At 44.3% G+C, this 144,179-nt stretch overlaps 2 protein-coding genes across 2 annotated transcripts; one reads left to right on the top strand and one right to left on the bottom strand.

The window, feature by feature from the left end:
• The first annotated feature begins 11,148 nt into the window (after positions 1-11,148).
• Prosbeta2 (Proteasome beta2 subunit) lies at positions 11,149-53,370 on the top strand. The gene is made up of 7 exons (XM_075693608.1): positions 11,149-11,247; positions 11,546-11,627; positions 11,710-11,807; positions 21,922-22,062; positions 28,838-29,012; positions 41,774-41,925; positions 53,200-53,370. Exons 1-7 carry the CDS (start codon positions 11,183-11,185, stop codon positions 53,318-53,320), a joined length of 834 nt encoding a protein of 277 aa, XP_075549723.1. The 5' UTR covers positions 11,149-11,182; the 3' UTR covers positions 53,321-53,370.
• A 14,443-nt stretch (positions 53,371-67,813) lies between these two features.
• On the bottom strand, positions 67,814-143,675 carry Kpc2 (Kip1 ubiquitination-promoting complex subunit 2). Its single transcript, XM_075693597.1, has 10 exons — positions 143,247-143,675; positions 143,016-143,077; positions 142,834-142,941; positions 142,588-142,690; positions 140,069-140,177; positions 131,966-132,096; positions 130,507-130,625; positions 130,294-130,380; positions 114,995-115,133; positions 67,814-86,138 (listed from the first exon to the last, which is right to left on the bottom strand). Exons 1-10 carry the CDS (start codon positions 143,500-143,502, stop codon positions 85,996-85,998), a joined length of 1,257 nt encoding a protein of 418 aa, XP_075549712.1. The 5' UTR covers positions 143,503-143,675; the 3' UTR covers positions 67,814-85,995.
• Positions 143,676-144,179: the final 504 nt, after the last annotated feature.

The following is a 144,179-nucleotide window of genomic DNA, read 5'->3' as shown; positions in this document are numbered from 1 at the left end:
CACTTGTTGAGTTAAGCGGAGGCGGACGTCTGTTAAAAGGCGGAGATATCGATGGCACATAATTAAGCAGGATGGTTCGCAACGTTTTTTCTGTTACCAACGAAGTGGCGGCTGCAGATTCTTGAGTTTTCGCTTGGTTACCACGGTCCTCCGTCAGGGCTACGCAACACAATTACACAAGAACAAAATTGTCGCACTTGCTCATGCGAGCCGCTGTGTTGTGGGGAATGCAAGTAATCCGATTACCCAACAGCTAGGTTGAACGGCCCGTATCCAGCGCTCTCGCCTTTCCCCTTCATACGATCGCGATGGAAATCGGTAAAACTGAACGTTGTTATTCCGTCCTTCACGTTCATGGCAATTTACAACACAACAGTAGCGTCTATTGCGGCGTTTCTTCGTAGCGCGCGGAGCTATCGCGGTTGCCGTCGTTTCCGCCATCAGTCCGATGGGTGAGCCAGCAAGCGCTTTATGCAGTTCGGCCACGGAACACCTATACAAACTTGTTCGGCGGCGCGTCCAACTAGCGTATCAATTCATAGCTATCTGTCTGGGTCGCTAGCTGCATAGGCAACTTAGCAAGGGAGTCGGGCTTCGCACTACTCAATTACTGCCTCTTGGCACCGGCAGATGGCGCTACGCGTCTTGCAAACCTAAAGCCCCTCAATTTTTCAAAAGTAGCGCCATTCTTAGATCTTTCCGCCACCCCTGTTACGTTTCGCCTACGACGCGCGGTTTAGCCGGCGCGGATGCAACGGACGCCGGGGCTTCGTTCAAAGCGGCAGACATTTTGGCCCGTTCGGCGCCGCCGCTACGCCTCCCCGCCAAGCGCGTCCAGGCATGTTCCGATGCCACGTGTCTTCATGTGCGTGTGTGAGTGTATGTGCATATTGGTGCCCACGCTTGTCGAAGCGCGGCAGCCGGGGAGAGGAGCTCCCAACAACTGTGAAGCGAGGGGGTCTGACAGGCGCCGACACGACGGCTGCTCCACCTTCTCCTCCCCATTGTGCCCGACAGGCGCCGACACGACGTGTGAGCCACCTTCTCCTCCCCATTGTGCCCGAACGGCGCCGGCACGACGGCTGCGCCACCTTATCCCATTGTGCCCGAGCGGCACCGTCACGTGCTCGTCTATAGAGGGGTTCCTTCTTGCCCTCAACTGCGAGAGTATAAAAGCAGCTGCCCCCGGACGCCAAAAGAGGGCTCCGATTTCTTCTGTTGAGTAAAGTGCACTCCCGTCTCTCTACTTCGGTCAACCTGACCGCCAACTCTTTGCGATGTTAGAATAAACAAGTTGTTTTGTTGTTACCAGTCGACTCATGCTTTGCCGGGACCTTCGGATGCTTCCAGTTGTACCCCAGGCCGCCAGGCCAACGCTACCCTTGGGGCTTGCGACCCAGGTGCAACAACGGGCGTCAGCGCCGAGTTCCCAACAACTCGTGCCAGCGGTACGATTACAACAACTGTCTGCCAACGGTGAGATCGCGACAACGGAGGCCAGCAGCGAAGAGATGCAGTTGACTGTATGCTGAGCAGCTCAACGACCATCCGGGAGCAGTGCAACGAGCCCTGTGTGATGACTGGTTGCCTGCAGCGGAACAACTGCGCTGAACTCTTGGCTGCGAGGTTTGGTGAGTGCGGGACTTTCTTCTTCTGAGCTTTGCCAGGCTTTTGTTAGTGTCAGAAACAGAGCTGGTAATTGTGGTTGTCGTTGCTGCCGGGTTAGTTTGCGGCAAGACAATAGTAGGCAGTAGAGAAAGCAGCATTCGGAGCAGCCATGGATTTGAAGTCGTTGCGCAAACCGAAATTGCTGGAGCTTGCAAGAGAGTTGGGTCTGGATGTCTCAGACAAACTCAGAAAACCAGAACTGCTAAAGGCTATTCTTGAGTTAGAGGCTGAGGATGACGAGCTGTCGGAATGCCTTGAGACTATTGAGGAGAGGTCAAAAAGACAGGAGCGCGAACTTAAAGAGCAAAAAGAAAAAGAAGAGCGCGAACACGCTTTGGAAATGAAGCGTCTAGAGGTAGAGATGGAACGCGCTCGTAATGGAAGTCAGGCACACGGTGCAGGAGAACGCGTATTGTTCAAAATGACTGACCTGATGCGGCCGTTTAAGCTTGGAGAGGACATTGGTTTGTTCCTGGTTAACTTTGAGCGAACGTGCGAGAAGCAGGGGTTCTCTCGGGAAACGTGGCCACAGCGCTTGCTCACTTTGTTACCCGGCGAGGCGGCCGACGTAGTCGCTCGCTTGGATAGAGAGGAGGCAGAGGATTTCGACAAAGTGAAATCGAGTCTGCTAAAAAAGTACAGGCTGTCAGCGGAGGCGTTCCGTCGGAAGTTTCGGGAAAGTGAGAAAGGCAAGAATGAGTCATATACAGAGTTTGCCTACAAGCTTATGTCAAACATGCAAGAGTGGCTCAAAGAAGAGAAAGCGTTCGGTGACCACGATAAAGTTCTGCAGTGTTTTGGGCTAGAACAGTTTTATAGTCGGTTACCTGAGAACGTGCGGTACTGGGTCTTGGATAGGCCAGACGTTTGTACGGTGGCTAAAGCCGCTGAGCTAGCCGAGGAGTTTGTGACGCGTCGGGCTCGCGGAGCTAAGGACGGTCAAAAGGGTGAATTTGGCTCGAAGTTTGAGAGGCCGAGGTTCACGCCCATGAGATTAAAGGGGGACACGCGTAGTGAGGATGCGAGTGAAAGCAGTGCGACCGAACCTAAGGAGACGGCGGCAGCCGAAGCCGAACGCAGAAAGCGGTTCGAGACGAGGCAACCGCGCGTTTGTTATACGTGCCAGAAGCCGGGTCACTTTTCGGCGCAGTGTCCGGAAACAACACCAAAAGTTGTGTTTTTGTCATTATGCAGCACTGACGAGAACATGAAGCTTCTCGAGCCTTACATGCGAGACCTCCTCGTGAACGGGAAAGAGTGCCGAGTGCTTCGCGATTCCGCAGCTACGATGGATGTAGTTCACCCCTCCTACGTAGAATCCGATATGTTCACAGGCGAGTGCGCATGGATCAAGCAAGCCGTGGAAGCTCATAGCGTGTGTCTGCCGGTAGCAAAAGTGCTTATTGAAGGACCTTTCGGAGCGCTTGAGACGGAGGCGGCAGTGTCATCTATGCTGCCCCCCCAGTACCCGTACCTATTTTCGAACAGGTCCGATCACCTCCTGCGCGAGAAGGGGCTTTTGTTTGGTGAGGCTAGCGTTCAGGCCTTAACCAGATCGAAGGTTCGGGAGCTCGCTGCAAAGGCGGTAGTTGCGGGGCCGACGTTGGCGAACAATGAAAAAGGGTCAGAGGCGCAGCAAGCTGATATTCAGAGCACGCCCGAACTGAATAAAATTGAGCCTGTAGCGTTGAAGGCGCCAGATACTGGAGAGGAAATGCCCGATAAGGGAAAGTTAGAAGAGCTATCTGCAGATTTGCTCATCGCGCCTACGTCAGACGGACTTGATAGGTTGCTAAAAGTCAGCTGGTCGGCTTTGATAGCCGAGCAAAAGAAGGATGGCAGCCTAGAAAACATACGCTGCATTATCAAGGAAGGTATCGCCAAGAAAAATGCTCGCTTTGTGGAAAGAGGTGGAGTCCTGTACCGGAAGTATCTAGACCGCAGAGGAGTGGAGTTCGATCAGCTGATCGTGCCTCAATGCTATCGTCAGGATCTGTTGCGCTTGTCGCACGGGGGTTCGTGGTCCGGACACCTAGGAGTTAAGAAAACTAAGGACCGTCTCTTGCAAGAGTACTATTGGCCAGGGTGTTTTCGGGACGCAGACCATTTCGTGAGGACATGTGACACCTGTCAGCGGGTGGGCAAACCAGGGGACAAATCGAGGGCGCCGTTGAAGTTGGTACCTATCATTACGGAGCCTTTTAGACGGCTCGTTATTGATACAGTGGGACCTCTGCCGGTAACAGCCACGGGGTACAGACACATTTTGACTGTGATCTGCCCAGCGACAAAGTTCCCTGAAGCAGTGCCGCTTAAAGAACTCAGCTCAGTTGAGATAGTCAATGCACTACTGTCCATGTTTGCGCGAGTTGGTTTCCCTGCGGAAATCCAATCAGATCAGGGCACAGTGTTTACTAGCGCTTTGACGACAACTTTTCTCGAAAGGTGTGGGGTAAAGCTGTTACACAGCTCAGTGTACCACCCACAGTCGAATTCCGTTGAGAAGCTCCACTCCGTCATGAAGCGCGTGTTGAGAGCATTGTGTTTTGAACATCAAACTGACTGGGAGCTGTGTCTGCCTGGGGTGATGTTTGCATTACGGACCGCGCCGCATGCGGCTACGGGGTTTTCGCCAGCTGAGCTGGTGTACGGTCGCTCGCTGCGATCTCCGCTTCGCATGCTTCGAGAATCGTGGGAAGGCAGGGGCGACGACCCAGTCGTGGTGGAGTACGTGCTTAAGCTCCTCGAACGCTTAAGAAGGACACAGGAGTTGTCAGGTGAAGCAATGGCAAAGGCCCAGCAGAGGGCCAAGGTTTTTTATGATCGGACCGCCAGGGCCCGTCGTTTTGAGGTGGGCGATGAGGTCATGATATTGCGCACATCGCTAAACAACAAACTAGACCTGCAGTGGGAGGGCCCAGCACGAATTGTTCAGAAACTGTCGGACGTTAACTACGTGGTGAGTCTGCCAGGAAAGCGGAAAGCACAGCAAGTTTACCACTGTAATCTGCTCAAACCTTATAGACAAAGGGAAGCAGTGGTGTGCATGATGGTAAACGTTCCTGAAGAGCTTCCGGTCGAGCTTCCGGGACTAGGCTCAGTGACGAACAGGGAAGACACCGGTCAAGTCATTAGTGACTTAATCAGTAAAGCATCGCTGTCGCCTGAGCAGAAAACCGAACTACACCAGCTCTTACAAGAGTTTCAAGGTCTGTTCTCTGAGAGGCCTGGTAGGACTTCTGTCCTTACTCATGATATACAACTTACCTCCCCAGAGCCAGTACGATCCAAGGCGTATCGGGTGTCACCCCGCCAGAGCGATATTATGGAGGCTGAGGTAAAGAAAATGCTACAGCTCGGTGTTATTGAGGCAGGTGAGAGTGATTATACCTCCCCTTTGATTTTAGTTGAGGTACCGGGCAAGGAACCTCGTCCTTGCGTCGACTACCGCAGGCTTAATTCCATCACTAAGGATCAAATTTATCCGATCCCTAACATCGAGGAGCGCCTTGAGAAAGTTAGTAGCGCTCAGTTTATTTCCACCCTAGATCTTGTCAGGGGTTATTGGCAGGTTCCACTTACAGAAGAGGCTAGTAGGTATGCGGCGTTCATTTCCCCAATGGGAACATTCCGTCCTAAAGTGTTGAGTTTTGGTTTGAAGAACGCGCCATACTGCTTTTCAAGCCTCATGGATAAAGTGTTGCAGGGACAACAAGAATTCGCTTTACCGTATCTAGACGACGTAGCGATATTCTCCGCATCCTGGTCTGAGCATATGGCACACTTGCGGGCAGTGCTAACCCGCCTGCGCGAAGCGGGCTTGACAGTCAAGGCTCCTAAGTGCCAGTTAGCACAGGCCGAGGTTGTCTACCTCGGTCACGTGATTGGTCAGGGTCGTCGCCGCCCCTCTGAAATAAAGGTGGCCGCTGTGCGAGACTTCCCGCAACCGCGCACGAAGACCGATATTCGGTCGTTCTTAGGTGTCGCTGGCTACTATCAGAGGTACATCCCCAGGTACTCTGATATCGCGGCTCCCCTGACGGATGCTCTAAGAAAGACAGAGCCCCAAACAGTCGTCTGGGACGAGACAAAGGAAAGAGCTTTTAGCGCCCTAAAGAGTGCCCTAACAAGCCAGCCTGTGCTACGATCGCCAGACTATACAAAAGGGTTCGTTGTTCAGTGCGATGCTAGTGAGCGAGGCATGGGCGTTGTACTGTGCCAACGGGAAAATGGAGAAGTAGAACACCCCGTCCTGTATGCTAGTCGTAAGCTGACCAGTCGTGAGCAGGCGTATAGCGCCACCGAGAAAGAGTGTGCGTGTCTCGTGTGGGCCGTTCAGAAATTGTCATGCTATCTAGCCGGCTCGAGGTTTATCATTGAGACGGATCACTGCCCTCTCCAATGGCTGCAGACCATCTCTCCCAAAAATGGCCGCCTCCTGCGCTGGAGCCTCGCTTTGCAACAATATTCCTTTGAGGTGCGTTACAAAAAGGGGAGTCTCAACGGTAACGCCGATGGCTTAAGTCGAAGCCCCTAACGTAGGAATCAGCCTCAAAATTGTTTGTTACTGATGTTTTTCTTCCTGAGGCAGGATTTTAACATATTGCGTTTGTTTAGTGTTTCAAAGTGATGACATGCTTTCTAGTGCAATTTTCCAATTTGTGGACGCGTTCTGAGTGCTGCTAGACTACTGTAAGGAACTAGGCAGTGGTATAGAAGGGGAAAGAGCCTGGCAGGGCTTAGTGAGGGTTGTGCCGTGCTTGCTGACTAAGCGGTTGGGTTTCAGCGTAGTTCTAACGCTTGCCGGGAACGAGAACAAAAATGTGAACTCTCCCGAAGTCACTTTGCAGTGTCCCGTGCGAACCTGAACGAGAGAACGAGGCCTTCTCTGTGCGCTGCGCTCAAGAAACGTCGAGGGACGCCCGACTTCGGTTATGAGCATCATCGAGCGACATCCCTCCGGACAGCGGATGCAGTCCCCTGTCCATCGGGATCTCCTTCCCCCGGCGGGGCGGTCTGTTACGTTTCGCCTACGACGCCCGGTTTAGCCGGCGCGGATGCAACGGACGCCGGGGCTTCGTTCAAAGCGGCAGACATTTTGGCCCGTTCGGCGCCGCCGCTACGCCTCCCCGCCAAGCGCGTCCAGGCATGTTCCGATGCCACGTGTCTTCATGTGCGTGTGTGAGTGTATGTGCATATTGGTGCCCACGCTTGTCGAAGCGCGGCAGCCGGGGAGAGGAGCTCCCAACAACTGTGAAGCGAGGGGGTCTGACAGGCGCCGACACGACGGCTGCTCCACCTTCTCCTCCCCATTGTGCCCGACAGGCGCCGACACGACGTGTGAGCCACCTTCTCCTCCCCATTGTGCCCGAACGGCGCCGGCACGACGGCTGCGCCACCTTATCCCATTGTGCCCGAGCGGCACCGTCACGTGCTCGTCTATAGAGGGGTTCCTTCTTGCCCTCAACTGCGAGAGTATAAAAGCAGCTGCCCCCGGACGCCAAAAGAGGGCTCCGATTTCTTCTGTTGAGTAAAGTGCACTCCCGTCTCTCTACTTCGGTCAACCTGACCGCCAACTCTTTGCGATGTTAGAATAAACAAGTTGTTTTGTTGTTACCAGTCGACTCATGCTTTGCCGGGACCTTCGGATGCTTCCAGTTGTACCCCAGGCCGCCAGGCCAACGCTACCCTTGGGGCTTGCGACCCAGGTGCAACAACGGGCGTCAGCGCCGAGTTCCCAACAACTCGTGCCAGCGGTACGATTACAACACCCCGCTCACCCTGGCGCGTCCTCCCCACGCCTCCTGTTGCCCCAGCCTCCTCTGCTCCCCCATTGGCCAATCTGTGTCACGTGGAAGCAGGCGCCGCGCTTTAGTATATTTTTTCTTGCTACCGCGGAGCAGGCGCCGCGCTTTTGTATATTTTTTTCTTTCCAGCGCGCGCCGACCTCCATTGTTGGGCCTGCGCGACGAAAGTACGGCAGGCGCACTGACGGAATGCGTTAGCGTAATAGAATGTGTAGGGCCGAGAACTTAATTGCGATGCCATGCTGCTGCGCCTTCGGTTGCCGCAACAGACACAGCGAGGGCAAAAAGCTTTTTGCTTTGCCGTCCGGCGGGCGCAACGCCAAAAGAAGTGTGGATTCGCAGGATCGGGCGGGCTGACATCGAGGAAGTGGCAAAGAACGCACGGCTTGGTGAAGTAAGGGCCACGGCTACTCACAACCTCTTATTTTGAGCCTAGTTCACGCCTTCCGCTTCGAAAAAGTGTGTGTTCATGCTCTGCGTGGTTTTTAGCGCGGTGAATGACTTTTTTTTTTTCGAATGTGCTCTCTTTGTTTCATGTAGTTTCGTCTTTCGGTGAAATGCACGCATCTGCAGCTGGCCTGTGACATTAGAGCGACTTTATTCAGGGTGCCTTTTGAGCTCCAGCACAATCTCTAGCACATTCTCGACGCTTTTGCAAGGCTCAATATGACTTAGGATGCAGTCTTTTAGCTTCGAATGTACGCCCGCCTGTATTGATTTGGTTTGTGGTGATTAACGTTTTTAACGTTCCGAAGCGACTAACGCTAGGGTGCAGGTCGTAGTGTATGGCTCCGGATAACTTTATCTAGCTCGCCTGGGGATGTTTAACGTGCACTTTGATCGTAGAGTCGTACGTGGGCCGGTAAATTCCTCGTTGGCGTTTCATAAGACTCGCGCGGGCGCGCTAGCGCTGCTTTAGAAGTTGGCACCTCGGCGCGATTGTATTTCTTCAATAAATTTTATGTACTAGTTGTAACACCTTGTCATTATTTCGTATTATTGACGGCGCCTCCTGGGCACCAAAGCGGGAACGGGAACACCAAAGCTAGAACCAGGGCTGGATGGGGCTCGCCGAAGCCTGTGCATGCCAAGGGGGTATAAGATCGCGGACAGCCAATTTTGTATGCGAACACTCCCTGCGACGCCTGCATTATTGTAATGTCACGTGCTCTTCAGAGGCCTCCGTTAGCCATTACATGTGCCCTCCTGGAGCAGAACTTGTAGAAAAAAAAAGAAATCGTCACGATTACCAAAGCACCCCACAATGAAAAAAAACGGCCCTGTTGCCAGGCATTGCTGACCGCACACAGCCGGAATGGCTGTGTGCAGTCAGCAATCTCTCACGCGCCGGCCGAACAAAAGTATCCTGCAGGTACGTAAATGAACCTACGAAACCACGTACACATACTCTCACGCTGTCAACACCTGAAACTTTGGTAATTACGCGCGTGTTTGAGTACACCGCGTGCTTGCGTCGTGTTTCAGCAACACGAACTCTCAATGACGCGCGCTTTACGCCTTAAATACGCCTTGAATAATGGTCCTTTTCGCTGTTTCTTCCGCATTTCCGACACGAAATTTTAAAGGCCAATTACCAACTGACGAAGAAAGATCTCGATTGAAAAAACTGCTCCGCAGGGCTCGAACGGACTTTTCTGCGGATTGCCTCCCGTAGAGTGTTAGCCGTCGTCTGCTACGGCAGGCCCACCACCGGCGGCGCCACCGTCGAGGCCGCGCCGAGCGGAGGAGGAGGGAAGTGAATGGCGCTACTTTGGGAGATTGAGGGGCTTTATGCAAACCTCCAGAGTCTGATGAGGCGACTCTACACACGCTGGTTCATCTCTCTAGTTGTAGGTGCACGTAATTTGTGGTAAAAAAACAGCCGCTAGAGATCGGGCTACACCGGTCCTCATCGGGCTACATCGGATAACAGAATACACTCTAAGAACAGTTTACACCCTTTGGCTTGCCCCTTCTGCCACACAAAAATAATCGTCATCTGCCTTGATGCGTTTCCTTTCTTTATCGCTGCGAGCCCGGAACTTTCCAGTGACGAACGGCACGCGCGTTATCAGAAGGGGCACTCCAAAGGGTGTAAACTGTTCTATGCTGATAACGCGCGTGCCATTCGTTACTGGAAAGTTCTGGACTCGCAGCGATAAAGGAAGGAAACGCATCAAGGCAGATGACGATTATTTTTGTGTTGCAGATGGGGCAAGCCAAAGGGTGTAAACTGTTCTTATCACTCTTAGGCAAAGTTACACCCTTTGGCTTGCCCCTTCTGCCACACAACAATAATCGTTATCTGCCTCGATGCGCTTCCTTTCTTTAACGCTGCGAGCCCGCTACTTTCCAATAACGAACGGCACGCGCGTTCTCAGAAGGGGCACTCCCAAGGGTGTAAACTGTTCTGTGCTGATAACGCGCGTGCCGTTCGTTACTGGAAAGTAGCGGGCTCGCAGCGTTAAAGAAAGGAAGCGCATCAAGGCAGATAACGATTATTGTTGTGTGGCAGAAGGGGCAAGGCAAAGGGTGTAACTTTGCCTAAGAGTGTAGAGTGTACCTTGGTATGTGGATTAACGAAGGCAATAGATTTATGGAAACACAGCAAAAAACAATAACAGTGAAAGGAAAGAGAAATGCAGCCATAACGAAGCACAGAGCGCTATGGGGATACAATAGGTACGAGGTCCTCCGAGGTATGTGGAAAAGTGTCATAGTTCCAGGACTTACTTTTGGAAATGCGGCTGTTTGCTTTAAATCAGGGGTACAATCAGGAGTCGATGGGAACGAAAGGTTGTCGCCTTGCATTGGGCGCTTACGGGAAGACTGCAAATGAAGCTGTGCAGGGTGATATGGGCTGGACTAGTTTTGAAGTGAGGGAAGCTCGCAGTAAAATTAAGTATGAAGAACGGCTGAGGAATATGGAATAAAGTAAATGGGCTGGGAGAGTGTTCAGGTATCTGTACACGAAAAACGTTGATTCACAGTGGAGGAAAAGAACTGGGAAGCTTACCAGCAAGTATGGGGCCTGTTGGGTGGGCAACACAGCAACAAAGAAGGTCAAGCGGAAAGTCAGAGAGGCTAAAATAATCTCGTGGCTGGCGGCAATGAAAAAGAAAGCTGCCATGAGTAACTACTTAAGAGGGAAAAAAACGAAATCAGGAAAGAAACAATTTATAATAACTCAAAGGGAAGCTCATTACTTTTCGAAGCGAGATCGGGATGCTTTAGAACAGCGAGAAGGAAGAAGAAGCATGTGCTTGCTGCGGTAAAGCTTGGGAAACAATGGAGCATGTTTTATTAGAATGTGAAGACGTCTACCCAGCGGTCGATTTAGGCACCACTGGCCTCCTTGAAGCCCTTGGGTTCAGCGAGAGCAGTGGAAAAGTAAACATGCCCGCAATAGGGATTAGTAAGAGACGATTCGAGGATTGGTGGAAGAAAAGTAGGGAAACAACAAAAACGGAGACGTGCAAAAGCACAGTTCGCAATAGGGGATCAGAAAATTTGGGTGTGGTAGTTCAGCGTGGTTTTCTTTTCTTTTTCCTTTTTTTTAAATCTAGGTAGGACATTAAGCAGTATAATAGCGAGAGCTTGGTGACGCAACCCACCGCCCCGTTCCAAAGGAGATGCTCATAACATCCATCCATTTATCTTTAGTCCTTCTGTAATCTTTCTATGACAAACAGTAAGCTCCGTCAAAAATGGCCGCTGTCGCTAGTGCTCTCGCCGAGCCTTCTTCGGGCTTTTGCTTTGAAAATTGTCGCAGGTGAAGTGAAAATGAATATTCAAAGATGCCAGCCTAATTAGAAGACATTTATGGCAAATGCAGTGCCGGAACATGCTGTGTAAATTGAGAATGTAGCTGAAATTGCTTGTTTCAGCTACATTGCAATTACCATGATTCGACACATTTCCTTCAGAAATTGTTTATGTTCTGCTCTCTTTTCTATTTTCTTTTTCTGTAGTATGCGATGTATCTTGGAATGTTGTGCGCTTACATGAGAAAAAGAAGGACGTTTTTTTAAACTTGTGCGCGATACCCTTGCAAATTTTGATCTTTTCAGAAATGCCTTCCTGCAATCGCAAGGGCTGCCGATGCCCAAGGCAACAAAGACCGGTACAACCATTGCTGGTATAGTGTTCAAGGTAATGTATATATATTCGTAACATCGTCCTGTGTCCACTATTACGCGCGATGCAACTGACGTCGTGGTTTTATTTTGTTCAGGACGGGGTAATCCTGGGAGCCGACACTCGTGCCACTGCTGGAGGGTTTGTGGCGGACAAGAACTGCAACAAGATTCATTACCTTGCTCCAAATATCTAGTATGGTTTGTTTGGACTATTATCTACCGCGACAAGTTATCTGAACGTGGTTGTGATAATGAGGTGCTCCGATTTGCACATGTGAGCAGTGCTATCTTATGTCGAAGGTTACCCACAGTGTCTTATACGGCTGTCACACGGCGCACTTTTGATCACGATCAAGCCCGATCCGGATCGACTTTCTCGGTCGCGTTGGCTCCTTTGCGCAAAATGCGCGAGGGAGCCAATCGCAGTCATAATTGTCATGGTAAAGCACATCTATTGGCTCTCCATAGCTGCATTACTTCAATTGGTTTGGTTTGCTTTGCTTAGCTTAGCACTAGACACTATAATGTATGAAAAAGCTCTTGGTTTGAGGCGTGCATGCTGCATGAAAGCTCTGTGAAGGTACCTAGGAATATATTTTTTTCTGTTCAGTATCCTAATTACTCTGAAGTAAGCAGTCCTAATTTTCAAAAATAATGAAGCTCTTTAAATTTAAGTTGCTCATTTTTGTTTACTTCCTATGTCATAAGTAAAGATTATGAGATGATGTGCTACCATTCTGTATTATTTATCTATGAAAGAAAAATAGTTATATTTTTATACTACTGAAATGTGATGTAACTTTACAAAGTTATGAATTATTCATTTAGTTCACCTGCGCTTTTTGAACTATTTCTTGGGGCACTTTGGCTCTGCAACTCATTTCAACAGTGGATCTGGCCTTGCTTGCACAGTCATCATGCATACTGCATGCTAAGTAGTTTCTTGTTCCTGAAAGGCCAAATGCATCAAAATTTTGGACCGTGTTAAAGATGAAGATAGAGTTGATATAGATCAACCTCCCTGCAAACTTCTGCAATTGAAATACGAGTGGGTGCATCATGAAAATCTATCAGAAATAGATGTTTTTGGTAACCAAAACTCAAGCAAACACCGCAGTTACCATCCGCTGGATATGATGCACGATGTAGAACATTGTGAACCAGCACACCAACTGGGCATGACCTCCAAGATTGGGCACCACTCACAGCATGTTAAAAATCCGAGGTCATGCTCTGGATTATGCATCACTTGTAACCACCAGTTCCCCCTGTCATCTGCTAATGTGATATAGTAATTACCAGCCCTGAACTTTTCCCATGCTTACTTCAATTGTATATACTACTAATTTATAATCAATTGAGCCATGTTGAAAATTGGTTGTGCTTGGCCTTTAAATAGTCCCTGTAACCACCAGTTGACGCAACACACTTCATTGTCAATTTAGGCAAAAAAAAAACTCAACACAAAGAGTGCCATGGAAATGATCGAGTCTGTGAACAGCGTAATACACACAAGACAAGTAACTCGTCCAAACGCACAGATAATCATGACAACTGTTACTCCCCACTTACAAAACAAACTGCCCACTAATGCACCAAACGAACGTACTCATGAAACATAATGAGGAAACCAACAAACTTAACGCATTAATCTTCAACTTAGAACACTTCCACAAGAACGTTGCCACAATGCATTATGCAGAAATACACGAATCAGCACACAAACACTTAGCTTGGGACACTTTCCACCTAAACTACAGAGAAATACAGCTAGTTTCCCAGCATATCAAATCATTTGTTAAGGACAAATACAGAAAAAAACTACATAAGTCTACCTCAGAAACCACATCCACCAACTCTTTGAAGTCTACCTCAGAAACCACATCCACCAACTCTGTTGACCGTGCCACCCTGAACAACGCAACTACAACAGTCACCTCGGGAACACTCAGAACACAGACAGTGGAAAGTGAAACGTGCCACTGGATGCACACTATTGTAAAAACGAAATCAACGGCAGTTCAAACAGACACAACCGTTACAGACAACACAAAATTCACTATGGAAGTGTTTGCACAGACACCCACATGCCTGCCTGCACACACACAGACTCAAACAGAAACAGAGCTGGCATTTAGTGAGGCATGTGGGAAGAAACCTGCCAAACAGAAACATACCCCATGAAGATCTCACTGCCAAAAGCCTAATAAATGACAACCATTGAATGTTAATAACCCTTCTCTGCCATGAAGCACCAAATTCCTACAGTCTAAAAAACTTACCAAAAAACATGCTAGCTACACCTTCCATCTCAATACATACACAGACTACACAGAACAATATAATTCTTAAAGGACTCGCACTGAAGGCTATACCAGCTCTAGGCGCACTTCCACCACACCGTCATGTAAATTGGCAAACAGCATTATACAATGTTTCACTCTCGCTTTTGAATATCCTCAAGGAACACTGTGAAGGAACAACTGGAAAGTTTTCGCCACAAATTTCAGAACATAGCTCTGATGGAAAATTTAGATCATTACCACAAAAAACAGTCTAGAAAATTGGTTCAGAAACAGAGAAAAAAAAGTGAACTTAATCGAAAAACAACCTTCCATGCAAACAGCCACCTCACGCCAGCAAGAGAGAACTCGAATGTAGAGACACGGAGACGTGGCTGAAGTCTCCGCAAAATTAAGCCAGTCTACAGTTGTAGACGTTTCAAACACATTAAGTAGAGAAGAAATAGGCATGCTTAGCAAGGGACAAAATTTTTGTCCCATGAACAATATAATTAAATGAATTGCAGCTTCACAAGGACCTTTTAGAATTTTCCTGACGAATGCTTAGTAGGCATGTTTTTGCAGACAACGCACCAGACACCGGAACGACACCATTTAGAGCCCAGCCCATTTGGACTGCTGAACCGGAACAAGCCATAGAACTTGACCTTTGACCTATATCTGAAAACTCTCACTAAGGAAATTATAAGCCAATTCAAGACAGCTAAGCGACCTAAATACATAACTGACTCAGAGAGTCATATCATCTCAAATCTTAGTTGCCGGAACGACATTGTCATTAAGGAAGCAGATAAGGGTGGAAGTATAATTATTTGGCCAGTAGTTAAGCACAAGCACAAGGCTTACGGACAGATAAACAACCCTGAACATTACCGTAAGCTAGACAAGATCCGACATTACCACGCACACTGAAAATTACCAACAGGCTTAAATCACTTTTTTCTGATAAATTGGTAATACCGTCATAATTCAAATTTCTTAAACCAAGCAACAAAACTGCATGATGCTACTACCTCCTTCTGAAAATTAATAAAATTCCACCCACTGAACTATACATTGCTAACATCCCAAAGCGTTCGATAGTATCAAATAACAACACTCCAACAGAGAGCCTCTACAAATTTCTTAACCACTTCCTTGATGATGTAACCAAAAAACTTCCATCATTTGTACAACATGCCCCCACCTACTCAAAATTATGGAGGACATTAATACTAAAGGCACAATACTGGAAAACATGATTCTTGCAACACTGGACGTCGTGGCCTTATGCACCAACATTCCAACCCCTGGTGGTTTATCTTTGATAAGAGAAACGCTGTCCAAACACAATGCACAACACTCTATTGAAGTCTACTGGTCTGTTGAATTAGTTCTAATATACAACTACTTCAAATTTGAGGATATTTACTATTTACTACCTACAAATACATGGGACAAGTATGGGTACACCTCTTGCACCAACCTAAACAAACATATTTATGGGGACACTCAAATCAAATTTCCTATCTCGCTGTACAGACAAGCCCCACACATACATACAATACATAGACAACATACTTATAAGGACATGGTCAGAGGAGTCTAAATAAATGTGTAACATTCCTAAATTCCTTTGACCAAACAATACAATTAACATTGGAATCTTCAACTGAATGCATAAACTTTCTGGACACAACAATATGTATTGACAATGGGACACTAAAGACAACACTGTATAGGAAGTCTTTTGATAAACAACAGTACCTACTATATACAAGCCACCGTCCCAGACATTGCGAACAAGGTACCTTTAAAGGTCAAGCCACACAACTATGTCACATTTGCGTTGATAACCAAGACTACATAGACTCAATCACCTATCAAACAGGAACCACCTGAACACTGCCCTTCAAAAAGCCTACACCAATGCAACCAAACTTGAGCGAGCCGAGGTCCTCAAACCCCACCCCGAGATCACAAGAACAACAATGCTGCTTCTTACTAGTACTAAATTCTCAAATGCACTTCCAAACGTGAACATCCTCGGTAAATACTACGCAATTTTCACCAGCAACCAGAAACTTAAGATCTTTCCCGACCTGCCCAGAGTTGCCTACAGACGTAACACTAAATTCAAGGACATTCTTGTACATGCCAAACTAAGGACAAAGAGGAAACCAACATCCACTCCCTGTGGCTACCCCAGGTGCTCCACATGCAAGCATACACGAAGAAGCTCACAAATACACACAAAATTGCGACGTGACTGGCCGCTCGAGGCACTTTGCATGTATTCGTGGGCTTCTTTCACACTCAGAAAAACACTTATGCAGCTTGTATCAAGCAACAGAAAGCTGTATTGGAAGTTTTTCATGTTGCTCTACAATTTTCTAACTGACACTTTTCATCTAATTATAATATTTGAGAAGTTGATTAATTAAGACTGATTATCTAATTAGGCAGGATGAGAAAAATAATAATTGTATCTCCAAGCGATGGCAAATAACATTATTTTGGTTCTGTCCAGCTACATGGCATTTGCGTATTTTTGATGTTTGGTTCAAGTTATGTGGGAAACCCTGCATAATTAGTTACTACAGTAACTAGTACAGCGTCGGATTACCTTAACAAGGTAATATTGGGTCTAACCTGCACGTCAAGCAATATAGTCTATTGCCTAGAGGGTGCCACTTGTAACAAACAATACATAGATGAGACTGGAGAACAAATTGATACAAGACTCACGGCCATTGCGCAGATACAAAACACAATTGCCTAAAGCAGTAGCCAGCCACTTCAATGAACATCAACAAAGCAAGGCTCTATAAACTACAAACAAATTTCCGTTCACCTCGCAAGAGGAAATATAGGGAATCATACCTCAAAAACAAGTTTAAAGTCCTACACCAGATGGGAATCAATTTGGCATATGGCAACCGAGATTCGCTAAATGCTACAACTTAAACCTGAACTTCTCATATTATTAACAAAGGCACAAGAACAGGTTATACCACCAGCTAACCTCAATTCTTAAGTTCACCTATACCTCCATTTCCAGCCCTTCCCTCCCTCTCCCCTACTATTCGATTTAATATTTCCTTCCATGCTTTTACGCATATATCAACCAAATGAGCCCTTTTCCCATGTGCACCTGCCCCCTCCCACTTTTTCTGCTGTCACCCTCCTATTTGTTGTTCTGTTTAATTTTTTATCTTTTCTTTCCCTTTTTACAGTGAAGTTGTTAAGGGCTACTTTCCCCACTATCGTGTCTGCATGTACGAAAAAATACTGAAGATAGTGCAATGCTGGGCCGACCTGCGGCGGAGGTGACGCAGGCGTTAAGCACTCCCCATACATGGGCCGATCCCGAAGATAGTACAGTACCGAACCGACCCGCGGTGGAAGTAAAGCAGGCATTAAACACTCCCCCATACATGGGCCGATCCCCAAAATAGTGCACTACCGGGCCAACCTGCGGCAGAGGTGAAGCAGTCGTTAAGTGCTCCCTATATGTGGGCCAATCCCAAAGATAGTGAAATGCTGGGCCTACCCTCGGTGGAGGTACAGTTTGCCATTAAGGGGCCCATATACACGGCTTCGCTGGTCATGCTTGTTCACCAAGGTGTCTACAAACTGGGAATTTTCAGGGAATTTTAATAGTCTGGAAATACCCAGGGAAAACTCGGGGAATTTTTACTTCTATCAGGGAAAATTAGCTGTACTATTATTGAAAGGGAACGAAAGTCGTGTTAATGCTGGCTCCAGTAATAGACGAATTGCAACGAATCGTCGTTGACGCCGTGTAATCGGCACAAGATATTGCCAGACTCTTTAACGACCGATTTTCCAGAAGCCCAATTTTTCGGACATGCCCGATAATTCGCGCGGCTTCACAGCACCACCACGTACTCCATAGAGTCAATGTCTATTGCCCTGACTGCAGGTCTGAAATGGAATTAATCAAAGCCACCACTGCTGCCATTTCGATTGTCTCGCCGCCTCGAACCGGTGCTCTCACACACCGATCCGCTGGCAGCCGTAGCCACCACTGCACAACGTTAGCCTAGCTGCTTCTACGTTTGCTAGCTTCTTGCCATGCGATGCCATGTTTTTCATTGAAAGAATTCGCCGCTGTCAGCAATGGCACTGACTCCACCTTTGTAATCCTCGCGATTGGCTTCGAAGCTTGCAAAGCACAGCGCATTCCGTAATGCCAGTCTCCGAAAGTTAGCCTCTCCTCAATAGAAAAATGTTACGCGGTGAAGCATAACAAGCGTGGGAAGGGGCAGTTGTCACGGGGCACAGTAAGTATTCTTTAATTATACACACGTGCACTCCCGTCTCCTGTCACAACATGAGCACCGATATGACTAATAAGTGTACTGGCAGGCCTTAAGAGCTTTTTCGAACATGCCTGTGGCAATTTGAGCCCTTGAGAGGAAGCTTTAGCTCGGGCCCAACTCCGACGCGGCATATTCAAATACATGTAAAACACAAAAACATTTTTCTGGGATAACCCCTGGACCGATTTTAATGAAACTTGTTGTATTCGAGAGAGAAAGTTAAATTCTAGTGAGTGTTGGAAGCGGAATGTCAATTTATGTCCTGAATTTTGTTAAAAGAATTTTCAGAAATGCGAAAGTTAAAAAAAATCGAAGAATGAAGTTTGCAAGTTCATAACTCTGCATCAAAAAGAGATATCGCAGTTCTGTAAGCGGCATCCATTAGATCATTGAAAGTGGACAAATTCGATATGTCATGTTATAACTTACGTGAATTTGTTACATTGTTTACAAAGGTTCTGCAAAAGCTGTATTTCCATATCACTACATTTTTTGAGATTCACGTATAGCATATCAATTTTGTCCGCTGTAGGTGTATTATCGAGCGGAATTGATATTCCGATATTGTATTATCATTTTTCGTTTCTGAGTTACAGAATTGTGAACTTGATAGTTTCGTTTTTTGAAAATGTTCGATTTTTGCCAATTTTTAATAAAACATTGAGGACCTAAATAAAAAATTCGAAACGAACATGCACTAGATTTTAAGTTCTTCTTTTAAATGCAACAAACCTTGTCAACTTTGGTGCAGTGGTTGCCGATAAAAACGAATTGTCCTTTTACATGTATTTAGATAGGAGCACCCGAGCTAAAGCTTCCTCTTAACTCTTTCGTTACCACAAGAAAATTGTAGTCTTTTATAGGTCTCGGGAAAAAATATTTACCACTACAAATAATATTCCAGCAACATAGCGTGTTGTGCATGATGAAATTCTCTTTCCAAAAACATACGTTGCCAAACAAAAAATTTTAGGTAAAATATAAAAATTCTAGAAAGCACCATTTTTGCTGCCAGTTGATAAAAACAATAAAAAAACAATATCTCCTAAAACATTAATATTAAAGGACATTTCATATATACATTTCAAAGATAAATAACCGAGGAACAGTGTCTGAAAAAATAAATGCTCAGTACACTCCTTCCTTCGGATACAAAAATGAAACTAAGACCAGTTCATCGCTCATGGCATGCAGTGAAGCAGTTCCTGCATTTTGTGAAGCATAGGAGCACTCCGCATTTTCCCCATAAAATGTCTGGTGTGTGTTCCTCTTTGTGGTCCTCGTAACACATTTCGCAGTTCCGTCTTTTCGGCATCTTCTGAGGATGGGGGGGGTTCGATGAGGAGTCCAGGGAATGCACTTCACCAGTTCGTTTAGAGTCATGCACCTCTTTAGGACCAATCGCTCTCAGCGTAGCTGGGCTACTACAAGATTATGCATCCAAGCATATCTGTTTGCATTTTTTGCAGATTGTCTTTATCACTTGTGCAGAGAAGAGTAGAAAGAAATCCCACGCTGTTGCAAACTGTCTTGCGCTGATCCACAGTGCTGGGCCGAGATATGCTACGGGTGGCCTTCTTGGCGTGAACAGAAATTTCTTTGCTGCTGATGGCAGCACATCATAACCAAGCGAAGTATACACACTGAAGATAATCAGGAGAGCTCTCAGATTGTGCAAAAAGATCGGCAGATAAGTGCGCACAAGGAAGCAAACCGCTCAAGGTCGTAATGGAAACTCGCCGGTGAACAGTTGTGGATGTCCCATGCTGACTAAAAACATAGTCGTCGTCAGAGCTTGAATCTGCTTTGCTGTCATCTTTGGAATCTTAACTCGAGTCCTCATTACTAAATTGAAGTGCAGGTGCAGCATAGTTTCGAGCACGACGCTTTTCTCACGACGCAGCCGCGCGGGATGACGCCGTGGGAGCCATTTTCAATAACTGCGCAGTGACACCGGCAGCACCCCTTGCCTGGATTTTATGAGAGGAGCGAAACCTCTTTTACTCTATTACTCATGGAAACTGGTTGAAAATGCCAGGTCCACATGCTAGACATGCGGCAGACCTTCAGAAATACACTTTGGTGGAATAAAACGACTCGGGACTCCAAACCAAATCTCATTAGTGAACAGGTGGCGTCATTTTTTTATCACCGCTCAGCACTGTCGGACAGCAAAGCCGGCGATATAATTTAATTCTTCGCTTACTAGGAGTCATTTGATTACAAAATTTTGATGCTAGTGCAGTGTAATCGCGAGCGCCACGATTTTTTCTGAAGCGCGGCAGGTGACGGCCACGCCTCTTTGCTACAACATACGCGCAAACGTTCGCAAAAAGGTCCATCAAAAATTACGTCACCGGAGCATGAAAATTTTCACTGATTCTGAAAGTTGAGTGCCTGTACTAACTACTGGATGACCTTAAGTAGATAAAACGGCTCCAACGTGTCGAAATCCAGATGCCAGAATATCTTTTTTGGCGCCTCCACCACACACGGTCATGCTACTTCTGTATACCACCGTGACAACGCCTACATCAGACTACTGAGGCTAATGTCTTTTGAAAGACCAAACCGCTCCTCTCCTACCCTCATCCATTGCCCCCAGACGGTGTTGCCATCTTAACACCTTCAAATTTACCCGATGCACTTCTGCTGCACTACTCAAGTCATCCTTTCAACTCGCGTCTTTTTGTTACTCTTGCACTGACGGGCTTTTCTAAAACCACAAATGCACGCTGCCTGTGAAACCTACTGTTTATGTTCAGTTCTCTGAAGGCTTCCTAACCTCTCGCTCACCAACACCCTCCTATGCCCTTCTTTTTCATTTTTTCCTCTGCTGCCTTCCCACCCTTCCGCTCTTGTTCCCTCATCTTAGAAATAATACCTAAAGACGTTAAGCGACAGCGCTTATTTTCTTTTCAGTGTCTCCCTTTACAATCAATCGCCACCGACAATGACCACGTGATGTAACTCTACTAATCTGTTAAAAACTAACCTGTTTAGAATGACTAGGCTGCCTTTGACAGCGTCTTTGGCCAGCCTTTCCAACTTATCCCTGTTAAATTTTATGCCACAGTGTGCTACTCCATCTGTCGGCCCCCTTCTTGACATAGAGCTCATAGTTCTTTTCATTTTTTTTGTGTGTGTGTAGTGTGTGTTTTGGGCAGTGCTTCACTTCTCATCACACGTCTCATCAAAAGACGAATATTAATATCAGGCACCAGACATGTTCCTCACATTTCAGAAATGTTGTAGGACACTGCATCATATATTAGGGTTTGCTTTGGTCGTCCTGTATTTTCGTGGCATCAGAATTTGAACATTGAATCATTGGCTACTGTGTGAATTGTTCTGAATTACATGTTTTGCCAAGATTCATGAACATTTGGAAAAGCCAACTTGCATTGTACCTTCGCCTCTAACAACAGGCATTTTTTCTCCCTGGTAACAAGGATCCACGTTTCAGCAAGACAAATGCCGTGAAAAGGCTGAATAATCAAATATAGTAACTTTTCTATAGAAGTTTGGGGCAGGAAGCTATTATTCTTGTTTCTCCCTTCCTATCTTTGCATTTTGCGAAGAAACCAGCATGTAGGTTATGGTTAAAAGGCTGTTGTATTTAGAAAAATGTACTTATTCTGACGTTTTGTAATTTTGTATTGCACTCTGTCCTGGTCAGTTGCTGTGGTGCTGGTACTGCTGCTGACACGGTAAAGACAACAAGAATGATATCATCGCAGCTGGAGCTTCACCGCTTGGCCACTGGACGGGTTGTTCCTGTGTGTACAGCAAACCGCTTGTTGAAGCAAATGCTCTTTCGGTAAGCATTATCATTTTTAGAGTTTCCCGTGTTTCAGATGCAATTTGCACAATTTCATTACTAGCCTCTGGCATCTAGAGTAATCGGACCTGGAGCAACAGCTTGACATTGTCTGGAGCTACGTGCTGCCAGGTGCTGTACAGTTTGGTTCTTTATGTGCTTGATGCTGAAATTGACTAACGTGGTCATTCAGAACAGGACTAACATAAAGTACTAGTAATACACAGCTTACTACATTATAGTGGTGCTTGCATGCAGGTGTAGTAAAATATAGCAGACAAAGAATATACTGTATCTACTTGAATCTAACGTGCACTGTTTTTCCGATAAAACGGTTCTAAATATTGCGTGCGTGTTAAAATCGAGTGCTACCCTAAATCTGCGTTACCATATCGCCATTGGCATTTCAAAATAGCTGCCTTGTACGCGCTTTGAGCCTAGCTGCTGTAGCTTCCTCCATGTGCTGTAGTATGTGTGCTTAGGTTAGTACACCGTCCATCTTCCCGTTTTCTGCGTTTGCTCTGTAAGCATGGAAGCGCCGACTGTGAAGACATGCGATACCGCAATTAAAAGGAAAGTCATCATGTGTGCGGCGACGGACAGAAATCGGACCGCATCACAGGTGTCCGGAGTGCCCAAAACTTGCGTGCAGGACTGGCGCAAACAGAAGAGCCGTTCTACTCCGGTAGCTGCTGTGTATCGATCTACGATGGAGACAGAGTCTATGCATCTAGGCGCACCACGATGCATTCTTGTTGCTTAGTTCACGTTAAAGCAAGAGGCCGCACAAAGGACAGCACTTCCTCACTCCAGTGTTTTGATAAGAGTTTCTACAGTCGCTGGGTGAGACGTGTTCATATTTGCTTGTGTGTGCGTGACGCCATGCTTGTTAATTTAGTTAGTAAGCGAATGTTAAAAAGTTTATACGGCCCATAATACTATCCTTACTTTTCATATAGCTGTCTACTAATTTGCTATCGCAATCGATGCTTCGCCTTTTGGGCGAAACTGTGCCTTCTTCTATTTATCGTAACTTTAGTGTATTTGGAGTAAATGTTTGTTTTTTCAAATGGGAAAAGTTGTACTTCTGTATGAAAGAATGAGGTGCGCGGTACTGTAAAGGACTTTTCTTTTTTTAACTCATGGAAAACGGGTGCACGTTAAGATTGAAGGTGCGTTAGAATGAGTAAATACTGTAATTTCACAGAAATCGAGATAATAAATATACAGATAGGCATAGGTCGGCAAACTTGTTCATGAGTCGGCTCACTCGGACATAGACTGACCCATGAGTCTAGAGTTTCAGTGAGTGCGGCTGTGTAGAATTTTGGCGAGTCTGAGTCCGAGGGAGCCTGGCTGATAGAATTTTGATAAGTCTGAGTCCGAGTGAGTGAGTGAGTGAGTGAGTGAGTTCTAATTATTTCGCTAACCTGTAGTCCATTTAAAAAGCTAAAATTGTGGCGACGGTTCCAACGTTAAAAGTTTAAGCAAGTGGCGTGCCCTGTACTTCGAGTGACGGCATCAAGAGAAGAAAAAAAGACCACAGCACGGAACTGCACGGTGCGCCTGCCGCATTATCAGCAGCATAAAGCTCGCTGCGCTCTTCCATTCCATCACACACATACAATCTTTATGTACACACCTGTAGTGCCGGTCCAGAGCCTTCGCAGCATCGGCAACGCGCAGTCTAGACGTATAGCGCCTGCTTCCAACTCACTCCCTGCCCGGTGCTTTTTTTTTTTTTTTTTTTTGTTCCTAAATCTGCTCACTCTTTGTGCTGTTGCAACTGGGGGTCTGAAGATTTGTGGTATCCATTCAGCATGGAGGAGTAAGGGAACATGGGGCTGGGTTCAGTATTCAAGATGTTTTATGCACACGTTTATATTACATTTTTACAAGAGTTTTTCAAGAAGTGCAGAAAAATAAGTTTATGAAGAAGTTCCAGCAGCCGATCTCTCCAATTGCCTGTCTCCTTTTAAACCCTGCGTTGTCATTGTCCAGTCGCCTTCCTCCAATTTGGCGTTAGGAGACAGGTGACATCATGTCCCACCAATCCGGAGGGGGTAGCCCTTTCCCTCTGAAGTGAGCTACGCACAACACTGTATATGAACAGGTGAGAGAGGTGTGGGAAACACTGACTCCTTCACCGGTGCGTATGCAGCAGTTTGGGTGGATGACAGGTGAAGGACTGTTGCCTCCTGACAGAGGTACTCCTGGAGGAACCTGTCTTAGCAGATCTCCCCACCATCTTTGTAGAACTTCTCCTGGTAGGACTCCACTGGTGGCCATTAATCATCTCAGTTGAGGATAGCTTTGACAGGGCCGTCGGCCCATTCCCCATTATCATGTTATCCGTGACCGATGGTTGTTGCGGCATAAATGGCCAATCACAACAGTGCCTCCGTGGCACCATAGAGGGAGTTTGAAAGGGAAACAGTTTGAAAGGGAAACGTGGGAAGCCTTGCGGGCGAGTATGAAGCATTGGTTGCTATGCGAACGTAGCTTTTGCTTTCGCTTTCACCTTTGTTGGTAATGTTGGTAATATTTTTTGTTAGTGTAAACGGCATTGACTGGCAGAAAGTATACGACGAAAACAATGTTGATGCAGCTTATGTAAGTTTTAGCCATAACATTAAGAGAAGGGAAGAGAGTCATATGGATCAGAGAGCAAACTGGGATAACCAATATTTTAGTTGAAATTAATAGAAAAAATCATGCAGATCCCATGCATTGTGGGAATCGATGTAAGCGAAGCTTTTCGTGCTGTTTGCTTTGATCGACGATAATTAGCCATGTTGATAATGTCATGTTGATGGCAAATGTTTAATTTCTTCGGAATTTAGTGCAGTACCAGAGTGGTGAGTTGATGTTAAACGTTACCTTGTATGCACCACTGCTGTTTGTGCAGTGTTTGCGAGACATGTTTGCTTGAGGCATCTTTATGGCATCATGGTTCATAACCTTCGAGAAGGTTAACATTGTCATTGCCTCACACGGCATATTGCATCGTGGTAGAGGTGTTAAACTTTGATTGAATTGTGGAGCTCCATGTGCCAAAACCACAATATAATGATGAGGTGTGCCGTAGGGATGGGTTCCAGATTAATTTTAAGCCCCTGGGGTTCTTTAACATGCACCGAATTCTAAGTACACGAGCATTTTTTTGTATTTCGGCCCCGTTGCAATGCGGCTCCTGAGGTCCGAATCGAACCCGCAACCTTGAGCAACGTCATAGCCACAAAACTGCCGGGGTGGGTGCAAAAGTGTTGATTTTACATGCGGCCGCTTCCATAGTGTCGTCTAGATGTTACAGTGCTTAATTCTGGCTTTGCGTCTGCACACCCTGCGTCTATTGTCCGCTTGACAAATTTGCATGGTGTTAATTATTCAGAAATAGTAGGAATGTACCATAACGTACCTTGAACTTAAATTTATCTAGTTAGTCTGTAACTGCTGTCGTATCTAGTAGTAGCGTTTCCTTGCCTTCTTATGTCGCCTTTCCTTCTCCTGCCCTCCCCCATGTATGTGTGCTGCAAGCAAAGAGTGACAAGGTCGTTATTCACTTGTTTCGTGACTGTGTCTTTTCTATGCATTCTCTGCCTCCTCTCCCTATCTGCCATCTACCATATTTACCTCCCCTCTGGACTGTTCCATGTTAGTACAAAGATAAGTGCTGAAGTTTCTGCAGTGCTTTTGCCGCTGGATCAGGGATAATTGCAGCCATCCAGAAATATTGTGACAACGCAACAGAAAGCTTCAAACAAGTTTCTCATGTTGCCTTTCCTCTCTGCCATGCTTCTGCCATGTATATGCACATTCTGAACGACGTCCTGACACAGCGTGCAAGACAGCAACAGCAGCAGCAGTGGAAAGGTCGAAGGAAGAGGCAAAGAAAGCTTTGCTTTAAAAATGGAGCTTGGCACGCTATGTAATGCTTAGGGCAGATAACAGCTGGACCATTAGAGTTCTAGAATGGGTGCCAAGGGAAGGGAAGTGCAGTCAAGGACAACAGAAAACTAGGTGGGGTGATGAAATTAGAAAATTTGCAAGCACTAGTTGGAATCAACAAGTGCAAGACAGGGGTAATTGGTGATTGCAGGGAGAGACCTTCGACCTGCAGTGAACATAAAAATAGGCTGATGATGATGATGACACATCAGCAGCACACGAATGAATGTTTTTTGTTGAAAATCTAGATGCATTGCCTATGTCCTCCTTCTTAAATAATTTTTCTTTAGTATCCCTTTAAGTGAGCTTGGACCTCACATGGTTGATATTTTAAGTAACACACTTTTCCAGCCTCTTTATTTATTATTATTTATTTATTCAATACTGCCAGCAGTCTTTTGGCAGTCACAGCAGAAGTGGTACAGCTTCATGGACAAGTACAGAAATTAACACAAGTCATCAGTACACCAAGGAGTGGCATAATAAATTGACTAGCAGACTAATAAGTAACAAGCATAACAAGAATAAGTAATAAGCAAACCAAGATTGTGGGTGCATAAGGCATTTCATCAAACCATCAAAGAGTATACGAAATCACGAACGTGGTGTAAAAACCCTTACGAGTAACAAAAGTAAATTCAAAACACTATAGACAATGCCAATAAAAAGCATTCTAATGACGTTACCTGCATAACATCACAAGGAAGTGAGTTCCATTCAAGAATTGTTCTTAGAGAGAGAGTAATTATAGGTATTTGTTATCGTTTGGGGCATTATTAGGGTCCTTTTGTGTTTGCTTCGGGTCTGTCATGCTGTGTTGTACTGCATGTAGGTGTGAAAGTCAAATTTTCTTCTGCTTGTTAAAATATTAAAAAGCATTTGCAGCCTACATAGTTTGCGGCATGACTCCAGTGAGGGCAGTCCAGATTGGGTATGCAAGTTACAGACACATGTCTACCAAACTTGTGGCAGATAAATCGCAGTGCTTTATTTTACGCAATTTCTATACGGCGGGTGTTACTTTTGAAGGCGGAAGCCCTGATGGTCTGGAGAACACGGCATGCGGTACAGAAAGTCATGTGAGCTCGCCTCGCGTAGACACACGCTTGTGCCACTGCTAGCGCGTTCGTCATCGTCGTCTTCCACAACTGGCTCCGATGTCGCTCACCATGCCAAAAAAAGAAAGTCAAAGTTAAGATGGAGTTAATTCAGGCACTCGAACCCACGACCTTTGGTGGGAGTCAAACCCTCGAGCTTATATGGAAGTCGTACCCACGACCTTTGGTGTTAAGGCGAAGTTAATTAAGGCATAGTTAATTAATATATAGAGTTAGGGCACTTGAACCCATCACCTTTGGTGCTAGTTAAGGCACTGTTAATTTAGGTAACGTCAATTAAGGCACTTGAACCTAGGACCTTTGGTGGGAGAAAGCAAGTAACAAGAAGTAACAACGCATTCAAATGAGGATGTTCAATAATTTAATGAATGTCTCTTTAGTGTGCAGGCTTTTGCCTTCACCCTCTTTGGCATATGGTAAAGTGACTGTCAATTTTAGATACTGGTCCCAAACAGTGTCAGCATATTCAAGAGCCGGACACATAAGGAATGTGTAAGCAACCAATTTTGTTTTGCTCGTGGTGTGCTTCAATCAGTGCTTTAGCAGCTACAGTTTCTTTGATACAGCCGATACTGTATGGTCTACATGAGCACTCCAACTTAAATTTGAACTAAAGTATACACCTAGACACTTGAATTCACTAACTGGCATGATTTCTTTGTTGTTAGTTTCCTATTTAAAGTAATGCGGTTGTTTCTTGTGCGCCATAGTCATGTGTGTACATTTAGAAATAATAATATTCCTGTCCCAAGTGCGACACCTGTCAGGCACTGCAGCTAAGTAGCTATTAAGAATAACTTAGTCATTTTCAGATTTAATGCTGTGATACGAAACGCAGCATCTGCAAGGAATTGTTTATTAACAGGAGAATAGAATGACAGGTCATTTAAATAAATAAAAGAAGAAAGGAGCAGGCCCAAAGCTGAGCCCTGTAGGACTCTGGATATAACTACCGGTAGTAGCAAGGATGATTTAGATGCTCTTATTTGAACACACTGGCTTCTCTCTGAAAGGTATGAGTCAAGCCACCATAATATCTTTTCATTCTTTAGAAATTTCCATAGTTTGTACATGAACTTGTTGTTTGATATTCCATCAAAGGCCTTTTGGCAATGTACTATTAAGATAATGTCAATTTGACTGCCACTGTTACCACTGTTTAGTGGAATTCTTCTATAGGAAACATTTGAAATGTTATAAATACCCCTTGTGTCTTTTGATAGTCACTCCTGCGAGATTGTGTTGATGTGTTTTTAGGAGTAATGGCAACCTCTATTTATCTATAATGAAAGTTCTGGCAGCACCTTCATGATTGCCCACCACAGTTTCTTAGTGGCTGTGGCATTCCACTGCTGAGCACACAGCCATTGGCTCAATTCCCGGCTGCAACTACTGCATAATGAAAAAAATTCAGTGCACTGAGCTTTGGGTGCATGTACTGCATGGTAAAGAACTGCCAGTGACTAAAATTAATTGCCACTATGACATTTCTCTTTAGCCCCTGTGTTTCTTTTAGATACTGAACCCAATCAGTCAGTCAATCGGTTGGTCAGTCAGTCTTGGGGGACATGTTTTGTCATTTGAAAGGTGCACTGTGTTGTGGATGAAGGAAAATTTTTCTGGGACTAAGGTTGTGGTTCCAAACTACGTGATGTGTAGCTTTGCATATTTTTTAAAGTTGGGTACACCTAGTGCCGCTTTCTTCCCAGGTACCAAGGCCACATAAGTGCAGCGCTGGTACTTGGGGGAGTGGACACAACTGGCGGTGTCCTTTGCAGTATTCACCCACATGGCTCTACAGACAGGCTTCCTTATGTGACCATGGGGTCAGGATCCTTGGCTGCAATGGCTGTCTTTGAGCGTGACTGGAAACCCAACATGGCAGTATGTAATCCTTTTGTTGCCTTACATATATGTAAAATTAGATTATATGTTCAGTCTAGGGTATTTTATTTTGCTCTTACATTGCTCTCTCTGTCTGTATCTCTCTTTTCCCAAATGTACTGTTGTACTGTTCTGAGGTGATTAAGTGTGGAAAAAAGCACTATTGGGCATTGCCCAGAAGCTCTTTGCCATGAAACTGCTTACTGTTTATCATATGCTAAAATAAGTCACAAATTCTTTAGTGAATGCAAATTAAAGAAATCAATCTCATGGTTGAAAAACCAGGTCTTCGCCACACCCGTCATATAGAACGAGACATGGCGGAGCTTGAGGAGATCATCTCACCGATTAGCAGAGCTTACGCGCTCGTAATCGTCCAGTCTTCAACACCTTCACCGCGAAGACCATCGGAACAGGTGGGCTCACACCGGTGGCCACTGATTAGCAGAGAAGGTGTGGCTTGCGGTGTCGAGATGGGTACGGTAGAAGCGCCAGGCTGCTCAGTCTGCGACTTGCTGGCGGACAGTGGGCACAAGTGGCGACCTGAACGAAACACCAGGGAGTAGGCTAGGCATGCAGAGGACGGGGAACTAAGAACCACCTCTACCACTTGCGATGTCACAGTAAGGGCTGAACTTTATTGAGCCTGAGAGACGCGGCGAAGGACCCTCGGCACAGTCCACTATGATGATGCGCCTACATGCACGATGAAGAAGGGCACACGCAATGATAATATACAGATGATGAAGAGCTGCACAATAAATGCCCACAATATAGCCATAAGAATAGTTCAGGTATAGGAGCAGAACAATGCCTCTAGACCTGTAGTTCACCCAACTACTCTCTGCATTTGTGTTGTATATTACAATTAAGTAGCTTTGGTGCTTGTTTATTCAGTGACAGCCTATGACTCAACACTGGTAGGCTGGGCTTTTCACTACCATTTCCACGAAGGTGGCTCTTTTCACCTCCTGAATAAGTGAGACCTCATTATAATGAACTCACATACAATGCAGTCCACTTACAGTGATATCAAGAAGAACGAAAAATCCTATCGTTATCTATCTGGACTGCCGTAAAAAAAAAAAAGGCTGCCGAACATACTCTTCTAGCTCCAAAACCAAATTTGCCACTTGTGCTTAAAGCATAGACGTAGATAGTAGGCTGTGAAAAATAAAACATTTATTCATAGCTCTAAACAGCTTGTCAAGCATTAGGCATGCAGAAATACAGTCAAACACGGATATATAGAGCCCACATATATCGAGTTACTGTCTGTATCGAACTCGTAAATTATCCCCTTGAAAATTCTGTGTAAAAGTATGGAAATTTGTTATCGAATGGTATTTTTACTTGCCATTGGACATATAGAATGCCCTGCGAGCTCTGCACTCGCGAACTCCACGCCTTCGTGGCACCGTGCCTCCGCCAAAACCCTAAACGCTCGGAAAATGTGATAGCGAGAGGGAGGGAGGCTCGGGCTGCAGTACTCTCGCTGCGCACATTCTCCGACTTGCGGAATAGCTTTTTTTTCTCTCTCTCTCTCCCTCTATTATCACTCATTCTTCCCCCGTGTAACCATAGTGATCGGCTCGGAAAAGGTAAGAGTGCAGGAACGAAGGCGCCGGCGGCCTCCTCCTTTTGCCTTTTTTTTTTTCTTGTTGCTTTTTCGTGAGTTTCGCTCAGCCAACAACAGCTCGCGCCTCGTACATCGCTCATAGCGCATCGCTGTCGCCCTCAGAGGAGGCCGTTGCGAGCGCTGTGTTGAGGGAGGCTGTTCATATCCTTGTGTTTTGTGCGCGTTCTTGTGTATCGTGCGCATTATTGTTTTGCGTGCATCTCACGACACGTGTGACTGGATCGTGGTGGGCTGGCGCGGAAGCAATGGCCACAGCAAGCACAAGCAGCGGCAAGAGGCGCAAGAACCTGGACTTTGCGACAAAGCTGAAAGTCATTCAGCACGTTAAGGCGGGTGAGAAAAGTTCGACGGTGGCAGACAACTTCAGGATTCCTCGGAGCACTCTAAGCACCTTGTTAAAAAACAAGGCGAACATAAAGTCAAAAGCGGCGGAGCAACGAAGGTCGGGAGCTCGTCATGTGCGCACTCCTGCCCATGAGAGAGTTGAAAAGGCTCTCTATGTGGGGTTTTTAGAGGTCCGGGCTAAGAACATTCCGGTTGATGGCCCAGTGTTAATGGCTAAGGCCAAATGGTTCGCCACTGCACTTTGTGAAGACAACTTCGCCGACAACACAGGGTGGCTGCACAGGTTTAAGAACCGCCATAAGATAGTTGGCAAAACTATTTCTGGCGAAAGCGGAGCCATCATCAGCCAGGATATCCAGCAGTGGATTTCGAAGGAATGGCCAGAAATTTGCGCGAAGTTTTCTCCCGCGGAAATTTTCAACGCCGACGAAACTGGATTGTTTTGGCAGATACTGCCCAGCAAGATGCTCGACGTCCGGGGCAGCACGTGTCATGGGGACAAGATGAGCAAAGTCCGCGTGAGCGTTCTGCTCACAGCTAACATGGATGGCTCTCGAAAGCTCCAGCCCCTTGTGATCGGCAAAGCAAGGGCACCGCGCTGCTTCAACAACTGTAACCAGCTCCCCGTCCGCTACGCCTTCAATAAGAAGGCGTGGGTGACACGTCAGCTGTTTACAGAATGGTTGCAAGCGTGGGACGCCAAACTGGGCAAGTCGAGGTGTCATGCTTGCCTTCTCGTCGATAACAGCTCGGCCCATCACACCACCTGCGAGCTCGAAAACATCGAGCTCAAGTTTCTGCCTGCGAACATGACAGCGAAGCTGCAGCCGCTCGACCAGGGCATCATTAAGTCGTTCAAGGTCGGTTACAGGAGGCGACTCATTGATAGGCTTTTGGTGAACCTCCGCATGGGCACCGAGCTTAAGGTTGACCTGCTGGGGGCCATTCAAATGATGACGGGCGCCTGGAGAGACGTGAAGCTGGATACCGTGGCCAACTGCTTCTAGAAGGCAGGCTTCGTGACGGCGAAACTTTCCGAAACCTGCGAAGACGGCGACGCCGACGAGTGCATGGACGACGCGTTTCGCAAGTTGTCATCTTTTTTCCCGGCTGCCATTCCAGCCGAAGTGTCTGCTGACGATTTTGTGAACTTTGACAGCAATGTTCAGGCTTTTGCGAGCCTCACTGCAAAGGACATTGTAGCTGTAGTCGCAGGGACCCAGTCTGACAGCTCGAGTGGCGACGAAGATCGTCCGGACGAGGGGGCGGCTACACGCTCGTACTCCGCCGAAGTAGCGGCAGCGTTCAGCTTGATTCGCCGTTGTTGCGGCGACATGGAAGGAACCGAGCTGTTGCACTCGTACAGCCTTGATAAGATCGAGGTCAGCGTCTTTAATTTCATTTCCAAGGCAAAGAAGCAGGCCAACATAAGCGATTTTTTTTTTTCACGCAAGTAAAGCATTATGTTGCGTCGTGTGTGCTGAATTAGTTGTCATTCTTGAATGCGCCGATTGATAGGTCACCGTCCGCCACAGGTAAAGTCTCAGGGCCTGTATTTTTTTATATCGAATTTTTAATATATCGAATTAATTCACGATCCTCTTCGAGTTTGATATATCCATGTTCGACTGTAGTCGGAAACCTGCTCTTGCTTTCGCAGGAATTTCAGATTCACAATTGCTGTATGCATTGCGTCCAGCGGCTGTGCAAACACTGGTGGCAATAACTTAGCGTGCATGAAATCAGTGAGTGACTCGATCGACGACAGCGCACTTTGCATGAACATCGGGGTCGGTGTCAAAAATGGGCCACTGTAAGTCTCGTCGTTACTGCCGCTGCTGTCGTCACCTCTGTCTGTTGTGACAACGATCACCCCGTCGGATATCTCTTCACAGAACGAGGCATTATCATGTGCACTCGGGAACTCCTCCATAGACAAGAATGGCACCACCGGGCGGCACTGTTGCGCCAGCGTGAGAGCGCCGCATGCGGGGTAAAATTTAACTAGTGGGTGTACACTCTGCCATCTCTCGTTTGCATCGCCTTGATTGCCTCTTGCACTGCAGGTGTTTGGGTGCGTTTCGTACTGCACGCGGTGTGTGCCTGTGCCTGTGTGTGTGTGTGTGTGTGTGTGTGTGTGTGTGTGTGTGTGTGTGTGTGTGTGTGTGTGTGTGTGTGTGTGTGTGTGTGTGCCTGTGCCTGTGTGTGTGTGTGCCTGTGCCTGTGTGTGTGTGCGCGCGTGCGCGCGCGTGGACGTTTTATTCAAAGGACGATGTACACGCTTCTGTTTGCCTTTAAGAAGATCGATGCGCTTAACGATTATTTTCATGGCTGCAATGTGGCCATGTAAGTGACGGTGGGACGTGCCCCCACTTGTCAAGTACATTCTTTATTTCGGGAAATCCTCGGTGCACGCACACACACACAGTCCGCGTTTCATCCCGCTGCACTGCATGCGGCTTGCTCCGCCGATTACTTCACTCACTCAGTTCCCGCATGCCAACTGTGCACACATCCGTTCCAGCGTATCTAGTTAGCGTATAGCGTATCTAGTTCATTGTACTTTGTATTCACATGTTCTATGAATAATGTTGTATCAACGCTTACATAGTAACAATATGCCCACCTGCTATGGTCTCGATAAAGAGACTGGCAGTATTGAAAATAAATAAATAAATAAATATTCTATCTCCCCGCCACACACCGTTGCCTACTTTCCCGTGCCTGCTACTCTACACAGTTGCCTCCCGGTACCCTCACAGGCCTATAATTTTTCAGTTCTTTAATGTCTCCCTTTTTGTGGATTAGTATAATGTTGGCATTCTTCCAGTTCTATGGGACCTTTGAAGTCGATAGGCAGTTCGTATAAAGAACCGCTAGTTTTTCAAGCATTATGTCTCCACCATGTTTGATTAAATCGACTGCTAGTCCATCTTCTCCTGCCGATTTTCCCCGTTTCATGTCTTGCAAGGCCCTTCTAACTTCATCGCTGGTTATAGAAGGAGCCTCTCTAACCTGTTCATTACTACTTTAAATGAAGGTATTGTTTCTGCTTTGGATACTGTACAGGTCAATATAGAATTCTTCCGCTGCTATCTTTGAGATTACTGATGATATTACCCTGTCTATCTTTCAGTGCGTGCATCTTGGTTTGTCCGATGCCTAGTTTTCTTCTCACTGTTTTCAGGCTGCGTCCATTTTTTTACTGCTTCCTCAGTCTTTCTCACATTATAATTTCGAATATCCCTTAATTTCTCCTTGTTGATTAGTTTTGAGAATTCCGCCAATTCTATCTGATCTCTTACATTCGACACTTTCATTCTTTGTCATTTACTTTATTAGGTCCTTTGTTGCTTGGGAGAACTTACCTACTGGTTGCCTTGAGGCCTTACATCCCACTTGAGTTGCTGCTTTTGAAGCCAGCCTAGTTATGGTTTCACTCATTGCCTCTATATCATCTTCATCTCTCTTTTCTAAGGCTGGAAATTTGTTTGAAAGTGCCAAGCTAAATTGGTCTGCTTTTACCCTTACTGCTTCTAGGTTGGCACTGCACTTTGCCCTACCTAACACTTCTACATCCTGCACTATTCTGGGATCAGCAGAAAGTATGAAATCAATTTCATTTCTTGTGTCACCATTAGGGCTTTTCCAGGTCCACTTTTTGTTCCAACGCTTCCTGAAGAAGGTGCTAATTATTCACAGCTTATTCCTTTCCACGAATTCTACCAACACCTCTCCTCTAGTGTTTCTAGAATCGCCGCCGTAGTTGCCAAATGCTTGTTCACCAGCCTGCTTTTCCCCCCACATTTTCATTGAAGTCTCTCGTTACTACAGTATACTGAGTCTTCACTTTTCTTATCGCTAATTCAACATCTTCATAAAACTGATCTGCTTCATCATCATCATGACTGCAGCTTGGAACGTAGGCTTATACTACCTTTATTCTATACCTCCTATTTAGCTTTATTACGACTACTGCTACCCTTTCAATAATGCTATAGAATTCGTCACTGTTGCCCGCTATGTCCTTATGGATTAGGAATCCTACTCCAAACTGCTTCTTATCTGGCAGTCCTCTATAGAAGAGCACATGGCCATTTGTCAGCACTCTATAAGCTTCACCATTTCTTCTAACCTCACTAAAGCCAATGATATCCCAAACAATGCCTGATAGTTCCTCAAAGTGTCCTGCTAGGCTAGCTTCACTCGACAGGGTTGGAGTGTTAAAGGGACACTAAAGGTTACCAGAAACTCAAGTTAAAGTGGTAGAGCAATGTTCTAGAACGTCTAAGGCGTCAATATAATCGCGAACAGAGCTTTAGTAACCGAGAAATTGAGGTAAATGCATGACACGATTTGAGACCCCCCAGCGACATTCCGGTACTAGACCGATGACGAAAGGTCTCCTCATAATTTGTGTTACTAATACTCAACTACTCGTATTAAAAATATCATTTCATTCGATTATAAGCCGGAAAAAATGCTACTTGTGTACGTCTATTCGATTCTAGGAAAAAATAACATTTTGACGTTACCCTGCAGTAATATGGGTGTTCGAAAGGTTTCGTTTTCGCTCGACTCTGCGCCGCGCACGCTTTGGAGTTTCAGTAGTTTCGTTATCGCGTCGTGCTGTGAGGGTTCTGCTCGCGAAACTTTCATTTGGAACAAGCAGCGAGAATGCCACGTCCATGTGATGTCGTGGGAAGCCCTCGTTGCTTTCCCGCTCCGGAGAGCCGGTGTCGAGGCCGCCGTCGTAGTACGCAACGACGCCGGCAGTGCGAGCCCTCAGAAGCAGGTCGCGCTCGTCGGTGCTCAAATCGCTGAAGTTGAGCCCACCATCGCGAGCCAATCTGTCGGTGTCAGGGTCCATTGCGACGAGCGTCGAAGTTAGCGTCATAGAATGAAGTACCAGCTTATGGGCGTCTTGCGCTGGAGTGTGAGGTATAGTAGCGGCGCCTGGTGGCGGTGCGGGAAACGACATCTGGGTCGTGCCAGCTTGGGTCGTATTGAGCCCTGGCTGTGGCGAAGCACGTTTCTAGGCCGAGTTTTGCGTCGATTCGCACATTTTTATGCCCTGTTGCGAGTGCGAAAAGGCTCGTCGCTTCTCATAGACCACGCCGACCACGCTGCGAGCTCGCTGCAGCCTATAGTTTAACGAAAACGGACTCTCCGTGTGCCGTGGGACGTAATGTGGGACGTAATTCGTTTCTCCTTCCGCTAGCCACCATACTCCCGCTTTCGCTCTGCTGTCGGCTCTGTCTTGGCTCTGTTTCTGGCCGCGCGTTCGCGTTTTGCGCAGAAAAGCCGTAGCGCCGTCTGCGGACGCCGTTCTACTCACCGATGGCGCAACGTCACTATGAGACCATGATGTCAGTTCTCCTCGATCGGAGGGCGGGCGATTTGAACTGCGCTAGAGGTACGCGGACGCTTCAGAACGCATTTTCTCTTAAAATAAGTCTCTCCTTGGCACGAAACAAGCGTTTCGAGGTTTCTGGGATGGTATTTCAACAGTCCACGTTGACTTAATAGTAACCTTTAGTGTCCCTTTAAACGTTGCAAGGGTCAATTTCCATTGGCGGCCTGTCCGGGTCCAGAAATTCTTAGCACCCTCTGCCGCGTTATAGGTCTGACCACCGCCTTGGTCAGGTGCTCTCAGCTGCTGGGTACTGAGGGCCATTGGGTAATCGAGTGAGTCATTTGGGAGGGAGTGGCTGAATACTGTACCAGGGAGGCCAATTCCTGTTCTGGTGAGGGAGTGTCTTGTTGAAGCTTAGTGGGTCTTCCTAATTTGGTTGTACCTGGATTAGTATAGCCCCACTTGCTCTCCGCGTCGTTGCCAGTGTCAGGCATCACTCCAAGCTTCCAAGCATCCAAGCTAGCTCAGTCAGATAACCCTGCTGGCTGTCAGGCTACCTTAGGTCGGAGAATTACAGCCCAGGTGATCCTAGGCGCCTCAAAACATGCTTGAATTATCCACGATATGCTGGTTTTGCTGATTGCGGCAGGTGGAACGGCATAATTTTTCTCAATGGGTCTAGCATTGTGGTTTCGGAGTCTCCCGTACGCATGCGGCCATGAACGCAGCTAGATACACATTTCCGTCGAATTTGAACAGCACTTAAAGGTAGTGTGTAAAAAAATAAAATGAGAAAAAGAAAGAACTTTAAGCACTTACCGGGAATTCACTAGTCGCATATGGAGGGAGGTATACCAAACAGCTCACTGTCTCGCCTGCCTACCTCAGGCATCGGAGAAGTCTTTCCGAAAAGTATTTCTGAAGTAGTCTAATTTGAATTCAAATGCATTTCTCGACTTCGATAAAAAGTGGTTCATGGTCCCTTTAGCCAAGAAAGCGCGAGAGTGGGGTTGAAGATTAATATGCAAAAGACAAAGATAATTTTGAATAGCCTGGCAAGGGAACAAGAATTCAGGATTGCCAGTCAGCCTCTAGAGTCTCTACAGGAGTATGTTTATCTAGGTCAATTACTCACAGGGGACCCTGATCATGAGAAGGAAATTTACAGTAGATTAAAGATGGGCTGGAGTGCATAGGGCAGGTATTGCGAAATCCTGACTGGGAGCTTACCACAGTCGTTGAAAAGTGTACAATCATTGCATTCTACCGGTGCTAACATATGGGGCAGAAACTTATAGGGGCCCAGAACCACCCATCGGGCTTGGTGAAATAACATAGTACATGGGTAGCATACATTGCTGTGAACATCTCTGCCAAGTTTTGCTGTCGTGCGTGGAGCTCGCGAGTGAGTGCGAAGTCACCTCTCTCTCAAACGCTCTCTTTTCAACAGAAAACCTGCTCTTCACTCTCTTCTGGACACTTTGTTTCTTAATAAAGCGGATTTCCATGCGTGGCTGCTATTAGTAGCTCTGGTTGGCTATGTGGCGTAGATACCGCTGCTGCCGTTGGGTGCTGCCACAAGTCCACTGGCTAAGTGCACTACGGCGCGCTGAGGACAACCGCATTTGGCTTATGTTTAGCGCGTTGTAGGTGCCAAAATCAGGAGTCGTGGCATCTACTTTAGCATCCAAAATGAAATTTGAACTGCACGCCACAGTGATAGTTGGAAGGCGGAGTGTTGTGGGCACGCCCCACTCCGCCGTAGCCCTCGCAGTGCAAGGCATTGAAGAAGCAACAGGAGCGCAGTGGAGGCCATGCTTGATTGCCAATAACTCTGTTTCTGTGGAGCACATTGAAGCACTTCTTGCGGCAAAGTATTTCTAAAATAAGCTATTTTCACTTCAGATGTCTTTCTCCACTTCGATAAGAAGTGGTTGAGGGCCCCTTTAAAGATTAAAGGGCCCCTGAAATGGTTTGGTCAAATTTTGTAGACGCGTAGGGTACAGCTAAAGTTAATCATTCGCACCACAATTTGTGTAAAGCGTCTCATATTAACCCTTTGAGGGTCGAATTATTTTGAAAAAAACTTTCCCAGGTGGTCAAATTACTTTGTTGCGGATCTTGAATGTACAAAATGTATAAAGTCGGGAATAAATAGTAAAAAAAAAAATAGGAACAGTATTTTCGTGTCGGCATCACTCAGAACTGCAGAATGTTCAATAGTATTTCAGACTGTGGTACTCCTTGAAACACGGGTCTACACATAGCGCCTTATCGCAGTCTGCACACCTAAAATGCGTGTCTGTTCTGCTCTTGGAGCGATGAGTTGTGTTGGTGCACACATGACATCTTCTCTGTGTGTGGCTGCCTTGGGCAGAGTTCAGAGGCACCCTCTTGCATAAGCATGCTGCCGCAGAGAGCGAGAATACCTTGTGAGCGGTGGCGATAAACAAGCTAAGAGCAGCGCCAATCAAGATAGAAATCAACTTCTGCCAGCCCTGCGAGAGCGTGCCGACAAAGAGAAAAATCACGTTTCGTGCGCCTCTGTTGCAATCACGCTGCGGAACCGAAACCGCGAAAGCGCGTTGCCGCTGAGAGCGAGAATACCTTGCGAGCGGCGGTGATAAACAAGCTAAGAGCAGCGCCAATCAAGATAGAAATCAACTTCCACCACCCCTGCAAGAAAGTGCTGACAAAGAGAAAAATGACGTTTCGCGTGCCTCTGTTGCGATCGCGCAGCGAAACCGAAACCGCAAAAGGGGTGTTGCCGCAGTCTGCGCGATGTGCTGAAGCTAGAAATCAGTTTTGTTTATCTCCCCAAGAAGGTAGCACAAATTTCAAACGCTTCTTGTAAGTCCTAAGAGGTGGCAGCACCTCCCAGAAAGCATGCATTGTCATTATGGTGCGAAATTTCAAACGGAGGGTCGAAACCGTACCCGTACGGCAAAGACCTTGCGGGACAGAAAACCACCGCCGTACATGTACGGCAAAAACCTTCAAAGGGTTAAGAGAGCTACGGACGATTAAAAGTTACCCTCCTCCACAGTCATGTATTTTCTTCTCAACTCATTCGCCGAGTGATCGGGGCTAAGCTCCGCCTTCGCTTGCTCTGCATCATGATGGCACGTCCTGTCGTCAGCTTCCGGTTCTCTAGGAGCGAGCGCGTGAAGCCTCTCCAAACTCTTTGCCAGCTGCCTGGCAGTCGACCCCTAGCGAGAGCTATCGAAGCAGCGTGCGTTGCAAGCATTCTGTTGCAGCGCTGAACGTGTCTGATATTCCAATAACCACAGGCAAGCTGGGCATTTTGACGGAATGGTGGAGGCATAAACTTAAACGGATGAAGGAACTTTAGCGTAGACTTACGTGAGCGGCCTGATCAGTCTACACGGTCCAGCCACCTGGTGGCGCAAAGCTTAACCAGCCAAACAAAGCACTAATATTGCTCTAACCAAGTGTAAAACATTTTAAACATTTACAAAAACAACATGTTATAGATTGCGATCCTGCAAAATATTTACACCAGCAGCAAAGAAGAATACACTTCGTTACTACTACTGTGTTTGGTTGAGCACTGTGCCACCAGGTAGGTGGCTGCACCGTGCAGACCATTCACATTTGCACTTCTGCTCATCCCTTGTAACGGCACGGTCAAACGGCCAGGCCTTGTCCCCTTGCGCTTGCGTTTACCCAAATGCCAAACTCGCGAAACGCTATTGTGGTAGTAATCCTCCGGTGTAAAGTGATGGCCGAAAATGCTGGCGCCGATCGGATAGCAACAGTCCGATGCGCTTGAGCCACTCCATTCCTCTGCTGCCTTGCAGAGGGACATGATGTCACAGCTTGACATATTGCCAGTCGCTACGTTTGCAGCCCACAACACCACAAAGGCGAATCATCATGCTCGCGAAAAGACTGAGACCGACACTGACCTCGGAGCTCACGTCAAAACGGAGCACGTTGTAACACAAGCAGACGATACTTGCTGTGTGCCGGAAGGGCTTAAGTGTACTGAGAAATTTTACTTGTGCATTCTCTTTCTGTTACTTTCTTTTTATAGAAACAAATTAACTCACATTCCAACTATTACGAACAACATTTGTTCACCATAAAGTTGGAAAAATTATCAATGACACGGCAGCCTGGGCAGCCAATCGGATTGCTCGCCCTACTGACTTCATTTGGGTGAATAACGTCAAATGGGTAGGGGCGGCTGAAAATTCAGCCTATCAGTGTGCTGCGATTGGCAGCGATGTACATTTTTAAAACCTTATAATAAATTACACGCTTTATGCGGAGCACTTAGATGCATCAATTAATGATCAGAAGGACCTACTCTAGCGAGTCAGTATGTTTGTAGAAAATCGTCAAAATCGTTTCAGGGTCCCTTTAACAAAGAAGCTCTAGAACAAGTTCAGGACTGTGTATAGTGATATGAAAAATGTTAGCCGTAACGTTAGAAGACAGGAGGAGAGCGGTGTGGATCAGAGAGCAAATGGGGATAGCTGATATTCTAGTTCACATTAAGAGAAAAAAAAAAAGGATGATGATGATAATGTGATGGCAATGGTGATAACACTTGCTTTGAGAGTAGGCTGCTCCTGATGTTGCGAGTGTGGTTTTGGTTTCATACCCTATTGTAGACCGTTTTCAGACCAATTTTGTTGAACAAACGTTCATATTAAAATCTGATAAATACAGGAGTTATTCACTTTGAGCTACCGTTTTCTCTTCAGAATATGTCAAAAGCCTGTCAAGAATGGGCATTTTTGGCAGGAGATAATGTGTCTAACATATTCACTTTCCTCTAGCAATGCCAAGATTGATGCCACAGCCATTGAAGTCAGGTGCATGCATGTGTTGACCAGTCATATTTGAATTATTCGGAGAGGGCTATCAAAATAATGAAAGTTCCACTAAAGATATATGAACTGGCCAGGACCTTTGGTCGCGATTAACTGAAAAATTGAATTAACTTAAATATAATTAAGTAACAGAAGTCTGCTGTAGCGCCTTTTAAAATCAAGGTTGTGATGGAATGCCCTCGAGTCAGGGAAGATATAGTAATAATACACAGTGGGTGACCCAGGTAAAATTTGTTGAAAGACGTTTCAGCTCCCTCATGTGATTGTGAAGAAGGCTTCCTTGAAGCTGTCAGTGCTGCGTCTATGAATTACTATCACCACTTTTTTGCCCGCACATCAGATTTGCATTTTCTTCCTAACTCCATTGTTTATTAACATTAAGTTGAAGTGCGAAAATAGGACATAAACAGTAACAAAATTAACCACTCTGCTTTTTGTATATCTTCTCTCTTTCTCCCCCCTAGTAACATGTGTGGATACACACATGCTACTAGTATTAGTGCCTTTGTGAAAAAAGAGTGGATTCTGAGCGCCACATACTTTGTGTACTCTCTTACAGCTGGAAGATGGAAAGAAGTTGGTGAGAGACGCTATTGCTGCTGGTATCTTCAATGACTTGGGATCAGGTGGCAACGTTGATATGGTTGTAATTACTCGTGAAGGACTAACTCGTGCTCGTCCTTATGAGGAAGCAAACAAGAAGGGTGAACGGTAAGTTACAACAGCAACTTTTTTACTTGCCAACAGCTAGTTAATTAATGTAGTGCTCCCGGTACACTTTCACTTAATGCTAAGCTTAAAGAGGTATTTATTGAGTAGTAAAACCTTGTTAATTCGGATCTCACGGAACCGAAATAAATGTCCGCACTAACCGAATGTAGAATTATCGAGGGTATCAAGAAAACAAATAAACAAATGCTTACTACCTCAACACGCTTTTATTTACTGAATGAATTGGCAAACCCTGTTTCCATTTTGCACCAAAGCAGTTTGGAAGCTGCAGTTCTTGTCATCTCGTGACCGATTAGCACTCGCAGCAACGAAGGCCTGGCGACTTCCTTCGCAGTGCGGCTGTGGTGCGCGTCTTCATCCGAGACATTCTGTCCACTACTGTGCGCACATTAAAATTATTATTATTATTATTATTATTATTTTCCATTGAGCTGGTCACGAACAGATGGTCTGTTCATATCAATGTAGCCAGTGCTTTTCACCCTCAACAGCTTGCGGCGTGTTTGTGAGAGTGCGTGTATAGCCATTGCAGAGTCAGAACAAAACTACTGTTTGCTGCAACCGCTGTCAACGAAATTGTGGCCGCTATTGACATAATTATGGATGGCGATCATGCAATTTTGAAGGCGCATGGCTGACGTGCACAGAATAAAAACGAAACTACATACTGTTTCGAGAAACCGCAGTCACTGTTGACACAATTATCAACGGCCACCGCTTAGTTTTGAAGGCACGTGGCTGATATACGTAGAATGACAACAAAACTACGGTTTGCCACAACTGATTTGGGAAAAACTCATAGTTACTATGGATGCAATTATGGATGGTGACTACACATTTATGAAGGCACGCTGTCAACCTGGTGTAATACATGGGGGTAAACGCACGCATAAAGGCTGTAAAAGCACAAATAGGCACAGTGTTCCTATTGTTCACGTATGATTTTCGATGATGACTATGGTGACGCAGGCTCTGCCGCTTTATTTTGGTTGGACAGTAGCGCTGGTTTTGGCTTTTTGTGTTGCACCTTTATGGCACTTCACACTCGGCGAGCTCAAAGAGTTGTCAGAATTAACCACTGTGTGACCAAATACAGTAGAACCTCGTTCATACGTTTTACAAAAAAGAAAATCGAGAAAAAAAAGCGTGCTAAACGGGAGAATGTGCGATCCGAAGTAACTAAAAATATTTGACAGACTCGACTATTGTTCGCATCTATGTAAAGCGGGACACACACGGTCCGATTCGGTGTTCGATCCGGCATCCGATGCACCGGAACGGCAGCTGAAATTGAGGTGTTTTGTCATGCCGAAGCGCCGGATCGAACGCCTGGCATGCGACAAACCGGGCAGCTTTTATCGTCCAACGCATCCGACTATTGCACTGTCATTTGGCCGCAGCCAATGACAGCGCGGCTGGCATGTGACATTCTCTGCGTTCTCTCCCCAGAGGCAGCGCCGGCGGGCCGATTTCTTGCAGTCTTTTTTTTTTTTCTTTCTTGCCGACTACAATTCATTTTTCATACGAAACAGTTACCAGTTCAGTAAAATTATCTCGAACTTGTGCCTGTTCTGCAAAGCAGTGCCTAGTACACTAGTACTGAACTACTGGCAAGATCGGGAGCGGCGATGCGAGGGCATTTCGCAGGCAGACAGTACACACTGACCATCTGAGCGATGCTACTTGCTTGGCTTGTATGCTTGTCCTTCGCAATGACTGCGTCGAGTAAACCAATTGTATTTAATTACGGGCGAACTAAGTGTACAGTGTTAATCATTCTGGCAAAAATAAGCATTCTTTGACGAGCTCAGGCTGGATCGGAAGCGCTGTTGACCGCGGCGTCAGCCAAGCTAATAAGCCTGCCGGCCCTATCGCTGGCTGTCAGTGAAGCCATCAGTGGACAACGCACTGTTGTGAAGTGTTTTGTCACTCACAGAGCCATACTTTTATTGAGTGTTCGCATAAAGCGAAGCAGTATTGTGCAACGTTGTTTATATTGCTTTTCTTGCCATGGATATGAAGTCTTCTGAGCGTACAAGCTGAGCTGCTGGATCTGGGTGGAGCTTACATGCTGCTCGCTCGTTTCAATGCATGTACCGTGTGTCCTGAACCGTCAAATGCTGCATGCCGGAGCGTGCAGCGCCACACGTCGAATCTGACGCCGACTCGTACCATGTGTCTCCTGCTTAAAGAGAAGCTGAAGAGTCTATCGAATTCAATAAGACGCTTATATACGGATGCGGGAACCTTGTAAACCATGCAGGTAAAATTTTGGGCGGGATTTTTCACTTAGGAGCGACGTAATAACCCGGTTAAAATTGCGCTGTCGCTCCGCCCCCCGTCGAGCGCGTGGCGCTCGATGGGATGCGAGCGGAGACCGGAAAGCGCAGCGTAGTGACGTCAGCACGGGTGTTCCGTTCCTTCGCAGCCTCCGCAACCCTGCCTGACCGCTCTTCGTTTCTGCGTGCATGCCGTCATAATCTGCTTCGCTTGACCCTGCATTCCTTTGTTTGTGTATGTAGAGTGGTAGTTGACGTGCACAGCATCAATTGAAGTGGCGGGCCGATCATGCCGGCGTTCTGTGTAGTGTATGGTTGCACGAAAACCAGCGGCCCCGACCATGTTCCATTACTTCCCGTAAGACAAGAAGCTTGCAGCTGAGTGGGAGGCTGCTGTGAATTGAAAGAATTTCAAGCACTCAACAACAACAGTACTGTGCTCTAACCACTTGCGTGACGACGATTACTACCAGAGTTTATCAATGATGCGTGAATGAGCGAAAGTACGACTTGCTGCTAGCAGGCTTTCTAAACACAGCGCGAAAAGGTCGGGGCAACGAACGCACAAAGGCGGGACGAATGTGGCCGGACGGATGGTAACTGTTCTTGGAAGACCTTATGAATACACGAACTCGTCCAAACCTGGATTTTGATTTACTGCTAGCTCCTTCGTGTTAGCACGCTGAACGGAAGGTACATGTTTATCATCTCCCACCCTTGACGCAGGTTTCGTCGCAAACCGCCGTTAATTTTCTATTCGCATGTGTGTTGTGAAACGGCCTACATGCAATGACCATAACGCAGTGCAAGTGTAAAGTTTAAATGTGTTTGAAAGCCGGCGCATGCCAGGACGCTGCACTCCCCCTCGCGCACAGAGAGAAACCAACTGTCTCACGTAGCTGACGGAATTCGCCACCTTTACGGCTCTGGTTATGAGTAGCGTGCAGATGGCACGTTGATGAAGGTCACTACACGTGTTACAAGAGCCGGAAAACTTTTCCCGCGCGTGAACTGTCTGTGTAGATTGCCGACAGCTTTGGGGCAGCGCACAAATGCCAACGATCGCCCCCCTACTTACGTTCCATGAGGAGGCATGCAGGAACATAACAGTACAGTTGTTTACCCGGAAATGGAACTCACTGGAACGCTGAATGCAGCTTTGCAAAAAACATACTCACCAAAGAACATTTCTAACACGAGGAGATGCTAACACTTCGCTTTTGTTCGCGTCGAAAGCACTGCTTGCTACCAGCATCTTTTGCTTCTTGGAGAGGCCGGCTACGTACTTGTAGGAAGCAACGGCAAACTCCTCAGAGAAACGCCACCTCTCGAAATTTACCATTACCGTCTCACCAAACCACAGCGCAAACCATCTTGCACCATACTTCATGTGTGGCAGCAGCTGTCGGTCCGGACGAACACCATTGTTGAAGTCACGAGGCGCCCGGCCAAGGCGCGCGAGCTGCTCCGAGTCTGCTGCTGCACTTTTCGTTGAAATAACATCTGTTTGCACTTTCTTTCGCTCAATTTCGATGCAATATTCGAATTCAGAGGGTTGAAAACCATTACGTACAGCTCTTCACTCATTTTTTCTGGGAAACTCTTCAGCTTGCCTTTAATGCGAAGCGTCGCGCGGCTTGTTGCAGCAGAGGGTGCCGATGCACGTTTAATTGTGCCCCCTGGGTCAATGTTTTATATTGCAGTTTGTAGGAGTAGGAAATTATAGAAAATTCATGAGCACCTACAGTAAAAATTTATTAAAAACAATATTTTCTTTCAAAAACATGTTATACGCACGAGCAGTATAAGTAAAACCTCATTATTCGACCCTTGTTAATTTGGAAAATTGTACGTTTCGGACTCGTCCTCTGGCCCAATCAGGCATATGTATTGTTTAAGGCAATCAATCGCTCGCTCTTTTGGATGTGTTTGGCCACACATCGGTTAATTAGGACAACTGTCAAAGCTCAGGCAGTGCGGAGTGCCGCAAATGTGCGATGCAAAAGAGCAAAGACAATGCTAGCATCCAACTGAAACGAAGCGGCAGAGTTTGCTTAGCCATACTCATCAGCGGAACTCGTACATGAATGACAGCAACACCGGAACACTTCGTCCCTATTTGTGCCTTTAAATCCTTCTCTTGCATTTACTGCCATGCATAACACCGCGTTGGCTGTGTGCCTTTATAGCTGTGTAGTCGCCATCCATGACCGTGTCAGTAGTAACCGCGGCTTCTTCTGCAGTGGTTTTGGCAAACAGTAGTTTCGTTTTGACTCTGTCCACTCGTCGGTTGCATGTCTTCAAAACTGCATAGTCGCCATCCGTGATTGCATTCATAGCAACCGCGATTTTCTCTGCAGTTGCTGCACCAAACGGTAGTTTCGTTTTGACTTGGTGCATGCGTTTGCCGCGTGCCTGCAGAACTGCAGGGTTGTCATTCATGATTCCGTCAATAGCGGCTGTGGGTGCGTCTGCAGCAGTTACGTCCGCAGTGGTTGTGGCAAAGAATACTTTCGTTTTGACTCATTTGCAAAGCTGTCAAGGACAAAGAGCACCAGCTACATTGTACAGTCGGCTCCCAATAATGTGAAGTCGCTAAATTGGAATTGTCGGTTAATTGGAAGTGAAATGGGGGTCCCGTTGGTATTGCATGCAATCCAACAGAAAAAAACACTCGGTAATTGGAATCTAGAAGTCTAAAATATTGTTTGATTAGAAGTTATTTTCAATTAAATGCCTGGAGGCGATCATAATGTTTGATAAATTTTCTATTTTTAATGTGCAAAACAGCTTTGTGTGCCACACAGGCATCATTAGCATCGCAGCTGACCACAGCGCCACAGCTTATGAAGCTTCAACGTTAAGCACCAGGGCCGTTGGCATCGCAGCTGACTACAGCGCCGCAGATCATGAAGCGGCAAGATTAGCCTTGTGCTACAGTGTACATGTGCAAACAGCACGCTCCGGGCCTCTCCGATTGTTTCCTCCAGTGGGTTTGGTAGTTTCAGGTGCAATGAAGTTCCACGCACATTTTGGGTGCAGTCGCGACAATGGCAACTCGCGGACCTTATCGGACGCTTGACTTGACGACGAAAGTCAAAATTTCGAAAGAAGTTGAGGAAGGAGGCACCACCAAGTAAGGTATTGCATGGAAGTTGGCATCAAGACAAACGCTCTTTCAAACTTCCTCAAGAACAAGCGCTCGATACTCGAAGCATTTGAAAATGATCAGTTCAAAATTTCTTGTAAGAGAATGCGCACCGACGCCCACTCTGAGTTAGAGCAAGCACTGCTCATTTGGATTAGGGAGGCACGAAGTAACCATCTCCCGCTCAGCGATGAAATCGTTGGAGCGAAGGCCTTATCGCTTGCTACAATGCTAGGAATTGAGAACTCCGCTTCTTCTGATGGATGGCTGACACGCTTTAAGCAATGTCATGACCTGGTGTTTAAAAGCGTGAGTGGAGAAAGGGCATCCATCAACAAGGAAACATGTGCAACATGGAGAGAAGCAAGCTTCATGAGTACTTGAGCGAGTATCAGCCGGAAGATATCTTCAATGCCGACGCGACGGCACTTTTTTTCAGAATGTTACCCGAGAAGATTTTGACCTTCAAGGACAATGACTGTGCTGGAGGGAAACGCAGTAAAGAGAGAGTGTCTGTTCTGATTGCGGCGAACATGACTGGCACTGAGCGATGTCGCCTGCTGGTAATTGGTAAGGCCGCCAAGCCTAGGTGTTTTAAAGGTATCAAAACGCTGCCCGTCAACTGTGCATTTAACAGGAAGGCTTGGATGACGGCAGACATATTTAAAGACTGGCTAATTAAACTGGATCGCAAGTTCGTGTCGTCGAACCACAAGGTATTGTTCCTGATGGAATAGTGCAGTGCCTACATGAATGTGCCGCCCTTGACTGCCGTCCGCATCGCTTACTTGCCAGCCAATACAACATGGGTGTTACAGCCCATGGACCAGGGGATCATAAAAAATGTAAAGGTATTGTACCTGAATCATCTTCTCCAGCGGATGCTATTTTGTGTCAACAACTATTGTGTATGCTATTGTGTATGAACAGTCATCCACATGCCGGCGCGAGCGTGGGGTCGCATTAAAGAGGAAACCATCGCAAACTGAATCAGGGCCTGTGGTTTCTTTGCAAGTGACGCAGGAGATGATTCGTCTTCCAGCGGGGGAAGGGGGGGGGGCACACACAAGTGAGCTTAACAACAATAGTCTTCAAGCAGCTCTCAGCGACATCCCTTTCGGAGACTAAGTTGCCATTGAATGCACTGTAGAAACGTGCGGTGCGCTGATGGACACTGAAATCATCGAAATTGTTTGGCCCAACGAGCCTAGTAACGGAGGTGACATGGGCGACGACATTGGAAGTGAGCCACAACCGCGGGCTGCTTATGTAGCTGCGGGCCTTGCTCTCGCAGCGGTTTTTTGCTGCAGAGAGCAACGCCGAGGAAGCACTCGGGCACATCTACAGCCTCCAGAACTTGCTATCCGCAGCAAGATTCTGCAAGCAGAAGCAGACGGCAATAACATTTTTTTTTTCATAAAGTCTGCTTTAAAGTAAATATGCCCCTTTTTGTTCGCTGTGGTTAATTGGAAATTCGTTTAATTCGAAGTTTTTCGCGGTCCCCGTGAACTTCGTATTAAAGGGCCCCTGAAACGGTTCGGACAAATTTTGTAGACGCGTAGGGTACAGCTTAAGTAGAACATTCGCACCACAATTTAAGTGAAGCGTTACGTATTTATGAAGCTACAAGCGATTACAAGTTACCCTCCTCCCTAGCCATGCTTATCCTCCTCAACTTGTTCACCGAGCGATAGGGGCTAAGCTCCGCTTTCACTGGTTCTGCGTCACGATGCGACGTCAGGTCGTCCACTTCCGGTTCTTTTGGAGCCGGCCCCCGCCCGCGCAAAACCTCTCTGCTAGCCACTTGGCCGTCAACCCCAAGTGAAAGCTATCGAAGCAGTGTGCGTTGCGAGCATTTTGTCGCAGCGTCGAACGTGTCTGGTATTCCGATAACCACACACTAGGTGAACATTTCGACGGAAAGGTGGAGGCATAAACTCAAGCTGATGAAGGAACTTCAGCGTAGACGTACGTGAGCTGCCTGATCGGTCTCCACGGTCCAGACACCCATTGGCGTAGAGCTTAACCAGCCAAAAAAAGAGCTAATATTTCTCTAACCAAGTGCAAAATATTTTAAACATTTACAAAAACAATGTGTTAACAATTACACTCCTGCGAAAAATTTACATCAGCAGCAAAGAAGAATACATTTTGTTACTGCTACTGTGTCTGGTTGAACTCTATGCCACCAGGTGGCTGCACTATGCAGACCATTCACATTTGCACTTCTGTTCATCCCATGAAATGACACGCAAGGGGACACGGCCAGGCCCTGTCCCCTTGCGCTTGCGTTTACCCTAATACCGAACTTGCGAAATGCTATTGCGTTAGTAATCTTCCTATGTAAAGTGACGGCCGCAATCGCGCAAATCCTGGTGCCGATCGGATAGCAGCAGTTCGATGCGCTGCAGCCAGTCTGCTCGTCTACTGGCTTGCAGAGGGACACGATGTCGCAGCTAGACATATTGCCAGTCGCTACGTCACTTGCAGTCCACAACGCAACAAAGTCGAATCATAGTGCTCGCGAAAAGACAGACCGACACTGACGGCAGAGCTCTTGTCAAAGATGGAGCACGTTGTAACACAAGCAGACGACACTTGCTGTGTGCCGGAAGTGCTTAAGTGCACTGAAAAATTGTTCTTGTGCATTCCCTTTATGTTACTTTCTTTTTATAAAAACAAATTAACTAACATTCCAACTATTACGAACATCATTTGTTTATCATAAAGTGGGAAAAATTATCGATCACATGCCTTGGTCAGCCAATCGGATAGCTCGCCCCACTGATGTCATATTGGTGATTTGCGTCATAACGGTAGGGGCGGCTTAAAATTCCGCCGCTCAGTGTGCTGCGATCGGCAGCGATGTGCATTTTTAAAACCTTATAATAAATTACACGCTTTACGCGGAGCACTTAGATGCATCAATTAATGATCAGAGTGACCTACTCTAACGACTCAGTACATTTGTAGAAAATCATCAAAATCGTTTCAGGGTCCCTTTAACGGGAGTCGACTGTAATGGATCGATGATCTGTTGGCGACCAGCTCACTGGCGAAAAAAATAATCAGTATGTGCACGCAGTAGTAAAAAGCGTGTCTTAGATGGAGACGCGCCGCAGCCTCACTGCGAAGGAAGTCACGAGGCCTTCGCCACTGCTAGCGTTAATCAATCATGGGATGACAAGAATTGCAGTTTCCGCACTGCTCTTGTGCAAAATAGAAACAGGATTTGCTGATTCATTTAGTGAATAAAAATGTGTTGGCATAATAAGCATTTTATTGTTTCCTTGATACCCTCGACAATTCAACGTTTGGTTAGTTCGGACACGTTTTTTCGGTCCCGTGAAATCCAAATTAGGTTTTACTGACATACACAACCACACCATAAAATAAGAGATCGAGCAAAATATTTACAGCAATATTTATGGTTAGAAACATATCCCAAAAGCATGTTTCATGCACCGACTGTATTTATACACAAATGCCTGCTGCTGTTCGATATATAGAAAAATGTCAAGTATTTTTTAGAATATGGCACTCGTTGAAGCAGGGCTCAGCGCCCCGCCTTGTCACAAGCAACACACATGAATCTCATGTTGGTCTTTGCTTCGGGCACCGGCTCACAGTCGCGCACATGTGGCACCTGCGTAGCGTGCGGCTGCCTTGTGCGAGTGGAAAGCTACTGGGAACATGATAGTGGTGGCCGTAAAAGACAATAGCATCGCTTCTATGCAGACCTTGGAGGTAGCAGACGACGCGCATGCGACCACGTGGGTGAGCGCCTGAAGGTAGGCTAGTGCGAATATTCAATATCTTCAAATACTCAATTGAATATTAGCTATTCGCCTCAGCTCGAATTTGAGTGTTTGAAGTATTCATAACAAATTAATGTAAATTTTCTTTTTCATGTATAAGCCCCACGCCCAATTACACCACCCTGGAAAGAGAAAAAATCCATGTGTATAACCTGCAGAATTAACTGTATACAACCAAATCTTTGTGCAACCAGTCTCCATTCATAGATGCACAAATAATCTGCAACATATCTTCGGCCAGTGGCTCTGTACTCCACCTCTTCTGCGACACTGATGAAAGAAAACATTGTGCTGAAGGTGTTTTCACATCTGCGCAGGCCGCATACGGCGGCAAACTGTGCCGTATAGTTGTTTTCACAGCAGTGCAAACTGCACTGTTGTGAAACCGCACGAGGTGAAACTCGCACTGCCATGAAGCCACACCTCAAGTCGGAAATTCGCATATGGCTTGCAGCCTGATTTTACTGTTAAATTAAAAGAATTTTGTTGCATGATATATGATCAAAAATATGAGAAATTTAAAATGCGTATAATCGACAACTTCAATTTTGGTGAGCAAGCTGCATCGCTTAGCTCATAACCAAGACAGACGACTTCGTTTACAGTTGCCTGCTAATTTCTACTGCTGCTTGATTATTCAAACATATTATTTGCAGCGGCTGTACGGATTCCCAAGAGCCGTATGGCCACTATGAATAAGGTTGCGTCGACACAGCGCTAAAACATAACTTTGGTGGCCAACACCAGACAAAATAGTGCTGGTTTTAAAGCCAAGCGCCAAGGCAGGCGTGGCAGGTAGGCCTAAACCGTCGCTGGAAGTTTGTGGCTGATCGGGCTCCAAATCATATGTGCAGGCTGGACTCGGGACCGCAAAAGTGGAGAGCGTGCCTACCAATTTTATTTGTGCACTTGCAGAATGGAATGTGTTAAGCTTGCGTGTAGACGGAAATCAAGCTGGATTTGTGCAACACAGTATAAAGTGCCGGGGTCGTGCAGTTAAGGCCGCATTTCACAGCATCATAACAACAGGGGAACGTGAAATGCTGCAGTGGCCTCAACCACCACAACATTTTTGGTAGACTGAAGCACAACAGTGAGAAAGAGCCTGTAAACAATCTTTTTGTGCTGCTGGAGTTGTAAGAAAGGTTGATCTTGAATTTTTGCACAAAAATGTCTGAATAACAGCACTTCGAAAATAAACTGATTCCAGAGATTAACCTGTTGTTTTTTGTGTTTTTTTGTTGTTGTTTTTTTAGCCAGTAAAGAACCAACCTAAATTTGTCACCGTTTGGCTCTTTTGTCAAGGTTTTATGAAAATCTCAAAGCTATTTGAACTATTCGCTACCCGCTGTGGTTCCGTGTAGTGGCTTTGGTGTTGCACTACTAAGCCCAAGGTTGCGGGATCAAATCCCAGCTGCAGCAGCCGCATTTAGATGGGGGCAGGGTGAAATGGAAAAATATCTGTGTACTATGCGTTGGGTGCACGTCAAAGGACCCCAGGTGGTCAAAATTAAACCCACTACGGTATGCTTTATAATCGTATCATGGTTTTGGCTTGTAAAATCCCAGAATTTAATTTGTTGTTAACTATTTGTTTTCGAATTATTCTGCTATATAATTACTATTTGCTTCGACCTTGTTTGAACATAAATTGATATTTGCACAAACCTACCCGAAGGTAAACAAGTTTAGTTGTGTGCCCCGGAGAGTGGAAATGCAATTTTAAATGAGTTTGTGTGACTGAGTAGCAATGGCAGCACCTCACAGCAACCAGTGGTGTTGAATTCATGCAAAATATCAAACATAAGATCAGTGCTATACATGTACAGCAAAAACCCTCAAAGGGTTATTCTTGTACAACAGTTGCTGTTGTGCAAAGCTCACAATGAATTTAACTTAATTGCAGTTATTTACATTGAAAAATACTTTATTGAATTCTTTGTTTTGTCATCTTCGCAATGTGCCATTTATTGTCACTGCTAATTGTCATTGTTCCATTCTTGCACAGACACCTGAGCTACAAGTTCAAGAAGGGTACAAGTGCTGTCTTGGCAACCAAAGTAGTTCCCATTGAGGTGGAAGAGACAATTGTGAAACACACAGATGGTGAAGCCATGGACACTGCCTGAGCGGAATATCATTTGCACTGTTTGAAATAAAGAGGTCTTCAGGTGTACAATAGTGTTGTCTTTGTATATACGTCCATTGTTATGTTTGGCATATTCGCCAAAGATAGTAGACCGAAGTCATTGCAGTACTGATGTCGAACAACATTCCACCGAGTCAACGTCGACACTGATATGCTGAAAGTGGCAGCAAATTAGAGGTCGGCGTGAGAGAGATGGCCGAGATTTTTCCAGAACTTCAACAAAAGATGCCAAGACCTGGAGAAACTTTACCTTCTGGTGAGCTTGGGCCATTGACATCTCCCCAGTCGTCAGTGAAACACTTGCTCTGGTATGCTTGCATTCCCCTTTTCAGGATCAGCTTGGGGGCAGTGTGTAGGCTTTGTGTCAACCTTCTCCCTGGAGGCAGTGTGCTGTGCCAATACGAACCACCGGGCTGGTTGATTGGAACATTATGAATTTTCATAGCAAGTGATCTAGGGAAGACTGAGGGTATTTAAGAGACATCTTCAGTATACGACGTGTGCTCTCACAGAACGATGCACTCTGCTCTAACAGGTAGCCTGTAGCTGTGTGCTGTGTGTACTGTGCTCGATGTTCCTGCCAGTATGGGTATATTATGCCTTTTCCTGTAAATAAGTTTGCCCTTTTTCACCCACGTCAATAAACCCCCCGTTCTATTCCTCCAACCTCCTGCACTCGTACTCATTGCCTAGTTGGCAACGCTTCCCATGAAAGTTCGAACGACAGTGCAGGCCCACTTAGCCTCTGTGTGACAATCTGGTAGCGTAGGCCAGCCACCCATTTCTAAACGCACCGGTGGCGTAGGCTAGAGAGCTACCCTCAGTTTGATGCCAAGACTCCAAGACCACAATACCTCCAAATCCTACACCATTTATGAAACAAAATTGTGCCCTGGTTGTCCACACTAGCATATCAGAGCGCAGCTCTTAGGCGCCCGTTCCAGGGTTGAGTGTCGCCGTCCCTCGGTGTAACCGTGCAAACGCTGCTGGCATGTTCGTCGTCGTGGCTGTGATGCCACTCATGCCAGCATTCCCATACTGCACCTCCCTCTGCGAAGGTGCTGACAGCACTGGCCCACTGCCAGTCGGTGCGGTGATTTCGGTCTCAAATTCCTTCCCTCAATATATTGCGCAATGAAAACCTGTATAGAGCTGTGCTCAAATTTCGCATTAGGGAGTATCGTAACCATTGGATGTTTTTGTTTTACATTACCAGGCTGTATTTTTTTTTTCAAGCAAATACCATATTTACTTGTGTAAGCTTCGCCAGTTTCCCTACTTTGGAGTGCAAAAGTTTGAAAACAAGTTTCACCAAGCGTTGCACGCATACCCACATGCTGATTAATTTCCGCAAGAAGCGAGTACTACGTGGCACTATATTGCCGACAGTGACATCATCCCCACCGTACTCCACATTTCGCTAGAGTGTAGGCTGTGTAGGTGCTCAAAATCTGCATTGATTCCTTATTCTACAACCAAACCGCAACTTTGTTTGCAGACAAAGTGATGCTGGCTAGGTCTAGCCAGTGGGTGTGGTGGGCGGCAAGCCGTTGCTGGAAGTTTAACTTTAAAATGTTTGTAGCAGTAGACCACGTGTCTTAGGGGGCGACCAGCAGGCAACTACCGTGAATGCTTACCAAGTTTGTGCGCTCACTCCCGTAGGCATGAATTAAGCCAATAAAACCTCAAACTGATATTGCACAGCACAGCCCAACATTGATAGTGATGTGGAGTCAAAATCGCATCCGCTTTATGACAACCCGCAATGCACAGCAGCCTCGGCCATAGCTTAATTTATAGAATGTCGCATGCAACATGCGGAGGCTTAAAGCGGATGGATGGATGGATGTTATGTGCGTCCCCTTTGGAACAGGGCAGTGGGTTGCGCCACCAAGCTCTTGCTATTGTACTGCCTAATGTCCTACCTAGGTTAAACAATCAAAAAAGAAAAAAAAAACGAACTCCCACAATCAAACTTTCTGAACCCCTATTGCGAACTGTGCTTTTGTATGTCTCCGTTTTTTGTCGTTTCCTTACTTCCACCAATCCTCCAATCGCCTCTTACGAATCCCTATTGCGGACATGTTTACTTTTCCACTGCTTTCGCTGAACCCAAGGGCTTCAAGGAGGCCAGTGGTGCTTAAGTTGACCAATGGGTAGATGTCTTCACATTCTAATAAAACATGCTCCATAGTTTCCCTAGCTTTACCGCAGCAGGCACATGCTTCTTCCTTCGTATATCTCGATTTATAGGTGCGTGTTCTAAGGCATCCCGATCTCGCGTCGAAAAGTAATGAGCTTCCCTTTGAGTTATCATAAATTGTTTCTTTCCTGCTTTCGTTTTTTCCTCTTAAGTAGTTACTCATGGCAGGTTTCCTTTCCACTGCCGCCACCCATGAGATTATTTCAGCCTCTCTGATTTTCCGCTTGACGTTCTTTGTTGCTGTGTTGCTCACCCTACAGGCCCCATACTTTTCCTCCACTGTGAATCAATGTTTTTCCTGTACAGATACCTCAACACTCTCCCAGCCCATTTGTTTTCTTCCATATTCCTCAGTCGTTCTTCATACTAATTTTCCTGCGAGCTTCCCTCACTTAAAAACTAGTCCAGCCCGTATCACCCTGCACAGCTTCATTTGTAGTCTTCCCATGAGTGCCCAATGCGAGGCGTCCCACTGACCTTTGGTTCACATCAAGTCCTGATTGTACCCCTGATTTAAAGCAAACAACTGCATTTCCAAAAGTAAGTCCTGGAATCATTACACCTTTCCACATACCTCGGAGGACCTCGTACCTATTGTATCCCCATATCGTTCTGTGCTTCATTATGGCTGCATTTCTCTTCCCTTCACTGTTATTGTTTTTTCCTGTGTTTCCATATATCTATTGCGTTCGTTTATCCATATACCAAGGTATTTATATTCTGTTACCCAACGTATTTCCTGGCCCTGTATCGCCACTGTTTACTGTTTTCATTAAATACCATAACACCTGGTTTTCGAACACTAAATTTCGAACCTAAATTGTTGCCTTCCTGTCCACACGTTGCAAATCACTTTGCTTGTTAGCTAGCAACACAATGTCATCCGCATAAAATAAACCTGTAAGCTGCTTCTCTACTACTGTACCCTCCTGTTTGTATGAGAGATTAAAGGCAATATCACTTCCTTCTAGCACCCTCTCCATCCTCACCATGTACAGTGCTCACGGAATGAAACGCGACAGCGAGCATTTGGTAGAACCCTGCATATGTGCAGAGAACTAACTCGAGAGTACCATGCCATGTCGCTAGGAATCTGGTCACCAAAGGTGACTCGGACTCCGATCTAAGTGTACGCACCAAAATTATGTCGATGTGACATGAACTGCAGCTAGTGGAAACAAAAGTGTGCACATTAGTTAGACCTAAATTGACGCGTTTCATTCCGTGAGCACTGTACATCATAAACAGCAGTGGGGATAAAGGGCACCCCTGCCTCAGTCCCGTGTTGATATGAACTTTCTCTTCGCTCCTGATCCCGTCCCATTCGACGCAAACGGTATTTTCTAGGTAAATCTCTCAAAAGCTGTCGTCACCTAAGCCTTCCCCTTTCCAGAATATCGCACAAAATGTTGTTGTCTACGTTGTCATAGGCTCCTGTAATGCCTAAAAAGGCCACATATAACGGTCTGCTTTCTACTTTTGATATTTCAATACACTGAGTAAGAACAAATAAGTAATCATCTAAACGCCTACCTATTCTGAAGCCATTCTGAAGTTCTCCCAAAATGCCATTATTCTCTGCCCATGCTTGAAGCTTTAATTTGATTGCCTGCATTGCTAGCCTGTATATTACCAACGTAATGGTCAACGGTCTATACAAGTGCATTCTTTCTCCCCCTTACCTTTATAAATTAAATTCATTCTACTTTGTCGCCAACTGTCTGGTATTCGTCTATCTTTTAAAGTTTTTTTTTCCACTGCTTTCACCAGTGCTTCCTTACTTTTTGGTCCTAGTTCATTAATCAGCCTACCGGGAACCTCGTCTAGCCCTGTGGCTGTGCGCTTAGGAATTTTCTCTCCGGCTTTCTTCCAATTGAAATTTGTCAGCACCAGCTCCAGCGGAGGCTGTGGGTTCAGCGCACACTGGCGGCAAGTTCTTTTTTTTCTTTCAAGGTTATTTTCTTTATTCACTCATTTTATTTAAAGGAGGCAATTTCCCCAATGCTTTCTGTGGCTGTGCTGTCAGCTTCATGCGGTTATTACTAACAATAAATTACCGCAGTACTCGCGGTTCCTTCAATTATTGCTCATCACTTTATGTAGTAATTAATATACATTGAATTTCTTTTTTTCTGTGTGATATACAGACATAATTTGATTTGCTAAACTTGCTTCCTTCAGACTCATTAGGTAACATCACTTCACATACAGTAGAACCTCATTGATACGACCCTGTTACGTACGATTTCGCAACGCCAACGTTCGTGATCGGGAACACAATGACCCAGTAGAGCTACGCTTATTTTTACTGGTTCATACGTTCCTGGAGGAGGAGGAACAACTTTATTAAAAACATCAGTCAATGAACGTGAAGAGGGATGCTTCTCCCCCTTCGCCCCTAGCCGTCGGCTGGAATACCTTGAGACACAGCAGCAGCAAGGGCTTGACCGATGATGTCCTGCTGGACCTTGGGATCTGGGCTGCGGAGCAAAACCTCCCAGGATTCTAGAGTGCGCGAGCTATCATGCTTAGACGGACATGTCCACATCATGTGAACCAGATTTGCAGCCTCATCACAGAATTTGCACTTTGACCTGAATACTCCTGGATGCCACTTGCTGTAGAGTACGGGGTTTGGAAAAACCCCCGTCTGTAATTTTCTCCACATAACCTCATCTTTCTTACTGAGCCTTCTGTCCGCTCCCGGGTAAATTTGTCGATTTAGTCTGTAGTGTGCTGTGATTTCCTGGTAGGCGCGCATATCCTCTTTTCTGTTTATAGTTTTGGTGGTTTGGGAGCTTTAGGGGGTCGACCGGTAAGTGAGACCTCGGGCGACCGAATGAGCCTCCTCGTTCCCTCTAAGTCTCTGGTGAGCTGGTGCCCAAACGAGCACTAGCTGCCTGGGTCCTCCTTCCCTGTTTAATATACGGATGGCAGTCTCCGTCACCCTCCCCGATTCGTAATTTCTCACAGCATTTTTGGAGTCGCTGATGACCACATTTACCCCCCTTTGGCTGAGGGCCAAGGCTGTGGCTACTTCCTCAGCTTCAACCGTCTCGACACCACTGACTGTGCAGCACGCCGCCGGTGTTCCATCTTCTCTAACCGCCACGGCCGCGTGTGCCGCTTTGCTGTCATATTCTGCAGCGTCCGTGTATAGGATGTCCTGTCGACCAGTGTATCTAGCTTGTAATGCCTCTGCCCTGTCTTTACGTCTGCCGTCGTGAAAGGAAGGGTTCATGTTTCTGGGTAGCGGAGGTATTTTTATCTTGTCCCTGATCTGGGTATATCTCTTGAGCGCACTTGCTCATGTTTGGTGTCGTCGCCTAATTTCTCTAAAATTTTCCTCCCTGTTTTAGATCCAATTAGCCTTTGATGCTACGCGGTAACAGCAGCCTCAATCAGTTCCTCGAGAGTGTTCGACACATCTAGCTTCATAAGTTTGTCAGTGGGCGTGTTCGGGGAGTCCGAGCGCGACCTTAACACTTTTCCTAATAATGATTTCGAGCTTGTTCCGTTCTACAGAACTGAGCTTGAGGTAGGGTGCCACGTATTACACTATCCTAGTGGAAAACATTTTTTCGGCACCGATGTTCAGTAAATCGCCGAACCGCGATCGTATGATACAGTAATTTTTTTCCCGGGTCGTCGCGCACGCCGCACTCGTTGCTATTGCCGCCAAACCTATTGCGATAAGCATATTCACCTGTCTACATGTTCAACAGCGCGCGGGACGTATAGGGCCGTAGGTATAGCGTACTGCGCACTTTTAGTAGGCGATAATCCGATCGTGCCGCCGTTCCCTGCTTCAGGCGGCGCGATGTGAACGTCACGTTTCGCTTCGGCGGCATCCGGCGTCGCCCACCAGCTCCATGTTGTCTCAGTTTCCCGACCATGTCTTACAAAAAAAAAAAAAAGAAAAGTCGCAGTTTCACCCGAAAGCGAAGCAATGATTGCGACAGCAAATGGACAGCTATATGAAGTAAGGACAGTAGTTTTATCGGCCGTAAAAACTTGTAAACATTCACTTGCTAACTAAATTAACCATGGTGTCACGTGTGCACAAGCAAACATGGACACATCTCGCTCGATAACCGCGGAAACACGCTGTCAAAACATATCCTCTATGCTAAAAACACTGGAGTGAGGAAGCCGGCAGAAGCAGCGAGCGAATTGACCTTCGTGCTGCCTCTCGCTTCAACGCGAACTAAGCGTAGAGAACACGGCGCACACGAAGTTTTGAGCCCTCCGTGCACCTATAGACTCTGTACTAATCGCAGTTTGCTTTCAAGATATAGCCCGCGTGGCGGCGCCATACGGCGCAGCCGCGGGAGTAGAACCCCCCCTCCCCCGCCCTCTTTCAGGCGCCTCGCGCGCGACCAAAGATCGCTTTCAAGATAAGGCCTGCGCGGCCGCGCCATACGCATCAGCCGCCGGAGTAGAACGACCCCCCCCCTCTCCCAGGCGCCTAGCTCGCGGCCGAAGATCGTTTTCAAGATTGGGTCCGCGCGGCCGCCATACGCAGCAGCCGCCGGAGTAGAACACGCTCCGCCCACTCCCTCACTTACCCTCTGGTGCCTTGCGCGCGACGGAAGACGGCGCGCGTCCTCTCCACTTTCCTCCCTTGCATGCGCGAGATTGAGCCGCTTGGTCGGCTTACCCTCGCGCGCTTTGACTCGAACATATAGCATAGGGTGCGATGTTATCGCCCTTTGCCTTTATACGGAACATCACGACGACGGTAGAAATACGCCTGCGGTGTCCATTTATAATTACTATCGCAACAAAACTGCACGATAGGAAAACAACAAAAGGGGTCTCAGGCCGCCGAAGCCCCACCAGCTCGATGTGCGTTGGTGTCTCGTGCGCAATGCTTCTCATTATGTAGATGTCTAATACAGTTTAGGCCGTCAATTTTTTTTAGTTTCTTCGCATCGTGTTTTCTTGGCTACTAGCTTTACTCTCGTTTTTTCCCAAAACATATGAATGAGGTTCTACTGAATACACAAACTGCACAAAAATTTTAAAAAATATATGCAAGTGCCACATATCATGGATAGACAAGGTAATGTTTGTCGTAACTTGTAGCATGTTGGACTGTTTTTTGTAGTTCACCTAATTACATAAGTTATTATTGCGATAACAATTATATGGACACTTTCGGCGCATTTCCACCGCCGCCGTCACCGTGATGTTCCGTATAAAGTCCAAGTGCGATAACATCGCCGCCGCGTGCCGTATGTGCGAGTGAAAGCGTGCAAGGGCGAGCCGGAGATGGTGGCTCAATCTCGTGTAGGCAAGGGAGGAAAGTGCGGAGGTAGCGCGCAGTCTTCCACAATGCGCAAGGTACCGGGGGGTGGCGGGCGTTCTACACCATCGGCGGAGGCGTATGGCGCGGCCCCTATCTTTAAAGCGATCTGCAATGGGGATCGAGTGCAGAGTGCTGATAGCTTCGTGTGCACTGTGTTCTCACCGCTTAGTTCGCATTGAAGTGACAAGCAGCACGAAGGTCAATTCACTCGGTGCTGCTGCAGTGCTTCCTCACTCATGCGTTTTGACAGCAAGTGTACGCGGTCATCGAGTGAGATGTGTTCATGTTTGCTTATGCGCACATGACACCACGACTCTTAATTCAGTTAGTAGTAGGCAAATGTTTACAAGTTCATACGGTTGATAATACTTCTTACTTTGTATAGCTGTCTATTAATTTGCTATCACAATCGATGCTTCTCCTTTTTGGTGAAACTGCAACTTTTTAATTATACACCTTCTCAAGTATTATAATCAGAGCAAAAGTGTCAATGAGAAAATTGTAAACCATTGTGAAAAATTCCCGATCCTACTTTCTAATGCTTAACATGTGCTACATAAATGTTTTTTCCAAGCCTGAAAGAAAGCCTGCAAAGCACAAAAAAGTGTCATGCACCACTTTGTATTTTGCTTAATTACATTAGTTATTAACATATCCATGCTAGTCATGCAGATTAATGAACTAGTTATGTTCATGTAGCATGTATGAAGCATCAGAAAGCTGGATCGGGAATTTCTCAGGATGGCTTACAATTTTCTCATAGATGCTTTTGCTTTAAATATAATATTTGAGAAGTTGATTAACTATTATATAATTAGGCAAAATTTTTAAAAAAGTAGTCCGACTTGTTCCAAGCGACTGCAAACAACATTACCTTGCTTCTGTTCAGCTACGTGGCACTTGCATAATTTTAAGTTTGGGCACAAGTTATGTGGAATACATGATATACAGGTGTTTTATGTAACTTGAACCAAGGATCTTTAAAAAGTTGTTAACCACAGCTGAATGAAACCAACAACATAATTTGCCATCATGTAGTGCTTTTTAGAGTATTTTTTTATATTTGATCTTGATGACACTTATAGTTCTCTCAGCGCACCTGGATAATTCTGTGCAATTTGTAGAACATGCTATAATGTCCCGGATCACTGAAATAGTACATAATTTATTGCAAAGTTCCTAATTAACCCACACTTTGAACATTGCCTACAAATGACCTTGAACTTCCCTCTTATTTTAATAAAAAAATAAACAGCGTGCCTTTATTTCAACAAAGGCGGCATGGACACCAAATACGAAATCACTGCTTGCAGCTACGTGCCACATCGCGCTACTGCACATGCAAGATTCCACTTGGCACTGATGTGGAAATGCATTGAACGCCTACAGGTGATATTTGGGAAAAGCCACTGCACATACTTTAGTTGTAATGTGTGAAAAGTTCCGCTAAAAGCATCTTCTGCATCCTGCTTTCAGGTTCGAAAAATCGGGCGTCTGAAAAATTGGTTGCCACTGCATTTGTCATTTTTGCTATGCGAGTATATATACTATTTTGAGGTACATGGAAAAAAAATTTCCTTTGCTATAAAAATGATACTGTTTCTGCTTCTGCATTTTCTATTTCATTATATCAGAATACTTCAAATAAATTATGACCAGCCAAATTTTATATTATATCAGTGTCCGTTATATTGAGCTTCCAACTATTTACTTATATTTATTTATTTATTTACACATACTGCAGCCCCTATTGGGGCTATATCAGGAGTGAATAATACACTATAATACAAGAAAGAAATACAATAGGCAACAAAGAAAGAAAGTTTAGGCGCAATGTTGAGGGTGCACAGACAAGAATTCATTTAATGGGAGAGAACGGTTGGTTCCTGGTAGCGAATTCCATGTTTCAATTGCTTTAGGGAAAAAGCTATACTTAAAAGTATTATTGCGTGCAAAAAATGGTGTAATGTTAAGCGTGTGATGTCTCCTACTAGAAGAGATTTTTGCAAAGGTGATATATTCATTACTGGAGAGGCGGCAAGATGAGTGAATAAGGCCATGAAAAAATTTTAAAGAATTAATGTGTCGCTGTTCGGCAAGAGATGCTAGGTTGAGTGAGGACATGACTGACGATAGTGAGAACTGGTGGTCATAACGTCGGTAGACAAATCTAATGGCTTTCCTTTGGATGGCCTCAACTCTGTCTATTTCATACTGCTTGTAGGGATTCCAAACGATACTACCATACTCAAGTATAGGGCGAACAATAGTTTTATATAACAGTAATTTAGTGTCGCGCGGAGAATTAGACAGAGTACGACGTAAATAACCGAGTTTTTGTAGAGCTTTAGTTGTAATGGAATCAATGTGCTTTGACCAGGACAGGTTAGTGGAGAACGTGAGACCAAGATATTTATATTCAGAAACGTGTTGAATTAAATTATCATTAAATTCGTAGCTGAAAAGGAACGGGTTAGCTTTATTAGAGAAGGACATAACGACAGTCTTACGGAAGTTAATATTCATTTGCCATGTTTCACACCATTTAGAAAATCTGACGAGTGATTCACTAAGGCGAACATGCTCGGAGGGAGATGAAATGATGTCATACAATACGCAGTTGTCTAAATACATTCGGATTTTAGATGATATCTCGCGTGGCAAATCATTAATATATAGCAAGAAAAGTAGATGACCGAGGACCGAGCCTCGAGGGACGCCTGATGACACATCCACCACCGAGGAATTGATCGAGTTGAAGCTTACGAATTGAGTGCGGTGAGACAAAAAACTCGCTATCCAGCTAGTTCAATAATTAAGGGTTGTTAAAAATGGCATTTAGTTTGGATAGTAGTTTTGAGTGAAGTACGGTATCGAAAGCTTTGGAAAAATCTATGAATATAGCATGAATTTGAAATCCTTTATCCAGGTTAGAAGCTATGTCATGCATGAACTCGACAAGTTGTGTTATGGTGCTAAAACCGCGTCTGAATCCATGCTATACATTAGAGAGAATGTTATTTGATTCAAGGAATTCTATAATGTGTTTGTATATTATATGCTCTAGTATTTTGCATGAATATGGTGTTAAAGATATTGGCCGGTAGTTAGAAAGATGCTGCTTACTACCTGACTTATGTCGGAAGCACCTTAGCCCTCTTCCATGATGAAGGTACTATGCCGGAAGTTAGTGATTTAGTGAAGATAAGAGTAAGGTATCGTGAAGTCCACAAGGCATACCGAACGAGAAACAAATTCGGGATTCCATCAGGCCCTTCACTTTTCTTTGTATCAAGATTTAGTATGAGGTTTAAGACACTTTCTGTGCTAACTAAGATATCATTAATGGGGCAAGTCGGATGAATGTTTGGAAAAGGAGGAACAATATGATTATCGCAAGTAAAAACCGACTTAAAGTATGCGTTGAAGGCATTGGAGATTAATAATGAATCACAGTCATTTCGTTGTTCACATATAAAGATGTACAAGAGCTGTCACGAGGAAAAATGGATCCCCAGAACTTATGCGGGTTACTTTTCAACAGAAGCGGTAGCTGCACGCTATAAAAAAAATCTTTGGCTGATTTGGTTTTTGTACAAAAATCCTCCTTCGCCTTAGCAAACCTAGCAGTGTGTACGGGATTATGGGAGTCCTTCAATCGTCTAAGCCTGCGAACACGATGTGAAAGATGTAGTATATTATCTCTGTTCATCCAAGAGATTTTAGTATTTTTCTTTTTTGTTTTGATGGGAACGAAGTGTTTGATACATGACATGACAATATTTTCAAGATATGTCACGAGAACGTTCACGTCACTTGATATACTGAGTGTTTCAAAGGTGTCGAAGGCATCAGCCAATGTATCTAGAATAGAGGTGTCCTCAGCGGGATTGAAATCGCGAAATGTAGTAAGAATGAAGGATGGCTTAGGAACAATGCACGGAAGGGAAACAAAAACAGCCTTATGATCAGAAATGCCTTCTACCACGTCACAAGTGTAATCATTCGCAGTGAGGTTCGAGCTAAGAAAGACCAAGTCCAAAAGAGCATTCTGCCTGGTAGGCTCACAAACGATCTAAGTAAGCCCCAAATTCAGACTAAAATTTAAAAGTTCTTTATCGAAAGAGCCATCATGACCGCATGTCGATAGAGAGGGCCAATGAATGCCCGGTGCATTGAAATCGCCCAGACAAATAAAGTTGGAAGGACCTAGGTTGTGCATGTGCATGAACGTTTCGATTGCTTGAAGCGAATCTACCGTTGTTCCTGGGGGGCGATAGAATAATAATAATATAATATTTGGGGTTTTACGTGCCAAAACCACTTTCTGATTATGAGGCACGCCGTAGTGGAGGACTCCGGAAATTTTGACCACCTGGGGTTCTTTAACGTGCACCTAAATCTAAGCACACGGGTGTTTTCGCATTTCGCCCCCATCGAAATGCGGCCGCCGTGGCCGGGATTCGATCCCGCGACCTCGTGCTCAGCAGCCCAACACCATAGCCACTGAGCAACCACGGCGGGTGGGGGGGGGGGGGGGGGGGCGATAGAAAGCGCCGATTATAAAATGCATTTTTTCCAAGTAAAGTTTGCACCAGGCCAACTCCATATCTAGAGGTGCTGGAAGAACGGAAAACCTAAGATCAGACCGAAGCAAAAGGGCGCCGCCGCTCCCTTTGCTGTTCTGTCTGTCCGTCCGAATTGCGATATAGTCCGGTGGAGTGAATTCCGTGTCAAAAATCCCATTGTGTAGCCACGTTTCCGTGATAGCAACAACGTGAGGACAGTACGAGTGAATAAGAGATAAGAAGGCAGGAAATTTATTGGTGATACTTCGTGCATTAAGATTCAGTAAACGAAGGCAATCAAGCGATGTGGGAGCTGGTCAAAGATGTGATGGAAGAAAAATTTCCTTTGCTATAAAATTGATATCTGAGAATTCCTTATAACAGTGTTCATTACATTGAGGATGTACTGTATTTGCACCATAGTATTAGATTTTCTGGATAGTATTAAGTATACGTCCAGGTTGTACTCATGCAAACAAGGCATTGTGCAATCGCAAGTTCCTGGAAAGGGGCTATTATGCTGCTGCCTTTCCTGATAACTGTTCATAGTGTCTGCATCGGCCTCACCTCAGAAAAACGCTACTTCAGGTTTATTATGCTCAAGAACAGTACAAGTGCAAGAGGACACATGCTTGCAAGGCTGTGCAAACACCATAAATGAATATACAAAGCATTTTATACATGCTTAACTCTGGTAGAGTTCCACAAACGCATGTTAACTTTCTGAACCTATTAAGAGAATTCGTATAGAAACATGGCAATATACCACACAGGCTTCCAGTTCATCTTTATTCATATGTGCACGACAGATAAATAGCTCTTCGTGCTTTCTGCGAAGGCCATATTTGTTAAAAGAAACTACAAAACAAACAATTTTTTTTTCACACTAAGCTTATTGTATATACACGTGTAAGAAAATTCCATTCTCCAACAGCAAATCAAAGGGAAAAATGCAGACTTGTCTCCTACCAGCTTTATTTCCACTTCCAGCAAGGGATCTGGCTTCAATTTTTTTCAATATCAGCATTTGTTGGTTTGTTGATAGAAAGACGAACCCAATTAATTATCATAGAGCCAACTCGCAGTGAAGAATGTCGGTCATATAGAAAACTACATTAAAGACTATAACTGTAGTAGTACATCGGGTGCCACACAAGTCTCTATTCTGAAATTGAGGATATGGATCTTTATCACAAGAATGTGCCACCAACAAGCCAAGCCTAATAATGAGTGATGACTGATTACTGTGGCACACAGCCTAAAGGTTACATGTGGGACATGAAGGAGGCAACATAACACATGGAAGTTTGTAAATTTTAGGCTGTGCGCTGCAGTAATTGTGAAGCAACTAGCTCAGACAAAACCTTCGTTGGTGTAATGATGGATAGAACAATAATAAGATGACTGAATTATGGCAGCAACAACAGCCATACTTGCTTTTGCGTTAAAATATCACTTGCCAAGCATTTATAACACTGTACAATAAACATCGTTAGAAAATGAAGCAGGTCACTGGCCAAGGTCAAAATAAAGATAAAATGACGCATCGAGATCCATACGGATCCCTCGTTCATAATGGAATGTCGGCTAAGCACAAAGTTCTTAAACAGCGTTCAGCACATGATGCAAAGTTCGGGAGCACACGCGGTTTAGAGTGCCAGAAATTGTGTTATTTGTCGTATGAATTATTAGTGATTTGAGATTGAGCCTCGTTTTCAAATTTTGCTCTGTAGCCACAATACGTGCATTGTCCCTGTTTATTTCATGACCCATCTTTTCGGCATGCTCTGTGAGGGCATTCGTCACTGTGTGGTTTTGGCAACATCATTCTTGTGCTCTTTGAGATGCCTGCAGTAATTTCCACTTTCGCCAATATACATTGATTCACAAACGGTGCACGGAATCTTGTATACCATGGTAGAAAAATGTGCCTGAGGGAGAGGATCCTTCATGTTCATCAAGTGACCTTTAAGCTTGCTTGCTGGCACATGCGCGATTTGTACACTGTGTTTCTTAAAAACATGAGGTAGGGCTTTGCGTACACCTCAAATATACGAGACAACAGTGTGCTTCTCTCTCGCTGCTGAAGCGTCCATGGCTTGTTTGTCTGTACTCATCAGTAACTAGGTTGTCCTCTGAATAAAATGCTTGGGGTACTCGTTTCTTGTTATGTCCCCTTCAATGATCCGAAGCTCCTCTTGCAGGCTGCTTGCATCAGAACAGGTGCGAAGGGCTCGTTCAACTACCGCACGAACCACTGAGCATTTGTGGGCTGTCGGATGAACTGACTTGAAACCAAGGTATCTACCCGAGTGGGTTGGCTTCGGGTACATGCTGAATGTGTGGCTGGTGGGAGCATGCTTTACCAGTGCATCCAAGAAGTAAACAAAATTGAAAGATTGGGATAATATTTTATTTGAAATTGCTTGTCTTTTTTTTTTACATCCTTATTTATACAGTCACTCTCAGCTACTCTAGTGTTTAGTCACCAGAAGGAATACCTGAATGTCTTTAGATTAGTTGAAAGTTGTCAAAAATTGCTTCATAAATGTGAAAAGCTCAGTTTTCAAGTCATATATCACGAAGTAGCACACTATTCTGTAAGCATGTCTTGCTACTCAGAAAATGCGATTTCCTACAGGCAGCACAATGTTCCCAAGAGTTGAAGAAGGTGCTTAACATTCAACACAAAGCACTTCTTCCAAAGCATAACATCTTGTATGAAGTTGGCAGCTTCTGCACAATTGTTCACCTGGATATTTAAGGCAAGTTCAACAGTAACAGATACTGTGAAGATACTAACATACACATTGCGCATAATTAAATCATGCCTTGAGCATGATTAATTTACAACATCAATAATGCGCATTCGTAATGTGAAACTCGCTGAATGAAAGCTGGTGTTGGAAAAGTTGAAATATCCAGACAGATCAGCAGCGAACACAAACAAAATATACTTTTCCAGGAACAAAATAGCTCTGCACTAAACTGCAACACGAGAGAAGTAAAAATCAGGAGACAGTTTCCCAAGAGTTAAGTGCACATTCAGCCAAAACATGTTGCTTGTAGTTGGCAACATGAGTCCAAGCATGTGATCCACATATGCCCACCACTATTCATGAATACCATCGCTAGACATTTTCTACAGAGCTACCAATACTTTAGACTTGCAGACACAGACTTAACTTTGCGCACCATACAAGTTTATTGTTGCACTTAATGAAGTGGTGAATTTTGTAAGCACAACTCTAAATCAATGCAGAATGAAAGATTGCATAGAAAGCCTTCATAAGACATGAGGAATTGTAGAATAGAGTGGACCCATGTTCTCTCAAACAAAAGGTCCAATTATGTTAAATATTTGGCTCCAAGATCCAGTATAACATTTAGTAAGTGCGATGGAAAAACTTAATGAGGGGCCATCCATCTAGGTACTCTCTGGATCCACCAGGTGTTTCAATGTAATTTCAGATCATCATGCAGCATTTATTATTATATATTATTTCTTCAGTTAAGATTTCACACATTTCATCATCTATTATTCCTTAGTGTACACAATGGATTTATCATTTGCATTTACCAGTCATGCAAATCATCTCAGTGAGAGTGTATTCAACAGGAGCTATATTTATTTTAACTGGAAATTTTCATAATATAATAGCATTCCAATGCAGAGAGCCTGTCAGAAGCAGCCGTTGGTCTTCCAGTCTCAAAATGATCATTGTGGTTTTATCATGGATGTGCTGATGTGTCAAAAGTGAGGTCATGGTACAAGAAATCATTATTTTCTGACATGAAACATATTTTCAGATTTTTTAGTTTTGTGCTCCTTCACAACTCAATGTTGTGTTTGCTAAATTTTATCTGCGTTGGTGCCCTGAAAAATCCCTAAATTTGTATTCGTTCATCAACCAGTGTAATCTGCATAGTTCTGGTAGCAGCAACAACAACATTCAATTTGTGCTTGTGAAGTGAGGAATAAGCCTAGCACTGCAAGTCAACCACTATCAGAAAAGCTGTTTCCGAGTTCTTATAACATGCTAGAAAGACATGGTGAGAAGCGAGCACAGGCTGACAGAAGAGGTTGCCATAGACGATGCTACTGCTTCGATATAGGCACCAAAAAGAAGCCAGGACCACCCTGAACAAGGTTGTTGCCAGTGATTGCCACATCACTCTCCTACAACGCTGTTAGTGTGAGATGTGGAACACTGGCACCTCCAGCAACAATGGGATAATAATCTTGACTATGCTCAATAAGAAGGCTGAGCTGTTTGAATAACTTGAAGACACATCTGAAAAGGTGATGCAATATGGCTTCCTAGAGCTGCAACAATAGTTATGGTTATAATTTTGCTCATGTAACAGTGTCAAATACCAGATGCTAAGGCTGGAATTGACAAGAATTGGACACACTGCTAGTTATTGGATTGTTTTCAGCTATAGTACCAGTGGTAATGCATCAATAGTGGTGAGCCCACATAAACCATTGTGAATTGGCAGATATGCTGAGGGCATTGTGCTATAGCCAGCTGGAATTAAACCATAAATTTAACAAAACTCAAATTCCTTTGAAAAAGTGCAGTGTCCAAGGCACATAATTGCTAATAACAAAAAGCGACATTTCTGAGATACTTTGAACTAGGTTTTATCATTTTGCACTTTTCCACCAAAGTCCAAATTCATTAAAACTATTCTTTCTATATATTACACAAGATATATCTAACTTCAGGCTTTCTTCTGGAATAGAATTTCATTGGTAATGCTTTGCTGACTCAAATTTTCTAGGTGTGGTTGCCTGTATACAGAAAAAAGGATATTTCTTCAACCAAAGCAGAAGAATGAGAGTGGTGGTGTTGCAAGAAACTGTGAAATATAGAAAATGTAACTCCACAGTAGCCTAGAATAGGCTCCCATAAGACAATCTAGGGTATAAAGCAAGCCTTCCTTTAATTTTCAAGCAATATAGTCTCCAAGTAAGCACTGCCACTTAAGAGCCTTGCACAAGCCACAACTTTCTGAAAAACTAGTGTGAGTTATCGAATGAGACACTTGTATTACTGCTACAAGTGAATACTCCAAGTTTACTTCAGACATAGCAAGTACACTATACAGCAGAAGTTGTCATTCTTGTACCATGTCCCCTTTAAATGCCACTCAGCAAATGACTGCAACTGTTTACACACTGCACAGTGCATATTCTATAAAATCAACACTGCCCTAAAGGCCTATATATCCATAGAATTCTGTGACCGTTTGACTTATTACTACAAACAGCTATTATGAGCCCCCAAGTTACTCTATACATTTGCAAAGAACCTCACAGTACTCTTTGAAACTGCTGGACAATGCTAAGAAGCACCTCCGTAATGCAGCTTCTAGGCAGTAGCCAATGTGAGGTGTCCCGAGTGCCATTTACCAGCAAGCAGAACATGCAAGACATGCCTGGTTAGTGACCTTTCTGCGAGGCGACCTTTAAAAAGGTCCTGAACCACCCCACGGGCTTGGTGAAAAAATGTAACCCATGGATAGCATAAGCTGTTGTGAACATCTCAGTCAAATTTTGCAGCCGTGTGCAGCGTGTGGAGCTCACAAGCGGAGCATGTCGCCTCTTTCTCAAACACTCTTCTTTCAACAGAAGCTTACTCCTCACTCTTTTCAGGCGACATCAATCAAGAAGGGTGTTTGGATCAGTGCACTTCTTTCTACTGTTACTGTGTATATTTATTGACACAGTTTAATAAACAGGCTGAAGTAAGTGAAAATCTGTTTTCGAATTTCAATAGACAGCTTTAGTTTAGCGTACTCTATACCATTGTTTACGCTATAAAAAAGCGGGCTGTTACTGCGCTTGCACAGAATGCTAAACAACTCATAGCGTATAGTGTACGCATGCTATTTCTCAGATTTAGCATTAGTGTCTTTGTGTGGTTTGCGTAGTTTGCGGAAAACATGGTGGCGGTCCTGGCTGCCCGATTCGAATTGAATTTGGCGTTGCTTCTGTAAAATTCACTTCGTTCATAGCGAATGACTGTGTAAACAGCTTTTGTTTAGTCCCAGGCTGCTTCGACGACAGAGTATTATGGATAACCTTGTGCAGTGGCGTAGCAACAGAGGGGGCCGGGGGGCCGTGGGCCCCGGGTGCAAGGGGCCAGTGAGGGGGGTGGGGGGGGGTGTCATATACGTCTGAAGACACCCCTCTTTCCGCCGGCTACACCCGGGGAGGGGGGTGACAGAAGACCTATGGGCCCCTGGTGCCACACGACCTAGCTATGCCACTGACCTTGTGGAGTTTTCGAGATCACTTCTCGTTTCAAACGAGTCGAAGCCTAACGAAACATTCGAGATGACAGCGCCAGCTATTGCTACAGTCGGGAGGTAACCTGAATGACGGCATATGGCCTCTGAGATCTGAAGACATTGCAGGGCAACTAAAACTAATGTGTGCTGCTTAGTGTATGCTATAGTTGCGCACACTATACTATAACTGCCTAATAAGAATTATGTACTTCAGGAAGAAGCCAATTATTGTCTGCTCATGCTCGGCTGCAACGTAGGAACTAAGCTTTGGCCAGACTGTTCATTGGTGTCATAGCCATTGGGTCTTGCTAATTTCGATCAGTTGTGAACACTCAACTAGCCTCGAACCATGCGAAACTTAAGGTCAGACCACATGCATGTTTGCCAGTGCATGCTCACTCCTGGCTGCTCCTGGCTAGACACCTTGACAGACTTCGCTTCGTATTGAGCTATTGACGGTGCTTCAAAATGCACAAGTTGGATGTGGCTACCATCTGTCGGTCAAGCTGGTGCAGGACAAGTCGGTCCGCACCATGTAGCATGGCCATACAGGAGCATATGAGAGTGTGTGCACTCGAGCCCTGTCGTGCACAATGCAAACACTGCCTACGCACTACAGTTGCATGTAGCTGTGGCCTGCTATGTAGTGTAGATACTGTGCCCACCGCGGGGTGCCGCGACGAGTCTGCTCACTGAGCACATTGTGACATGCTTAGGACAACCACATTTGGCGCGTTGTAGGCACCAAAATCCGAAACAGTAGTGTCTACGTGGACACCCAAAATCAAATTTTAACTGCATGCTACAGTGACGTTCAGTAGGCGGAGTGTTGTGGGCATGTCCCACTCTGCCATAGCCTTCGCAGTGCAAGGCATTGAAGAAGGAGTGGGAGCACCGCGAAGGGGATCATAGGTGATCTCTGAATGCCAATAACTCCACTTTTGCTGAATGCATTGAAGTACCTTTTGTGGCAGTGTATTGCTGAAATAGTCTATTTTAACTTCAAATGCATTTCACGGCTTCCATAAAAAGTCATTCAGGACCCCTTTAAACTGACACTAAAGAGAAAGAATAAGTTGAGCTGCATAAGCAAATTACCCTTCTACAATACCAAAAAAGTCACTCTTACCATGAGAGGAGGATTGGTAAGGAAGAAAAGACCCAAAAATGAATGATGAGTTGCGGCGTCGTTTTAATGTTTTCACATTAGCTCACTATGACATCATACATTTTGGCAGCGCCTAATCGCGCCTAGATAATTTTTACTGGTAAAATGGACTACCTTGTCCAGTTAAATGGGTCTAAAACAAATGCCTTTACAACAAAGTGATCTGTATAATGAGGGACTACATACATGGTTCGCCAACATGAAAGGAAACACTGAGTTTGCACTCAAAGCTGGTAATTTTCCTTGTGTATGCTCGTGATGAGAAAAAGTTGCATGACAGGGATTCTTTAACAGGTGAACGACATAAAAGATAGTAGTGACGGAGGATCTGACTTGCTCAGTTTCAAGAATCACTGTTTCAAGACAGATGAAGCGTTCCCTTTTATATTGGACGTGCATGAACATCCTGGCCAAACTTTCATATGTATTCTTTCATATACATATTTCGTATGTACTCTGAACGCTTCTACAGAAATGACTACTACAATAAAATTACCTGTGCAACAAAGGAATTTAGGTGTGTCTGATGGTTGATTTGTTAATTTACATCCAACGCATGTAGCGGCGCCACTGCTGCTCTCCACAGCTGCAGTGCGCATAAGGAGAGCATCAATCGGCAAAGCAATGATCGCAAAGTGTCCGGGCTCCTAGTACTCCATGACAAACACACACGATGGCACGCTCGAAACTGGCAACCGACGACATTATCGAAACCATCCTGGACAGGAAAAAGGCGAATGCAGTGGTGATAAAGAGCCTGCTGAGAACCAATTTTGACAAGGGAGGCAATAACGACATTCAAGGCTCTGCAGCTGTGCCTTGCATCACTCCTCGGTTTTATTGTGGAACATGATGTGAGTGCGGTGCCGTCGTCACACGTTCTTTCGAACCAAGCGTGCATAAGAAAATTTGCAACTCGTTTTACTAAGCAGCTCTTCAATTCGTGTTAAACAAAGGTTTTATTTTGCTTAACATGCTTAAGCTTCTCTATTGCAGGTGGCACGGTGCTCTACCTGCATAACGAGCAATTTTGGAGGTCCCATGCGCTTCGTTATAAAGGCAGTTGACAGTAGTCTAAAAGAGCCAACTACTGCACTACAATGGCCCAAATACACAAAAATATTTTGAAATCTGCGACATTGCTCTGATGACTGACTTGAAATAGAAAAAAAAAAAACCAGAAGTTTGGCCTTTATTTTCTGCATAGAAATCAACCTGTTATCATGAAATTAATGAAAGTAGTTTTCAAAGAATACTTTGTCAGTCCAAACTGATTTAGTGTTTCCCTTTAGGGTACCTTTAATAAGTATGTCTTCTGGTGCATATTTTCTTACGCGTTATCTTCACAAACCTGCAAATTTTGCAAATGGCACACACAGCACAATGCAAATGGCAGTGGAACAAAGGAAGACTGTGTCGCAGTGCATATTCCCCAGCGCTGCAAGCACTGCACTGCAAGCACTGCAATATGGTGCACAATATGAGCCTGACAGAAAAACTGTCAACATACGTCACTGCAAAATGAAGTATATTATCTGTTCACTTGGGCAAAGTGGCAGTGCTGTAGTACTCACAATGCTGAGCTGGAAACCACAAGGTCATTCGTTCAATTCTGGGTATAACAGCTCTCACATATCTTTCTTCCGTTACGTTGTGCTGTGCTTCATGCAAAGTGTGAAAAGAACCCCCAAAAGAACATGATCAACTCCTTACCAGCTGCTGTTTGAAGTAAAAAGTATGAATGACTTCTGCACCACTACAAGGTGTTTTTCCTTACTTCGAACAACTGTTTTTAAATTGCACGGAGCATGTTGCACAATTTGCTCTGTTCAGGTAGATTACCTGAACACAATATGATGACTAATTAAATATATGGTAGTTAATTTAATTATTCAATTTAAAACACATTTTGATTGTGATATTGCAGCCAAGTTGTAGTGAAGTCATGTCCGTTTAGCAGAAACCCTAAAGCTAGCCCCATTTTTGTGGTGCCTTTCCCCAAGATCCCCTAAAGGTGTGTCAGTGTTCCAGTTAAAGTTATCCCAAACTGCTTGATGCATGTTTGTGGGAAACTTAACTGGAATGCCAATATGTTTCGTAGTACACTTTAAGGCTGCATATCTGGAAAGTGGTGTTATTTTTACAACTCTTCCTATGCAAACAAGACTCCACTACAGCTTGGCTTCAATTTCGCAATTCAAATATGTGCCCCTAAAGTGAATAATTAAAATTTATTTAGTGAATTTTTTATTAGCCACCTGGGCACAATGACTTTTGCTTGAGGCAAGTTTCGTCTGCCCCAAAAAATGTAGCTAAATAGGTGGAACAGCGTTAGTTGCTGTGGGAGATAAAAAAATAAAATATGTCTGAACTAAAAAAAAGAAGTACATGGTATACTATAAGTGTGCCAGCAGTGGTGCATACAAGACCAACTACACGGCCATGAAAAAGCAGCAATTATGCACCAGGTGCCCTTAAAAGAGGGGGCACATGAAGTACAGAAACAAGGATTCAACTGGACATATTACTTGTAGGGCTCTCCATTTGACTTACATGAACATTTTGTGTGAACATTCTGGCGATTCTCACATGACTCAAGCAAATGCAGATAGTAAACATTAAATGTACACAGCAATCAGTAATAAATAGCAGCTTAATTATAACAAATAGTGCTTAACGCTCAAAAGTACATAAGAGAGACTAGAAGATATGCTGCAGACAGCATTTGCCATACTGTTTCTATCACTTGATGGTTTTTAATGGGCAGTATACCCATGTTACATGGCCTCATTCTTTTTCAGTTATTCAATTAGTGTAAATAATGAGACATCATACATTGATAGTTACTAATTAGTCATACTGACATTCTACATGAAGGAAGTAGGCTAGCTGAACTAGATTTTAGTTTGCCATCAATTATAACAAAACTAGGAATGGCAGTATTCACCACTGGTACAGTGAAAATGCTTTTCTTTTAAAGGGGCCGTGCAACACCTTTCTTGAAAGGTGCGAAGTGTGTTCTTATTAAAAAGCACCTTCTCGCAAATTATTTTTTAACAAAATCATTTTGAATGCACATTGTATGACTGGAGTTAATCAGCAATCAAACACTGCTGATGCCACGCCCTTGCAGCCTTTCCTTCCTTTTTACCGCAGAATCGATTTATGTAGAGGTCTCCTACAGACTTCCGTTGCATGGATGAAATGAAAATTATGTCACTGCTTGGCATGGCAGCACCTGGCCTGCCTAGGCCTGCCCAGACCTGCCTGCTTCAGGTCGAATGGGTAGCTGTTTCCAACCCCTTTGTGTCTTTCACGGGAAGTGAATGGTGTTGTAGACTTTCGTTATGCTTTATATCACCTCGGCATCAAAGTTTGGGAATTACCTCAGTGCTCTTCTTGAGAATGATTCTCGATATCAAGGGATGAAGGCCCATGGTTACAAACAGGCAGCTCACGATGTCATTGCAATAAAACAGAGGTGCCATCTGTCACCTCTATGGAAGAACACAGCAAAACACGCCGTGCAGTATCAGATGGTACCACGATTCCGCTGCAGAGAAATCAGCATTCTCTTGAGCTGTGTTGCTGCAGATGACACGCACTTGCCATTGCCTTGGATTCATGTTGCTTTAGGGTGCACCAACATATATGCTCCCCTTGCTTGTATATCAATGCTCAGGTGCATCACATTGGTTTTATAGATATTTGATGACTTCTTAGAGCATCCTACAAGTGTGAGCTTCTAGTGGCTAAATTTCACTGGGTGCTTCAGTGACGTGACAACACTGCATGCCTCTGCCAGGAGCGATGGCTGCATCAACTGCAAAGAATACAAGAGAGCTCGCAGCTTCTGCGCTGACCTAATTTGGTTCAGAAATCCAATATTCCTAAACTTTTTTGTCGCTTGAACTGCACTCAAAAGTGGGCTGTTGCTACTACAGTTGCCGTTCCGCGATGTTATACCCACTATTGTACCCATTAGTGTCTGCATAACCTCAAGATCATGCGGTGTGACCCTTTATCATGTTGCCCAATCTTGTGAGACCATAGTGTCAATAAAGCGGCGTTTTTCTATGCCACCATATGGCGCCACCACACTTGCAGTCGTGAGATTTCTCTGCTTTTGCTGGAGGTGCTCCTTGGAAGTGACATCACAAGAAACCTAGCAAGTGGCCATCGTTTTCAAAAGTGTGTAGGAATATGCACAAAAAGTTATACAGATTCCATGAAGTTGCAAGCAATGAGCAGGCACTTTCTGAGTGAAATTGTATGTTCCCTGCTGCATGCGCAGAATAATAAATGTCTCAGATATTCAAGATAGCAAGTCGCAGAATAATAATTGTCTCAGATATTCAAGATAGCAAGTCTAACGACTGACTAGGCAAGTTTATTTACCACATTCAAAAGATGTTGCAAAGCCCCTTTAAAAGCTTCCACATAATATATTTGTCATAATTTTGGGGAAAAACTTAAGCACTATTTTTCAAGTTGATCTGCCATAGTTAAGGTGATCTGGGCATTTCATTTTTCATGGCCTGTTTTTTGTGCACAATACTTGTTACCTACACAAGCACACACACACGAATGCAATGAGGTTACTAAGCTCCTGAGAATTTCTGCCTTCACTGGGACAATTATATTGACATACATGGGCATGCCAATTTGAACAACTCCTACTTGAATTTGACACTGGGACAATTATATTGACATACATGGGCATGCCAATTCGAACAACTCCTACTTGAATTTGAAACTTTTACAAATCCCTGGACTCATCTAGTCTGAATGATTGCTCCTTCAGAACACACAATAATTATGGTACCGATTCTTTACGTAGAATAAAGAGGTTGACGAGGCCACCAGGACAATTATTCATATTGCAAGGCTCGCCTCGTGTTGACAGCATTAAGACCTATATGATGCTGACCAGTGACCACGCATGTGAATGTATATAAGTTTGTACTTATAGAAGACATGAAGTCCCATTTTCTTTTCTTTGCATTAACTTTAGTTTGGTCTCACAGACTGTATTTAAAGGGACACTAATTATCAATGCTAAGTTAGTTTAATAGTCTGGTAAAGAATTTCTTCTAACACTCAATTTGCATTTTTCTGGCAGAAAAAAAGGTTGCTTATTACTAGAGGAAATGAAATTATTTCATATTACATCCCGAATTTCGAAGCAAATTTTTTCATGTTTGGAGCCGGTTTTATTCAGAAAATGTTCTCAAAGATAAGTGCGTTGATTCTTTAACTACAACGTAATCCTTACATATCAATTAACTAATTCTGAGCAGATACTGTCTCACAAAATCACGAGAAACTAGCACGAGAAATTCATAGGACTATCTTTAGCTTGTCTCTCTTTTGGTTTACAAAGACTCTGCTCATGGTAAGAGTGATGTTCATGGCATTCTAGAAGTGTAATTTAGTGATCCAGCATAACTTAACAATCCACTTCAGTGTCCTTAATAAGAATGCGGCTGCTCTTTTCCACAGAGCTGTTCATAAAACATTTTATCTGCTTCCTCACAGCACTACTGTTTTTGACAACCCTTGCTCATCAAGCGCAATTGTATCTTGGGTCAATATAGAGAAAAGTAGAGCTTTTGCAAAAACAAGACAGTGAATCCTACTATGCAGCTGTGTAAAGATAAATTCTTTGCCCCTTTATGGAACTGCACATTTAGTGCTAAGCTCGTACATCAGGAACACATTAAAACGTAGCAAAAAGGAAAGAAAATTATGTGGTTATTGCTTTCCTCAAATAGAGGCTCTATTGTGAGATGCTGACAGCAGAAATAATTGCCAAATGCTTCTACCTTGACAACAATAACATCACTAACATCACACTGATTGCAGCTCCTGGCATCATGAATGCATTACTGCACACATTGGCAATGAGTGCTGCACACAATGCCTGCATGTACTTTTTCTTGCTTGAGAATAATGTATATAAACATTGTGACATTTGTTGTCATAATCATTATCCATGGCAACATATATTAGTTTGCAATAGTATGTTCCCTCCTTCAGCTGAGGTATTTTTGAAATAAGCTGCAAGAATGACATAACTGTATCGTATGCACGGATCATTTCCTTCGTTTTAGAGTGGTGACAGGTCGTATAGGGCCATGGGGTATCAGCCAAAAAATTATGCCACATACATGAGCACACAGTTAAATAAAACAGAAAGAGAAATTGAAACAAGGAATAATCTATGTAGAAATGAAGTTGGAAGCAGTAAAACACAGCTGCAATATTTTTTACACTTGGGGCTGCTTGCAAGAAGCATCTTATGTGTGGGTAAGCTTACCCAGAGGTAGAAAGCTTCATACAAGTAAAAGTAAGTGGCTGTAAAGTTGTTGAATGATAGGATAGGATAGGATACACTTTATTGCTCTAAATTAGAGTCATTCAGCGGTCAGACCGAGTGCTTCCATCTTCTTCTTGTCGATGGTGACTCCTGTCTTGCAGGGTTGGCACCCCTATTCCAGGGCACCACTGAGCGTGGCAGCTTGTCGGGCATGGTGTACCAGCCCCTGTTGGAGAGCACACTCTCCCACTGCTCCACACTCGGATTTTCGATATTGTGGAATGTTTTGTTTTTGCTGCATTACCACGTGATATGATAAAGGGAGGGTTTTGCGCTAGACCATGGGCATATGTCCCTGTATTGGTTTGGGAACATTTTGCTTAGTATGTGTAGATTTGGGAAGGTTCCTGTTTGCAGCTTCCACCAGAAAACTGCCTCTTGTTGATTAAGCATGTTATGGGGCCCTCGTTCCTCTATGATAATTTAGTATTTCGGAGTACGTCGGGATCACTGTCATGAAGCCCTCGTGGTCTCCATTTAGGTCCGCTCGGTTAGTATGCTCGCAAGCAGTCCTATCGGCCCTCTGGTTGTCCCCAATTTCAGTGTGTCCCGGTATCCAGAAAATGTTGTGTCTAACTCGTCTTTTGTGTTGGCCAGCACGGACGAAGATTTGGAGCGCCTTTTGACCAATTCTGCCACTGATGTAGTTATGGCATGCTTCCTTAGAATCCGTTAATATTGTAAGGGATTTTGTAATATTGTAGTATTGTAAGGGATTTGATTGGCCGCTAGAGCAGCAGCCATTTCTTCTCCCTCAGTTACCGTACAGTCCCGTACCGACGCGCAAGTGATCTCCTCATAGTCCGAGCCAATTACTGTTGCGACGACTTTTTGCTCTGTTGTTCCTCGTTTCCGAGGATACACCGCGGTGCCCGTATATACCGTGTTCGCCTTGGTTGCTAGATATTGCTCTACATATCTTGCCCTATGTTAGGAATGGCCGTGCGGGGTGACAACGTGCCAGCTATTTCAGCCCGCTGCATGTGTTCCCATCCAACCGGACGGAGCGCACTTCAGAGAACTGCGAATAACCGGCAGCCACGTGGCGCGGGGTCAGCTCAGGAATGTGCTACCCGGCGTGCCACCCGGGACGGAGTAGAGTTCTACGAAGCCCCTCTGACGTCGGCTCCGGACCTTTAGACCTGTGTGTGTGTGTGGCACTGAAACCTGTGCAACACGTGTATGTGAGCCCGCCTCCTCCAAAAGGGCGGGTCGTCTTCAATGACGTCGAACTATGGCGTCAAGCGGAGAGGATATAAGCAGCGATTGTCGGCTGCTAGTGCGTGCTCGTCGTCGGGAGCTGAGTGCTCGTTGTCATGCTAGAAATGTACTCGTGAGCTGTGTGCTCGTAAGCTGTTTGCTGTATGTTAGTCTTGCGGGCTCCATATGGGAGTCACGCTAGACTGTCGATGTATGTCTTGTCTAAGATGTAAATAATGTAAATAAATCCTGTTCACAGAGTTCCTCTCTACGACCTTCAACTCCTTCAAATGGTGGCAGCGGCAAGGTCGTCCGATGACTCCTACATCTGGTTGACAGCGGTAGGATCGTCCGACGAATCTAATAACTGAATGGCAGTGGTGAGATCGGCCTACGGCTCGTAAATCGGCCTACGACTCGGGAGACAGCAACGGCAGCCGACGGACGTTGGCACATGGTGACCGACCGGTATCCTGATCAAGTTGGAGGCGACTTGGGATTGACCACCTCTTGCAACTAACTGGATACGGCGGAGAAGGACTGATAATATGGTGCTGCTTCAGTGGGTAAGCGTTTGGTTTTGGCTGTAAGATTTACCAGGCTTCAATTTCTCTGTGTTTTGGAATTTGATTTGCTAGGGACCTTTTACTTGTATTTTGATTTGCGTGGGTAACGCAACAAGTATTGTGTGACAGCAGAGCCAAAGCTTAAAGTAGTGACCATGGTCCTAATGTGTTTGACGGGAGCTGACCTGTTGTGGCTGTGTGAAGAGCTCGAGGTAGATGTAGAGAAGGACTTGACGGAATCAGAAATTCGTAAGGCCATTCTGCAAAGTGGCAATGATTTGAAGTTAATCGAATATCTAGGTAAACGAATTCTAAGCAAAAGACAGGAACAGGAATCGATTAGGCAAGAACGTCAAGAGCGCGAGCGAAAATGCCAAGAGCGTGAGCAAAAACGGCAAGAGGTTGAAAAAGAAACGGCAGCAGCGAACAAAGAGATACAAAATTTGCAGCAGTTAAACGAACGAAGTCAATAGCGGCTTGAGAAATCTGTAGGCTGGACGCAGCGAAAGTGGGAAGAAGAGAGCAGATTTCAGTCGAAAGCCGAGGCAAGTAGTAGTACCTGTGAGAGTAGCAGCATGTTCACAGGTGAACTCAAAGTGCTAGCAGCTAACGATGCCTTAGTGGCAGCAGAGGCCGTTAAAGGCCAGAGTGAGAGCGATGAGGTGCTGTGCCAACAGAGGACTGTAGAGACAGCTAGGCCAGCTGCGAACAAATTGGCACAGTTACCGTGCATGCGCGTCGCATCTCATGGTAGCGAGGTCGTTAGCGAGGTACAGAATACTACGGACTTGACAGACACGAGCACCCATGTCGAGTCAGATCTCCGTGCCGAAGAGAAGTGCCAGCTGGACGATGCAGTTGAGAGTAGTTCTCGGGATGTCGAGCTCTGTAGCTCACGAGAGAACAACTGCATTGTTCAGGGATCGGTGCGGCTCTCCGCCAGTCTAGGTAGCCAAGAGAGGAATGATTTAGTTAAGGATCATTCAGACTGTGCGGGTAAGAGACCGATCCGGGCCGATGAGATGTTTAACGGCCAGCACAAGGCGCGAGATGACGGCATGAAATCGAGTTCGAGGAGAAAGCGCCGCAAAAAGAAGCGCCGAAAAGATCAGAATGCGGTGGCTAATGTAGCGAAGCCCAAGACGGTGACAGGTGCGAAAAGGCAGGGTGTGGAGAAAAGAAAGGTGCGGTCGTCACGGACGACGTGTGCGCATCAAGCACGTTTTAGCCACCGGTCAAAAGGAGACCGAGAAGCATGTTCTGCACGTACGCGGACAAAGGGCATGGGGCAGTTAAATTCCTCGTCGTTCCGTCGTTCTTTTCGAAGCTCAGAATGTAGTAAAAAGAAGCGCAAGGTGGCAAAACGAGACCAGGTGGGGAGTAGCGACGCGGTCAATCGAGGCCGTGATGAAAGCGGGGCGCCAGGACGCAAATTGGCAGGGGACTGTAACGTCTTAGGGGAGCTGATAGTGAGTCAGCCCTTTTGTTGTTCCTCGGTAGCCAGAGTAGCTTTCGGACCGCGACCACCTCAAGTACGGCTCAAAAGTATGAGTCAGTCAAAAACGTTTGAAACAGGAGGCCAACAGAGCTTTCGTAGGTGTGAAACGTGTTTTGTTTTATTTTTTTAGCATCGGATAATTTTCGCGATTTGAGATTGAGTTTCTTTCAAAATGTAAGGTATGAGCTTTGTTTATGTTTTTGTTTGAGAAGCTCGAGATTTCAAAGACGCGGTTTTTTGTAAACATGTAGTATCTCGAGGTGTTTATTAACAAGTAGATAGGCTTTCTTTTTTTGTGTGTGAGTAACCGGAATGTCAAGGTTATTGGGGAGAGGCCTATCATAGCGCGCATGTGTTTTAGTTAACCTTCTTTTTTTTATAAGCGTTTTTTTCATTTGCTAAGGTTAACTGCGTAGGTTTTCAGTGAGTGCGTAATTTGCACTGAGAAGAGCTCTTAGGTCCATTAGTGCGTGTCCTGTGTGGACGGAGGGAAGCAGACGATTTATGACTGGGTTACTCGTGTGTGTCAAGGGCAGCCGTATTCTGACTTCTCTAGTACGCGTGCGTAGGGCTGGTTAGTAAAAGACACATTTGTTCAAAGGTTCCTCTGTGTTGCGTAAGTTACGCAAGTTTGGTTGTTTGTTTAAGGAACGTGTCCTGTGTGGATTAAAGGAACAAATGTAAGTAAGCGCCGCAAGTACGCGTTTGGAATAGAGACAATAAAGCTAGCACGATTGTATTCACATACCTGTGGAGTTGGCCAGATGGTTCAGTGGCAGCAATACATGAGATAAGTACGCCACTGTGATAGGATAAGAACAGGCTGTTCGCGAAGTTAGGCTGCTTAAGTTATGTTTGGGTATTGGTATTTGAGAGCCTTCGGTTTAGTTCTGCGTAAACCTTTGCTCTTGTGCAGCACGACAGTCAGGTTTGGTCGAACTCAAGAGGAACGTGAACGCTCGCTTTGGCGGCCCGAAATTTTGGGCCAAAATTTGGGATTCCCAGTTGAGTGACGTGCATTGAAATTTTGATAGGAAGCCTGGTGGGTTAACAGCTAATTCCGGGCGTTTGAACGCTGAGCGGTATTGTGTTGCCGGGATCGACTCTTCTGTGCCAGTTGTTGTGAGATGGTTGAAGGCATTCCAAGTACACAGGGGTTGCAGAGAGCAAAGCCATCGTCTTGCTCGCCAGCCATTCTCTTCCTGCCCAGCGGTTGCCAGCACTGGCCAGGCGAGATTTTCCGGGCCATGGAGGAGCTGTTAGGAATGGCCATACGGGGTGACAACGTGCCAGCTATTTCAGCCCGCTGCACGTGTTCCAATCCAACCGGACTGGGCGCACTTCAGAGAACTGCGAATAACCGGCAGCCACATGGCGCGGGGTCAGCTCAGGAATGTGCTACCCGGCGTGCTACACGGCGTGCCACCCGGGAAGGAGTAGAGTTCTACGAAGCCCCTCTGACGTCGGCTCCGGACCTTTACACCTGTGTGTGTGTGCGGCACTGAAACCTGTGCAACACGTGTATGTGAGCCCGCCTCCTCTAAAAGGGTGGGTCATCTTCAATGACGTCGAACTATGACGTCGAGCGGAGAGGATATAAGCAGCGATTGTCGGCTGCTAGTGCGTGCTCGTCGTCGGGAGCTGAGTGCTCGTTGTCATGCTAGAAATGTACTCGTGAGCTGTGTGCTCGTAAGCTGTTTGCTGTATGTTAGTCTTGCGGGCTCCATATGGGAGTCACGCTAGATTGTCGATGTATGTCTTGTTTAAGATGTAAATAATGTAAATAAATCCTGTTCACCGAGTTCCTCTCTACAACCTTCAACTCCTTCAAATTGTGGCAGCGGCGAGGTCGTCCGACGACTCCTACATCTGGTTGACAGCGGTAGGATCGTCCGACAACTCTTACACCTAGCATTCCGCCTGGCTGTGTGTAGGTTTGGGTCCATGTTTCTTGGCAAAGACCCTACCCTGATGGTGCTGCGGTACTCATGTAGTAGGTTTGCCAATAATAAAGGTAAAACGTTTCACAGAAGTTCCAATCTTCTGTCACAATAACTTCCTGCGCAGCACCGTATGCACTATCATGCAATTGCATGAAACTTCTGTTTACGGGCTACCATGGGAGAAATGCTTAGTGTAAGCAGCCCCATGTTCATCTATGCTTATTAGAAATTTGAAACGCAATTCTGTCTGCAACACTCGAGTATGTTTAGCGTCAATCAATGTCACTGTAAAGCTATTAAATATACTACCTGGTTTGCCATGCACCGAGTGCATCTATGCACAGGTTTTCTGATGCGGTTATATTTACTTGAACATAACATCATAAAATTAACACACACTGAAGCTTTTTTACCTCCTGTAATTCATTACTCATTAGACCCGATTGTTTATTGTAAAGCAGGAAATATAGCTTTTCTACACATAAAAGGCGGAAAATGTCATCACAAGCAACTGCAGCCTACGCTGCAGCAAACAATCAAACACCTTAGCAATCATGCAAGCAAGATAGAGTGCTAGAAAGTGCAATTTAGTACAAGAGATGGGCACAGAGAAACAAAGGCAACTTTCAGTGATCAATACTTTTATAATATGGCCTTGAATAACATAGTAGTAAACACTCTCAATCTGTATTGATGGTCATAATTTATGATGATATAAATAATAAAAATTTCTTCACACTTTTTCCTGATGTTAGTGGTCACTTCTATCTGTAAGCCATGTCTTCAATTGCCCATTTTAGAGATATGCGAACTCAATGCACTCTACGCTATCATAAAAACATAAGATTGAAATAATCATATTTATTTATATGTAAGGCAAGGTTTTTTCCAGAATCCCTACCCTCGAAGTCATCCCCCACCTTATGTGCGATGCTAATAGATCCAGTTACTATTTCAATATGGCGGTAGCAGCACCACATTTTGGGCCATTCAGATTTTAGACGGCAGCACAAATTGTAGTAACTTATTTTAATAAGCCTTGGCAGGTGAGGCAGCACAATATTTTCAAAATAGCCCGCACTGAGAATTAGAAAAATAAAACATTAAAGACGGGCTGCCGGTTATAGTAGGCCAATTTCACCCTTGAGGTGTGACTTTAAAGCAGTGCGAATTTGGCCTTTGGCGTGCCTTCACAGCAGTGAGAGGCAAAGTTGATATATAACCTGCACTGATTATTCCGGGAGCTTCCAATTCAGTATTTCGGGCAACCCTACTGAGTCTGAATAATTCGTCAGGTACTCTACATTACTTTATGTAAGTGTGCATATTTAAGTTGTTTTTTTTTTTGGGTCCCCCCCAACTGCACCCTTGCCTTATATTTGTGACGGCCTTATAATCGAAAAAATATGGCATATCCTTAACTGCTATATATGTTGCTTTAGTACATCTCCCTACATATCCCTGTTTGCACATTAATTTATTCCTCGTTACATTCCATTATTACACTCAGTAGCCATGCTCACGTCACTAAGGGCCTCGCAAGTTGCACCGAGTGTTTCTCAGCATGGTAGATACGGAAGATCTGGCTTAGAATAGGTGCTGTGTCCGAGTCATTCAGCCAGCGAGAGGCGCAGCCAGGATTTTCTAGCATTTGGAGCAGGGCTGTAAAGCAAGAAAACAATTTGAAACAAACTTTTGAGATGGGTATTTAAGCCTTCAGCATACCAAGAACACTCTCCAGGAATTCACACCTTTTATACACGAAGAAGTAGGCTACTATTTCAGAAAGAAAATAGAAGAAAATGAACAAAACAAAGCCATGCTAGTGTATGAGAAACATAGTAACCTTATGCGATGTCATTAAATCGTTTTTGTTGCACAGCATTTGCCTGAGTGCCACTGCACCGCTATTACACTGGTGCAGTGTTAAATGGTGTCATTATAGAATAGTGCCAAAAAGAGGGCGAGGATGTGCAAATATTGAAAACCTTTGACTAAAGAATCGAATATTGTCTTATTCAGTTTGTCCTCTAGTTCGAATAGCTGCTATTTGAAAATGTGAAAATCTTTTAAATGGTTTTTAATACTTCACATCATGATAAAACATAACATTGAAGCAAAACTGTGACATTATGTTGGTTATAGTGGAAATAAAGCATGAGAGGAAACTGCATAAGTTAGTTAGTTAGTTAAATGGGGTTTAATGGCGCAAAAGCGGCTGAGGCTATGCTGCGCCAAACACGAGGTGTTTTGAAATCAAGTTTATGAAGGAAAAGGCTTTGTTAATCTATATTTTATGTAAAAATCCAGTGTCGTGTAGAAATTTACGGACGTCACATAATGGGACTAGCGGGTCATCACCTAAAATTAAAGCAGGGTGTAAAGGTATGTGTAGTTGATATAATTTGTGCAAAAGTGTTCGTCTGTGTGTTTCAGTCTGCGTACATGTGAGTAATATGTGCATAACTGTTAGTGGCTGCTGACATTTCTCGCATGTTGGTGTGTCTTCTTTCGTAAGTAAGTAATTGTGCGTGAGGTGTGTGTGCCCAATGCGTAGTCGGCATAAAACTACTTCGATGAACCGCTCCTGATGATAGCATGACTTCCACTCGCCAACTATGGGTTTTGTGAGATGTAGCTTGTTGTCGGCACAACGGTCCCATTCGCGTTGCCATTTTACCTTGAAGGCGTTTCTAATTGCACGGACGCTATCATTATATGGGAGTTTCGTGTTTGTAATATCTTTGTGCGCTGCCATCAATGCATATGTATCAGCTGCTTCGTTACCCGGTATCCCAACATGGCTTGGGACCCAGCAGAAACGAATTGTCCTCCCGTATTCGTTAAAAGCCACCATGTTTAAAATGTCTCCAATCAGGGGTTCACACTCAGATTTCAGATGTAGTGCCTTCAGTGTGCTTAAAGAATCTGTGTATATGACTGCATGTTTGTGTTTATCAGTTATAATCTTTTTAACAACAACCCAGATAGCGTAAACTTCAGCCGTGAAAACAGAAGCATGTTGTGGTAATCGAATACTTGTTTCCCAATTTTCCGCTACGACCCCCACACCCACGTGATCTTTTGTTTTAGAGCCATCAGTGTAATATTGCATGTTATTTTGATATTTGTCCTGAAGAGCATTGAATTCTTGTATAATGTGTTCGCGTGGAGTGTCTCTTTTCTTTAAATGTGCCAATGTCCAGTCGCACAACTGTGTGAAATCGTACCACGGGGCCAGCCGTTGTGGTTTCTTGGCAACCTGGAGGACTTCATGGGGAATGTCATAATCCCGACAGTATTGCTCATACCGCAGGACAAGTGGCCTAATCATGTTCGGTTTATTCGTGTAGTGTAAGCGTGAGTTGCATTGTGTGAGGATGATGTAGCATATGTGTTGCGGTGATGACTGAATTCTGAGTACGTAGGAAAAAGTGAGTAATGCTCTGCGCTGCTGTAAGGGGGGTTCATTACATTCGACGTATAAACTTTCAATGGGTGAAGTTCTGTAGGCACCACTCGCCAGTCGCAGTCCAAGGTTATGTACTGGATCAAGTCTTTGGATGTAGGATTGTCTGGCTGAGCCGTAAACAATGGAGCCGTAGTCTAAAAGGCTACGAACAAGAGACCGGTAAATACGTAAAAGACACATTCGGTCGGAACCCCAGTGCTTATGAGATAACACTTTGAGGATATTCAATGCTTTATTTGCCTTAATTTTTAGTGCTTTAATGTGGGCAAGAAAGTTTAGTTTTTTGTCAAAGGTTACTCCCAGGAATTTATATTCTTGTTTTACCGGCAGCGCGACATCATTCAATCTTAAAACCGGGTCTAAGTACAACCCTCGTTTTTGCGAAAATAGCACTGTAACAGTTTTCTGAGTAGAGAAGCGGAAGCCATTTTTCTCAGCCCACTCCATTAGTTTATTTATTGTTATCTGGAGTTGCCTTTCACATGTTCGTAAGTTAGAGCCGCGGCACGCTATTTGTAGATCATCGACATATATGGAGTGCATAACAGAGGTGGGAATTACATTGTTGACAGAGTTCATTTTTATTATAAAGAGTGTTGTGCTAAGTACGCAACCTTGTGGCACGCCGCTCTCCTGGATAAATGTGCGCGAGAGCACAGTGCCTAGACTGATTTGGAATGTTCTGTTGGACATAAAATCAGCGAGACAGTTTAGCATTTTGCCACGGATTCCTAACGCGGCGAGGTCACGTAAGATTCCAAATCTCCACGTGGTGTCGTACGCTTTCTCAAGGTCGAAGAACACCGCCAGGCAGTGCTGTTTGTGTAAAAATGCTTCACGTATTTCGTGTTCAAGTCGGACAAGGTGGTCTGTCGTTGAACACCCTTTCTTATAGCCACACTGGTGAAAATCAATGGAGTTCCGTTTATCAAGCGTGAAGGTTAACCTTGCATTTACAACACTCTCGTACGATTTTGACAAACAACTTGTCAGGGCAATGGGTCGAAAGCTGCTTGGGGATGTGGGGGATTTTCCTGTTTTTAAAAAAGGCACAACTATTGCATTTTTCCAACATTTTGGCATGCTTCCGGATTCAAATACTTTGTTAAAAAATTTAAGGAGAGCATCTACGGATGCTTGGGACAGGTGTGCGAGCATAGAATAATGGATCTGGTCAGGACCTACTGCAGTTTTTTTGCCAGCACAGAGAACCCTGTTAAGCTCTTGTAACGTAAATGGAGCGTTGTATTCGTCCCTTGACGTACAAGTAGTTGGTAGTTTTTCTTTTTCTGCAGATAGTTTGTAAGTTAAGTACCTGTTTGTATAATTAGCCGAGCTAGAGACGTTATAGAAATGTTCCCCAAGTATATTCGCTTGTTCTTGTAGTGTTGTCTGAGTGCCTGAAGGTGTGAGTATGGGTATCGTGTATGGTGTGTAGTCCCCCTTAAACTTCCTGACCTGTTCCCACATCCTTTTGGATGTGACGGTGCTATTAATTGTTGATACATATTTTTGCCATGAAGATTTTTCTGCCTGTCTCCGAATGTATCGAGCTTTCACTTTGGCTTGTTTAAAATTTAGAAGGTTGTTATGTGTTGGGTACCTGCGTAAAATTCCCCAGGCCCTATTTTGCAGCTTTTTTGCTATGGTACACTCGTGTGTCCACCAAGGATTTAGCTTTTTGCGAACAACGCCAGAAGATTGTGGAATGGCCTTTTCAGCTGCAGAAATAATACAGTTAGTAAATTTTTCATTAATTTCGTCGATGCTTAAGTTTGTTAAAGTGAGCTCCTCCAGCCTGGCACTTTCTGTAAAAACAGCCCAGTCTGCCATTTGTAACCTCCATCGGCGTGGCCTGTAGGATATAATGGGTAGCGTTGAGGTGAGGTTGATTATGGCAGGTAGATGATCACTGCCATATGAAGTCTCGAGTACATCCCATTTAAAATCTGTAAAAATGTCCGGAGAGCAAAAGGCTAAATCGAGGCAGCTAAAATTGCGTGAACTTGGTGAAAAATAAGTTGGCGCACCTGAATTTAAAAGACAGATGTTGTTTGTCAAAATGAAATCTTCGATAAGTTGTCCCCTTGGATCATTCTTATCGCTGCCCCAAAGAGTGCAATGAGCATTAAAATCTCTAACTAAAACAAAAGGCTCCGGCAGCTGGCTAATTAAATTTTCCATATCTCGAGTTGTGAAATGGGTATGGGGAGGGATGTACAACGAACATATGGTGACAGTCTTAAATGTTAAAACAGTGACGGCTACTGCCTCAAACGCAGTTTGTAGTGAAACGTTCCGTGTGGGGATGCCGCCTTGGACGATAATAGCGACACCTCCTGACAGACGGCTGGAGTGCTCGCGGTCCTTTCTTACGACAGTAAAACCTTTAAGAAAATGTGTATGTTTGGGTCCCAGGTTCGTTTCTTGAAGGCAGAATGCTACTGGTGATAATTTATTTATGATGTCTTTGATGTCACCTAGATTGTGAGTTAGGCCTCTGCAGTTCCAATGAATGATAAAAGCCATCTTATTGGAATTGGGAAAAAAATACTTATGTGTGTGAGCTTACAAATTGTAGGTGACATCTATTTAAAACCTGGTTACTCTTATGAAGGGTGGTAACCGCTCAGGTTACCTTTCCCTTTCTCACAGAAGTTAAAATATGTTTCTCCTTCTGTGTGCGCTCCAAGGAGCGCGGGTCTTTTGGCGTCAATGACGCCGGGATTTTTGGATCGATGTCCATCGCCTTTTCCGAGGCACTGGACGATCGAGAGCCAGGCGCCGAGACGCGCGTCTCGGGCCGTGGGGTACGCTTCAACTTCGGGCCCTGCGGCACTGTTGTCTGCGGGCCCGTATTCGTTGCTGGTGGAGGAGCACTGGCTGCAGCCACCAAGGGGGCGGTTGGGGTTTCTACAGGAGTACCGGACGTGGACCCTGTAGATTCCTCAGACCGGTGTGGCGCTGCCCCCTGCCGCGTCACACTGGCACAGCTTACCTGAGGTAAGTGCGCTAACCTTTTCCTCGCTTCATGGAATGAAATCTTTTCCTTTACAGTTATTGCAATTATTTCTTTTTCTCTTTTCCAGCAAGGGCAGCTCCGCGAGTAAGCTGGATGATCGCCCTTGCAATTGACACATTGTGCGGGAGCATTGCAGTTGTCAGATGGATGGTCGTTGGCACTACACTTTGCACATGTCTCCTTTCCTCTGCATGATTGTGATGCATGTCCGAACCTCTGGCACTTGAAGCACCGCCTCGGGTTCGGTATATATGGTCGGACGTTGATTTTCAGGTAGCCTGCGTCGAGTGAACTTGGCACAGTACTGGAGCCAAATGTAAGTATTACGTGTTTTGTGGGGATCTGTTGGTCGTTTCGTCGAAGTGTTATCCTTTGTACCTTGATTACATGTTGCTCCTGGAATCCCTCAAGGAGCTCTTCGTCACTGAGGTTCATGAAATCTTCTTCTGATATTACTCCTCTGCTGGTGTTGAGCGAGCGATGTGGGGAAATTGTGACATTAGTGTCACCAATGCTTTTGAGTTCACTGATTTTTTCGACTTGTTCTTTCTTTGTCAGTTCGAGGAGGAGGTCTCCACTTGCCATCTTTGATGCTTTGTAGCCTGATCCGATCGCGTTTGATAGGCATTTGGATACTATGAAAGGTGATAGTTTTCTAATAGTTGTGTTGCCTTCACTGTGAAGGACATGGAACTTTGGGAAGGTGTCATAGTTTGGTTTTAATAGGAACTGAAATGTTGCTTCGGTGCGCCCTCGTTTTGGAGGGCGATCTTGGAGGGGGGGAAAAGCGTTTGCCATGTAAACACTGGAAAATTCGGCGGCGATGGTGGCCACCCACCACCGAGCCCAACAAGGGGACGCTACAAGGTTGGAAGAGAACCTGCAGACGCCAGCCATGCATCGCCGCTATAACCTAATATATATATACCCAAGGCAGGATATATTACACACGGTTAACCCTTGCCGCCAGGAAATACGGAAGTAATAAGAAGTGAAGACAAGACAGGAAAGATGTAAAAGTAGGAGAGAAAGACGAAGATTGGAGAGGAGGACAGGAAAAGGCGACTGCCGATATCCCCCGGGTGGGTCAGTCCGGGGGTGCCGTCTATGTGAAGCAGAGGCCGAAGAGGTGTGTTGCCTCCGCCGGGGGGCCTTAAAGGTCCAAACACCCAGCATCGGCTCAACCTCCAGGATCCCCCTTTCCCCAGACATGGCTAAGCCGCGCACGGCTACACGCGGGAGGGTCCAACCCTCGTGTGCTCGGGTACGTGGTGTCGCAACACACCAAACGCCTGCTTACGCAGACGCCCCTGCGGGAGAAACTGCATAATAGATCACGCTGTGTCACTAAGGGTGTTAGGCTTTACAGCTAAGCTACGATCATTCACACTCAAATTTTGCTCTGACATGGCATTCTGCTGTGGGTCTTACTAACTACTAGGTATAGATGCTGAATCTGTGTGTCTCCTTCATAATAACTCTGAATAAGCTTCGCGGCAACATTATTTCATATGATAGTGACACCATGTACAGCAAGCATTCTAATTAGCGAAAGAGCCTTTTTTCACTCTGCCCTTGCCACAAACCCTGCATATTTTCAGTTTATTCTCACCAGTATGCAGAGTTGCTAACTGGCCTACAAGGCTACCTTTCTAAACTTCATCTGATAATGCATGACTATGTGTGCAGTAAAGTGTTGTTGGTACGCAAACAAACCACTTAATTCTCTGCTGAATTTATATAAATGCTGTCAAGGAATGCACTTGTTGCATAATGAAGGCAAGTACTCTTGTCGAAAACATTGGCTCCAGGCTAAGCCTTCCCTCATTCGCCGACTGCCGATTTCTTCCAAGTCTTTTTCCAGTGACTCTTTTTGTCTAGACTATAATGCTCCATTTATACTTTTTAATAAACCATAAACCAATGTGCTGTGAAATGCCAGAAATGTGCTGAAGTTGTTAACACTAGCATGTGAATATTAGTGGTGAAAAAGGCTGTTCACTACAGTCAAAGGCCTTTATAATGAAGCACTTGGGATCTTCAAAATCCTTCATTTTATGGGCCCCATTGTTGTAAAGATCATGCACCGTATCACTCAGTTGAGCAAGCTGAGCCTGCTAAGCAAAAGAAGTATTTTATTAAACATGAACTTAAGAGATACTTAGTGAAAGAAGCTGCTAATTTTCTTCTGCACACATCGTCTGATGAAATGTGCAACTGCAGTCAACCTTGTGACATCGAGGTTCATGGCATAGCAGTGCCACTTGCCAAAGTGTCCGGCCATTCAACCTGCTGCATGTCTTTTTTTCTTCAGTGAGGAGGTAAGTGTGGGAGAGGGGTTTACCATACATACTGCAAAAACTTAATTAAATTCTGGGTCTGAGTTTGAGGCACGCTGTAGTGGGGAACTCTGGATTAATTTTGACAACCTGAGGTTCTTTTAACGTGCACCTAAATCTAATTACACGGGTGTCTTCGTATTTTGCCCCATCGAAATGGGCCCCACTGTGTCCAGGATCAAACCTGCAACCTAGAGCTCAGCAGTGCAACACCATAGCAGTGGGTTACCTAATGCTGAGTCCAGGCGTTCCCACGTGGTCATTGTTGAGACAACTGGCACTCCCTATGCACACTGCATGTCAGTGGTGGCTTAAAAGGGCAGTGGTGCTACTACTACATGTGTTCACTGTAAGGCAACAAACCACCCTTGCCTTAATTCCTTCGTTGTATGGGCAAATTCATTCGATTAATCTTTCTTGTAGATGCCTTCGCAATACATAACAAAGATAGGAATGCGGCTAGGACATATGGATCCTTCTTTATACAGGTCCTTTTGTTGTAGAGGTGTGTTCATCGTAGAGGCATTTGCAGGTATTCGAAAGCTATACAAAAAGTGTTCGGTATTCAATTCAGCTCCGGTAATATTCCATTTGTATACATAAGATTTGGTCTCGAAAGTTACCATTCACACAACCCTAATAATAAGATAAATCTATAAGTTATTGCTGACAGGGATAGCTACATTCATCAACACATGTTCTTGCGATGGTTTGATGAATCCATTTTATGCCGAATGTAGCATGCGACTACATGGAATGAAGGACATGTTGTGCCCTTTGACAGCTACTATATTCCTGGTGAAAAAAAGCTCACAAACACCATTTAACTTTAATGACAAAATGCGAAGCTCATGTGTCATATAGTACTCACTGCCACATTTGAGCAACTCAGCTCCAAACACATCAAAATGAAATTTGTGCATTATATCTTTACAACTGAGCAAAAGAGCACCAAGTAAGGTGCACACAGAGCTCAAACAGTCCTCTCTAAAATGATCACTCATTTTCTGCATTTCTGATCAATATTGGAGTTGAAATGCAAGTGTGATCGCTAGACCAACATTTTTTTGCTTTACTTTTTTTTGCGTTCTAGTGAACCAGTTCTGGATTTCTCTGTACCTCCTATGATGTGTAAGGTAATTCACTTCTCACCAGAACACAGCAGTAACTGACAAAAAAAGAACAGCATTGACACTATAACTGGATTAGGCTGCCCAAAATGCTGCTTCTTGTGACATCAGTGGTGGTGTTAAAGCAAGCATATACTACAAACAACAGCAATTACAGTAGACTTCCATTACTTAGACTCCAGTTAATTAGATATTTCAGTTAATTTGATCCTGACCAAAAGTCCCAGCCAGCACCCATGCATTTATGTGGGCCCAAACTTTTGTTATTTCAATCCTCCTAAAATTGGCCTTTGCCGGGTAATTTGAACTTGACGAGTTGGCATGCATGTACCTGGCCCCTATGATGACTTCAATAGTGACTATTTTAGTGACAACGTCTGTCTCGGTGGAGCTTAGGGGACAGTGATTGCATAAAACTCATGTAAAAAAAGAATTCCTGCCAAAAACGCCTATATTTGGCCTACCCTAGGAAGATTTTCAAGCAATAATCATAGATAACAATATCTGATTATAGTAGTTACCCAATTCTAATGAGTGCCTTCTTTATTTTTCAAGAAAACTGGGCTGAACATTGCCTGCTCGGTGCAATCTGATACTAAAATAAAACCGCATTTGCAACGTTCACATGCTTTACTGCATAACACTACAGGATTCTGGCAAAGCTGACTTTAGGAAAGTCGCTGCCATTGAGCAACACATATTAGACCCTTGCCATTTTTCTTGCTAAATAAAATATGTGTGTGCTAAATTTATGCTTTATTTGGAAGCTTTAATGCCATTTCTACGTTAGTTTTCTTTTTTGGATGCATAAAGAGTGGGCACGCATTTGATTCAGAATCGTGTTAGATTTTGGGCAAATACCACTTAATTAATCAGTGGTGTGTTTTGGTGTTCTTTCTGCAATTTGTTTAATTCGACCGCTAGATAATTCACTCAATTACGCTGGTCCCGTCAGGGTCGAATTAACGGAAGTCGACTGCAGTAGCAATATCTTGACATAGCATGTTAAACTACAACGAATTCTAAGTATTCTCATATTACACAGCTCTTCTCGACAGAAGATACCCGACAAAACATTTTTTGCTGTGAGCCTTAAACAAAGTAGTTCATGGTTATGAGAGACTTGCAGACCTTAGTTTCACAAGATGCGGGCACCCACACTGCTGCTCCTGCGCTGACATCGTGAATGTCAAGCACTGAGCGGCTAGCAGAAATAATCCTTTTTTGATGACCCAAATCGAGAGGGCGCATGCCAGTTTTGAAAATTAATTTTCAAAGAAGCTACACCGCCCTCAGTGGTGCAGTTTGGTGCACACATTAACAATGCAAAGCAGAATGTATACAACAAAAGTTTAGGTGAGATCCATACAAACACTATTATTTTTATCCTTATACCACATACACGAGGGAGTTTGTTTTGGTTTTAGTACACAGAATCACCACTTGCCCTTCCTTTCCACATAACCTTCAGTATATGGTATGTTTTCTTGAGGCTCATTTTTATCTACTTGTTTGCACGGTTTTAGAAATCCCTTTTCTTGTGAAAAGCAGCTTTCTTTGCTTACGATCGACTTATTTTGCGCATTCGATAATGGTTTTGTTGTTGACTGCATTTTTCAAGATTTTGCTAAGGCCTTCAATTCAGCCTCACATCAGTTACCTTTTCTGAAACCTCAGTTCAGCCTTGGTGCTAACATTTTAGGTTAGACTGAATGCTTTCTTTCTAAACACTTGCAATATGTTTCAGCTAATGGCTATGATTCTTCTTTTGCTCCTGTAACCTCTTCGGGATGTCTCGGGCGTCTGTTTTAAGACCACTGCTCTTTCTCATATACATTAATGATCTTTCTACCCAAGCCTCTCCTATCAAATTGTTTGCTGATGACTGAGCGATATGCCACATAATTTTTAACCCCTGTGACTGTATTGCATCACAGATTGACCTTGTTAGTAATTCCTGCTGGCGTGTTCTCATTGGCTAATGAGACTTAATGATAATAAGTGTAAAAGAGTGCGCATATCCCAACTTTCTTACTCCACTTGTCCCACTGATTACACTCTTTACAACACACCCTTAACAGCTGTGACTTCTTGGAGGTATCTCGGTATCATTATAATGTAGAATTTATCACAGACTTTGCTTGTAAATTATATATCATTAAAAATGCTAATTGCATGCTAGGCTTTTTAAATCTAAGCTTCTCGCATGCCACCACTACCATGAAGCTTTAACTTCATAAGACCTTGGTCAGACCCAAACTTGAGTAAGCATAAGTTTGCACTTTCGGCTTATTGGCACTTCATATTAAAAGTCTTAGGCATAGCGCACTCGAAATAGGATAAAAGAGCAATACACAGTGCACGGCATGTGTGTGTGAACATAGCACCGTGTGTGTGTTGTGTGACAGTATTTTGTCCTTTGTTGGGAGAGCTATGCCTAAAGCTGTAGAAAAAGAAGATAAATAATAAACGCAGAGTTATAATAAATACAGCTGAATTTTGATAATTCGAACTCGACAGGGCCTGAAAATTTGTTCCAATTAAAGGAAGCTAATTGAATGGAGAAATTACCTGCAGTGGCGCATGTGCACTGAGCTAACATGTGAGTGGGATGTTGCACAAGATTTATCCACATGTATTTACAAATTACAGTCAGTTATTAGGCGTATAATGGCGTAAGGCGAAATAACGAGAAGACTAAGAATGGGCTGGGGTGCGTTTGGCAGGCGTTTTCAGATCATGAACAGCAGGTTGCCATTATCCCTCAAGAGAAAAGTGTATAACAGCTGTGTCTTACCAGTACTCACCTACGGGGCAGAAACCTGGAGGCTTACGAAAAGGGTTCTACTTAAATTTAGGATGACGCAACGAGCTATGGAAAGAAGAATGATGGGTGTAACGCTAAAGGATAAGAAAAGAGCAGATTGGGTGAGGGAACAAACGCGAGTACGCGAGTTATGACATCGTTGATGAAGGGAAGCGTAGCAGGGGGCGGCAGAAAGTTAGGTGGGCAGATGAAATTAAGAAGTTTGCAGGGACAACATGGCCACAATTAGCACATGACCGGGGTAGTTGGAGAAGTATGGGAGAGGCCTTTGGCCTGCAGTGGGCGCAGCCAGGCTGATGATGATGATTAGGCATATCGGTGCTCGTACTGTAATAAGAGGTGGTGGGTACACACGTGTATAATAAAAGGAAACATCATGTCCCGTGACAATTGCCCCTTCGAACTTTTGGTATGCTCCACCGCGTAAAATTTCTGTATTGGGACGAAGTTAACTTTCCGGAACCGGTATTATGCAACGCGCGGTGCTTTTCGCGCTCCGAAGATAGTGGCGAGAATTACAAAGGCGAAGTCGGCGCCATTGCTAACAGCGGCAAATTGTTGCAATGAAAAACACGGCACCGAACAGCAAAAAGCTTAATAGCGAACGTTGAAGTAGCTAGGCCTAGCGTTGCCAGCGGATCTGTGTGCGAGAGCGCAGGCTCGAGGCGGTGCGATAATCAAAACGGCGGTGGTGGTGGTGGCTTTGATTAATGCCGTTTTGGACCTGCGGTCATGGCAAAATGTCCGGTAAGTCGGACGGCGAAGGTTTCTTGCGTCCGAAATTTCAGACGTTCTTATAGATTGACTCTATGGGGCACATGGCGGTGCCGCGACACTAACCCGTCACGAACAGAAGTAATCGGTGATGCGCGCCTGCACATGCCTGCGCACAAATTTCCGTCATGGCTTCTTTTTTTTTTTCTTCTCGCGCGGTGTTGAGAAGTCTCTCCTAAGCTTTTTCGATATGACGGGGTCAGCGGAATGCTAGTCGGAGGCGCCGCCACATGATTTGGCGCGCTGCTGAGAGCACTGTCGGAGCGCAGTATGTTCGAATTAACCGTCGCAAATGTTTGCGCGTTCGAATTACAGGGCGTTTTCGCCCATTGGCATTATATACACACAGCTTTAACGGGCCCACAGCATCAGTTCGAATAAACCGAATGTTCGAATTAGGCGTGTCCGAATTAATGAGATTCGACTGTATCATAATAATAATAAATGTTAGTTATGAACGCATAGTATTCCAACTTCTGCGATCATTCAGCGATTCCGCCATCTGTAGGCCTAACGAGACACGTCTGCATAGCAACAACAGGGTAATTGCTAATAGATTGTCTTGGCTTGGATACCTTTGGCATGAGACACCCTATGGCGCCCTGTTCTTTAATGACTTCCTTATGTTTGCATTCCCATACATTAAACTAACAGTCTTGAAGGGATGCGTACCGTAACATTCGGCAAAGGTGCTTGCATTTAACATAAGGCAACAAACGCTATTATAAAATGGTCTATTCAGTGTACAGGCTTCTGGGAACAATTTCAACACTCCATTCACCTCAACAATGATTTGACACCTTCCACCAAATTTTACTACCTCAAAAGCTTTCTGACTGGCAATGCAGCAGCAGCAATCACAGGTTTGCCCACGTCTGAACCTTGCTATGTGGACGCCATTGCACTGCTGAAGGAAAGATTCGGATATCGAACAAGGATCATTCAGCAACATTTGACGGCACTGCGACATCTTCCGAATGTGAAGTCAGCCAACGAGATATGTGGTCTGCGCCAATTGTATGATGCCGTGCAGCTATACATCCACTGTTTATTTGTGTGCACTGAATGTGCCAACTCTGACATACTCAGGTAAGCTGATTATCGTCCTTCAGTTCTGCGACATCATTTTCAATTTCACACATGAAAAATGAAGCATCACTCTGAGGGCCCAATCATCTGACAGTCACTGTACACAAGCCTCTACATCAGTTTTGCCAGCAGCTTCGTCAGATGCCGAACTCAACAATCACTTACAGTTCATGTGAGTAGAGCTTGAAAGCAGAGAGCAATGCGTGTCACCATCTCAATGACCTGCCATAGATAAACTTACCGACAGATGACTTAGCGGTACACCTACAGCATCAGTTTTGCATGCTAGATCTGCCTCAAGTCTGGAATGTTTCTTCTGTCGAGCTAATCAACGTGGGACGTGTGGCTGCAATGCCGATATACCTCTTGCTGTCAAGAAAGAACAGCTGACAAAAGACAACCGGTGCTTCTGCTGCACGTCAGGAGGCCATCGAGCAAAAGACTGCCAAATCAAGCTTGCTTGCAATTCTTGCTACGGAAGACATGTGTGAAGCATGTGTAACCGTAATTATAAGAGGACCATGATGACAATAGGACCTTATGTAAGCAAGCAGCATGATGTGTGTTTCTTCTTGCACTTTTTCTTCTTGCAAAGACACATCAGCCACCAACCAACACACTACAAACAATGCCATGGATCTCCAGGCATTCTTAACACAGACTGTCAGCAATGACAAAAGCAGATAAGTCCGAGGGATTCTGGATGGACGTAGCCAAAGACCTTTCATACAAGAAGGCGTGGCTCTAAAGCTTAACTTCAAGCTGGTTAGAGAGACATGACTAGAACTAAACGCCTTCAGAAGCACTTCGGAAAAGAGCAAGGTATTTGAAGTGCTATTTCAAAATCGATACAGCAAAGAAGTTTTCAGCATAGAGGCTGTCATCATCCCTGCCATTTGCCACAATGTGGCTGTGCCAGCGGTGGACAATACATTTGTGCAAGCATTGAGAACTCAAGGCCAGCTACTGGTGGATGATTACTTAGTTTCTAAAGATATCCCATACTCTGTGGCTTGCTAATAGGCTCCAATTACCTATGGCAAGCCAGGCACGTACCCAGGATTTTTTTTCGGGGGGGGGGGGCAACAACTCCATCATCATCATCATCATCATCGTCGTCGTCGTCGTCGTCATCATCATCATCATCATCATCATCAGCCTGTTTTATGTGCACTGCAGGACGAAGGCCTCTCTGCGATCTCCAATTACCCCTGTCCTGCGCCAACCCATTCCAACAAGCACCCGCGAATTTCCTCATTTCATTGCTCCACCTAGTGTTTTGTCGTCCTCGATTGCGTTTTCCTTCTCTTGGTACCCATTCTGTAACCCTAATGGTCCAACGGTTATCTAACCGGCGCATTACATGACCTGCCCAGGTACATTTTTTTCCTCTTGATGTCAACTAGAATATCGTCTATACCCGTTCGCTTTCTGATCCAAACCGCTCTCTTTCTTTCTCTTAACGTTATGCCTAGCAATCTTCGTTCGATCACTCTTTGCGCGGTCCTTAACTGGCTCTCAAGACTGCACCCCATATGTCAGCACTGGCAAAATGCACTGATTGCACACCTTACCTTTCAGTAATAATGGTAAGCTTCCAGTCAGGAGCTGACAATTTCTGCCGTATGCGATCCAACCTATTTTTATTCTTCTGTGAATTTCCTTCTCATGATCAGGGATCCCTGTGATTAATTGACCTAGGCACATGTACACATTGCAGTAGTACTCTGCAGATTTCGCGATAACCTGATTGATGACATGAATGTGATCCATTGTAAAGTATCTCTTCCTGAAACCAGCCTGTTCCCTTGGTTGACAAAATCCAGTGTTGCCCTTCACAGTCTTTAGTGGCCGACTGGCGATCCTGATCTCTTGTTCCTTTGCCCGGCTATTTATGATTATCTTCATCTTCTGCGTATTAATATTCTACCCCACTCTTAGACTCTCTCTGTTAAGGTCTCCAATCATTTGTTGTAACTCGTCTGCATTGTTGTTGAATAGAACAATATCATCGGCAAACCGAAGGTTGCTGTGATATTTGCCGTCGACCTTTACTCCTAGGCCTTCCCAGTTTAATAGCTTGAATTCTTCTAAGCACGCAGTGAATAGCTTTGGAGAAATTGTCTCCCTGTCTGACCCCTTTCTCTATAGGTATCTCCCTGTTTTTCTTGTGTAGAATTAAGGTAGCTGTAGAACCTCTGTAGATATTCTTACGCGAAGGACGAGTCAGTAAGACGAGAAGCTATTTACAGATTATATTTACAACAACGGTTGCAGCGCTGACCGGTTAGATTCACAGCGCGAGCCCAGTTCGTTCTTCCTCCTCTTTTCTGGAGTGATGGCGCCCACGCGCCTCGTTCAAACAAACAAATACCACACGCATGTAGCAATATTTTCCAAGCTTTTTACGTAAGCGTTCTGTACTCCTTGATTACGTAGTGCCTCTATGACTGCTGGTATCTCTACTGAATCAAATGCATTTGCGTAATCTATATAAGCGACATAGAGAGGCTTATTTACTCTGCAGATTTCGCGATAACCTGATTGATGACATGGATGTGATCCATTGTAATGTATCTCTTCCTGAAGCCAGCCTGTTCCCTTGGTTGACAAAATCCAGTGTTGCCCTTATTCTATTGGAGATTATTTTGGTAAATATTTTATATAATACTGGGAGCAAGCTAATAGACCTATAATTTTTCAATTCTTTAACGTCTCCTTTTTTGTGGATTAGTATAATGTCTGCATTCTTCCAGTTTTCTGGGACCCTTGCAGTCGATAGACACTTCGTATAAAGAGCCGCCAGTTTTCAACCAAGCATTATGTCTCCTCCATCTTTGATTAAGTCGACTGTTATTCCACCTTCTCCTCCCGATCTTCATCGTTTCATGTCTTGCAGGGCCCTTCTGACCTCATCGCTAGTTATAGAAGAGTTTCTGTATCCTGTTCATTACTGTTTCTAAGTGAGGTATCGTGACTCCTCTGGGTACTGTATACAGGTCAGCTTAAAATTTTTCCGCTGCTTTTACTATATCTTCAAGATTGCTGATGATATTATTCTTCTTATCTTTTAGTGCATACATCATGGTTTGTCCTATGCCAGGTTTCTTTTTTACTGATTTCAGGCTGCGTTCATTTTGTACGGTTCTTCAGTCTTTCTCATGTTATAGTTTCGAATATCAGTTATTTTCGCCTTGTTGATCAGTTTTGACAGTTCCGCGAATTGCGTAATGCTGTGCGGCCGCCAGTCCCATACAACAGAGCGCAGGACTCTGCGATTCCAGACGTACTGCGCTCACCGCGAAAGGTTAGAAAAACACCCGCATAAGCACAGCAGAGAAGTGGCTAGGTGAGGCGGTTCGGCCGATAACTGTAGAAGCAACATTCAGAACAAGTAATTGTTCTCCACTTCCGGTGGCGTTTTCTCTACTTCCTTTTTAAATAAAAAGATGTGGATCCATAAATATTCTCATAAACAACGGTTAACTTCTTTATTATTCACTTTTGCTTGCAGTTTGGTTGTTGCCTTGGCTCTCTCCCTTAGTAGATCGATTAATTTCTCAACTCCTTGCGATTTTTGTTTCCAGTTGCCAATTTTGCACGAAAAGTGCTATACAATTAGGGAAAAACAGACGAGGTAACGGGCGACAGTCATCTTGCTTATGGGTTAAGGGTTATTGCAGGGTTTCATGATGGACTCTCTTTCACATTATTTTATTTCCGACCTTATCTAACCCATATCACGTGTAGATGGTTCCGGGCATCTGCCAGCGTCGCGGCGAGCCATAACTCAAGGAAATAATGAAGCAAAGGGAAAAGTTAAACGCAATTGATGTTTTCTCTGGCCGCAACTCGTTCCATGAGAGTACAGACCAGCTGAGTAACAGCCGCATCCCCCTACTGATCCCAGGATCAGCCTAAACAAAGAAGGTTGAACTAACAAAAGCAACAGCTATGGGCGTGATGGTTGAATAGATGGTGACAACTGAACGCATCTCGAGTTAATTGCGCGGGTGCGGAATCTATGAGAAAACTGTCCTTCACATTACAAGAGAGGCCGATAACTACCGCCATCTAAAAGGAGTGAACAAGGCAGCATAATGCTGACCGATGAACAGCTGCCAAGTCTGGCGGCGCTTTAGGAATGTGTGAGGAGTGGTGGCGTGGGTGGGGAGGGGGGGGGTATGCCACATGATTTCGGGGGGGGGGGGGGGGGGAATCACTCGTTATTTCAGTGATTCCTCAATGAAACTAATGCTTGACTACAAGATCTCACTTTGCACCGAAAGTGTTCTCTAATATGCCTTTTCAATACAATGTTTTCTTCCAGGCAGACCCTTAAGGAAAAGTTGCTCCACCAGCCATCGTTCATATAATCTTGCATTGATCATTCCCAAAAAGTTGGTGTACCCCTTTGTCACATCAAAATTAATCCAGACTCATTTGTACAAAGAACGTTGGAACCCTGAAACCATCTCCCTGCCTCCATCACCGCCATCTCAAACTCTAAGAACTTCAATACAATCGCTAAAACTCATATCTGTTCTTGCCTCTCCTCTCTGTAAAGCCTCTGGACAATTGAGAGTATTAAAATAAATAAATTATTTAATTTTCTTGCTCACAGGAGCTCCTTTGTTTATTGTTTATTTGGTACCTGCATTGCCACAGAGGGGGTACGCACAGAGTGATCACATGCGTAAGTAGACATTTTTAACATATGAACAAAGGCATAATCTCAGACAACATAACTTCAAAGATTGCTCCAATCAAGAATGATAGGAACTAAACAAGAACAATAAAGAATTTTGCAAATTTTCATGCTCAATTTTCTTCTTCCCGACACAATGAAGTAGTTTTACAATTGTACCCACTTATAGCAATATTCAAGCGTGGAAAATCCCACTGTTATAATCGATAATTGTTATGACTGGGTTGCACGAAAAGAAGCAGAGGAGACAAACATTCAAACATTTTAATCAGACAGAAAGAAGTACAGTCGAACCCACTTATAGCATTACTGGTTTTAACAATACTCAGAAGAAACAATGGGTAGCTGCTGTAATTTTAACTTTTGTGACTGTTCTATGGTAATATAAACAGCTTATTACAATGTTCCCAAGCCGCCACCCCCCATTAGTGGCTATAACAAATAAATCTGGCTGCAAGGTGTCTCAGCGAAAAGAAATGTGAAATCCAGGGGGAAAAAATAAAAGGAAGATGCGACGCCAGGTCCGCCTTTGTGCCATGCATGGCATGCCTTTGACGGCCCTCTACCATCTCCCTTCCACCCCTCCAATGCTGGTGAGAGGGTGGAAGGGAAACGGGATAGGGGCATGCGAGGTCGCCAATGCAATGCGACGAAGGCATGCCATGCGAGGCACGTGGCACAAAGGCGGGTGCGGCAAAGTCGCTTGTGTTTTCTTTGTTTTCTCCAGAGAATTTTGTGTTGTTTTCGCTTTCAGCGCATGCACTCAGTAGCTAGATTTAATTGTTATAATCAATAACGCATTGTGGGAGCATCGTAGTAAGTGTTTTATTTTGCCATAGAACACATACAAAAGTTGACAGTGCATTGGCTGCTCCTTGTCATATCCTGATACATTGTTAAACCGGTATCATCATAAGTGGGTTCGACTGTACCTACTTTTCACACTCTATTACTGTTTGCACGAGATGAATGGTGTGAAATAAACTTTGGCCTGAGGTTTTATACGCAATCTTTGAGCTGTTACCATTACCATTTGTTGTTCACTTAATGTCATACTTTGCCTCAATGTACTAATTACCAGTTACAAAACAGCCTGCCCTGTTTTGGATGTAATTGTCAATTAGGACTGTAATGCTAATTGCATGTTAGGTTGCTTTAAGCACCTCAGTTTAGTCATGTAAAATGCCACAACATGACATCAAAAAATAAACTACTATGTACATGTAATGACAATGCACAAAAATTGTGCTCATTTTAACCAGATTGATGCTCTAAGTGGTTAACGCTCCATGAGGTTCTAGCAAAATTTATATCAATAACAAATAAGTGTGTAAATAAAATTAAAATGAAATTACATTATGGTGTTTTCCATGCCGAAACCACAATGTAGCTGAGGCGCACCACAGTGAAGGACTTCAGATTAATTCTGATCATCTGTGGTTCTTTGATGTATATGATGATGAATGGGGTTTAATGGCACAAGGGCCAATAATGGCCAAAGAGCGCCAGGAGATAGTATGAGGCATTTGATGATGCCTTCAATGGCAAATGGGATTGATGTAACTTGGCTGTATAGTGGCCTAAAACATTGGCTGTAAAAGGTGTAAAAGATAATGTACATGTATTAAAACTATGACATGTGAGGTGAGCTATGAACAAAATATATTGCGAAGTGGTTGCATGATTAAAATGTACGAATAATTGGGGAGCACTAATGCCTCACGCAGGCCCTTGTATGCAAGGGAAGGGAAGCACGTGCTCTAAATGCTATAATTGCAGCAGCAGCCTCCGGTAAGAGGCTGTGCTACGGATCACTTGTGTGTATAACATGCAGTAAAGAAACATCATTTAAAATAACTAAAACAGATTTACTGCCAAAAAGTGGCTCACTGCCAAGGAACATTGCTGGATGGAGTGGAACTTGCTGATGGTATGGTAAACAAAGTGTTTTTTCTTTGAGCTTCTACTCCATGACATTCCAGTAAGACGTGCAGGATAGTTAATGCCTCACCACATTTACCACACATAGGTGGTCCATCACTGGTCAAGAGGTAAATGTGTGTGCTATATGTGTGCCCGATTCTCAGTCAACACATGATGACCTCGGTTCATCGTGTTTTTGTTATGGTTGTCCAATTCCCTAACCGTGGCTTGATAACATGAAGCTTATTAGAGGTTTCAGAGTCCCATGAATGCTGCCAATAGCTTCTAAGCTTTTTTCGTAAGAAAGGCTTCAAATCTATGGCAGGAACAGCTACAAACGAGTCAGTGTCTTTTGTTGTTATTGACGTAGTGGTTTTGCCAGCGAGTATATTACCCTAGATGCTTCTGTGTCCAGGGACCCAGCATATTGTGACATGCTGATTAAATATGCATGTTGCACACAGGAGAGAATAAAGGTCATGTAGCACCGAATTTTTACTTTTATGAAACGAACTTAAGGATCTTACAACACTTAAAGAGCCCGTGTATATGATGGATTTTGTATTTTCATATTCCTAATATGTTTGACAGCTGATTATACTGCGTATGCCTCAGCCATAATGATATTCATTTCACTGTGCAGAACATCGGATTCAGAGAAAGACGGTCCGAATGCTGCATAAGACACACCAGCATGTGATCTTGATGCATCAGCGTAATACTCCTGGCATGAGTATTTCGCCTGAAGTTCAAGGAAGTGCATCTTAATTTGTGCTTCTCAGCATGCATAATGACTTGAATAAACAATGTGTCTCATTCTATAAGCTGCCACTGCCATGGCGATAACAGCTTTGCTGGAGGAATGAGACAATGTTCAAGGAGTGGTATACAGTTGAAACCACTTATAATGATACCGGTTTTAACAACATATCAGTTATAACAATGAGAAGCTGCTGCACTGTCAGCTTTTGTATGTTTTGCATGGTGAATTAACCCGCTTACTAGAATGCCCCGATGCCGCATTATCAGTTATAACGATGAAGTCTGGCTGCTAGGTGTCCGAGCCGAAAGGTACTGAAATGCGAAATCTTTGATAAGAAAAAAAAGAAAACGAGAAATTCGAGCCGTTGCACGATAGCCTACTGCTCGAACGGCCACCGCACGCTTATTTTCCAGCCTTCTCCGTACGCCTCTCTACCGTCGCCCTTCCACCCTTTCGAACACGAATGGGCTGTGCCCATCTCTACGCCACGCCACCATCTGAAACACTTATGGACCGTGCCAAATGCACAGTTCTGCAAACAGCGTAATCGTCCGTGTTCGTCTTTTGCGTCGAAATCGTTCCTGGCCACATGGCTTCTCAGCCTCTTTTGACTCACTGCCGAAACGGAAGATGACTGACCTGCCCGCTGATAACCAGCAGTGCACAACGTTGCCGGTGAAAAGAAAGCACACACTTATAGATTTGGAAACTAAGTGCTTCTAACCGATGAGGCGATCGTTGCGAACGTGCTTGCATTGGATAACGACGGCGACGATGGCAGCGATGACGCGGTAGGGCAGGCTGCCTAACTTTGTCCTCACAGTAGGCCCGGCAGATGATTCAGTCCCTCCGGGGCTTCGTTTTTGCGAGGAACTTTCTCCTGCACTACATGGAGCACCTGGACACCTTGGAGAAGAATGTCGGCAAGGCTGACGGACATAGGGTTTTCTCGTGCAATGCAGTGCGATGTACATGGCGAGACGCGTGTGGCGATCTCGCCTCGGCGTTTCTTCTGGATTTCTCAAGCTGACAGGCTGCCGTGGCAACCTCCTCGCATTTTTTAAAAGGCCCTGTCTCGGCGGTGCTTGCATATCACTTGCCACCCATGACCTCTCTTTGCAGTTATAGCAATGTCATTCTTTAACGCCGACAGCTGCGGCTTGTTACACGTGATCGGTGCGCCCAGGAAGCAGTTAAATGAGTGAGCACAACCAGCAGCCGGATGGAGGAAGGTGGCGGGGAGGGGCACTGGCCTCCCTGCCAATATAGTTTGCTAAGATCAGCTCTGCCATCCCCCTATTTTTATTTTTTTCATGCAACCTGGTTTTAACAATTATCGGTTATAACAATCGAATTTTCGTGGCATTTGAATATTGTTATAAGTGGGTTGGACTGTACCTACTTCTTTGCTGAGACTCCGCACATGCAACTGGAAAGGCTCTCTCACTGCAGGTCGATTCTGAAAGAGTGTGGCACTAGTAATGTCATTTATAGTTGAATAGGAAGGGCGTTCTGAGTTAGTGTTTACTTTTAGAAAATACGTGAAGCTGGAGTATGTCCTTTGTAGAAGGAGTGACCACTCGTTTGCCTCTATGTAAAGGCTTGCCACAGGACTTGTCCTAAAAGCGCCTGTGGCCAGGCGGATGCGTAGATGGTGGACAGGATACAGCACCTTTAGGGCACTGGGCGTACCAGGGGTGCGATCGGAGATGGTTGTTCGGCGCGTTCGTTCGGTTACCGGCGCGCGCGATTGGCCTACTCCGCGCCGACGTCGCCAGCCGCGGGGTGCCGCCCCGTTTTTGGTGACGTCAAAATGACGACACGCTCCTGTCAATCATCCGCCCACCGAGCATTTCGTCCGAACGCGACGGGAGTTGAGAAGTTTGGAGCGATCATACGGCTTCGCATGGCGCGTCTGGTGGATTGGATTGGATCCAACAGGCGGCCTTTTCGGCTGCGGAATGGCAGGTTTGAATCCAATTCATAGTTTAATTCTAGAAAATGGCGCTTCCGTTGGAAACTTAGGTTGTTGCGCTGGCTTTTCTAGAGGAAGGAGGAGAGCGGGTGGCGGTGCGAAACGCGTTTGAAGAGATGGCAGAAAGTGAATTCCGGCGTCGTTTTTGTTTCTCGAAACAAATAATTCGTTGGTTGTACAGAGAAATCGACAAGATCATCGGTGCCAGCGAGCCACTGGGATGTTGTCGCTGCCTCTTGAAAAGTGCGCCACTCTTCCCGTCGTTTTTTTTCTTTTTCCTTCTCGCTGTGCGCGACACCACCTAGGGACGACGCAAAGAACCTAATAGTTATAAATTGCAGTAGTCACACGTACTACTATTTGAAAACGTGTTTGGGCTTGAGAAGAAAAAAATACATTTCTTTAGATAAAGATTTAATTCACTTGGAAGACGAGAAACATTTGGTTTTGTAGTACACTGTTTGCAAGCAGACGACAAACGACGCAAGTAAACTTCCGGGGAGGTCACCGCTTTCTGATTGGCTGCTCTCTCCGCCCCGCTGTCACAAATTTTGCATACTGCAACTCTGTGACGTTGCAGCAACTGAACAGAACGCGTATCGAACAAAATATCTCCGATCGCGCCCCAGAGTGGTACACTATGGCGTGGTAGTCCAATCATGTACGTATAAGGCTCTTGTTGAGGTTTATGAAGCACTTCTTATCGCTCCTTATCCCATGTAGAGAGCGATAGTATCTTAATTAGGTTCATTGTTTTAAGGCATTTGTCTTTAAGATACTTTATATGTGGGATAAAGTTAGCTTTGAGTCAAGTATGATGCCTAGAAATTTGTGTTCTGTGGTCACTGGCACGTGCTGTCTGTTGCAGCTCTACAGTGGGCTGTACAAATAAGCCCCTTTTTCATGTGAAAAGGACACAGGAACTTTTAAGAGGATTTAGCCTAAAAACATTTTCTCCTGCCCATTTACACACACTGTTCAAGCTAATCTGAACATGTCACTCACAGATTGTGAGGTTACATGACTTGAATCTTAACTGCATATTATCTACGTGTATGTAATCAAACATATTCCGCGGTATACATGCCTGCACAGAGTTCATTTTTAACTCCACCTTGTAGGACCCCAGTTTCTTGAATAAATGGCCTGGCTAGAGCATTGCCGACTCTTACACGAAATGTACGGCGCGATAAGTAACTTTCAATTAAATTCAGCATGTTGCCTCAAATACCCATTTCTGAGAGGTCTCGTAAAATCCCATATCGCCAAGTTGCATCATACGCCTTTTCCATGTCCAAAACCACAGAAAGAAAGAACTGCTTATGGATAAAGGCATCGCAAATGTTTGCCTCAATCCTCATGAGATCGTCGGTAGTCGACAGATCCTCTCTGAAACCGCACTGATAAGGGTCAAGCAGTTTGTTCATTTCAAGAAAATGTGAAATACTACAATTTATCATTTACAATTTATCATTTTTTCGAAGAGCTTGCATAAACAGCTTGCGAGTGCTATTGGGCGGTAACTTGATACGTTGGATGCATCTTCGCCCTGTTTCAATATTGGGACTACAATAGCTTCTTTCCATGTGGACGGAAGGCATCTAGCAGCCCAAATAGAGTTGAAAAGTGCCAGAAGCGTCATCTGTGTGTCAGTGTGTAGATTTTTAATCATGTCATAAATGATTCTGTCAGCTCCTAGTGCAGAGCTCCTACCTACGCTCAAGGCAGCTCTCAGCTCGGCAATATTAAAAGGACGGTTGTAAGGTTCATTCAGTCAGCATTTACAGTCCAGTGATTTAAGTTATGCCACAGTCGAACCTGGCTATATCGAACTCGGAAAAAAATGCCTATCAGTTCGATATAGAGCATAATTCAATACAAGCCTGCTAAATAATTGTATGTCATAAAAGCACATACCATTTATAAAATCACTTTATTGATGAAACTAGCTTAGTTTCGCATGAGATAGTCCTGCATTTCCTTCTGTTTGGGCAATTTCACTTCCTGCAACACACGCACTTCTCGACATTGCCTAAGGAGTCAGAGCAGCTGAGGTCGCAACCTTCCACAGTAGCACAGAAGCACCGAACTAGTGCGAATGCACCAATCACTTCGGAGGGAGTGGGCAAAGGACCGTCGTTGCTTTCCTCATTGTGCCCACTTTCACTTAAGCTCGGTACGATGTCGGCAATGTAGTCTTCGTTTTCAGGCTCTCCCGTGGTCGCGACACTATCATCAGCACTCAAACTCGTCCACCCCTGATTCATCAACAGCTTCCAGAAATTCTGACAGCTCGCTCCAAACTTTAGCAACACCGGCAACGGCTTTGTCGCATTCATCAGAATTTACAGTCATCACCGAGCACGCGGAAGCCGGCACGGCTGAAGCAATTTCGGATGAACCACTTGTACATGGCCATGCGTATGCGTCGGGCACCACGGGCACCGGGTTGCGAGTTTGGCCGCTTTAGCCCTAATCTCCCCCTTATTCTTCAAGATCGTGCTGAGAGTGCTCCTCAGAATCTTTCACGCTGTGGGGACATCTGACATCTCACCACGTTCAATCCGATTTATGATTTCGAGCATCATGACGAAAGGCGAATTTTGCCGCTTCATCACGGCAACACTGCTCGAGAAAGCCCACAAGGTGCACACAGAATGAACCAGAAAAGCAGCGAGACGACTCGCACTTTCGCCATCTTGCATGACGAGGGCACAAGAGCCTCTGTTTGGCTGTCTGAGCAAGCGCTGCGGGTGGGCCAGGATCATTTTTTGCAGGGGAGTGTCGACGGCTCGCTTGAGGCAGTGCGGTCACGGTAAGGAGAGCGGTTGGATGGAGCCACGCCGACAGGTTTCTCAGCCACCACGAGGGAAAGCCAATTTCCAGGGCACTTCTCTGCCACTCGACTTTCGATATGTAGGGAGTCACTGCTATTTTTGTTCGATGTCAGCGTAATTTTCGCTATATATACTCATTGTAACTATACCGTGTCCAGAAATTGTTTGATATACAGAATAATTTGATGTAAACGGGTTCAATATAGTCGGCTTCGCCTGTACTCGCTTGTATTTAAGAAATGGTTCTGAGTAGTGTGTGCTGCTCGATACATGCTCGAAGTGCATGCCAAGGGCGTCGGCCTGGTCTTCCAAGGTATTCCCTTGGTTATCAAACAAGGGCAACGCGTGAATTTGCTGCCCCTTTAGCCTTCTGAGACCCTTCCAAAGCTTCGCCTCTTGCGTGTAAGAATTCATGTTTAATAGAAACCTCTCCCAGCTTGTTCTCCTAGCCTGTCTCTGCATTCTCCTTCCCTGTGACTTGACGTGTTTAAATTCAACAAGATTTTCTACAGCCGGTGCTTGGCGTAGTATGCCCCATGCTTTATTTTGTTTCTTTTGCACTTCCTTGCAGTCGTCATTCCGCCATGATATTCGTATTTTGCATGAGCTACCACTCATTTGTGGAATGCATTTCTCAGCTGCAGCAATTATAAAATCGGTAATATGCCCTACTGTGTCGTATATACTAAATTCGCTGATAAATGTTCATGATAAAAAAGTTGATTCTTTAAAATGTTCCCAATTGGCGGAGGCTAGTTTCCACCTAGGGGCATGTGGAGGAGAGACATGTTGTCTAACAAAGTTTAAGGTTACTGGAAAGTGGTCATTATTGAATAGATTTTGGAGTACCTTCCATTCTAAGTCAAAGAAAAGAGAAGCACAGCCAATCGACAGATCTATTGATGTACACAAGTTATGATAAAGATTAGAATAGGTTGGCTCCTTCTTGTTGAAGAGGTATGCACCTGAGTTTACTAGGAAGTTTTCTATTAGCCGGCCTCTCGTGTTGCACCAGGAGTTGCCCCAAAGAGTGTTATGGGCATTAAAATCACCACTGATCATGTATGGTTCTGGGAGCTGGTCAATGAGGCATTGAAGTTCTTTTTTGTGAGGTGAAATTCAGGCGGTATATGAATGCTACAGATGGGTATTAACTTATTGAAGAGAACTGCTTGCATAGATACAGCCTCAAGGGGTGTCTGGAGAGAAAAATGCTGCAAAGCAACAGACTTATCTACAACAACTGCTATGCCTCCGGACGAGAACGTAGCATTGTGGCAGTCTTTGTGAAAAATTGCATAATGCCTCAGAAAGTTTGTGTGTGCTGATTTGAGATGCGTTTCCTGAACACACAGCACCTTCAGACTATAATTACAAAGGAGCTCTTTAACGTCACCGAGGTCATGGAGAAGTCCCCTAACGTTCCACTGCAATATTTGTGTTTCTGTATTGACAAAAACGATTGTGCTGTTTGTTTAGGGAATGTAAATCAATTTACAGAGCCCTTGTCAGGCCCTGCGATGCGAGGCTTTTCTTTTTTTGGAGCGAGCGCGAGAATCTCGCTGCTCCTTTGGCGCTGGCGGTGCCGTCTGGCTGGTTGCGTCCATCGCCTCTTGCGAGGTGCAACAGCGATAGACAATGTTTGATGTGAAGGCCACAAAACATTGGATGAGACCTTTGAGACCACCAGCATGGAGGTAGATGGCCCCTTCTGCTGGGGTGGCAGAGCAGTGCTAGCTGCAGCCACCAAGGGGGCAGATGGCGCCATTAGTGGCTCACTGTGTGTGGGCTGGACAGCCGCCGGAAGCTGTTGTGTCGCTGCCCCCAAACATGCTACATCAGCAAAGCTGCTCTTGGGCAGGTACGATACCCGCCTGCGTGCCTTCTTGAATGATACATTCTCTTTTACCTTGATTGTTACAATTCCTTTTTCTTTTTTTTCTATGATGGGTAGGACCGCGAGTATGTGGCTTGCTTCCCATCACAGTTCACACAGTGGGGATAGTTTTTACATGATTCAGAGAGGTATTCGTAAGCACTGCATTCCGCACAAGTCTGACGGCCTCGGCAGTTCTGTGAACTGTGGCCGAATCACTGGCACTTAAAGCATTGCAGAGGATTTGGGACATACGGTCTGACTCGGACTTTCACATATCTTGCCTCGATAGTGTTGGGCAGATTGCTCGAGCCAAATGTAAGTATTAGGTGCTTGGTATTGATCTCTTTTCTGTCAACTTCATTTTAATTATTTTGACATGGATCACATTGTGATCATTCCAACCCTCCAGAAGTTTGGCTTCAATCAATTCTATAAGAACATCATTGGAAATGACAGCTCGAATTGTGTTCATGGTGCGGTGCGGTGTAACTGCCACCGGGATGTCCCCAAATGACACTAGCTTAGGCAGATTTTCATGTTATTTCTTCCCACGGAGTTCTAGAAGGAGATCACAGCTCGGCATCTTCAATACTTTATAGCCTGCACCAAGAGTTTCCATCAGAGACTTCGCAACTACGAAAGGTGAGATCATTCTTTCTGTCTTTTCTTGTTTCTGGGAATAGATTACATGGAATCAGGGGAATGCTTCTTTTTGGCGTCCAAAAAACTGGACGGTTTCATTGGTGCGCCTCCTCTTCAGGGAGTGATCAAGTAGTGGGGGGAAGGAATTGACCATAAGTGAGTGTGTATTTTATGGCAGTAACGCCAGCCACCCACCATGGAGCCCTATAAGGGGACACTGTAGGACCTGTAAAACAGCTCCTGCAAACGCCAGCTGTACGTTACCACTATAACCGAATATGACATAACCTAGGTTTGCCACTCACACAGGGTTAACCCTCACTGCCTAGAAGATAGAAAGTAATACAGAAGAAAGGAGAAGACAGAAAAGACTGAAAGTAAAAGAGAAAGACAAAGAGTGGAAAGGAGGATAGAAAAAGGCAGCTACCGATTTCTCCCGGATGGGTCAGTCCGGGAGTGTCGTCTACGTGAAGCTGAGACAAAAGGGGTGTGTTGCCTCTGCCGAGTGAAGGCCCAAACCCTCAGCATTGGCTCAACCCCCAGGATCCCTTTTTCCCCGGGCACAAATAAGCTGCGCAAGGTTCGACGTGGGAGGGTCCAACCCTCGTGTGCTTGGGTGTGTGGTGTTGCAACACACCAAACATCTGCTGAAGCAAACACCCCTGTCGGTCTTTGATGTACACCAAATGCCTGGTACACGGGTGTTTTTACCCCATCGGAATCCGACCACCGCGGCTGGGACTGAACCTGTGCACCTCAGGCTCAGCAGCACAATGCCATAGTGACTGGGCTACCGTGGTGAGTGGTATTTAAATAAATAACAAAATAAATAACTCTACGGGATGGTGGAAAATAAAAGAAATATTAAGGCAGCCAATCTATGAATTAATCAGTCAAATGCTGGAAATTAATTGGGTTAAATTTTTTATCCAAGCTTGACTCTTCAACATACAATCGAGAAGTCAGTACATTTTCCCTTTGAGCCTGAGAGCATTTTGATAATTATTATTATTCCTTAGCCAGAGACTTGTCCTACTTTGGTGTTTCCCTTGATCATAGCATGCCATTAAACTGTGTTCACAACTGAGTAACCCAAAGTAACAGCATAATTAAAAAACACTGGAATCTTTCCACACACCTAAGAGAGTCTTTGGTGAACACAGGCCCAGCTGCACCACAGGATTACTGACGATGGACCTGTATATACCACTGCTGGTGTCAAGGCCAACTTGTAAGTCCACAGGCTTAGGTCGACGATCCCCTAGCAGCCACTCACACTGCACAGTGAGAGAAAGAAAACATGTAGATACCATTGCATTAAATCCTCTTGCTACTGAAACAAATGCATGAAATTAAGTTGAATCAGTGAATGTTGCAAACATGTACATTGACCATACTGACCACTCACTCACTCTGCTGACAGTTGATAAAATAGGAACACACCAATACAGCAACACAAGCTGAACTAACAGCCCGTGCAGGCTATAGAAGTTAACCTATTGTCTTGAGGCAGCATATTGTGACGAAGATGTCAAATGCTCTTATCTAATCATATTTCACATGGACTGCACTAAGACTGAACTCAATAATGCTGCAATCATCTCATATTCCAATTTATATAATGCATTGCTGCAACACTGCAATTAAAGGGACACTAAAGGCAGTTTTATACACTTTACTTGCATCCAAAAATTTCAATCTAGATTCCCAATATCACATTTTACATGTTTTAAGCTCATTTAAATGTATGTTTCTCAAGAAATGGTGGTTGGAAAAAGCTTGTTTGTACTTACTACACTCCCAACAACATAATTATATAAGCCAATTGTGAGGAAGGCGCTGATGATGACTACAACAATAGCAGCTACCAGAGTCACACAAAGCCTTTGACTTGGCTCATCATTGTTACTCTGGGCCAGCATTTGCCAATATGAAGGTGCACCAGAAGATGCCTGGATGCAAAGCAGTTGGCACATGGCACTTTCATTGAGTGAAGCCTCTCTTCAGTGCATACAGGAAGCCTGCACTGAAGATTGAGGGTAGCTTCTGCATTCAAAAAACACAAACAACATCTCACAGACTATTTTGGTCTGGTGTATATGAATGCAGCATCCCCTGCGTATCCCTCCACAACAAAGCTTGTTACATGGTTTTAAATTCACCTTTCTGACATGGTGTTAAGGCACAAGCTAGGGTGCAGAGTGTACACCACAGGAGATCATACTGAAAGAAGTCCAGGTGATGTAGTGATTCCTCTCACTCTATTCTATTGCTTTCTCATCACCTACTGCTCACAGCTGGCCAATCCTCGCAATAACATAGGTGGGGCATCGCTCGAACCGTTGACAAAGCACAAAAAGGAAAAGCATTGGAATAGAATCGTTGCATTATCCAGGCCCACGTTGAGTTTCACATAAGGCCATTCATAAGACTAGTGCCACAACTTTTTTGTTGGTGCATTGTGCTGAGGCCACTACAAATATGACATAAGTGTGCTTTCTATGAAAACGCAATTTTGGAAAAGTCAACAAAAACGTGAAGTCATCAGCCAATCACATACGTGTATTACTATACTGAATCGTGGCTTACAGCAGTTCATGCCAGTGCCAATGGATTCACTAACCGCCTCCTCTCTTCCTGCACTTTAATAATAAATGATAGCTCTGGATCCCACGAGAACAGTGTGCCAGGGATCTATACAGTGTGGTCTACAATTCACACCTATAATATAACTTCACTTTAGCGTCCCTTTAAGGGGCATTCTTCTTTTTAAAGTGCTTTATCTATAAATATAAATTGGTGAAACCTGCACCCATTATATATTCTAATGTGCTGAATTCGAATGTGCACTCGGTTTCCTTGTACAGAAGGTAGTTTTCAAGGTGCCTGAAATTTCTTGTTTGTTGTTTGATGGTGGCTTAGCTACACAACTATAAGTAAAATGAAAAATACTGGTGTACTGGATATGAAAGTATTGGATTTGGAATTAACAGTACATGTAATACAACAAAAAAGAAAGATTTAGAACACTCAGGATCAAAGTTATAGGCAAACAGACCGTCTTATTTCAGTCTACAAGAGTCCATCTTTTTAACAAAATGAGAATTAAACCGGTACCTGTAGCAGAACCCGAGCTAGGGTTCCTCTAAAACTAAGAAATCATCAAAATTGGGCACGTGAGAAGATAAACTTCTCAGGGCAAGTTTTTCAAGAATATTGTCACATTGTAGTGACCGTGACAAACACAGTAGTGAAAACTGTGAATCACAAAAGCAACTTTTCATTGGGCGAACTTGTACCTAGAAAAAGAACAAGCAACAGTCAAGCCCAATAATAGCGGCGAGCACAGTCAGCAATCGTTGGAAATCTGATTTGCGAGTCAAGCACATGGGCTTTTATACATGACTTATCGAATGTTCCAGCGTAATCGCTGGTGCCTTCGCGACTTCCAGAAAGTACTACACAATTCATGTTGTGCATACAATCTGATTACACAAGGTTCAGTGAGAGCATACACAACAGGTAGAATCAATGATAACAGTCGAGTAAGTTCCAATCATGCAGGCATGTCTTGCACTGAGCCTTAAATGTAAATTATTAGGAGATGAAATGCAGTCATAGAGAAAAGGATAAATAAGTACATGTGTCAATATGTAAAGATAATCATATTAGCATGACCATATATTGTTTAGAATGTGCTATAGGATGAAAATAAACAGCTTATACAAACTGGCAAAAAACTTAAAGTGTGCCACACCCTTAATCGCAAAATACATTTATGTACATAAGACTAATGCATATTTTTAAATTCTGAAAATTACTTGATGTAGTAGCCTCATTGCATTTGTGATGACTTAAACTCCCTAAGAGAAACTGTAGCTATTAGAAAAAAGAAAGCAAGACAGGTGATACACTCCTCCAGGTTTGCAACACCTTCAAAGTAGCTTTAAGAAACATGCTTTGGAACACCTGTGTGGTTGAAAAAAAAAAAGTAAAATGATCTAAAACCCAATGAAATATTTACATATGCCAAGAATGGAACTGAAGTAGTACATTCATGTTGCATGTCATGGCCCATTATGCTTTCCTGTTATATGAACATCAAGTAGTGCCATAGCAGACGCCATTATGCCTAACAACACTGGTCACCTTGAAGCAAAGTGCATGGAAAGGCAAATGACGGCACTTGTACATGTCACATGTGCTGTTGGATCAATCAGTCTCTGTAATTGTATTTTACAAAATAACAAGCAGTGCAGATATGCAACAGTACATATTTTTTTCTCACTTATAGTAGCATTCAGTAGCATATGAAAGCAGAGCCACTGTAATGTAAGGATTCCTTTCACTCTATTTTATTTTTCTTATCATCCACTGCTGACAATATGGATGATCCTTTTTAGTAATAATGTAGACAAAGTGCTACTCAGATCACCGACAGTGCAAAAAAGGAAAATAATTAGAAGAGACTTGTTAAAGGGGCGCTGAACCACCTCTCGGGCTTGGTGAAATAACAGTCCGCGGGTAGCATATGCTGCTGTGAACATCTCAGCCAAGTTTTGCTGTTGCATGAAGTGTGTGGAGCTCGCAAGCAGATTGAAAAGTCATCTTTCTCTCAAATGCTCTCTTTTCGACAGAAGGCCCTGTCCTCACTCTCTTCTAGATGCATTATTTCATCATCGGCTGCACTATTTCATCATTACCTTAGATGGCTGTGATTGGCTGATAGCTGACATCAAGCTGCGGTCGGCTACATGTTGTAGATACTGTGGCTGCCGTGGGGTGCTGCCACGAGTCCACTAGCTAAGCACACTGTGGCTGGCTGAGGACAACCACATTTGGCTTATGTTTAGCGCGTCGTAGGCACCAAAGGTGGAAGTCGTGGCATCTATGTTAACATCCAAAATGAAATTTGAACTTCACTTCACTTTATTTCCTTAAAGACCCCACAAGGGGGTGTTACATAAGGGGTGGGTTGTACAGAGATGTTACAAATGCCACAGGTATTTAACAAGACAGGTATATGGATACACTTTGAATAAAACGTGATGGACAGGTGATTGAAACAATGTCGTGGGGAAGGCCATTCCATTCTGAAGCTGCGCGGCAAAAAAATGATGCAGAAAAAGTAGTGGTGCCAGAACGGGGTCGGGTGACTTGAAGTGGATGGCCCGTGCGGGGGGATGTGCGAGCGGCGGGAGCGATGTAAGGTGGATGGCTGAAAGAACTGTGATAAAACTTGTGGTAAAGTGATAGTGTGGCGATCCTGCGGCGAGACGAAAGAGTGGGCAGACCAGAGTCATTCTTAAGGGATGACACACTGATATCATATGAATAAGAAGAATGAATGAAGCGAGCAGCACGATTTTGCACTGCTTCGATAGCGTTAATCAAATAAACTTGGTGAGGGCTCCAGATTGGTGATGCGTATTCAAGTTTGGGTCGAATTAACGATTGGTAAGCCAAAAGTCTTACGTGGTAGGGTGAGTGACGCAGATGACGTTTTAGAAATCCTAATGATCGGTTAGCCGATGAAATGATATTCGTGACATGGGTGCGCCAGGAAAGATCAGGGGTTAATGTTACACCAAGGTATTTATAGGATTCACTTGTTCCAACTGGTATGTTAGCGATTTTATAAGGAAATTGGAGTGGGTTTTTGCGGCGGTGGAAGGAAACTAATTTACATTTGTTAGGATTAAGGGTCATTAGCCAGCGGTTACACCAGTCTAACACTTTATTAAGATCATTTTGTAGGGCTGTTTGGTCAGATATGTTAGTTATTTTGCGGTAGATAACACAGTCGTCAGCGAACATGCGGATGTTACATGATAAATTATTAGGCAAGTCGTTGATATATATTAGAAATAAAAGTGGGCCGAGGACAGATCCCTGCGGCACGCCGGACGTTACAGGGAGCGAGTCAGACTTGACATTGTTAAGGGAAACAAACTGAGAGCGGTTAGTCAGAAATTGGGCGATCCAGTTTAGAACGTCGTGTGGCAGATTTAGTTGAGAGAGCTTCATTAGCAGACGCTTGTGTGGTACTTTATCAAAAGCCTTGGTGAAGTCAAGAAAAATGGCATCTGTTTGTAGGTTAGTGTCGAGGTTAGCATTCAGGTCGTGAAGAAAAAGGGCTAGTTGGGATTCGCATGAGAGGCCTTTTCGAAATCCGTGTTGAGAGGGATTAAAAAAGCTGTTAGAATCAAGGAAATGCATGACCTGAGAGTATATGATATGTTCCATGAGTTTGCAGCACACACTGGTTAGAGATATGGGGCGGTAATTTAACGGACAGTCTCTGTTGCCTGCTTTGTGAACTGGAATGACCTTCCCACACTTCCAGTCGTAAGGGAGAATTCCTGAGGAAAGTGACTGGGAAAACAGTAACAGTAAAAATTCGGCAGATATGTGTTTAGTGTTTTTCAAGAGCTTGGAATTTATTTCGTGCGCCATGGTGACATTAGAAGGCGGAGCATTGTGGGCATGCCTCACTGCACCATGGCCTTCGCAGGGCAAGGCATTCAAGAAGGAACGGGAGCACAGCGGAGGCCGTGTTTGATTGCCAATAACTTCACTTCTGCTGAATGCATTAAAGTACTTTTTGCGGCAAAGTATTTCTGCAACAGCCTATTTTCACTTCAGATGCCTTTCTCCACTTCGATAAAAAGTGGTTCAGGGTCCCTTTAAATTTTCCCAGCAGAACTTTCCAATGAGGCTAATATAACCACACTTAACATGCACCCATCCTGCGCAGAGATAATGAATTCGAAGCACTTTCATATGCTTTTCCTGCAATGCGGCTGGTTGCACCATCAATAATCGCATTTTTAATTACCTTAAGTGTGGATTTTTCTAACATTGTCTGTAGGCATAATTTTTGCAGGCTAAATAATCCAGAAATACCTCCTTTAAAAGTTTATTTGTTCAGCCATTTACAGATTTAAAGCAAAGTTGACACTACTAAGATTGCTTCTCTCATCCGGAAAAATCATGTGCCAAAAAAGCATGCTTGAAAAAGTGTCCATGCCAAATATAAAAGCCCTAAAGATGAGACTGGGATGAAACCTTGCAGAAATGAATATGGGTAGGACTGCATCTTGTCTGCGAGGAAAATGATAAAGATCCGAGTTAATTATGGAGGTTGCAAGAAATTATTGAAGACTCACTAATTGCAAATGAAACCCACTGGGATGTTTGAAACAATTTCTGTAGGAGAACTAAAACTTCAATTGAAATTAACTGAATAGTCAAAGTTGCAATAATTGGAGGTACATTGCATAGATCACGGAAAGACTAAAATGATAGTTGTTCGAAAATCAAGTCAGATTGGAGTGAAAATTTGCAGGATGTACACAGGATATTGCACAGTATCTATGAGGGCAATTTCAAGTGTGCAGGTGATTTATGTGCAGCATAAAAGATTTAAAAATTTTTTAACCTGCAGGGCCTGCTGGAATGCCTTATGAACAGCTGAAATTAATTTACAAGCTTTGGCTACAAGCCGGGAAAAAAATATTTTGAGCTGAAACCTTGAGCAGGCATCGTTGAATCCCTCTGTGAGCCTGTGTGGACACTGAAGACTGCGTAGCGAAACTGTAAATATTAAACAGGTGGATGCACCCAGCAGGAGCAGAGGCAGAGAGATCAAACGAGCAGTGTGTGTCGCAGGAATGAAATAATGTCGAGCATAGAGTTTCCTACAAAAATTACTAGAGGAAAATGTGGCGCTAGTATCAATGGGAGCTGCAAGCATGGCTGTTCAGCCAGCACGGGAACGATGGCTACTACATGGATTTTCCTAAACTTCATTCTTCTAGCTTCAAATCATGTTGCGACTTTGAGAATAGGTAATTTCCAACAAAATATTGAGTTATAAATGCAACGATTCGCAGCGATTATGCATGTTCATAGAGTATCATTGCCTTCTACATTTAGAAAAACAGGAGTGCTACGAAATTTAGACTAACAAAGGCAGACAAAGTGCAGTAAATAAAGCCACATGAACATCTGTAGCCACAAGGACAAAGGTCAAACAAATTCATGCGCTAACCATCATTCCCATGGTGGCCAAATGATCGCAGCTGCAGACCCCTCTAGTAATATTAGTCGGAAACTCTATGGTGTCCCGAGGGCATAGTGCACTACGACAGCATGATTCTTTTTGGTCGGACAGTTAGACAGCTTCACTGGTCATTGATAAATAATTTAGCTAAGCTGATGCATAGACCTGCAAAAAGCTTCATTTTTTTTTTCATCTTCTGACACATCTTACATCACAACTAGAAGAAAAAAAACCGAGGGGCCCGATTCTTATTAAACAACAAACAAAGATTCCAAGGATAATATAGGGAAAATTACACGTACTTAATAATTGAATTAGAGAAATGATAAATTAATGGAAATGAAAGCAGATGAAAAAACAAATGGCTTCAGTTGTTTTTATCCACTTCCATTAATTTATCATTTCTTTAATTCAATTAGTAAGTACATGTAATTTCCCCTATGTTGACCTTGGTGTCTTTGTTTGTTGGCTTCTCATGATATTATTAACAAAAATCGGGCCCCTCGGTTAACCCTCTTTCTTCTTGTTAATTACATAACAAGGGTCTAAAATACGGCAACATTGATGCCAACACTGACCAGTCGCCTTCACTCAAAAAGATCACATACTCATGACGCCTGCGGGCAGAAAGGATGTTCCAATACATTACCAAGGTCTGTGAGTGGTGGCGCTGGCTAACACTCCCAAGGTTAGTTCTAGTAATAAAACATAAATACCCAGGAAAGTGGATGGGAAAATGGCGCTGCGGTAGCTCAATTGGTTTGAGCATCGCACACGTAATGTGAAGACGTGGGTTCGAATCTCACCTGTGGCCAGTTGTTTTTTCATCCACTTTCACTTCCATTAATTTATCATTTATTTAATTCATTTAGTAAGTATGTACATGCAATTTCCCATATGCTGTCGCTGGCATCTTTGTTTGTTGGCTTCTTATGATACATCACAACTAGTACTTTAACTGTAACTAGGGCAAGCCCAAGTCCAGTTAAGGGGGGACACGGTGATTTTTGAAAAACAATATTTTTGGGTTGTATGTCTCATAAACTACCTGTTCTGTAATTCTCAGCACCTAATTCAACCGCTAAGTTAAAAAAAAAAAAAAAAGCCATTTCTGAGGCGGACGTGGCTCGCAAAACACGCAAATGCCGAAATGAAAGCCAATTCGCGCGCGTGCCATTCCTGGCCCATGCGGCCTGCCCGCACCATCTTGGTGTCATTTTGACCGTGAATTCTTTTGTTTCTCATTTGCCGCCTTGCATAATGGCACTACTGGCATTTTCCCACCATGTGATGCTGAGCGCTGATTGGCCAGAGCAGCGAATTCAAATCCAGCGGGCTAAAGTATGCCTGCCATTGGCTGCTGCGTGGGCTAAAGCAGCGGCTCCTCCCTTCGATCCTGTGCCCGCCACGCTCGCCCCGTTGTTGGCCTTTGCTCCATCTGCCTCGACAGACGTCTGCTTGCGAGGTGCTCTTTGCCTCATACTATCTTTTAGATTATTTTCTCAGCTTTTTTTTTTTTTTTTTCACTAGTTCTGTGGCCTTCATTTTCATTGTTGCACGCGATGCCGGCAACGAAGTCGAAGACACTGCAGATGTTCGGTGTGCGGAAGCGTGATAGGCGGCTTGTATGAGCATCGAACTTCTGATCTGCTGTGAATGCCGACTGCATAGACACTTGCAGCGGCTGTCGTTTGTCGCCAGTCGAGAATCCTACAAACTGGGTGTGCCTGGAGCCGCAACAGTTTATTAGAAGCTCTGCAGGAGCTTTCTTATAAAAACATGTGTTCTACTTTCAATGCCTCTTTTCTCAGAATAGATTTTTTTTTTTGCTAGTAGTGGGCGCTGAGGAAGGTGATATCTCAAGAACTACTCTTCAGATTTGTGTGCCGTTTTTTTTTAAAATTCTGTTCCTGAATGACCTTGCCAGGGTGTAACAAGCTTCTTTTTTTGAAAGCTGGTGCAATTAATTTATAATAAGCAATTAATATTTGATGAATGTGGTCATTACTGGCTACATCATATTCAAAGTTGCGTTAAAATTTTTTGGAGGGGAAATTAAAAAAAAAGGCCTTTGTAGCCCCCCCTTCCCCCCCCCCCCCCAGATATCTATCAAGAGATCATCACAGTGAATTTCAGCTTCATACTATGTCCTGGGATTTCTCCAGGCTCTTCTTCAGGCATACACGTCAGCCACCTAGTTAGACCTCAATAACTCTGAAACTACTAAACACAGCTTCACAAAACCTTGCAGTTACTCCTAGTTTGGTGGTGTGAACATACCCTAAAAGTTTCATCCGGCTATCTTAAAAAATAAAAAAGTTCGGTTTCCGGGTAACCACCCCCTTTAACAAGAAGATTTATTTCCCTCTTGGTCTACTCTAACAAGCCGAGCTTGAACGCATTACTGCGCTTGTCAAGGTTCACCACATACACGAATGGAACAGGAATACCCCAGACAGTGCATATAAAGCCTAGTTTTAGAAAAATGAACATTAAGCTGGGCCAGTTAGCAAATGCTCAATTTTACGAACAGCACGAAATAGACAAGGACAGTCGAAAAAAAAACAATGGGATAGCACTGACTTTTAACATGAAATTCAGTGCCATTCCGTGGACTCACCTGTTCTGGCTATTTGCAAAAGATAAAGCAGACTGTTTCAAGCTGAGAGAACTATTCCTGTTGGAAAAACTAGATATGCCTGTCATCAGAAATACGCCACAGAACTTGGTGACATAAAACAAATTCCTTGGTTATTGGCATAAACGGACGAAAATGATACTTTATCAACCTTACTTAATATCAGTTTTTTATGCTGCAGCCCATACAAAACTTTTAAAACATGAAGGGGAGCTTCTTATTTTCATTTACTACTTTAAGATGCTGGTTGATTTAAACAATTAAAATCCACAAATTGAATTAGTAGCACACAGTATACTGACAATGCATGCAAGGTACTCTTTGGAGGGCACCCGATGCATGCGTACTGCATGAGCAACAAGTCCCTTTTGTCTCATCTTTCTCTCTTGTCTCTACTTCACAGGACTGATGGACATGGGTGCGAAGGCAGTCACTGTTAGATATACAGTAAAACCTCGTTATATAACAAAGTTGAAACCAGAATGATATGTTGTTATATTCATTACCTTGTTAGATCGATAATTTCGTTATATCTCATTTTGCTATAATTTGACTTGACTATATTGTATATTGGCTGTGGCTAAAGGTACATCACATGTCTTCCTTACTATTTTTTTTACAATTAGATTAGACAGATTCGGCAATGTTTTTATGGAATTATGTCCAACGTATTTAGTTGGTCTTTGCATGTTTCACAGTAAGATACTTTCACTACAAGAAAAACGTATTCCATTTGGTGCCCCTCGATGCGATATTATGACAACGTGTTCTTGTCACACATGAACCAATGCAATTGAGCTCCACTACCAATCAACATGGCAAACGCGTCCGCGCTGCAACATTTCACAATTATGAAGACGTTGAAATCAAAAGTGTGACCTACAAATTGACAGAAACATTATGTACACGAATCAGAGAAGTGGAGCTCTTCCCTGAACAGTTAGCTCTGCTGGCTGCTCTTCAAGTCACCTTTAGCTTTCGTTCTCAAACAGGTGCGAATGACCCTTGTCATTCCGCTTGCTTTGTTGCTCCAAGCAGTTGTTTCTTGACACTTCTTAGGGAGACTGCTTTAATCATACCACTATGCAGACCGCTAATAAAAACCTAAAAATTGGTACGAGTTACGTCATCACATGAGACGTTGTAGTTCTGCATACGTTAAAAGGCATTTCTGGTCATGTCCGTATATACACATTTTTGTTTTGATGCGGTTTCATCTACTAAGTAGTGAATGTTATGTAGATGGGATTCTGCACAAACATGACGGAGAATATATGTGCAGTAGCTCACTTTGATGGCAATCAGTGCCAATGGGGCTGAAGGCTCTCTTTTTTAACGAAACATGCAGGGGCTGTTTGTGCTCAATATGTTACAGAGAAAAGGTTAGAGCAGAACATAGGTAAAGTGCACAAGAATTGTATTTCAGAAATGCTGAAATCAACAAAAATCATGCGGCAGAAACTTGGAACAGTTTGCAGTCAATAGTTAATATTACAAATACAGAAACGACCGCAACTCGACATTTTGTTAGCGTTGCGGTAAAATTTCCAATTGCTGCGCTGGATACCTGGGTTGGAACCGATTCACTAATTCTTTCTTTGTCTGCAGCAATTTGGCTGACAAGGCAAAAACCTTTTTCACCACTTAGATTTGACAAGGCACGATCACAGGAAATAGCGCGTCCTTACTACTGCCGAACAGCCACACGCATTGGACCTACAGGTCACACGTTTAAATTAAGTTTATTGCTCCTTTCTTACATATGCTACACAGCACATATAAAAACAGCAGAATAAGCACATGTAAAACTAGTGGAATGAACATAGTGTTGAAACAGTGCAATAAATGTAGGTAATATACTCATACACATTCTACTCGCTTGCATGACCCGATGGTGCAATAGATCTTGCTGTTGAGCAGCAGTGAGGGCGCAAGGCCTGCTGTTATTTGCCAGTATCAAATGCGAATGGCGAAAAGGCGTAGAGAAGAAGTAAGAAAAAAAATTCACTGATGATTATGATACTCCCTACTGTGAAATTTGAGCACTGCTCTATATGTTTTCATTTCGCAATATACTGGCTGGTGCAGACAATGTCTTGCGCAGTACATTGAAACAGAGCGAAGTGTGGCATGACTGCCTCGCTAATTGGGAGATTGTGAGAGGTAGCATGTGTGTGACATGTGGGCATGATTCAAAGCAGCCGCCGCAGACAGACCTTCGCTCAAGCAGCACTTTGTTTCCATTATGGCATCAGTAGACACGCTCGTTACATGCCTTACCGGTGATGTCATTGGTGAACGGACGATGCACACTACTCCAGTGCCATCTCGTAGCAATTGTCACCGCAGAACACGTCTTGCATGGCACTATGCTTTTCTTCTCCCATTTTCGCCATACCCTCCTTCTGTTTTCTGCCTCATGGTTCCGCTGCACCCTCTTCCTCCATTTTCTCCTCGCACTCTCTTCACTATCACTATCTTTCATCCCTCGCTGTTGAGCTAGTTCGCTCGGTTACAAGGGACGCCGACACTCAACGTGGGCACCCACTCTAAAGGGGGGGGGGGGGGGGGACGACATGGAATCGAACCCAGGACCGCAACATGGCAATCAGAGGTTCTACCACTACACCACAGCTAGAGGTTGCCAGAATGAACCTTTAGTCGTTATATTAACCACTGGCTGAAAACTGTCCGAAATTTTTACGCATTATTTTATTGCGATAGCAACTATATGGACACTCCAAGTGCATTTATGTCGTCGGCGTCACCGTGAGGTTCCGTATAAAGCCCAAGGATGATAAAATCGTCGCCACATGTCGTATGCTGTATGTGCGAGTGAAAGTGGCTCTATCTCATGCATGCAAAGGAGGGAAGTAGAGAGGAAGTGTGCTGTCTTCCGCCGCATTCTACTGTACACTCTGCTCAACCCTTTTGTCCTATAACGTATCTAATGCCTAGAACTAATTCTAAACGCCTCTATTGTTAGAATAGCAAGCCCTCCGCCATGCTAGCACTGACTGCCATCAAAGTGGGCTACGGCTCAATATTTTCCTGCTTATTTGCGCAGGATTCCACCTCGCACATTTGATGTTGGGAATGTATACGCTTGTGATAAGCAGCTGTGTGCGCATTTTAACCACTGTACTCTGAAGGTAGCGCAAAGCATTGCAGAATGCAGTTGTGGAAGAGCTACCTCCTTATGGGATCTGCCGTGCACTTAAGACGACAAACTGGACTGCTCACATGTACGTCCGACGTAGCTTTAGACACTTTGTAAATTATTACCCAATGAAGCTTTTGTTTGACCGATCATTAAGCGCATGCATGCTCTATGGAACCCGCCGTGGTTGCTCAATGGCTATGGTGTTGGGCTGCTGAGCATGAGGTTGCGGGATCGAATCCCGGCCACGGCATTCGCATTTCGATGGGGGCGAAATGCGAAAACACCCGTGTGCTTAGATTTAGGTGCCCGTTAAAGAACCCCAGGTGGTTGAAATTTCTGGAGTGCTCCAATACGGCGTGCCTCATAATCAGAAAGTGGTTTTGGCATGTAAAAAAACCCCATAATTTTTTAATGCTCTATGGGACCCCACCTGTTCATGCTCTTGCTTGTATTGGCTGCCAAAGTTCAAACGAAGCCTGGACAATATGTGACAGTGCAACTTTATACCTCTTTTGAGAACATGCTAAAAATGTATAACAGAAAACACCATCTTACTAGATTGTTTGTACAGCATCCATTTGCAAGCAGAATCATAAATCATGATTAAAGGCCAACTGCAGTGAAATTTCACTTTGGCTAAATTGGCTATAAACGCATAACATATACTATCAAAGTAATCTTGGCAAAGCCGCAGGGCTGATAACTGTCTAATTTTCTCATTAGCAGCCTTTCGCCTAATCAGACGATGTGTGCACCTGGTGGTGAGCAGTAGCAATGCAGATATGGTGAAAGTCTTAGAACTGTATGCAACTGCTGATCTCTCAGTTGTGCCCAGGCGCATCATTCACTCAGCAGTTGCAAGTTGATGGGTGTCTCCCTCAGAGCGCCTTCTTGTCGTGCATGTGGTTTCAGCTGTTGCAAGAGCACTGACGCATTGTGTGGCGGACGGCTGCCTGAACACATACCCGAACACAAGCGATAACAGTGCATTATACGACATCGCACTGAGGAAGACGGAGCACATCTTTCCCGTCCCAGCTTTCATTACATAAGCGTGCACCGTACAGCAGTGGGGAAGTGCGAAGCAGACCATCCAATATGCACAAAGCATGCAAATTAACTGCACTTGACAAAGCTGCACAGGCTACATTTTGCGAGCACAGTAACTTACACGTTTAAGATCTGCTTGCGAAATGGTTTCCCAGGATGACTATACATACTATCGGCTGTGATGGATCCCAAAAAGCAAAGATAAGTTGTAAGTTGTATTCCGGGGCAATATTATCTAGCAATCATTTCTGGTGGTGCATAACCTTCGAGACATTTTGTGCATCTCTACATTGGGCGCATTGAAGTAGATGAACTAAAGCCTTGACACGGCACCAGAAATGCTGTCAGCTGGGACCACGTGCTGCATTTGTCACAAAGGAGAATGTGGCACAGCAGCAATGGTGTAGATGCAATGGAAAACTATGCCAGAATGTGATGCCACTCAGAGTGAAATGAGTAAAACTTTACCATGGCTAGAGCTCGGCCATGATATAATGTGCACTTTACACCAAACCTTAGCTACTTCCCATCCTTTACTACAGGTGGTGATAATTGGCTGCTCAGTCTAAGGCAGCTAAGGTTAAAGGCGCATTTCCAGCGTGCCAGGCAGTGGATGGCACAGTCGGATACGTCATGCTGGAGATGCTAAGATCACTAAAACTGTGCCCTCCATATAGTTCAGCGCGTTCAGTGTGGCCCACAGCAGTGCGGTGATCAGTTGTTGCTGCAACGCAAGTGCGCGGTGAGCGAGCGCTATGTTGTTTGTTAAAGGCGCACACTCAGTATGCTCACTTCAGTGAATCCTGACTGTAGGCCAGCATGCTGCTGGTCAGCCAAGCTAGTGCACGATGCACCCTGCTGCAGTGGCTCCGGTGTGAGATAGGATATGTTCTATTTCCGCACCAGCCACGCTAGACTGTAGAGCGTCGAATTTTGCCGCTGAGCATAACGCGCTGCGCATGGATTGCGTCTGCGTCTTTAGTTTGGTCACCCCCAAGCACTCTTCAACACATGGAGGCTCTGCTTGTTGAATGTAGACAACCACATACAGACAACTGGCTTGGCTTGAAGAATGCTTTGCATAAAAAGAAAATTGTGGGCACACAACAGCGTGGGTACAGTGAATGAAGCAGCTAGCAGATGTGTGGGACCTGTTCACTGATACACGAGAACGGTACAAGCAAGGGAAGCAGACGACACGGGTGCTGGTTCTCAACAGTCTAAGTCATACGTCACTTCTGGCGAGTGGTAATGGCGGCATTTTTTTCAGTTTCAGTACGAAAACATTGATGTTTGCGAGCGTCTTGTGATGTACCCACACACATTTCAAGCGTAAAATTTTCCGCAGAGACTACTCTATGCCTAAAGTATCTGAAACTGGGCTTTCTATGTGGTTGAAAATTTAGTTGCAGATGGCCTTAAAGAGTTGCTTCAATTAAGGTGCAGTTGAACTACTCTGAGCCAATTCTGCACGTCCCACCACAGTGAAGTTAATTCAAATCAACAATAATGAGCACATACCGCAGCTTCCTGGCTGTTGCTGTGAATTCGGAGTGCATCCAAGATTGCAGTTTCCGAAAAGCCCATTTCTTTAAGATTGTTCATGGCCTAAAAGCACACAGGAAAAATAAAATGAGAAAAAGAAAGAAAACAGAGGTTCAAATGACTCTATAGTTAGAGTTATAGAGGAAACAGAAATCGATCTTTGGTATACTGGTGTTACTTGTTTTGTACCTTTTTATTGGGCTTAAAGTCTTTTCGTTTGTACTCTTGAAAGCATTCAAGCATCGCATTCACAATTCCTTTTTGCTCTGGTTCTGTTGTTGCACTGCAATTTGAAACTTCTGCATTCACTGAAAAAGAACCATTGTCACAAATAAGTTTTCAGCAGAATTACCATGAATCACACAATACTAATTTACAGCAGAAAACAAGGTAGGCAAGTTTGTCACAAAAAAGGAGCTTACAACAATACTATGATTGGCCACACTTTCATATCTTTATGACTAGAAAGACTAAAGGAAAATCCTTATGTTTGTGGCCATAAGAAAACATAAGAATAAACTAGGAATTCAAGAAGCAATTTCAAAAACTGTAGCATAGGGCTTAAGAGATGGGTAGAACATAGTGAAGGCACCTAAAAATATGACAGGTACACATGCTACAGAAGCTATAGCACAATGAGCTCAGTATTTCATTACAGATAAGAGGCAATCAAGGATTCTCCTAATAACACTCAATCTAAAACACACCTACTCTAGCAACCCAGGATACTCAGTTGCCTAAGTGATGACACAGTGCCTGCTCCGGACAGCCAAGACACTCACTTGTAGCTGCAGCATGTGCACTGCAAAAATCATGATTTTTCTGTTCTAGAACGACAATAAGACCACTGCTGCTGGTGTTTGTTTGTTACAAAAGGCTCCCTAAACTATTTGTTATTGTTCTTTCTTGGGAAAGCTGAGCACCAAGCTTGCATTCATCATTCAACCTCACTAACTAAGACTAATGTTGATATTCAGCACATATTAGTGCTACATGCTCTCAATGTTCTGCCTTGTTAATCAGTACACACATCTTAAATTTCATTACATGTCTCGATTAGGATGGTCAGATAGCATCTTTGAAGTGAGACAAAAAATTATGCTTGTACAAGCGCTTCCAGAGGAAAGCCACAAAAGCAAATAAAATAATTAGGTTGCAGGGTTTAATGTCTCAAGCTGCGCAGAGGGTTATGATGGATGCCATAGTGGAGGACTCTGTACTAATTTCGAGCACTTGGGACTTCATAATGCGCACCTAAATCTACGTATGCAAGCGTTTTTGCATACCAAGTTTAACAGAATATGGCCACCATAGCCAAAAATGGTACCCATGACCTCAGGCTCAGCAGTGGAATGCCATAGCTACTGAGCCACCGCAGCAGCTGAAATGCACAGTGACCGAAAGTGGCCGCAAGTAACCATTCATACTCAAGAAGTAAAGACTACGAACATACATTTGCTTCCAGTGTTGCACATATCAGCATAGCAACTATAATAAAGCAATTTAGACAGTAAGCAAAGCTGCAATGTGAGTAAACCCATTTCAAATGTGTAATGCTGACAATGAGAGTCCAAGCATGCTGACAGAAAGATGGTGATACTTTCAGACAAAGAAAAATATTGATCAATAGTACAAATTTCTAACTAACTGTGCTTATCCACACTAGCTTGAGCAGTGGCACCAGCAGGAACATCTTTTGTGGAAGTTTCACACTCAGCATCCTTTTCCTGCCTGCAGCCCTTGGTTAGCAGCCAATCCATTGCTGCCATTGGACACATTCTAGAAAAAAAAAAGTGCAATTTATAGAGTAATGCACAACACAATGTATCAGATTACCAACTCGCATACACGAGGCGCTTGACAAAATCAAAATCAATATTTGACAGCAAAAAAAAAAAAAAAAAAAGAAGAAAGTGTGAAAATCGACGACCACAGAAATAATGCAGGCCTTAAAACACGACTTACCTTCTAGGTCAAAAGGCAAGAAAATAAAGAGAAAGCCTTTTGAAATGAATGCAGCATGGAAAATAAATGGACAGCACTTACATCAGATTCAGTTCATTCTAGCAACCCATAGATATGCTAAATCCAATTAAATTAATTAAATTCTGGGGTTTCACTTGCCAAAACCATGATCTGATTACAAAGCACGTCATAGTGGGGGACTCCGAGACAAGCCGAATCAACGCACTATCGGACAAGTTGACAAAGCACGCAGCGAGGTCCGATGAGACGAAGTGTTGTGGTAGTTAATTTGTGCCGTCATGTCACAGAAAAAAATATCAACATTTTTTTCACCTGCACGAAAGCATCCATTCAAAACACTAAAGTCAGTAAAAATAACTACGTTCTTATTTATTTTTCTACTTTGACTTTTATTCGCGAGGACCACACTGAGCCTCTTCAATTTTCTTGTTCTCGCTACCTGCGTGCTGCCAGAGAAAGCCAGAGCGCATGCGTTTTTCTCGTGTTACCCCGACCACTGCACGGCACACTTTGGTGTGCATTCATTTTTCTCTGGCCGAATGGATTTTCGCCCGGCAGAGTTCTGGACGCTTTCTGGCTAGCAGACGACAGAAAGAAACAATGGTTGCTCGCCGCCATCCCTGTGGGGACTCGATGCATTGCAACGCGTTCGCTTGAGTGCAACCTCTCCGGAAAGTCTTGTCTTGCCGGTGTAGGATACCGAGCAGTGTACATATGGTTCTCTGTGGACCAAGCGTCTTGCATTTTCTTCGATATTCCTTCGGTAGCCCCATTAGGTGCTGTAAGTAGGCATTCGATTGTGGCCAGCATGTTTTCCTTTGCATTTTTTTCATTTCGGTGCCCCCGCCCCACAAAAGACATGTTTTTTGCCGCAATTGAACACTCACAAAAGGAAGACACATAAAGACAACATGCTTATTGCGAGGTTTCGTATATACGTGCAGTTAACTTTGTTTCCACTGACACTTCTTTGCCCGTTATGAAACTGTATCTTCGCATTTGTATTTACCATTGTATCTTCGCATTTCTGATTACGAGGGAGAGTCAAATGAAAGTGAGCCAACCAACCCCACACAATAATGGTTCTGTTCATTATCTGCGAGGCATGCGCATGGCACACAGGCATCTCTCATTTACAAAAGTTACATGCGTGTGTGAAGATAAATGTTCTTAATGCTCTCATACACTGGGTTGAACATGGTTGCGTGACATAATAGACACTCCAAAAGTTGAACAGCTTGGTGTCTTGAGGTTTCTGACAGCTGAAGGTGTTTGCCAAAAAGAAATTTGTTGCCGTGCGGCTGCCGTGTACTTTAAACATTGCATTTCATTGGCCGCTGTGAAGCGTTGGAGGAAACAAGTTAGGTTGAGGTTAGGGAGTTGGTTTTGCTGTTGTTGTGTGGCCCAGTTTATGCGACTACAGCAAAGCACAGAACGATTTTCCATGCTCCTGTATTGGCCAATAACCGAAAACGAAGGACGCGGGTGGGTTCCACGAAGAGGGGACGCAGGAGACACCCACGCATGGAAAGAAATCGGATTAGTGGTTGTGCCGTAGAAGAGGCTCCAGATCTGCACCCTCGTTCGGAACAAAAGGGAAGACAGTCCGAGCTGAAGGATAGCGGAGTTTCGGGCTTGGACACGGACAGACGCCTCGGCGTTTGAATAAAACGTCTCTTTACCGGACAATGGCTCTTCCTTCGCACAGCCACCGTGCACTCGAATCATCGAGGGGCGCCGTCTTCGGACCTTAAACATGTTCCCTCCTTAACTAGTGTTGAAGCTATCAGAGGATAAAGGGAAAGGAACTGAACTAAACGGTTTAAAGAAGTACGTGAGAGTTGCAGAGACAATCTAAGACCGGGCCAAAGCGACCATGCAATCACCCCCAACGCAATTGCAAAGGCTGGTGAGCTGATCAGACAAGAACGGAGGATAAGCATAGATGAACTGGCAGAGTATGTGAACATCAGTCACGGTTTTGTTCAGACCATAATTCATGAACATCTCGGCTATCGGCTCTTGTGTGCGCAATGAATTATCAAGATTTTGAGCCACTGCCAGAAGACAGAGAACTTCAGCGCTACCTTGACTCATCTGATGCGGTATCACAATGAGGGTGACGACTTCTTGTCTGCAATTGTGACCGGAGATGAATCATGGTGTCTCTATACATGCCTGAAACACGACGACAAAGCTTACAGCGGAAACATGCGAATTAACCACCCCCAAAGAAAGCAAAGGCTGTCATTTCCGCCGGAAAGGTGTTGACTTTTTTTTTTATCGTCAGGGGCCATTACTGATAGAATTTGCTAAAGTTGGAGAGACTATCAATCGTTTCCGGTGTTGTGAAACGCTGGATCGGCTGTGTGTCGCAATAAAGAACAAACGATGTGGAAAATTGACGAATGGGGTCATCTTACTCATGACAATGCCCGCGCCCACGTCGCTGATGTGGTTGACAGAAAACGGGCAAAGTTCAAGTGGAAAACGCAGCAACATCCGCCATACAGCCCAGACTTGCACATTTTGGGGCAATTAAAAAAACAGCTCAAGGGAACCAGATTCATGTCGGTCGATGACATGAAAGAGTCAATTACATACTTTTTGAAGGTGCAACCCAAGGAGTTTTATGAGACAGGAATCAAGCAACTCGTTAGTCAGTGGGACAAATTTCTAAATGATCATAGAGACTACTTTTAAATAAAGTATCCTGTTGGTCATATATTTGCATTGGTTCACATTCATTTGACTCGCCCTCATATATTTTGCAGAACTCCTGCTTTTTATATGTGGTCTCTGTTGCAACTATATTTTCAGTGCAATTACTCACAATACACGATCAGTGACAGCTGCGCCTGCGCAATACATTTGAACAAGTGACAGCGACACTGAGATTTTTCCCTGGCCGTTGCCTATGTACAAAAATGTTGACAAGGTTCTTGACTAACAAAGTTTCATTAACATATTCGTCCTCAACTTGTTCATTTCAGGGCCTTTACATTTTCCATATAAGCGGCATCCACTGCTTTGCTGGTTTCAAACTGATATAGTTCTAAAGTTCGTGCAATACTTTCTTTACTTATTAAATAGACAAAAAACATGGAAGCATTGATATCAGTTATTTCAGGCACAATTTTTGGGATGTAAAAGTATGTTATTTTATGAGAAAATACATATTTTACTTGTCTTGATAGTTCGTAACGTTTAAGAATTCGTTCGCGGCATCTTTGGCAATGGCAACGCAGTTATTATTCATGTATTTGACTCTTCGTAAAATTCTATAAGGAGGAGGTCCAGCTGCAACGTGAGCCCCCCCCCCCCCCCCCCCGGACGAAATTTCTGGCTACGCCACTATTGTGTTGGTAACTTATACTGTGAATATGACAGTGCAAACAGGATGAATGAGACAAGATTAAGTATAAAAAGAAAAGCTCCATGGAATTCATATATGTACACCAAATCAATACATGATAGGCACAGTCTGACCCACAAGCACCACACGAACGTGTTTCAGTCTCTCTTAACAGTTCACGCACAAAAAAATGAACTAATAACTTAGTTCACAAGATGCAACCTATGAGTGTTAATTAAAGGAATGAAACGTTTTCAAAGGAAAGAAGACCAAGTGTGGGGTTGACTTGATGGCCTCATGATGTTGGGTGGCTGTCTTCGGCATTCTTCTGCAGTGGAGTGGACTAGGCTGGGGGGCCTCAAGGCTGTTTGCCTACAACTACAGTGAGCCTTTGAACCAATTTCCCAATCACTTCCTCATCTCGTTCTCCCCATCTCCTTGCCATTTTTTTTCTAGCTGTTTGATTTTTTTTTTTGCCAGTCATTTTATGACGATGAGCTGCAAAGCTGAATTTGTGCAAATCATATGCATCTCAATAAATTCTAATTTGCACATGATGCCAAGTCAGGACTATAGTGTGACTAAATTATGCTGCATGTGGAGGCCACAACACCTGCCATTTTCCACAGGAGTGTAAGATGTACATGCACTGGCTCGGGTAATGATAGAGGTGATGCAATCCCGATTTTCTTTCAATAGGTTTTGCAAAAATCTCAGGAGTGCATCAAGACATCACCTGGCAAGAGGCAAACACTGTTGAACACGAAGATCTACCAATCTATAAATAAACACTATTTTAAAAAATGGGAAGTGACAGTTGGACATCCTTATGGGTCCCATTTTCGCAATGAAAGTGCAGGGTTCAGAACCACACCTCAAGTACGAAATTGACGGCATAAAGATCTTGCATACTACATATCTGGCATATATCGGTAAGTCAAGGTAAGCATAAAGGCAGTAGGTTTAATATGCAATGATATGAGCAGAAGGCAGGTTATATAAGTAATCTTTATTTTGCAACTACACAAATGTATACTGAAATTAGCCAATTCCTTTTTTAACATATATAAACCTATTAAGTTCAGCAAGTATAAGTAACGAGCAGGCAAAGAGCATTAATTAGTTTAATTAGTTGTTTGTTAGTTAGCTGTTAGTTAAAACAGCGAGCATACGCTTTATGTTCGACATGGTTTCGGGTACAATGAAAACTTCTGAGCTTCCCCTATGCCATGATTAACTACTTTAACTCTTTCGTTACCATGTCTACAGAAATCAATCAATTCGATCGACACTTTTTCTACTCATTGTTATACATTTCTGTTGAAATTCTTTGACTAGCAACATCATGCACCTTCTGAAATGATGACTGAGCTTGAGCTATCTGTCAGATTTGACAATTCTTGGCAGAGTGCGGAGTCTGGAAAAATAAAACTTCGGCTGGAGGTATCATCGAGATTATCCTCCGAGGCTTCTAGCACTTTGTCAGTAAGAAGACTCAAACTTTGTGCTTCTGCCAGTTTTGCAAGATAATTTTTAAATGACAGCATAAGCGAAGACACAGAAGCTTCTTTTGGGTCGTCATTTTTCTGATCTAGACATATAGGCTGTTTTAATGATGTCTCAAACAACGGTAGATTCTCATGAGTGCGTGTTATTTTGATAATTGTGTTTGAGTAACCTCAAGGGCAACATTGTTGTACCCTTGATGGGCTGTTTTTTTTTTATCAGCGCTTTGAAGATGTCATCATCATCATCATCAGCCTGGTTACGCCCACTGCAGGGCAAAGGCCCCTCCCATACTTCTCCAACAACCCCGGTCATGTACTAATTGTGGCCATGTCGTCCCTGCAAACTTCTTAATCTCATCCGCCCACCTAACTTTCTGCCGCCCCCTGCTACGCTTCCCTTCCCTTGGAATCCAGTCCGTAACCCTTAATGACCATCGGTTATCTTCCCTCCTCATTACATGTCCTGCCCATGCCCATTTCTTTTTCTTGATTTCAACTAAGATGTCATTAACTCGCGTTTGTTCCCTCACCCAATCTGCTCTTTTCTTATCCCTTAACGTTACACCTACCATTCTTCTTTCCATAGCTCGTTGCGTTGTCCTCAATTTGAGTAGAACCCTTTTCGTAAGCCTCCAGGTTTCTGCCCCGTAGGTGAGTACTGGTAAGACACAGCTATTATACACTTTTCTCTTGAGGGATAATGGCAGCCTGCTCTTCATGATCTGAGAATGCCTGCCAAACGCACCCCAGCCCATTCTTATTCTTCTGATTATTTCCGTCTCATGATCCGGATCCGCCGTCACTACCTGCCCTAAGTAGATGTATTCCCTTACCACTTCCAGTGCCTCACTACCTATTGTAAATTGCTGTTCTCTTCCGAGACTGTTAAACATTACTTTAGTTTTCTGCAGATTAATTTTTAGACCCACTCTTCTGCTTTGCCTCTCCAGGTCAGTGAGCATGCATTGCAATTGGTCCCCTGAGTTACTAAGCAAGGCGATATCATCAGCGAATCGCAAGTTACTAAGGTATTCTCCATTAACTTTTATCCCCAATTCTTCCCAATCCAGGTCTCTGAATACCTCCTGTAAACACGCTGTGAATAGCATTGGAGAGATCGTATCGCCCTGCCTGACGCCTTTCTTTATTGGGATTTTGTTGCTTTTTTTATGGAGTACTACGGTGGCTGTGGAGCCGCTATAGATATCTTTCAGTATTTTTACATACGGCTCGTCTACACCCTGGTTCCGTAATGCCTCCATGACTGCTGAGGTTTCGACAGAATCAAACGCTTTCTCGTAATCAATGAAAGCTATATATAAGGGTTGGTTATATTCCGCACATTTCTCTATCACCTGATTAATAGTGTGAATATGGTCTATTGTTGAGTAGCCTTTACGGAATCCTGCCTGGTCCTTTGCTTGACAGAAGTCTAAGGTGTTCCTGATTCTATTTGCGATTACCTTAGTAAATAGTTTGTAGGCAACGGACAGCAAGCTGATCGGTCTATAATTTTTCAAGTCTTTGGCGTCCCCTTTCTTATGGATTAGGATTATGTTAGCATTCTTGCAAGATTCCGGTACGCTCGAGGTCATGAGGCATTGCGTATACAAGGTGGCCAGTTTCTCTAGAACAATCTGTCCACCATCCTTCAACAAATCTGCTGTTACCTGATCCTCCCCAGCTGCCTTCCCCCTTTGCATATCTCCCAAGGCTTTCTTTACTTCTTCCGGCGTTACCTGTGGGATTTCGAATTCCTCTAGACTATTTTCTCTTCCATTATCGTCGTGGGTGTCACTGGTACTGTATAAATCTCTATAGAACTCCTCAGCCACTTGAACTATCTCATCCATATTAGTAATGATATTGCCGGCTTTGTCTCTTAACGCATACATCTGATTCTTGCCAATTCCTAGTTTCTTCTTGTATGCTCAAGAGTATGTATGCTCAAGTTATTACGAGCAATCCTTCCCGCCGTGTACGATTTTCATCCATACAAGGGCATGCAGTGGATTACAGACTGACCTTCAACCGAGCTTGACTAGCTGCCTACGTGCTTACATTTTGAACACCACCTGTTTAAGTGCCCTTATTCATTACTGTACGATATTGCACAGCAGTCCGCATGACTGTACAGTACTATACAGGAACTGAACAATGCATGTGGAGGCTCCAGCACCAGCTGAATGCACACTAGACCACCTTACTTGCCCAGAAAAGCTGCTCGAATGCAATTATCAAGTATGAGGAGGCTTCTACATGCGCCCTGACCTGAAAACCATTGCTTGACGAGCCTAAAGAATGCAGTAAAACATGAACCAGGTGCCTGCTGAAATGAGTAAACACAAGTGCGCCCTGTAAAATAGGAACTTCCCCATTTTCACATTTGCAAAGCTACCGCTTTCCCACACTGCATGTGCATCACTATGGCTAGCACTCATGCCAATAAATCTTCGTATTTTTTTTTCACATGATCTGACGTATAAAAATTGGTAACTAAGAACCAGGTGCATATCTTGTACATTTCATTTTTTTTTTTACTCTCAGTACTTAAACTAAAATAGCAAATTATTACTTTCATTTATGTTCCTTGAGGTGCTTCCTTGAAGTTTCACATAAAAATTCTGAAATATTGTGTGAGCAATTATTACTGCTATACAGTCACTTAAAACGCCAGTGATCAGGCTATAATTTTATGTATCATAGTGTACATTGCGGCTACTACTTCTTCAAATAAAATGTTAAAACATAAAAGCACTGAAAATGAGCATATTTCCTATGGTAACGAAAGAGCTAAGGCCATTCAATGGAACCTACCACAAACATGTAAGCATGGTGTATTTTGCAAAAGCATGCTTACAGCTTCTCACACCATAGCAAGTTGCATCCCAGCCACACTTACTTGTTTTCTCTCAATGCTTGAATTGCTTGTTGCTCCTCAAATCCCATTTCCAACAGCTTTTTCAATGCTGCTTCATCAATTTCAGGTTCCCGGTTCTCCATAAGCTTGCCTTGGGTAAAATCACAATGTCCCAAGTTAAACACAGCTGCAAAATTTTCTGCAAGTAGTTTACACACAACACAAATATCATGCAATAAAGAATTTCAAGTAAGCCATACACTGTGATCTAAGCCTGATATTTCTTTTTTGAATATAACAGATGCACTGTTTTCATGCATCAACCATGGTGAAAGACTCTAATTGGCCATTAACAACTTGACGACTCTATAGCATTACTGAAAAGAAGTGAAGCTAGTTCAAGATTGTCACAAGACAACAGACTAGTTGTAAGATAAAGCAAATCCACTTCAGTTATATGATCCCAAAAAAGTTTCTTTTTTGCATTGTAAGCAACAATGGGGCTGTTGGCACACTTACTACATGTGCTTTCACAAACCTGTGCATGCATGCAATGTCTACTTACTGCAAATTCAGCTCATTCAATCTATAAACACCGGAAAAAGAAACACTCAACACAGACACATCAACAGGCACTACAGCATGTCTAGGGCATGCTTCTCTCATCATGGGTGCTGATAAGGGGCACTCTGAACAGCTGTTACAGGTTGTCTGAAAATCTGTTTTGACTGAGAACGTAGTTATTTTTCACTTGAAAATTGCAAGAAAAAAGTAAATTGAATGACACACACAATGCATCAAATGTATATGGTGGTTAACTGCTTATATTAAAGTTACTCACGAGAGTGCGTTTCTTTTTCTTGTCTCAAAAGATCAAAGCAGTGAACTTCGCTTAAACTTAACTTGATGGTATATAATATGTAAACCTTGTAATCTAGCTTTGTTTCAACGCCATTGGAGAATTAATATAAGCAGAGTTCAAAAAATGGTTACAATTATGCTCTGCGATTATGCTCTGCTTTAAGTTCACAGCTTCTTTTGTAGAATATGAGTGTATGTACGAGGATTACTTCAAGAATTCTGCAGTATCCCTGTGTTCAATATAAAGCAGTAAAGCTCCATCTCACACATGGACAAACACAATAACATGTGCAGCATCATTGCTGGTACACAGTTACTTAGTGTGGCTGCTCTGCACATCAAGACACGACACCAAATGCTCAAGCTACTAAGCTGAGCAGTGTGAATGCCGTAGAGCAGTCATTGACGTCAGAGTGGTGCAAGTGCCAGGTTGACCATATTTTCTTGATCCTCCATCATTACCATCTCACGTGGTTGTTGCACTGTAGCTTTCTCACATCCTGTATAACAGCCAGTGAAGGCCATGCTAGCTTTTAGTTCAGTTCCGTTAACCGAAGTTTGCAAAAAGAAAAGCTTAGATTAAGTGAAGAACAGTATCATCATGCTTTTATGTGGTCAACCAAAGTTCGTACTCTCATTCCATTTAAGCGAGATTTTGTTTATCTGGAGTCCACTTAAATTACGCCAATTACATTTTTCTCCCATACATTTCAGCTCTCTTGGTGTTTGAACTGTGACTTACACAAATAAATACTACTCAAGAGCTACAAGGCATTAAGGAAATGAAAATTCCAATTCCGTCAAAAGGCTGTCTGGTTTTTGAAAAACAACAACAAACAAAACACATGACACGCAGCAGTCTGGCACATCCCTTACTCACAAACTTACTATGGTAGCCAAGTGATTTGCCACACACAATGTACCTGTAGTTTACTGCAGCACATAGTAGCTAGCTCCAGGCTGAACTTGTGACATCCTGTGGTAGCTACTGTGTTTGGGATTCATTAGTGAAGAATGCAAAGTTTGTGCACGTATGGCTTTCTACAGAGGAGAATGCTAGAGACTTTGCCGTTTGCGAGTAGTGGCAGAGCTTGGAAAGGAACTGCACTGAGCAACCACTGGCAACTTGTGTAGCAAACCATGTGCACCTCTGATTTCATAAAATCATGTATATATACCAAATACATGTACCAAATGCATGCTTCTGGTACTGTTGCACAAATGATCTCAAACCCAGCATATACCACAAAAAATCTGGAGCTGGCCACTAATCATTCCAAATAAATGGGATTTGGATCTGTGCAGTTGCTAATATGAACCACATGGAGTTACGTATCTCACAAAGCTGTTTTCTGATACGTAATTCTCACAACTGTATGTGTATCTGCACATTGCTGACAAATAAAACTGTTGCGGCTCTATGACATGCGACTGTAAAACCTAGGATTGCATATGATAGAAATAAGTCTCAGACCTCATACAACATTGCAGAAATGTTGCAAAAGAGTCATGCACTTCCTTTCTCTTCCTGTCTTTTGGCTTTAAAGCTTTATCCTTGACAAATCGAAATAACAGCTGCCTGTGCTAAAAACTGCTGCCTAATTATGACGCCAGATGGTAAGAGACTTGTAGACCCCGCTTATGTACCAAGGTGCTGTAACAACGAACATATATATAGAGAAGAAGCACAGCAAACTCACCCTGCAAATTCTTGAAGATGTTTTCAATGTCTGGATGGTGACGAAGCAGTTTCTCGGACAACTCCACAAGAGAAACCAATATCCTTCTCAGCTCAGTGTGAAACTGCAACAGGTCCAGAAGGAAGGCAAACCGGGCAGAAACGTCGCAAAGCATTTAGAGCGCCGATAAGAGTTTGCAGTGGTAAGCAATAACACACGGTGTGTGGACACTGCTATATTGCAAGCACGAAGAAAGTTTGCTCTTACATCAGGAACTAGCGGCACACCCATGGCAGGTTTGTCGAAATTCTTGCGTTCGACATTCGCCGTCGCTAAATCGATGGAAGCTTTGTCCGGAACTGCTTGCTTCTGACCCTGTTACGGCAGTTTTGCACAGGCACAAGAATAAAACGATGTACACAAAGTGACGAAACGAGAAAACATATTACCTCAGTTGACTTGTTCGCATTTAAAGAAAACGTGGAACTACGTTTCAGGAGCAGCAGCTCATCTGCGCAGAGAACAAATTAGGTTATAAATGAACTCGTGAGATGTGTTAACAGATACTGCGTTATACTGTGTTAAGGACCGCACAGCAGCACATAACGTATATTTCAGGATGAAAGCGCACACTTTTCATGAAATTTTCGATGTCCAAGCAGTAATTTTGGTAGACTCACCTCCATCGCGGATCTTTTCCTCTCTGACAGAACTTTGATCACACAGCGGTCTTGCTTGGGAAACGGATACTAGTTTGTAGAAATCGGAAAGCTTTATGCAGTCCAGCGGGTTGAAGAAATGACTGAGAGACATTTGCTTCAGCTTTTCAACAGTGTACTCGGGCAAAATCTCAACAGTCCACTCAACACCAGAGCTACTCATTACGCTGATCTTCATTTCGCACGCACCACTGAGCCTTGTGCTTAAGTATAACATATCTCAAAACTAGCAAGACAAACGCACTTAGAAGAATTCTGGACGCAGCTTTTCATGCAATTGCGGGTGCATTTTCGAAGCAACTAAATAAGAACGAGGCAAAAATTAACATCAGCTGCTTGCGACGCACACGCCTTAGCAGCCGAAGACGTGCGAAGCACTGTGACGCCACCTACGGGCAATTTCGAAACCAAGGAAGTGGTTATGTTGTGCTGCAAACTGTATTTATTTCCTTCGCTTCCTTATTCACTTGAAAGGTATATGTGCGTCAAACCAAATATGCTTATTTCCCAAATTCAATGAAGTTCTCTTTAGCGCGGTAATTTTACCCTGCGGCGGACTCTTAAGAGGAAGCTTTAGCTCGGGCCCAACTCCGACTCGGCCTATTCAAATACTAGTAAACGCAAAAACGTTTTTCTGAGATAACACCTGGACCGATTTTAATGAAATTTGTTGCATTTAAGAGAGAAAGTTAAATTCTAGTGACTGTAGGAAGCGGAATTTTGATTTCGGCCCTGCATTTTGGTAAAACGATTTTCAAATATTCGACAGTTTGAAACAAAATAGAAGCATGAAGTTTACAAATTCATAGCTCTGAATCGAGAACAGACATCGCGGTTCTGTAAACGGCATCCCTTAGATCATTTAAAGCGGACAAATTCTATATGTCATTTTAC

The sequence above is a fragment of the Dermacentor variabilis genome, chromosome 1 (assembly GCF_050947875.1).
Source record: "Dermacentor variabilis isolate Ectoservices chromosome 1, ASM5094787v1, whole genome shotgun sequence".
Classification (NCBI taxonomy): Eukaryota; Metazoa; Arthropoda; class Arachnida; order Ixodida; family Ixodidae; genus Dermacentor; species Dermacentor variabilis.
Note: the sequence above shows the minus strand (reverse complement) of the source record. Positions and strands in the feature narration are given on the sequence as shown.

Bases quoted from the DNA above. Each gene is read 5' to 3' on its own strand.
- Prosbeta2 (XM_075693608.1), top strand. From the start codon at position 11,183: ATGGCCGCTGTCGCTAGTGCTCTCGCCGAGCCTTCTTCGGGCTTTTGC. The intron at 11,808-21,921 runs GTATGGTTTGTT...TGTCCTGGTCAG, and splicing joins TACCTTGCTCCAAATATCTA to TTGCTGTGGTGCTGGTACTG. The intron at 41,926-53,199 runs GTAAGTTACAAC...ATTCTTGCACAG, and splicing joins GCAAACAAGAAGGGTGAACG to ACACCTGAGCTACAAGTTCA.
- Kpc2 (XM_075693597.1), bottom strand. From the start codon at position 143,502: ATGTTATACTTAAGCACAAGGCTCAGTGGTGCGTGCGAAATGAAGATC. The intron at 140,178-142,587 runs GTGAGTTTGCTG...ATTTTACCCAAG, and splicing joins CATCTTCAAGAATTTGCAGG to GCAAGCTTATGGAGAACCGG. The intron at 86,139-114,994 runs GTGTGTGGAAAG...CTTGCTTTACAG, and splicing joins TTCACCAAAGACTCTCTTAG to CCCTGCTCCAAATGCTAGAA.